The 144,179-nt window shown below is 37.8% G+C and overlaps 7 protein-coding genes, 1 long non-coding RNA gene, 2 other non-coding genes and 8 pseudogenes across 17 annotated transcripts in view; 7 read left to right on the forward strand and 11 right to left on the reverse strand.

Annotated features, from left to right (window-relative positions):
* Window positions 1-1,518, forward strand: part of LOC104724153 ((Z)-3-hexen-1-ol acetyltransferase-like) — a 1,732-nt pseudogene extending 214 nt beyond the window's left edge. Inside the window, exons 1-2 of the transcript XR_015570479.1 lie at window positions 1-255; window positions 393-1,518. The exon at window positions 1-255 is cut by the window's left edge and continues 214 nt beyond it. The product of XR_015570479.1 is annotated as a (Z)-3-hexen-1-ol acetyltransferase-like (transcript). The remainder of the gene's footprint in view (window positions 256-392) is intronic.
* A 5,547-nt stretch (window positions 1,519-7,065) lies between these two features.
* Window positions 7,066-7,891, reverse strand: LOC147934434 (E3 ubiquitin-protein ligase SINA-like 7 pseudogene; annotated as a pseudogene).
* Window positions 7,892-8,383: 492 nt separating this feature from the next.
* LOC147934435 (uncharacterized) lies at window positions 8,384-9,914 on the reverse strand. Its single transcript, XR_015572610.1, has 4 exons — window positions 9,542-9,914; window positions 9,202-9,266; window positions 8,944-9,132; window positions 8,384-8,807 (listed from the first exon to the last, which is right to left on the reverse strand). It is a non-coding gene; the product is annotated as an uncharacterized LOC147934435 (long non-coding RNA).
* Window positions 9,915-21,426: 11,512 nt separating this feature from the next.
* Window positions 21,427-22,715, forward strand: LOC104728272 (uncharacterized; annotated as a pseudogene).
* Window positions 22,716-25,313: 2,598 nt separating this feature from the next.
* Window positions 25,314-26,323, reverse strand: LOC147934436 (uncharacterized). The gene is made up of 3 exons (XM_087472632.1): window positions 26,035-26,323; window positions 25,732-25,953; window positions 25,314-25,646 (listed from the first exon to the last, which is right to left on the reverse strand). The coding sequence occupies exons 1-3, from the start codon at window positions 26,254-26,256 to the stop codon at window positions 25,314-25,316; spliced, it is 777 nt and encodes a 258-aa protein (XP_087328758.1). The 5' UTR covers window positions 26,257-26,323.
* A 2,663-nt stretch (window positions 26,324-28,986) lies between these two features.
* Window positions 28,987-29,972, reverse strand: LOC104728273 (E3 ubiquitin-protein ligase SINA-like 7; annotated as a pseudogene).
* A 538-nt stretch (window positions 29,973-30,510) lies between these two features.
* LOC104728275 (E3 ubiquitin-protein ligase SINA-like 7) lies at window positions 30,511-32,469 on the reverse strand. The gene is made up of 3 exons (XM_087476473.1): window positions 32,334-32,469; window positions 31,521-31,986; window positions 30,511-31,323 (listed from the first exon to the last, which is right to left on the reverse strand). Exons 2-3 carry the CDS (start codon window positions 31,983-31,985, stop codon window positions 30,646-30,648), a joined length of 1,143 nt encoding a protein of 380 aa, XP_087332599.1. The 5' UTR covers window position 31,986; window positions 32,334-32,469; the 3' UTR covers window positions 30,511-30,645.
* Window positions 32,470-40,953: 8,484 nt separating this feature from the next.
* LOC104724154 (E3 ubiquitin-protein ligase SINA-like 7) lies at window positions 40,954-43,729 on the reverse strand (annotated as a pseudogene). Its single transcript, XR_015572611.1, has 4 exons — window positions 43,598-43,729; window positions 43,412-43,449; window positions 42,034-42,578; window positions 40,954-41,786 (listed from the first exon to the last, which is right to left on the reverse strand). The product of XR_015572611.1 is annotated as an E3 ubiquitin-protein ligase SINA-like 7 (transcript).
* A 2,073-nt stretch (window positions 43,730-45,802) lies between these two features.
* LOC104728276 (E3 ubiquitin-protein ligase SINA-like 7 pseudogene) lies at window positions 45,803-49,001 on the reverse strand (annotated as a pseudogene).
* A 6,231-nt stretch (window positions 49,002-55,232) lies between these two features.
* Window positions 55,233-55,823, forward strand: LOC147934437 (protein FAR1-RELATED SEQUENCE 3-like). The gene has a single exon (XM_087472633.1). The coding sequence runs from the start codon at window positions 55,233-55,235 to the stop codon at window positions 55,821-55,823; it is 591 nt and encodes a 196-aa protein (XP_087328759.1).
* An 8,966-nt stretch (window positions 55,824-64,789) lies between these two features.
* LOC147934438 (small nucleolar RNA R71) lies at window positions 64,790-64,896 on the forward strand. The gene has a single exon (XR_015573367.1). It is a non-coding gene; the product is annotated as a small nucleolar RNA R71 (small nucleolar RNA).
* Window positions 64,897-67,805: 2,909 nt separating this feature from the next.
* On the reverse strand, window positions 67,806-68,351 carry LOC104728277 (uncharacterized protein At4g04775 pseudogene; annotated as a pseudogene).
* A 10,288-nt stretch (window positions 68,352-78,639) lies between these two features.
* On the reverse strand, window positions 78,640-80,123 carry LOC104724155 (E3 ubiquitin-protein ligase SINA-like 10). Of its 2 annotated transcripts, none has more exons than XM_010442600.3 (2): window positions 79,570-80,123; window positions 78,640-79,365 (listed from the first exon to the last, which is right to left on the reverse strand). In XM_010442600.3, the coding sequence occupies exons 1-2, from the start codon at window positions 79,915-79,917 to the stop codon at window positions 78,688-78,690; spliced, it is 1,026 nt and encodes a 341-aa protein (XP_010440902.2). In that variant the 5' UTR covers window positions 79,918-80,123; the 3' UTR covers window positions 78,640-78,687. The 2 variants fall into 2 exon arrangements, with proteins under 2 accessions (XP_010440902.2, XP_087331733.1); XM_087475607.1 differs by having other exon boundaries at window positions 78,640-79,322; window positions 79,570-79,841.
* On the forward strand, window positions 79,210-90,475 carry LOC104724156 (UDP-glycosyltransferase 76E7-like). 5 transcript variants are annotated; one of them, XM_087475605.1, is made up of 4 exons: window positions 79,210-79,929; window positions 88,375-88,505; window positions 88,593-88,880; window positions 88,953-90,475. In XM_087475605.1, exons 2-4 carry the CDS (start codon window positions 88,397-88,399, stop codon window positions 89,819-89,821), a joined length of 1,266 nt encoding a protein of 421 aa, XP_087331731.1. In that variant the 5' UTR covers window positions 79,210-79,929; window positions 88,375-88,396; the 3' UTR covers window positions 89,822-90,475. The 5 variants fall into 5 exon arrangements, with proteins under 5 accessions (XP_087331731.1, XP_010440905.2, XP_087331732.1 ...); XM_010442603.3 differs by lacking the exon at window positions 79,210-79,929 and having other exon boundaries at window positions 88,222-88,505; XM_087475606.1 differs by lacking the exon at window positions 79,210-79,929 and having other exon boundaries at window positions 88,222-88,505; window positions 88,956-90,475.
* Window positions 90,476-111,340: 20,865 nt separating this feature from the next.
* LOC147934439 (glutathione S-transferase T2-like) lies at window positions 111,341-112,730 on the forward strand. The gene is made up of 4 exons (XM_087472634.1): window positions 111,341-111,702; window positions 111,781-111,903; window positions 112,450-112,560; window positions 112,640-112,730. Exons 1-4 carry the CDS (start codon window positions 111,341-111,343, stop codon window positions 112,728-112,730), a joined length of 687 nt encoding a protein of 228 aa, XP_087328760.1.
* A 403-nt stretch (window positions 112,731-113,133) lies between these two features.
* LOC104728278 (uncharacterized) lies at window positions 113,134-113,937 on the forward strand. The gene has a single exon (XM_019231932.2). It carries the CDS (start codon window positions 113,134-113,136, stop codon window positions 113,935-113,937), a length of 804 nt encoding a protein of 267 aa, XP_019087477.2.
* A 393-nt stretch (window positions 113,938-114,330) lies between these two features.
* Window positions 114,331-115,068, reverse strand: LOC104728280 (protein RKD1 pseudogene; annotated as a pseudogene).
* Window positions 115,069-134,180: 19,112 nt separating this feature from the next.
* LOC147934440 (small nucleolar RNA R71) lies at window positions 134,181-134,287 on the reverse strand. The gene has a single exon (XR_015573453.1). It is a non-coding gene; the product is annotated as a small nucleolar RNA R71 (small nucleolar RNA).
* Between the last annotated feature and the right edge of the window lie 9,892 nt (window positions 134,288-144,179).

The following is a 144,179-nucleotide window of genomic DNA, read 5'->3' on the forward strand; positions in this document are numbered from 1 at the left end:
TGATAAAGAAAGCCCTAGCCGAGGCGCTGGTTTACTACTATCCTTTCGCTGGTAGGCTGCGGGAACTTTCGAAGCAGAAACTCGCTGTGGAATGTACCGGAGAAGGCGTTTTGTTCATCGAGGCTGAAGCTGACGTGGCTTACAGAGTTGGGGGAATATGATGCGCTTCTCCCTCCTTTCCCTTGCATAGAAGAGCTTCTTTTTGACGTGGAAGGTTAAACCGATGTGCTCAATACTCCATTGCTTCTGTTGCAGGTAAATTATTTATAAAAACAAAAACAAAAAATTCTTAAAAAATGTTGGTTTAATTATATTAAAACTTTTTTTTTTTTAAACATCTTTAAAAAGTTGGTTAAATTATATATTAAAACTTTTAAGGGACTGGCATACAGGTCACGCGCTTGAAATGCAGCGGATTTATATTTGCCATCCGTTTCAACCACACCATGACCGATGGAGCCGGCTTGTCGTTCTTTCTAAAGTCACTATGCGAGTTGGCGTGTGGGCTTCAGGAGCCCTCGGTTCCACCCGTATGGGACCCACATTTGTTGACTGTGAGTGCTTCCGAGGCAAGTGTGACCCACACGCACCGTGAGTACGAAGATCAGATAGAAATCAATGAGGTAGCGGCTGGAGAGCCTTTGGTAAGCCGGTCTTTCTTCTTTAGGGCGGAAGAGATCTCAGCCATACGGAGACTCCTTCCGCATGATCTCCGCAATACCTCATTTGAAGCGTTGTCGTCATTTTTATGGCGTTGTCGGACAATCGCGTTGAATCCTGACCCCAACACTGAGATGCGACTTATGTGCCTCATCAACTCTCGTTCCAAGCTTCTAAAGCCACCGCTATCGCCGGGTTACTATGGAAACGTGTTCGTCTTTCCCCCGGCAATAGCGACAGCAAAAGATCTTATGGAGAAACCTCTTGAGTTTGCTTTGAGGTTGATACAACAAACGAAATCCATTGTAACGGAGGACTACGTCCGCTCGGTAACAGCCCTAATGACGACAAGAGGCCGGCCTATGTTTGTGATGGCGGGGAACTACATAATATCTGATTTGCGACATTTTGATTTGGGAAAAGTTGATTTTGGGCCGTGGGGTAAGCCGGTGTATGGTGGAAACGCTAATGCCGGTATCGCAGTTTTTCCGGGAGTGAGTTTCTATGTGCCGTTTGAGAATAAAAAAGGTGAGACAGGTACCGTTGTGGCGATTAGCTTGCCGGGACGGGCGATGGAGAGGTTCATAGCAGAGCTACATGGCGTGGTAAATGTGTTTTAAGAGATGAACCAAAAATCCTTAAGTCAATAAAAAAATCGTCAGGAAACAAATAAAATAACTAAAATAACAAACAAAATGTTAATTCTAAAACATTTTTCTTTAGGACCTTAAGTAAAACAAATAAGGTGTTGAAGTAATCGTTTGGTTTTTTAATTATTAATTAATTATGCCCATGTCGATGGATTGTTGAAATCCAATAGTATTTGCCCATATTATTAACGCATTGTTTTCAGCGTAATCCCCATAGAAACTCTATTATGACTTATGAGTATATAATCTGCCCTTAAATTTTTTTTCCAAAATTTGATGACTTAAGCAAATGTCTCTTTTCTTCTAAGTTCTAATTAACTGAGGCACAGTCCTGGACTCGAGACGTTACATTATCAGTGAAATTATTGATCATCTAATTAACTATTGAGTTAAAGACACAAAAGATTTAAATGTTGAATAATGCATATTATACCAACAAGACATTATTCTTCAGCGGCTCCTATTGGTTTTGGTCTCATGGATAGGATCGTTACATTCTCAAGAGCTTATCTTCTATGATTAGAGTCCCTCCCAATTCATTTGGGTTTTTGCTTGGATCAAAATACGCTCATGCATGGAAAAATGTGTTGGTGTAACTCTGTTAGCTTTGTCAAATGGTGAAAGAAAAACATAAACTGGTGTGTTATGTGATATTTTCTTTTTATATATATCATACGCCACATGATAGACTATCTAAAACAAATTATGGGACATTGCTATCAACGACTAAAATACTCTTTGTCGTTTTTATAAAAAAATAAATATGTAGTATGGGGTTATCAACGACAACACCATAAGACGCTTTTGTGTGAAGGAAAACAAATCAGGAAAGGTGTTGAAGAAAGATGGACCAAGGCAGATAGTGAAGGTTGAGAAAGCTGTGGCGTGGAGACTTCCTTTGGTGGTCCGGAGCTCCCCATCAGTTTAAAATAAATGAAAATCAAGCAAACGTTTTGAATGAGGACACTTAATTACAAAGTAACTGAAAACTGTTAAGCTCTGGATCCCATTACACGATTGAAAGAAAACAAAACTAGAAGCAGAAACGTACACGACTACACGTTATAATTTACATTGTTGTCAGTCGTCAATTTCCTTCCACTCCCATTGGAGTTTTTTTTTTTTTTTTTTTTTTTTTTTTTTGATAATATATTTCTTTTGGTTATCACTATATATACCAGGACTCGGACCTTGTGATAGTCGCGGGAAAAAAACAAGTTAAATTAAATTTCAAATTTAGAATCATGTATTAAAATATCATTTAAAAATATATGCTAAATAATAAAACTAAAAATTATCTCAAAAGAAGAAAATAATAAGTAAGGCTAAAACTTCATAAATACTAAAAATATATAACTTTGGTTTAAAAAATACAATCATCAAAATAAAAATTTATATATTAAAAAAATAATATGGTAAAAAACTCAATTTTAGTTAAAAATTATTAAATAATAATTCATAATGAATCGAGGCAACTCTATTTGTATCAAAGAAAATTATTAAATAATTGGTATGTATTATAAGTATAAGATATTGTATTAAAAATTATTGTCAAGAGTAACAAGCATCATAACAGTTAATGATATTTATATTACTCATAAACAAATATTATGACGAAATGATCCTAAGTGAGAATATCAAACGAATGATTATAATAAGGAAATATGATTTTCTGATAAAATAATTTAAAAAAATAAAAAAAAAAATTCATCTTGAGTGAAATTTATCAACCAATAATTATAATAAAAATACACAACTTCTAAAAATAAATGATGAAATAGTTAAATCTTAAAAAACACATATTTTAAGAAAAGTCACGATAAATAAATACAACTATAAGTGACATAAATAAAGTTGATTAAATTTTTATATCACTATAATCATTTCTAAAATCTTTAGTTAGATTATAGAATAATTTTGAATATTAAAATTCATATTATTTAGATTCAGCATGAACCTAAAAATTGGTGTCATCAACAATGATTCATTGATTTATTAGTTATCTAAGAAGAGACGAATATATATATATATATAAATCAAAGACATAAACATTTAGATAAACATAACTATTGGAACGAAAAAAATGTAAATAAGATATAGTAAAAAGACATAACTCTACAATGAACATAAGCAACCATATGATTTTTTTTACGGTAAAAGACACATCTCTACAATGAACAGACGCAACCGTATGATTGACATTTATTCAGATTGTTATTATTATATAGATTTTAATTGTAAAAGGCACAAGTCTACAATAAACAGACGCAACCGTATGATTTTTTAAAAATAAATTTATTATATAGATATTTTATGGTAAAAAAACACAACTCTATAATGAATAGACGCAATTGTATGATTTTTCATCAATAAACATAAAAAATTACTTAACAAAAAGGTTCTCCTTTTATATTGATGTGATGAATCAAAATCATTGTTTTTTTTAATAGTTGAAATTTTATCTGAAAAAAATACCATTTAAAACGATTCATTTTACGTTTACTACAATTAAAGCCTCAAACACAAATAATAAAAATACAAAATAGTCATATAGCTTGAGGATATCTTTTCAGATCTGGAGTTTGTAGTAATGTTAATGCATCATCTAATTCAGATGTATGCAACCCATATAAACTGCTTTTAAATAGAAGTCATCTTTATTATCATATTCAAAAGTCAAATCCAAAAACTCACTATATAATCCATCTAACTCTTAGAAAAAACAATAGGTATTTTTATTAAATATTTATATTTGAAATTAACTAAAAGTTTTAGATTAGATTCACCATTCCAAAAATCTATTGTTCAATCAAGAATTAGAAGAATTTCTTTACTTTTGAAAAAATGAATGCTAGAGAATAATTTAGAAATCTGTAAAAATCGTTGAGGCTGAAATTTTTATTATTTTGTGTCATGGCAAAAAAAATGAAATAGTTCAAACAGACAATTTCAAAAGATACGAATATTTGAATAAACACAATTTTACAATGAACAGTTGCAACTTTACAAAAAAATCGTTATAATGAATAATTGCAATTTTTCGTAAAACACACAATTGAAATTTTATACAGAGTTTTTGGATAGCAAAATTATCTAAAAAATACGATCGAAAACATAATTTTTGGTGCCATTTATTCGGATTGTTATTATATATAGATCCATTAAACCAATATATAGAAATAGATAATCCAAAACTCACAGGATAGATATTTATAACATTCAGGACACAATACAAAACTAATGAGAAGTTATTTATAAAGTGATGTATTGTTTTAGTATATGCATGCAAAAAAATATTTAAAAATACTTTATAATTTTTCATTATATGGAGTATAGAAATTATTATTACTTTTCAAAAAAAAAGTTTAAATGCAATATATTAGTTACTATTGAAGAATTGTAAACTTTATCAAAACTAATTAATTACTACTTGTTAAGATTTGAAGAAAACTGTAAATAATTAAAATGGTGTATTTATGTGTGAAAAACCTAAAAATGATTACTTAGGAACGTATGAAGTATTATTTGAATATTAGTTTAACTTTCTTTTTTAACAAAATAAACCATGAAGACAACTTTTAGTTAGGAACGTACGCATGAAGTATTATTTTAATAATATTCAATTATGCCATGAAGACAACTTTTAGTTTTAGAAAATGCCTTTTAGAAACCTCCTTTCTAAATAGGTCACAGTCACATTGGCTTTTTGTGGCATGCATTAAAAATCTTTATATTACTTATAGGAAGGAAGATTACTTAAGTTTCTTAATAAGAAGAAAGATAACATATGCATGTTTTATACATCTCGCAATTAAGACTTTGGTAGACAGCTAGAGAGAAGTCTCAAGCAAAGTTTGTAATATGTCACAAGACTGTTATTATTATGCAAAAACAATGCATGTGACGATGTGACATGAGAATCCACTAACTTCTGGAGCAGAATAAGAGCAATAGAGGCACAGAGCTAAATAGTTATATAAAAGCACCATGTGGCTCCCTGAGATATTGAACAACATGCAAATTTCATACTCCCTCAGTTTTTTTATCACTTTTTATTCTAAAGTTTTTCGCACAAAATAAAGAAATAGATAAATGTTCTATCATACTCTTTTTGACTATTAGATTTTTAAAAGATTTCATTTTTTATTCATTTAATAAGGGGCAAATAAGATAATTTTATACTAAAAATAACATTGGAAAACGAAAACAACAACTAAAATGAAACAAAAAATTATGCCTAGAATGACAAGTATTTTAAAACGGAGAGATTATTTTTAAGAAAGTATAATGGTCATTCAATGTGTTCAATTAATAGTTTTTTAATATATAGGTTACAACTTTCAAGCCCACGCATATCATGAGATGTTTCCTAGTATCGAAATAAATAGAACAAGAGACATAAATGCAACTAAATAATGGTAACAATTTTTCATCATATATAGTTCTAACAGTGGAAAATTTTAATAAAAATACACCAAATATTTAACTAACATATAGATATATGTTCATGGGATTATTACACAAAATTGGGCCTAATATTTTGTTTATGCCATTCCCGTGTTGGGCTTTTGGATTTCCATTATGGCACACATGAAAAAGACGAATCTATCCTTCAAGGAATGTCACGCTCCCTTTTTTCTTGAGTAAGAGCTATGTTTCTCACGTTCAAATCCTACCAAGTACCAACAGAGACCATCGAATCATAAATTTCCTTTGACACAAAACCAAACCTTTATATTAAATTCGTTGAAAAAGTATCTGGGTTGGAAAGTTTAATAATCAGGGTACAAAACAAGCTAATAAGAACATATCCATTTTACACAATAACAAACACAAATAAGATGGTATACTAAACCCTAACTACCATTACCGAGGGGAACCCAAACCAAAGATGAAAAGAACATACCGAACACAACAATCAGATAAACATGGTCTAAAAGAGGGATACTAAATCCTAAGCACCAGCTATCGATGAGAACCCAAACCATGTATCATAAAAACACTAAGGAATGTAAACAGTAAACCGTGAAACCTAGGGGGGTAATAGATTGTAAAATGGGTAATTATACTTTCCATGGATTATTACTTTCATCCATGCATAGCTCTTGCTTATGATCCAACTCTTCAATTTCCCTGCATTAATAAAGAAACATCTTATTTCCACAAGTAAACAATTTCACTGAAGAAGTGAAGACATAATTCAATCAACAAAAAGCAGAGGATAAAATATTCTTCGAGCAAAACCCTAACATCAATCAATGCCCCCACTTTAATTCTCGATTTTATTTTTGAAATAAAGCTCAGTATCCACAAGATTTGTCTTGCAAACTTTGAAAAGCAATCAATTAAAGACAAACTCAATTTACTTCGAGATGACAGCTCAGGGACGGACCCAGAGCAGAAGCTGCAGCGATGGAGGTGTTAGGGCCGATCTTCAGAGCTCGCGCCCATCTATTTTAAGGTTTCAATAGATTCCGAAAACAGAATCATAGAGGAGGAGATAAGATTTTATCATCTTAGCCAAAAAAAAAAAAAAAAAAAAAAAAAACAATTGATCAGACGGCGAGGAAGGGGAGAAAAAAAAAGCTAAATATTTTTCTCGGCAATGTGTTGTGGGAAGGGCAGTTTTGTGGGCATGACAGTTTCGTCTTTTTGATGGACTGATAATGGCAAATCAACAAAGGGATTTTGAAAGTCCTTATTCAGTCATTAACTCATATGTTCATACGAATAAAACAGAGCCTTTTTCTTACTATTACTTCAACTTCTTGATGCAAAGCTTCAACTTCAAAGAGTCACCACGCAATAAACTGTGAGGGATCTACATGAAGCTCTCTTTAGTTCTTCGGGAGCTCACTTCAAGAATTCTCTTCACCTCTGATGATTCGTAAGTCATACTGTTAATTCCCATCTATAGTGTATGTTAGATGGTATGAAAACTCTCCTACTTCTGGACTTGATGGTGCAATTCAACTTATAGTTACATACACACCATACGGCTCTCTAAAACACTGGACTGCGAACAACAGGCCCTCCTCATATTCCCAGAAAATCCTGATCTTGTCACTGATGTTCATCAGGGCAGCAAAGGAAACTTCACAGCTGAAGTTAATAGGCTGGCGTAATTTTATGTCCACGTGGGTGACAACATAATAAAGAAAGAGATCCTTGTACAGGATACTGTGATCGCAACCCAATGCAGGGCAAGAGCATCGAGAGAAGATGCATTCCTTCTCATGAGTTGATTCATTCCCGTAAGAGACATTCTTTGGATAAAATCGTCAACAATATTCGATAAGAGATCCAGAAGGTTTGGATAACAATCTTCAACTGTTTTCACAAAATCTAATACTTCAATAAGTCTTTTAACTTCTTTTAGTAAGCATTTCTTAGGACTTTAAGTTCAAAAAAAAGATCATTACCGAATTTCTGTTCAACACCTTAATTATTTCAAGTAATCGTTTGTTTTTTTTTAATTAATTAATTAAGCCCAAGTGCCCATGTCGATGGATTGTTAAAACCCAATATTTGCTTCCTGTATCCTGTTATTAAGCAACCCTCTCAACAACTAAGAGATCCATTCGAGGAACACGGGGACTAGTTGACGTAATATTAAGGGTAAATCCAATAGGGTTTTAATTTTGAGACTCTTATCTACTGTTTGAAATTTTTATAAATATATTATGTACTGTTTTAAAAATAAGAACCCTTGATCTCCTAATTAAAATTATTTCCTCCAATAGTAGGATATAACTTTGAGTCTCTTATTTTTGAAAATATAGTTTTTTAAAATTTAAACTGAATAGAATTAGTATAAATGTTTAAATATTTAAAATTTTATAAAAATGGGAAAATATTGTATTTAATTAATTTTTAAACATACAAAACATAATACATATTACAATAGAAGTACAATTCATAAATGGGGAAAATGATTAATTGTAATATTGATTTGTGCCAAATTAATTGAAATTATCGCATTTTAGATATATGTTTATAAATTTTGATTAGTATAAATTTTTATTGCATTTGAGTAAATTTTTTGATTAGTATAAATGTTTAAACATTTCAGATTTAATAAGAAAGGGAAATTATTGCATTTCAAATTTTATATGTGTGAGACATTGCTGTTTTGTTTCCTAATCGACTAACAAATAAAAAGACTTAAACCGAAACTTAATCAAAAGACATTGCTATTTCTCCAAATGCAAAATGCAAAAGTGCAAAAGAGCAAAAGACAATCATGGCCGAAGTCTTCTCCGTCTCAGCAATTCGTGACTCAAGCTTCAGTTCTATCTCCTTTACTACAAGCTTTCTCTTTTTCAATCTTTCATCAAGTTTCTTCTTCCTTCTTAACTTCTCTGCACAATTTCTCATTGCGTCTCTGCTTTTCTTCGTCTTCATGGACCAAACACTCGTCTTTCTTGGTCTCAACTCTTCCAATGATTTTCAGAATCGATCCATTACGTTGCCCACCATCGATCATACTCTTCTTCCCTGCAGTATTTCCAATCATGTTAACCTCAAAATCATAAAGAATCTCCCTTGTCTTATGATTGATTATAGTATCTCATAGCTGCAGGTTCACTTCATGGCCTTGTTTAGAGTTGTGCTAATGGTTTTAATATGTTACCTCTGTGGGTTTCAGAAATCAGACGATGAGGACATTGACATTCTGAATCATGAAGAAGATTTTACCTTGCCTCAGAGTTTCTTTGATAAAGAATAACCATGACAGAGCAAGAAGAAGAGAATTTTGTTTCATTTATCTTCTCCCATCTGGGCATCAAATCTAATCTCATTCCAAGCCCTTTGATCAGTTCTGAACAAACAAACATTGAGCTTTGATCCAACAAGGACAATTCATACACTTCATATTAAGGTGAATTACCTCAGTGGCTTCAGCAGGCTTAGCCTGTTCTTGCTTGGGTTCATCAGTCTTGATGTTGTCTTCTCCTGAAAACATAACAGTTTTAACCAAATATTTCTAAATGACTGACTACCCAGTTTATTCAAAATCTGCAATTGCCCAGATTTAGTGGAATTCACAAATCAAATGAGCTAATCCCACGTTTATTCAAAATCCAATGAAACCAATCTAAAACAGTTTTAACCAAATCTTTCTATATGTATATCACCAATTCAATCAAAACCAGCAAAAACTGCAAAAACCCTATCCGCAATCCGAGAAAATCAAACAGATACAGAAGAAGAAAGAAAGAAAGATATACCCAAGACAGAGCATAGTTTTTGGACAGCCATGGAAGCAGGAGAAGGAGCTTTGCCAGTGAAAGTCTCCTTGCAGAGGTCGTAAAGCTCTTGCACTCTCGGAGAAGAATTCTCCTGATTCCTTGACGCCATGTGAAAGTCTTTCTTGTTAACAAGATTCAACAAAACCTTTTCACCAGCTTTGAACAATCTCAACAACATTCTCCTCGATTCAAAACCCTCCGATTAGCCTCCCTCGATTCAATCTCCGTCGCATCTCTTCCGACCGGATTGTCCTCTGATTCCATCTCCTTTGATTCTATCTTCTTCCATTGCCAATTCTACTTGGATCGAGAGAAAGAGACAGAGAGATGGAGAGGAAGAAGAAAAATAATCAGTCGATAGTTTTTTTTAGCCAACAAATAAGTGCATCATTACTGATGAGGTACTCACAAAATTGGGCCCAAATTTGATTAAAAACCCATTATTGGGTCCACAGTGTAGAGTTCGGTTCTGTGGAAAGCATTTTGATCAACCCGTTAAGAACGATACGTGTCTTTCGGTGATAGGTTGACGCAGAAATATAAAAGTGTTTTTTTCTCATTTTATTCTTTCATTCATCGCGACTCTCTCTCTCTTTTCTCTCATTGCAAACGGCGAAAGGAAAGGCGATTCATGCCGTGATCGGAAAATCGAATCGATTCACAACGATTCCCATGAAGTTTCCGGCTAAAATTGGAGGTTTGTTGGTCACCCGGCTAAAATTGGCTTTACGATCGACAACTATTGGTTTTGACGCTTCGGTACCCACGAAAACGACGGCGGATGTATATTTTGGTGAGACAACGACGGTGGAGCTTTTTTGGGAGGGTTCAGACCACCGGCTAACAAATAGGAGATGAGAAGGTTTGTCTTCGATTGATGTTCAATTGAATGATAATAGTTTGATGTTTTTATTATGTTATGTTTGTCTTTGTGTTATTGATTGTATAGTGAACCCGTTTGATGTTCTTAGGAGTAGAGTGTAAGAATAAATTGATGTTTTGTATAAATAATTGTGTGATGTTTATTGACTCTTTTGTCATGTTTTGTGGGAGGTAATCATGAACTGGATACATCGGTTAAATGGTGAAGAGTGTTGTGTTCATGAAGTAGACACAGCGGTTGCAAGGTATAACTTGAAAAGGTATGGTGAAGAGTGTTATGTTTTATGTTTTGTATAACTTAATTTTATGTTTTGTATAAACAATTGTGTGAAAATGTGTCTGGTTTGAGTTTGTGTTTCTGATTAACTCTAATTTTGTTTGGGTTTGGTTTGAGTTTGTGTTTGGGATGAACCGTGGGGTGTTGTATTTTTTGGTCAAGTTTGTTGTGTGCTTTGATGTGTTGTTGTGTGCTTTGATGTAAAATATTAGTAGTGTATTGTAATTTTGATGTGAAATTTCAACTCTGCTCTGTTTTCATGTGTGAAAATTTGGATGTTTTATTTGTATCCTGTGTTGTTGTTGTTCTTTGCATGTGATGCCGAGTTGAAGCTTGTTGGAGAATACGGTCTTTGTTGCAAGAGATAGCTTTGGAGGGTTCAGTATGCACTTGGCCGTATTCGTAACGCTGTGAGAGAACTTTTAACTCTTGATGAGAAGAACCCTCGTCGTATCTTTGAAGGTGAAGCTCTTCTTAGGAGAATGAACCGATATGGTCTTCTTGAGGAAAGCCAGAACAAGCTTGACTACGTTCTTGCTTTGACTGTTGAGAATTTCCGACAGAGGCACATCAGGTAAAAAATGTTCATTTGGAATTGGTACAATCTGGAATAGGTACAATCTTGGGAATAGTGTTTAGTAAAATGTGGCTTTGAACCGGGTAGATACTTCTAATTTGTCACAGTTCACGGCTCGAAAGGAACTCAATTGTGTTAAGCGTATAGGTAATGTCTTTTGAGTTAGTATGATCTTGGGAACAACAGTTAGTTAATTGCTCTGATCAAACTCAACTGTGTTGAGGCGTATAGGTCCTCTCGATGGTGGTCGAGCTGGACGAGTGAAGAGAAGGAATGAGAAAGCTGGGGCCAAGAAAACTTATCGTGGTCATGGAGATGAGGATTATGAAGAGAGGGTTTCTCTTTGGATTGGGCCCAAAATTGTAATTAAAAATGTATATCTAGGTCCATTAGGCTGAGTATCGATTCTTTGGCTAGCAATTGAAGCAACCTAAGAGTAACGATACGTGGCACCACATGGATTGGATGATACAGAAATACAAAAGCTAATCTTTTTTTTCTTCCCATTTTTTTCTTTCTTTGTTTCGAGACTCTCTCTCTTTCTTCTCTCTCTAACGAGAAGGCGACTCCACTCCATCGACGACGATTACGATGAAAACCGGAAAAATCTATGGATTCACTTTGAATCCTTCGATTTTTCCGGCTAAAACAGGAACATTTTTGGTTGAGGAAGGCGAAGGACACTGCGACCAGCTTAACCCGGAAGATTTGACGCTTCGGTTGTGACGACGATCAACCTCCTTTTGCGATAACGACGACGGCGGTTTCTTCTGATGGCGTTAAGCGGACGGCGAGATCCACTGGGAGACGAATAAGGAGAGAAGGTTACGTCTTCTCATCTCTTACTTATTGCATGTTGTTAATGTTAGGGTTTAGGATTAAAATCGATTTGATTAGATGTTCAATCGGTTTTGAGATTTGTTTGGAGAGATTACAGGTTTCGGCTTAAATCAATTGTTTGTCTGATAAGATGACAGTTGTTCCTTGTGTTTTAGATTGTATAGGGATGAACCGTCTTTGTGTTTTAGATTGTAGAGGTAACCATGCTTTTGATCCTAGTAGAACAAACAATAACACTTTACGGTTTCTGGTGCTTTAAAGGTTTACAAGACAGTGATCTAATCTTTTGTAATGTAATTGTATCCGGAACTCAAATATTTTAGTTTGAGTTCTTTGGTTTTAGGATGAAAAGGTATGAGTCGTCTTTTTAGTAGTATTGAGATGAACCGGCTGTTGTTGTATTTGATTGTGATAATGTTTGATATTTTTTAAATGTAACCCGTGTGTTGTTCATAGGAGTGTAGCTGAGTTTTGTTTGATGTTTTGTAATTGTTATGGTGTGATAAATATTCACTCTTTTGTCTTGTTCTGTGCGAGGTTTACATCAACCGGACAATGGGGTTTGATGGTGAAGAGTGGTCTTCATCAACTTGACATTGGGAGTGGAATCTCTAACTTGAAAAGGTATGCTCCTTTTATGTCACTGTATTTTTGTTCTTAGGTTAGGCTTGGCTATGTTTTTGGGTTAACCGTTTGTTGATGTGTATTTTCTAACAATTGTTTGACAATTTTCATAAACCATAACTTGTTCCTTTTATTTCACATTTCAATTTTAATTAACCGTATGAAAATTTTCATAAACCGTTTGTTTGTTTTTTATCAAAAGCAAGAGATATTTGATTTGAATCTTAATAAAAAAAATAATTTACTGTTTTATTCCCAAAATGATTGAAATTGAAATTAGTCTTGACTTTAAACACACTTTTGATGTGCTTTTGAACCTAAAGATTTTCTGAAAAAGTTTTCAGTTGTCTATTCAAAGAGATATACTGAAAAGTATATCTCCTTTGTACTAACCACTCATTAACTTTAAACAAACCTTCACCTTAATATAAACCTTCAATGTTAACTAACTATAAACAAAACACTAACCTAATCCATTACCCTTTTCTCTACAACACAATCAATGGATTCTCCAAACCCTTTTGGTAGTGACTCGCAAAATTTCATGGATCTTTCGAATTCTCAAAAAAATTCCAACGCTTCTGCTAATTCCGCACAAACCTCTCACCCTGTCCAATTTAGCTCTCCTTTCTCTACTCAGCCTACTCAATTTAACCCTCCTTTCTCTTCTCAGTATATCCAATTTAGCCCTCCTTTCTCTTCTTAGTCTATCCACACTAGTCAAGTATTCTCTTCTCAACCGGTTAATCTTAGCACCCAATCAGATTCTCAAGACTGTATAGAGGTTACGCAAGACGACCATGAAGAAGACGGAGGCAGAGGAAGTAGGAAGAGGTGGAGTGCACAAGAGGATATCCATCTCATAAGCGCTTGGTTAAACACAAGCAAAGATCCTGTAGTGAGTAACGAGCAGCAGAAAGGTAGCTTCTGGAAGAGGGTTGCACACTACCACAAATCAAATGGTGGAGCATCCATTTCAAACTGTCGAGGGGTTAGTCAATGTAATACGAAATCCCTAGGATGAAACTCTGATGGAGGCTGATGACAGGCAAGAGACGACGTGAATTGATGGTGATGATGCACTAGTGGATTGCGAGTGAAAGCATGTGATGTTCGAGAGAGAAAAGCAATGATTCGATGGTGAGAAGTGTTAGATGGTTATATGGATTCGAAAATAAAGTGAAGAGTTTCTTAATCACAAAGTGTTTAGAAACTCGGAATCATGAACGCATTCACGAGTTCAGATTGAGAGAAGAAAGATTCAACAATACTTGTTACATAAAACTTCTTCGCTACCAAACAAGGAGGCGTCGCTTTTGGGTTTTATAATGAACCCTAATGCTCGACACTCCAAACAACAAGAAGTTCAAAATAAAACAACAAGGCGTGTAAAGGAAATAAGAAAACAACGAAGCGTCTAGGTGATCTGTAGTAGTACAGAAGTCACTTGTATTAGTACAGAAGTCAAGGTGACTTAGCATACATTTTTCCCATTGGTAATGACTTCTAGATAACTCGACGTAGTGATCCATTTGCCTCATTAAAAACCATACCGAGAAAACCCATTGGGACAAAACTCAGCTATGGGAAAAAGAGTACAAACTTCACACCTAAGTTATCTAGTTATCATTACCGGGTGAAGTCTTCAGGGTGGATATGTTGAAGACTTGGATCCTCGGTAGATTGAATGACCCGTCAGCTATGAGTGCATGAGCTTCCTTGGCCATCTCCTTAGCTCTTGAATGAGTGATCCTTCCCACGATCTCCGGTTTCTCTGCAGCTTCTGTCTCCTTGCTGGCCACGATCATATCATCCTCCCCCTCTTCAAAAGGATTTGTCCTCAAATCGGGATCTGCATAATAAGGAAGCAAGTCAGAAACATTGAATGTTGAAGATATATTATACTTACCTTGAAGATCAATCTGGTAGGCGTTGTCGTTGATCTTCTTGATGACTTCAAATGGACCATCAGCTCGGAGTAGAAGCTTGCTTTTTCTCTCTTCTGGGAACCTATCCTTGCGTAGATGAATTCACACCAAGTCTCCTTCTTCGAAAACGATCTCCTTTCTGCCCTTGTTCCCATGTTTCTCGTACTGCTTGGTTCTTTTCTCTATGTTCTCCTTAGCTTTAGCATGTATCCTCCTGACCTGTTCAGCCTTTTCTTTGCCATCAAAGCTACACTTCACACTTAAAGGTAAAGGAATCAAGTCTAGAGGTGATTGTGGATTAAAACCATAAACAATTTCAAAAAGAGAGAATAGAGTAGCAGAATGCTTAGCGTGATTATATGCGAACTCTACGTGTGGTAAACATTCTTCCCATGACTTGAGATTGCTTTTCACTAAGGTCCTGAGAAGTGTAGATAGTGTCCTGTTCACCACTTCTGTTTGCCCATCTGTTTGCGGATGACATGTGGTTGAGAATGATAGCTTGGTTCCGAGTTTAGCCCATAGCGTTCTCCAGAAGTGTCCTAGAAACTTAGTATCTCGGTCTGAAACGATTACTTGAGGTATTCCATGCAGACGTACTACTTCCCTGAAAAACAAGTTAGCTACAATAACAACATCATCCGTCTTGTGACTGGCAATGAAGTGAGCCATTTTGCTAAACCTGTCAACAACAACGAAAATCGAATCTCTACCATTTCTGGTTCGAGGTAAGCCAAGAACAAAGTCCATAGAAATATGAGTCCAAGGTTGAGAAGGGATAGGGAGAGGAGTGTACAAGCCGTTGGGCTGTACTTTACCCTTGGCCATTTTGCAGATATGGCACCTAGAACAGACTTTCTCAACGTCTTTCTTCATTTGAGGCCAATAGAAGTGTTCTTGCAGTCCAAGTAGAGTCTTTGACACTCCGAAATGTCCAGCTAGTCCACCTCCGTGAGCTTCTCTAATCAACAGTTCCCTTATGGATCCTCTTGGTATGCACAATCGATCCTTATAAAATAGATATCCATCCTGCCTATAGTAGTTTTCAAAAGCAAACTTATGGCATTTGCCAAAGCTCTCAGCAAAATCGATGTCAGTCTCATAAAGTTCTACTATTTTATCAAAACCTTCAAGCTTAGAAGACAAGGTAGAAACGAGAGTGTACCTCCTGGATAATGCATTTGCGACTACATTATCCTTACCTTTCTTGTATTTAACCGTGTAGGGAAAATTCTCTATGAACTCCATCCATCTGGCATGTCTCTTGTTGAGCTTCTGTTGTCCTTTGAGATGCTTCAAGGACTCATGATCAGTATGAATAACGAACTCCTTTGGCCACAGGTAATGCTGCCACGTTTGAAGAGCCCGAACCAAGGCGTACAGCTCCTTGTCATATGTAGGATAGTGTAGCGTCGATCCTCCTAGCTTCTCACTGAAGTAAGCTATTGGCTTCCTATCCTGCATCAAAACAGCACCTATACCCACTCCGGAGGCATCACATTCAATCTCAAAAGTTTTCATAAAATCAGGAAGTAATAGAATAGGGGCAGTGATAAGCTTCTCTTTTAAGGCTGAAAACGTCTTCTCTTGTGCTTCCTCCCATCTGAATCCTACATCCTTCTTGATAACTTCTGTAAGTGGCGCTGCAATAGTACTGAAGTCTTGGACAAATCGCCTGTAGAATCCTGCTAGTCCATTAAAGCTCCTGACTTCTGCCACGTTTTTGGGTGTTGGCCACTCCTTAATAGCCTTGACCTTCTCATCGTCCACTCTAACTCCTTCTGCACTGACAACAAAGCCTAGAAAGACAACCTCAGTAGTACAGAACGAACATTTAGAAAAATAGCAAAGAGGGATTGAGAACGAAGAACATTTAGAACTTGGCGGATGTGTTCTAAGTGTTCTTCTAGACATTTGCTGTAGATGAGGATGTCGTCGAAGTACACAACCACGAAGACGCCAATGAAAGGTCGGAGAGCATGATTCATTAAACGCATGAAGGTGCTAGGAGCATTGGTGAGACCAAACGGCATGACTAGCCATTCGTAGAGCCCTTGCTTGGTCTTGAAAGTTGTTTTCCATTCATCTCCTGCCTTCATTCTGATCTGATGATACCCACTCTTCAAATCGATCTTTGAGAAGACTATTGACCCACATAGCTCGTCCAGCATGTCATCTAATCTCGGGATCGGATGTTTGTACTTCACTGTGATATTGTTAATAGCTCTGCAGTCAACACACATCCTCCATGAACCATCTTTCTTTGGTACGAGCAAGACTGGTACTGCGCATGGACGCATGGAATGAGGCTCTCTCTGATGTGTCCCTTTTTCAATAACTCTTCTACTTGTTTCTGCAGCTCTTTAGTCTCTACAGGATTGGTTCTGTAAGCTGGTTTGTTCGGTAGAGCTGAACCTGGTACCAAATCGATCTGATGCTCTATCCCACGTATTGGAGGCAAGCCTGGAGGTATCTCTTCTGGAAATACATCCTTGTACTCCTCTATAATCTCTATCATCTCGCGTGGAAGCTCTTCTGCTGGCTTGGTACTAGCGAGTGTCTCTTTGTAGACAAACATGAATGTGGTCATCTCTGGGTCAAATAGCTTATCGAACTCGCTGTGATTGATGTACAGGCTGTGAGACACTTTCTCTGTATCCTTGCGGTTCATGTGAAGCTGATCCTTGTAGATCTCGCTGGGTGTAAGTGGTAGAAGAGTGACCTTGCGTCCTTTGAACTCAAATGACTGCCTGTTGGTGTAGCCATCATGAAACACTCTTCTGTCAAACTGTCATGGTCTTCCCAAAAGAATATGACTGGACTTCATCGGAATCACATCACAAAGCAGCTCATCTTCATACTTCCCAATTGTGAGTTTCACTACCACTTGCTGCGAAACTGTTAAAGCTCCCTTGTTATTCAACCACTGTAGCTGATAAGGTCTTGGATGTGAAGTGGTCTTGAGATTAAGCTTTTGTACCATCTCTTCACTAGCAGCATTAGTACAGCTACCACCATCAACGATCAAGGTGCAGACCTTGTCTTGAACCATACACCGGGTGTGGAAGAGATTCTCACGCTGCCCTCGATCATCTGGATGAGTCTGAACATTTAAAGCTCTACGTGCTACTAACATCTCTCCCATGACTGCTGGTTCACCTTCTTCACCTAAATCAGACTCTGGTTCACTCTCTGAACTGTCTACAGGCACAATCTCTCCTCCTTCTTGAAGAAGAAACATCTTCTTGTTAGGACAGTCTCTGGAATAATGCCCCATCCCTTGGCATTTGAAACACCTGATATGACTTGTAGAGGTGCTACTCTTGGGCTTGAAATCGATCTTAACTTCCTCTTTGACTGCGGCTGTCGCGGGTTTGCTGTCCTTGGTGAAGGCGGGTTTACTGAACTCTCTTGGCTTGGGAATGTTAGGCGTAAACGTTGACCTCACTCCCTTTCTCTTGATCTGTGATTCAATTAGCTCTGCCTTATGTACCATTTCTTGCACATCTTCATAGTTCTACAGCTCTATCTTGTCTTGAATCTCTCTGTTCAAACCTCCAAGAAATCTAGACATAACCATGTCTTCACTTTCTCTCAGATCAGCCCTGATCATAAGCGTTTCCAGCTCCTGATAGTAGTCTCTTCCTGATAGTAGTCTCTTATAGACTTAGTGCCTTGAGTGAGACGCCTCAACTTGTTAAGAATCTCTCTCTGGTAGTGTGTAGGCACAAACTTCTTTCTCATCTGCGTGACTAACTGTTCCCATGTAGTGATAGCAGGCTCTCTGTCGATGTCTAGTGAGTCCCAACTGCTCCCACCACAACAAAGCATAGCCATTGAATTCAGATATGGCTATCTTCACCTTGTTCAACTCATAGGTACCTTGAACTTGAAAGTTCGACTCCATCTTCCTTTCCCAGTCTAGATAAGTCTCTGGATCATTGGTACCATGGAACGAAGGATATTGAATCTTGAGATGATTCAGCTGCTGCCTCAAAGGATCATAATCCCTACCGTGATCTCTGTTTCTGTTTCTCCTCATTGTCTCTTGGCTATGATCTGAGGCTTCCTCTTCTTCTGAATACTCTCTATCTGTATCAAGGTATATTCGATGCCCAGCTACTTGTTCAGCTCGTCGTGGGCGTGTAGGATCTCTACCAGTTCTTCGATGCTCTCTTTCTGTGCTTTGAGTGTTCCTTCTCTGATTGAAAGAAGTCTCTCTTCCCCCAGTAGGTGACTTAGCTGTTCTGATCCGTGTATGTTTGGAAGAAGCTCCCACGTGTGCCTTTCCTTTGGCTAAGCGGAGAGCCTCATTAGGACTAGGCGGTTCTGAAGAACTCTGATCTGAAGCACTAGCTGCTTGAGCTATATCTTTGATCTGCTTCTCAAACTTGTTACTGAGCTGCTCCATCTGTTGCTGGAACTGAGTAGACATTTTCTTGTTTGCTTCTGTTATTTGCTTAGCCATGGCTTGGTTCAAAGCTTCCATAGCTTCTGGAGAAAGCTCCATTGTACCTGCAAAATAAAGAAGAAAACTCGAAGTAAAACGTTCCTTGAGTGATAGAACAAAATAAACTCTACGACTTGTAATCTAGACACAAACGAACAACAACAAAACAAATCCTGAAACTAAACAAGACTCACAACGAAAGCTAAAACAGCAGAGACTAACACAACAAAGAATTAAACAAGTGAACAAAATCAAAACAACACAAAACAAGATTAGGGTTTAGAATCGCTCAGCCTTTGGCACAGAGTTGGCTCTGATACCACATAATACGAAATCCCTAGGATGAAACTCTGATGGAGGCTGATGACAGGCAAGAGGCGACGTGAATTGATGGTGATGATGCACAAGTGGATTGCGAGTGACGGCAGGTGATGTTCGAGAGAGAAAAGCAATGATTCGATGGTGAGAAGTGTTAGATGGTTATATGGATTCGAAAATAAAGTGAAGAGTTTCTTAATCACAAAGTGTTTAGATACTCGGAATCATGAACGCATTCACGAGTTCGGATTGAGAGGAGAAAGATTCAACAATAATTGCTACATAAAACTTCTTCGCTACCAAACAAGGAGGCGTCGCTTTTGGGTTTTATAATCAACCCTAATGCTCGACACTCCAAACAACAGGAAGTTCAAAATAAAACAACAAGGCGTGTAAAGGAAATAAGAAAACAACGAAGCGTCTAGGTGATCTGTAGTAGTACAGAAGTCACTTGTATTAGTACAGAAGTCATGGTGACTTAGCATACATTATTCCCCATTGGTAATGACTTCTAGATAACTCGACGTAGTGATCCATTTGCCTCATTAAAAACCATACCGAAAAAACCCATTGGGACAAAACTCAGCTATGGGAAAAAGAGTACAAACTTCACACCTAAGTTATCTAGTTATCATTACCGGGTGAAGTCTTCAGGGTGGATATGTTGAAGATTTGGATCCTCGGTAGATTGAATGACCCGTCAGCTATGAATGCATGAGCTTCCTTGGCCATCTCCTTAGCTCTTGAACGAGTGATCCTTCCCACGATCTCCGGTTTCTTTGCAGCTTCTGTCTCCTTGCTGGCCACGATCATATCACAATGTAAGGGCAGGTGGAACAAGATAAATCATCAAGTTAACAAGTTTGTTGGATGTTACACACAAGCTAGTACTAGAAAGAAGAGTGGAGAATCAGAAGACGATGTGATCACTATGGCGCATGAGATTTATAAGAACGACATCAAAAAGCCATTTATTTTAGAGCATTGCTGGAGGGAACTGAAGCATGATCAGAAATGGATGACTAAGGAATGTAGTTACAAGAGGACGAAGCTTGCTTCAGACGGAACATAGTCATTGAGTTCAACCAATGATGGAGCTGATGTGAGGCCTCCGGGGGTTAAAGCTGCTAAGAAAAAAGGGAAGAAACCGAAAGTGATTATTGATGTGGAGGATGGTTCGGTAAAAAAGTTAGATCGGATCATAGCAATGAAGGATCAAGAACAAGCAGCTAAGGAGAGACATGCCAAAATGAGATTGCTAGACAGCCTGATTAACAAGGGTGAACTAACACCCGCTGAAGTTATACTTAGGGACAAGCTCGTTGACCAAATGGGTACACACATATAGGTTTAACTCTTGTTGTGTTGTGTATAATTTTTGAAAATTAAACTTGTTGTGTTTTAGACTTGTGAAACTTGTTGCTTACATTCACTTGTTGTGTTACTAACGGTTGTTGTCTTTTTCTATTGTTTCAGGTTTCGGGTCATCATATGTAGTTGTGTTGGTGTCACGTGAAGGGAAACAAGTTTGATGTGAAGTGAATGGAAGATGTTTGAATGTTATCACGGGTTGAATGTGTTGATGTTTTTACCCGTTAATGTTTTGTTTGTAATGTGTGTCGGCTTTTCACTTTTGTTTTTGTTGTATGTCTTTTGCCCTTTGTAAGGGTTGTATGTCTTTTGCCCTTTGTAAGGGTTGTATGTCTTTTGCAAGGACAGTCATGACTTCTCCAACCCGTGAATGTTGTATTTGGTTGTGTGTCTTTTGTAAGTCTATATATTGGACAAGTTTATCACAACTGCATTTGCTTCTCATCCGTTTCCTCTCTTCTGATTCTTCTCATCTATTTTCTCTTATTTTCACATCATTTTGTTACAAAATAACATATTCATTACAAAGTTTGTGTTACAAAGTTTAGAAACTTTTTACAAACCCATTTCCATTACAAAATAAACCTTAGTACAAAAATGTCTAATTGGAGTTCTGATGAAGAAATTGATGAAATGGTAGAGGAGGAAGTTGATAGCATAGTGGAGGAGATCCAATACAACTACACTCATCCGGAAGTACCAACAGCTCCTATAGTCCGAAGGGTGCACATTAATAGAAACCGCGAAGATGGCCACACTCGATTATGGAATGATTATTTTAGTGAGAATCCACCTTACACTCAAGATATGTTCCGCCGTCGCTTTAGAATGAACAAACAATTGTTCATTCGTATTGTTAATACTATTGAGAATGGAGTCCCATACTTTAGACAAAGACGAGATGCTACTGGACGGCTCGGTCTTTCAGCACTTCAAAAATGCACAGCAGCTATCCATATGATGGCATACGGATGTGCGGCATATGCGGTGGATGAATATTTACGACTCGCTGAAACAACCGCCCACAAATGCCTTCTACATTTTGTTGAGGGAGTTATAAATCTGTTTGGAGACGAGTATCTCAGAAGACCTACAGCGGAAGACCTCCAACGATTGATGAATATTGCAGAACATCGCGGTTTCCCCGGAATGGTAGGGAGCATAGATTGTATGCATTGAGAGTGGAAGAATTGTCCCACTGCATGGAAAGGAAAATATTCACGTGGATCTGGAAAACCGACAATCGTACTAGAGGTTGTGGCGTCACAAGATTTATGGATTTGGCACGCATTTTTCGGACCACCAGGTACGTTAAATGATATCAATGTTTTGGACCGCTCACCGGTGTTTGATGATATCCTAGAGGGCCGAGCTCCGAGAGTTACATACGTTGTCAATGGAAGGCAATACAAAATGGCGTACTACCTCACTGACGGTATCTATCCCAAATGGGCAACTTTCATCCAATCCATTACACTTCCACGTGGTCGAAAAGCAAAACTCTTTGCTCAAAATCAAGAAGCATGTCGTAAAGATGTAGAGCGTGCATTTGGAGTCTTGCAAGCTCGATTTGCAATCGTGAAAAATCCCACACTTTTTTGGGATAAAGGAAAAATAGGGAAAATAATGAGAGCATGTATCATCCTGCATAACATGATAGTAGAAGACGAACGACATGAATACAATTTCTACTATCCAACAGAGTTCTATCACGGGAAGGAAGCGGAACTTCCCAAGTCGATTTATCGTATTCTACAGATATGCCAACAACTATAAATAATATGATGCGCATTCGAAATGACCTTCATGATACACAAATGCATGATCATTTGGAAAAAGACTTGATTGAGCATATCTGGCAAAAATTTGGGGCAACCGCACAATAAATCTTATTCCGATTTTTGTTTAATATGTTTAATATTTCAACTTTTTTAATATATGTTTACTATTCCGAATTTTGTAAAATATGTTTAATATTCCAAAGTTTGTAAAATTTTATTGTTTTCTATTTTATGTAATTTAAAATATTTAAAAAATTGTTTTGTCATTTTAGATAATTAAAGTTTGATAATTAATCAACATAAATTAAAAAAATATTATTTAAATGCTTGAGCAACCATCAATGAGGTTCTCTAATGGAGGAGTGATTTTGGTCAAGTACTGTTAGAGTTACTTTAATTAATTTAGTATTAATTATATTATTATTTAAGATGAGAGTAACCATAAAGGTCGCTCCACTAATGATGATCTTAAAACTCAGTGTAAGCCCCATATAAACATATTGGACTCGAGACGCTACGTTTTCAGACTCAATTATTGAATTCTATGTTACATGGTAACTATTTTTAAGGTTTTTTCCGTTTTTGAAACGGTTTTGGAAACTCGTCGACATAAGATTCCTAGAAGTCTCTGTTTGGAAACATGATGGAAATTTCATTTCCGTTTTGGAAACACAACGAAAACTTTTTTTAGCTTATAAACTTAATAAATAAAATAATTTAAAAATATATATTCATGATCATATATATATATATAATATTATTAGTGTTTTAATTCAACTATTTAATATTTATGTTTTGAATTTGTGTTGTTTTAAATATTCTTTTTGATTTTAATGTTTGGTGCTTTATTATGCATGTATACACATATATATCTAGATATATTATATATATGTTTCCAAAACGTTTCTATTTCTTAATTTTAGAAAAAATTGTTTTCCGTTTCTGAAACATTTTATTTTCGCGTATTCGTTTCTGTTTCCATGCAATATAGATTGAATTAAAAACACAAAATAACCCAAAAGAATTGGGAAAGAATACTAAACATATATATAACTGTGAGAGTGTCACGATCCTATCCATGAGATCCAAACCAATAAGAGCCGCTATAAAGAATAATGTCTTGGTGGTATGCAATTATTCAACCTTTAAATATTTTGTAGAAAAATGTGTGATCATGCTCGCGCCACATGATAGACTATCTAAACTAAATTACGGGATATTGTTATCAACGATTAACATTTTTTTTAAAAATGGAAAAAAAAAAACATGAAAAAGCAAGCAAACGTTTTGAATGAAGACACTTACAAAGTAACTGGAAATTGTTAAGCTCTGGATTCCATTACACGATTGAAACAAAACAAAACTAGAAGCAGCAACGTACACGTTTTATAATTTACATTGTTGTCAGTCGTCAGTTTCCTTCCACTCCCCATAGGAGTATTTATTTATTTTTATTTTTGGGATAATATATTTGTTTTTGTTATCAACATATATTCATTAAACTAATATATCTAGAAATAGTTAATCAAGAACTCACAAGATAGAGATTTATCACATTCAGGACACAATACAAAACTATATAATGAGAAGTTAAGTTATGTACAGTATTGTTTTAGTATATGCAAAAAAAAATTATTTTAAAATACTTTAAATTTTTCATTATATGAGTATATAAATTATTATTACTCCCTCTATTCCTTATTAATCCAAAAATCTGTATTCAACAAAAGAAACCTAACAAAAGTGTCAGGCTAATTTGGCTACTAATTAAATTACCACAATTCCAAATATCACGCAAAGTTTGACCCTAAAAAAAAAATTATACGAATCAACAGCAGTCATCAAAAAAATTATATGAATAAAACAGTCATCAAAAGAATTTGTATGAATCAACAGTCCTCAGTCCTCACATACCTGGAAAATAGAAATAGTGAAGGGTTCGATGCAAATAGGGCAATCGAGAAAATCCAGATCCAGCATTGCCAAACGTGTATTGACCTCTACTCATTGCCTCTTTTACGAGTGAACGTTCCTCAAACCATTTACATACCTTGAAATACACTCCATAACGATAAGCTGAAATTGAATTGAATCAGGTTTACTACTACTCTACACACAAAAAATATCGGGGAGATGGATTTGCAAACATTAATTGGACAAAAAAGCACATTCCGTTTTAGGTTTAGGGTTCTTGCACTACAAGAAAACAGGGATTTACCGACTGCAAAAACAGTCACTATACAGTCGCTAACTACTTAGTCACGACTGATTGGCGACTGACATACCTAGTCGCTAAACAGTGCGTCGCTAAAAAAATCAGTCGCTAAAAAGTCGCTATGGAGCTACTAATTGGCGACTGATAATTGGGGTCGCTCTTCCCTCGCCAAACAGTCGCTAAAGTTCCGACTGAATTGCAACGCTTTAGCGACCAATATGGTTACTCATTTGCGACTGTTTGGGTACTATTTTGTTTACGTTTTGGTGACTGTTTTGCGACTGTTTAATTATCATGTTTTTAAAAAAATTCTGGTAAAAATGCATTATTTGATTTTGTAATACCAAAACTGATTAAGAAAACATGTACTAAAACATAACAAACATGAAATTAAACAAATACATAAGTACCATGTTTTTACAAAAGTTGCAAAAGTTCCAAAAAACATCCAAATATCCAAGAGTGTTGCAAATATTACATGAGGGAACCTAACTTTGAAAATCAGCAGGGCTTAGGTCATTGGTTTGAGACTCAAGGAAGGCGACATAGTTTGGGTTAGTCTTGAGGAAGCTCACCAAGCGTGAGATCTCTGCTTGTTGCTCAGGTGCAACCCGCAAAGCCTCAGCTGCAACCCGTGAAGCCTCTGCGTCACGCTCTGCTTGTAGAGCTGCTTGTTCCTCTATCTTGCGATTAGCGTCTTCAAGCTGTTGTTGCAGGGTTGTGAAAGTAGAAGAGCTTCCAGGGTACTTCCGCTTCCCGTTGATGTAACTTCCTAGGCTTCCAACTCCAAAGTATGTTCCTCTATCATTAATGTAAGTAGACTCCATACACAAAACAGAGAGAAAAAGTTATTATAATTACTTAACAATGAAAAACTTAATAGCTTATTAGAAAGAAGCAAATTACCTGAAGAAAGAGCTCATTATCCTCCTCATGAGATAGCTCTGATCGACGTGAAGTACCATCTGAAGACTCATCATTATCCTGACCAGCCAACTTAGCTTCCCTTCTTTTCTTATATGCCTCATGAACTGCTTGCGCTTTCTTATCCACAAAAGTACCATCTTTTTTGGTATGAGTCCTGAGAAAAACTTCAGGAATAGTTGGCGGTCTTCCCAATTTTACTTCCTGGAATGTTAGACAATGAAAATGTTAGGAACCATTTGATGTCAAGTAATTAAACAATGAAAAAGTTATGATGTAACTCACCATCTCTTGTTCGATTTGTAAGTAAGACTTTGGCCCTGATACATGCTTGTGAGGGTCAAGACCATTACGGTCAGACATTCGAGCTGCTGAAGTGGTTGCACTCTTTGCCATGGCTTCTTCTGTGTTCGAATAGTCACACATTTCTTTCCAAAGAGTTCTCTCAATCCACCTCGGTTTCACTTCCTCTCGCTGAGCTGCTGCCTTGGAAACCATGTCTTTCATACGGTTTTGACAAATGCTATAGAACTTTGCTTGAACCACACCGGTTAGAGAGGGATCCCAGGTGTGTGTTTTCTACAAAAGAAGACTATTGTTAGCGATAAAAAAAACCAAGAAAAAAAGATATAAATACAGAAATCAAATTCTACTCCAAAATACAAAATTCTAATCCAAAATACAAAATTCTAATCCAAAATACAAAATTCTAATCCAAATTCTTACCAAGTGGTTCCATGCTCTAATGAGGGAGAGAGGACATTGGTATACTTCTCACGGCCTGGTTGGACAAGCATGTCATGTAAAGAACCGAGTACATCAGCTGGGAGATTTGATTCCCTTGCACTGTCATCCTCCGAATCAACTTCTTCCTCATGTGAGTTTTGCGCTTGAGAACTGTGAAGCGATGCAGAAGCTGCTCGAGGTTGACCAGGTTGAGAAGAGAGTGGTCAATGAGACTGTCGAGGTAGAGGAGACTCTCGTGGTAGATTCGAGACTTGAGGAGACTGTCGATGATGATTTGTGACTGACGGTTGAGGAGACTCTCGAAGTTGACTCGAGAATTCTGGTGGATTCGTCGCGGAGGCGAGAGGTTGAGGAAAAGGATGCCTGGTTGGATCTTCGCCGGAAGGGGATGTTCCGGGAAAGCTCCTCGGTAAGAAGGTGTAGGTCTCGCTGGAGGCTGGAGGTTTGGGACAGGAGTTCCCTGAGAATCAATCTCTGGAACTCGATGGTTCGCCGGCGTGAAGGTATACTGGGGAGGAAGATTGGCGGGTCTGTGATTCGTCGTTTTTGAGGTTCCCGAGGTTCGATGAGAGGGGTTTCTTCTTCCTCCGCCTCTTTTCTTTACTCCAGCCATCAAGGGTTTACGGTTTCGTCGAGTGAGAGGAATTTAGATCTAGGGTTTTGAGGTTTCGCCGTTTCGTCTCTAGGAAGAAGAAGAAATGAGAAAAGAAATGTTAGATTAGGGTTTGTTGGGGGAAGAAAACAAAAAATAATGGGTTTTCGTGTTTTGTTACGGCCCAAATTTTGTTAAGACCCAAATTTATTAAAGCAGTCGCTAAATAGTAGCTCTTTAGTCGCAATCTTTTAGCGACTGTCAAACTGGTCTCCAAATTAGTCGCAAATTGGCGACTACACTACGACAATATGCATCAGTCTCCAATTAGCGTCTATTAGGCGACTGATTTATTTTAGTAGTCATTCAGTAGCGACACAATCGCAATTCAGTCGCTAAATTTAGCGACTATGTTTTTAGTCGCAAATTGCAGTAACCAATTCCATGTTTTCTTGTAGTGTTGGGTAAGAAGAAAAATTACTTAAGTTTCTTAGATAAGAAGAAAGATTACTTAAGTTTCTTGGATAAGAAGAATCAACTCTCTCTGTATTTATCTCCTCTTTTCTTCTGGTTGCTATATAAACTACAAGAGGTAAATACTATAGCTTTTGTTAATATTCATAACTTTTCTCTTGAATTCATATTATGTTTTTAATAGTTTCAGGTTGAAGATGCCTCTGGATTATACCCCTTTCTCAAATATAAATTCTTTGAAAAAAGAATGAAAGAACAGAACTCTAATATCCAAGACATATAATTTTTATCCAGTAGATAAACCTGCAATTATTCGCAGTATCGAAGCAATTTTTGTGGATGCAAAATATATCAACATTATTGTGTGTCTGTGTTTATAGTTATAATCTTCGTATTACATTATAGCTTTCTCAAAGCAAATTTTTTTTTAGCATATTTGTCAACACTACGTGTAAGCAAAGATCATGGCAATATTTATTGTTGATGTAAGATCTCGACAACAATATTAATAACAGGAATTTGGGGTAAAAGCGGAACTGGTCCTTTTATTAACGTAGAAATGAAATAAGAGTTTACAGAAATGACAATCAAAGTTCTAAGCGCAGTCAATACGATTTCGCTAATTGCTCTTTCCTCTCTGATTGTCCAGATTTCGGATCATGTGCGTGCCTGATAGTGACCTCTGATATTTATATAGTGGGCCATTGACCTAGGATTTCTTCTGTTCCTTTTGCAAATGACGATTTTAACCCTACTGCTTGATAGGCCAAATCCATGACTTTAGACCCTAAAATCTTGAAGATTTTCTGTTTGAACCTCTTCAAATGTTTGGGAAAAAAAAGCCCATATCCATATAACCAAATTTTCACTTTGAAGAATACTACGCTCAAAGCAGATATTCAATATTTTTTTTCTGGTTTAATGTTTCTAATTTTGCTGAATCGAATTTTGGCTACTTTTTAAAAACTTAAAGTAATAATTAATAATGATTATTTATTATTTTGATCATAATTTTGTGCGTATGCACGGGGCAGATACTAGTCTCTTTATATAATAAGACTTAGCTAGAGAGAAGTCTCAAGCAAAGTTAGTAATACAAGTCAACAAGACTGTTATTATTAGGCAAAAACAATGCATCTGACAATGTGACATGAGAATCCACTAGCTTCTGGAAAAGAATTAGAGCAATAGAGCTAACAATCATATAAAACACCATGTGGCTCCGTGACATTGAACAACATGCAAAATATCATATAAGTTTTTTTTATAGATACGTTTCAAACCCACGCATAGCATGAGATGTTTCCTAGTATCGAAATAAATAGAACAATGGACATATAAATGCAACTAATGGTAACACTTTTTCATCATAGTTCTAACAGTGGAAAATATGTTCATACGAATAAAACAGAGCCTTTGTCTTATTATTGCTTCAACTTGTTGATGCAAAGCTTCATCTTCAATGAGTCACCACGCAAAAAACGCTTAGGGATCAACATGAAGCTCTCTTCAGGTCTTTGGGAGCTCACTTCTAGAATTCTCTTCACCTCTGATGATTCGTAAGTCATAGTATTCCCATCCACAGTGTATATTAGAAGGTATGTAAACTCTCCTACTTCTGGAGTAGATGGTGCAATGCAGCTTACAGTAACATACACACCATACGGCTCTCTAAAACACTGCACTGCGAACGATAGGTTTATCATATATTCAATTTCAATTAATATCTTATCATTGATGTTCATCCGAACATTAAAGAAATTGTCACAGCAGAACAACATGTATCTGTTCTGGTGGTCACGGGTAAAGTGACGGAACATGTTATCGTATGAGCAAATGTGACTGCAGTCTTCCAGAGGGCATGAGCAAATCTGAAAGAAGGTACATTCCTTCTCATGTGTTGCTTCTTTCCCATAAGAGACATGTTTGGTGCAACCTAAGTTGGCGTTTGGGCATGGGACAAAGATCGATTCAAGAACCTTTTCCATTGCTCTGCAGCGACTGTGACCAACAGGCAAAGCACATGAAGGACACTTATTACTCAGTTTTGGAAAGCATGAAGCGCAAGCTAAAATGTCCATTATCACACTGAAACAAAAAAGAAAAAAAAAACTCAACAAGAGTTACTATCAAAGCCGTATTCAAGAAACGAGCACCTTGCTAGAGTGTTTAATGACCACAATTTCAAATATCATCTTCTTAATGCAAAGTTTGACCCCAAATAAACAGTCATCAAACATGGTATATTGATACATACTTGGAAGATAGGAATAGTGAATGGCTCGACGCAAATAGGGCAGTCGAGAAAATCAAGATCCAGCATTGACGAGCGAGTTTTAGCCTCTGTTCGTTGCCTCTTTCGTAAGTTAATGTTACTCATACCATTTACATCGCTTGAGGAACACTCCATAATGATACACTGAAATTGAATTGATTAAGGTTTATTAGTCTTGACGCTTAAAAATATGAGACATGGTTTTGGTTGAATTCGAACCAAAATATTAATTTCCCCTATTCAATTGTTTGGATTCACTTGACTCAAAATTGTAACAATTCGAATTTACAAACTTTGAATCGAAACAATTCGAAGCCGCACAGCAGTAAACACCCTACTTCTACAAAAATCAATAGGCATAACAAACTAGATCAACATAACGAGATGCTACTGCTAGAACCTGTTTTAGGTTTAGGTTTCTTGGGTAAGAAGAAACTCCACCAGTACATACCTTCTCCTTTCTCTACGCTCTTGACGAAGACAGTTCCTTTTGTGCTTTTAGATTAAATTAGTCTCCTGTAATCTCACGAGCAGATATTATATATTTTGAGTTTTTCAAATTAAAGAATCAATTTCCTTAATTATCTAATAAGGAATATAAGTAATTGCCATAATTTTTTTTTTTGTCAACCTTAGCCAAATGGACTAATTTGAAGAGGAAATTGCACAAAGATTTGTGAAAAGCGTTAGAGCGTTATAAAAAGTTTAGGTAAGCATCAAATGTCAAAACATAAATATTCCAACACAGAGATCTGACTACTTCTCAATAGACAAAAAAAAAAAAAAAAAAAGAACCAACCGAGAGAGATTATGAGCTCGCAGAAACCTTCAGTCCGATGGTAATCTTCATCTCCAACGATTCACCACGCAATAGAGAGTGAGGGACAAACATGAAATTGTCTTGAGGGGTTTCAGAGCTCACTTCAAGAACTCTCTTCACTTCTGGTGATTTATAAGTAAGAGTGTGTCCATCCATAGAGTTGTAGAGACAGTATGCAAGCTTACCTAGTTCGGGAGCAGATGGTGCAATCCATCTAACAGTCACATACAAACCATGCGGCTCATTGAAACATTGCAGTGCAAACAATAGTCTCTTCTTAGATTCCCAAAGTACTAAACTCTTCTCGCTAGCTATGTTCATCTGAACATCAACTGCACTACCGCAAACAAAGGACACAGATTTGGATTCGTGACAGTGGTTATCAACAAAGTGAGTGTAGATGTTATCATATGATCCAGTGTAACTGCATTCCAATGCAGGGCAGAAGCATTGAGTAAAAGTGCATTCCTTTTCATGGATTGATTCTTTCGCATAAGATACGATCTTGGTGCATCCAAACTTGGCGTTACGGCAAGGGACAAAGACTGATTCGAGAACACTCTCCATTGCTCTGCAGCGATTGTGGTCAACAGGCGAAGCACATGAAGGGCACTTATTACTCAGTTTGGGACAGCAAGAGGTGCAAGCCAAATGCCCATTCTCACACTAAAAATCCAAAACCAATCAAAGCTTTAATAACCACACATATTCAAGAGAACGTGAATATGGAAAAGAGACAACTGGTTAATCCAAAAATAAAACTGTCACAGTATAAACCCAAATGTAACTAATATATATACTCGATGTTGCCTAGTTAATAGTTATACACACATTTCAAATGAGAAACAGATTAGAAACAAAACCTGAAAGATTGGAATAGTCAATGCCTCGAAGCAAATGGGACAGTCCAGAACATCCAGACCAAGCAGCATCGCTGAACTACTACGTTGCCTCTTTTTCAAGTGAGTGTTGTTGCGCAATCCTTCTCTGTCACTGTTAGATTCGGAACTGACCACATTATAATTTTGATCATGAATCAGTCTACCTTGTTCCTCATTGCCTCCAGTTTTAGTTTGAGGCTTCCTTGGACAACATCGTAAATGGCGCCACAGATTTGATGATATACGAGGTGTCACCAAAACCTTACCACAATGGATACAACTACACCTTCCTCTGCCATCTTCCCCTGTACCTACCGGTACAAACTCTTTCCAAGCATCAGTTTTTTCCCAGTCACCCTGAACCGTTCCTTGAGTTTCTCCATCACCTTCCTCATTCGTTTCAATACATTCAATCTTAACGTTACGAGTTACAAACTGCAAATCCATTCTGCATGAATCATAAAGAACATAGATGAAATCATTATCTGCTCATTATAATGGCAAAGTGATCTGCTTTATAGAATAATCCCATGTCCCATAAGAAGAGCAAACACACAAAAGCAAAGATTAAATTTTTAAACAAAAAAAAAAAAAAAAAAAAAAAAAACCCTAAATAGAGATGTTAAGAGATAAAAAAAATGAATTTATTTTACCAAAAAAAAAAAAATAAACAATGAATTTATTAAGGGAGTAACACTATCTAGAAGCAAAGAATGAAGAAACTAAAGAACACAAACATGTAAAATCCCTAAAGTCCATGTTACGTTTTGATTTGAATTAGCAATTTTATCTCACTTGCACAGAGCGAATGATTAATGGGTTTTCACCAGAAGAAGCTGCAAAGGACGAAGACGAATTGAGAATTGAGCCGAGAGATTTTGGGGGTTTCTTTTTCGTGAAGATGAACAATTGCGAAGAATGTAAAAAACGCATCGTTTCACTGAATCAACAAAGCTACGTCGTTTTGACCCGAAGGACTTGAAAATTCACTAAGAGGGAGGGGGTATTGATTAGGGGGATTTTACAAGATTTTGTAAATTTTAGATTTGGAGAGACTTTGATGGATATCTAATGATTTTGGTAGATTTTCATAATATTTCTTGTGATTTTAAAAAGAATTTCAATAGGTTTTTTTTTGGAGAGATTTGGTTAGATTTGGTGAGATTTTAAAAGATAGTGAAAAGTGAAAACAATACACAATCATCGACAAGTATAAGAACATAATTGTGTAGAGAAAGCCGAGAAGGTTTTCTTAATCCTGGTGAGTCTTCTTCTTCATGTAGAACAATTGAAAAACAATACACAATCATCAAGAAGTTGATGTTCATAAGCATTGTTAGTTGGTGTGAGTCTTCTTCTTCACCATCACCGCCGTTGAGATGCTCTATCAGGTGGTGGATGACATCGCCGCCGCCGATGATGATAATTAACAAGAAGAACAACTATGGAGCTATGACAATGGCTCAAGAGCTGAAGGAGAAGGCCGAGAAGGTTTTCATCATCGTCTTCTTCTTCGTCCTTCTTAGATTCATCCACTCCTCTTGACAATGACAATGATTTTCCACAGCGCTAAATTTACTTTCCCATTATAAAGGCTATATTTGTAATTAGTTAATACCTAGTGTTCTCCCTCTGTATCGTATATATATTGTACTATAGACTCTCAATAATATATCAAGACTTCCCTTATCTACATGGTATCAGAGCCTCGATCATAACCCTAAAATTTTTCTTTCATCACACTAATCTCCGCAGCCGTCATGACAACCTCTGCTGACGCCTCTCCTGTTACCGGTGAAGTCATCACCATGTCTGCTCAAAACCTTTTCAACGTTAATACGTCCAATGTTATCAAACTCAACGACACCAATTATTTGATGTGGAGCCTGCAGATCCATGCGTTACTTGATGGTTACGCTCTTGCTGGGTACCTTGATGGCTCTGTTGCTGTTCCCTCCCCAACTGTCACTACGAATGATGTTACCACTGTCAACTCTGACTTCACTTTCTGGAAACGACAAGACAGGCTCATCTACAGTGCCCTGCTTGGCGCAATCTCTTCCTCTGTCCAGCCGCTGGTGTCGCGTGCAACCACTTCGTCTCAGATCTGGTCGACTCTCTCTGACACATACGCCAAACCGAGTCGTGGCCATGTTCGACAGCTTCGTACCCAGATCCAACAACTTACCAAAGGTGACAAATCCATTGCTGTCTATATGCAAGGTCACACCACCCGTCTTGATCAACTCGCTCTTCTTGGGAAACCCATGGATCATGAAGAAGCTGTTGATCACATCCTTGCTGGTCTCCCTGATACTTACAAATCTGTTATTGATCAGATTGAAGGCAAGGATAGTCCTCCTACCTTCACCGAGATTCATGAGAGGCTTCTCAATCATGAGTCTAAGCTTATGACTGCTGCGGCCTCTACGACCTCCTCCTTCCCGATGACGGCTCATGTTGTTCAGCATCGTAACTTCACCAACAATAGGAACCACTACAACAACAAGTCACGCTTTTCCTCCCCCAATAACGCCTCTCACAGCAATAACACCACCAACTGGCAGTCATCAACGTTCAACAGGTCTGGTACGCGTAATTCCAAACCTTATCTTGGCAAGTGTCAAATCTGTAATGTCCAAGGACACAGTGCACGTCGCTGTCCCCAGTTCCAGCTGCACCAGTCCTCCAGTCCTATATCGTCCTCCTCTCCATTCACACCATGGCAACCGAGGGCGAATATGGCGGTTAGTTCTCCGTACAATCCAAACAATTGGCTTCTTGACACTGGTGCGACACACCATATAACCAATGACCTCAACAATCTATCTCTTCATCAGCCCTATGATGGCGGCGATGATGTCATTATTGGAGATGGGTCTCCTCTCATGATCTCTCACACGGGTTCCACCATTTTACCCTTTGCTTCTCGTGATCTTGCTCTTCATAAAGTTTTATATGTACCCAACATTCACAAAAATTTGATTTCAGTATATCGTTTATGTAATACTAATCAAGTTTCGGTTCATTTCTTCCCTGCTCATTTTCAGGTGAAGGATCTAAGCACGGGGGCTCTTCTTCTTCAGGGCAGAACCAAAGCTGAACTTTATGAGTGGCCTATGAGTGCGTCTCAAGCTCAACTTCTGTTTGCCTCACCTAGTCCGAAAACTACTTTAGCTTCTTGGCACTCAAGACTTGGTCACCCTTCTCCTCCACTTTTACAATCGCTTATTTCCACTTTTTCTTTACCTGTTGCTTCTTCTTCTCAACCAAAACTTTCTTGTTTGGATTGTCATATCAATAAAAGTCACAAGTTTCCTTTTCATCAAACCTCTATCGTCTCACAACGTCCACTTCAATACGTTTTTAGTGATGTGTGGACATCACCGGTTCTCTCTATTGACAACAACAAATACTATGTCATCTTTGTCGACCACTATACTCGTTATACGTGGTATTACCCCCTCACACACAAATCACAACTCCGTGAAGTCTTTACACTATTCAAACCCTTAGTTGAAAACCATTTTCAAACCAAGATCGACACTCTCTACTCGGATAACGGTGGTGAATATATCGCACTACGCAGCTTTCTACAAGAACATGGGATCACAAATCTCACTACTCCACCTCATACTCCAGAACACAATGGCATTTCTGAACGCAAACACCGACATATCGTTGAGACTGGTCTATCTCTCCTCTCCACGGCTTCGGTTCCCAAGGAATATTGGTCCTATGCATTTTCTACGGCGGTTTACTTGATAAATCGATTACCTACACCGGTCTTAGCCAATCAGTCTCCCTATCACAAGCTCTTCGGTGTTCCACCTCATTATGAGAAGCTCAAGGTATTTGGTTGTCTCTGCTTCCCCTGGCTTCGTCCTTATACGAAGAACAAACTTGATGAGCGCTCAAAGCCGTGCGTCTTCATTGGTTACTCATTAACGCAAAGTGGCTATCTTTGCCTTGACAGAGCAACGGGTCGTGTATATGTCTCCCGTCATGTCCGATTTGATGAGCTCCAGTTCCCGTTCAAGACCAATCTTACTCATTCCTCCGCTCCCATGTCAAATCCCGATCATGCTCACCCATCAGTCGTGTCTCTTGTTTCTCCATCACCGCCACGACCGCCGGTTCTGCCCCCACCATCACCGTGCTTGGATTCTCACCTGGAAATATCGCCGTTGCCAACACTGCCGACTCCGTCGTCGTCAACACAGGTATCGTCTTCCTCTCACTCTTCTTCTCCTCTCTCTCCCCAAAGGCCTGTTGGCCAAGCCCAACATCCAAATAGCCAAATCCATAATGACCAACCAACCTCCTCCAATGAAAGGCCCACTGGTCGAGCCCAACAATCAAATAGCCCATTAATAAACACACATTCTTCCTCCGCCTCCCAAAGGTCCACTGACCGTGACTCGCCACCCGCTTCTCCGTCTCCTCCGTCAATTGAATCACCAGCTTCCTCGACCCCTTCTCCCATATTGCCGAATTTGGTACCAGTTCCACCACCACCTCCGCAAAACACCCACCAAATGCAGACACGAGCTAAGAACCATATTACCAATCCAAATAAAAAGTTTTCTCTTACCACTGCTCTTCACCGACATATTGCTTCAGAACCCTCCACCTATCGACAAGCGCTTAAGGATGACTGGTGGCGTCATGCTATGTCACTTGAATACAATGGTCAGCGTGCCAATGCTACTTGGGATCTTGTTCCTCCAAATCCTGCACAAAATGTTGTTGGTTGTCGTTGGGTCTATAAAACCAAGCTTCTACCGACTGGTGATCTTGATAAATACAAGGCTCGATTAGTGGCTAAGGGGTTTCATCAGCGATATGGACTTCATTATAAGGAAACCTTCAGTCCCGTTGTCAAAGCCGTGTCTATCCGTATGGTTCTCGGTCACGCCGCAAGTCACTCTTGGCCAATTAGACAGTTGGATGTCAATCAAGCTTTTCTCCAGGGTCGCCTTACCGAAGAAGTATACATGGAACAACCACCAGGTTTTGTTGATGCTGCTCATCCTGATTATGTTTGTCGACTTAAGAAAGCAATTTACGGACTTAAACAAGCACCTCGTGCTTGGTACATGGAGCTAAAGAACTACCTCTTGCTAATGGGCTTTGTTAATAGTTTATCTGATGCTTCTCTGTTTGTTTATAGCCATGGGTCGGTTCTCGTCTACATGCTCGTCTACGTCGATGATATCATTGTCACAGGTAACAGTGCTACAGTGGTTGATTCTGTTATCTCAAGCCTTGCCGCACGGTTTTCTCTTAAAGATGAAGGTGATATCCACTACTTCCTTGGCATTGAGGTTACCCGTACCAGCAAAGGCTTACATCTCATGCAACGCAAGTATATATTGGATCTCTTAACCAAAACCAACATGTTAGGAGCCAAACCAGTCTCCACACCGATGGTTGTCTCTCCCAAGCTCACATTACAGTCCGGCTTTGCTTTGAAGGATGCATCACAATACAGGATGGTTGTGGGAAGCCTTCAATACCTTGCGTTTACCCGTCCAGACATCTCTTTCGCTGTCAACCGTCTCTCGCAGTATATGCATCAACCTACTACAGTTCATTGGCAAGCTGCAAAAAGGGTTCTACGGTATCTTGCTGGCACGATGACTCATGGGATCTACCTTCGATCTAACAACATTCTGAACTTACATGCCTTTACTGACGCAAGCTTAGGTGATGATCAAGATGATTCCATCTCCACTAATGCATATGTCATATACCTAGGCAATCACGCCATCTCTTGGTCCTCTAAGAAGCAGAAAAGTGTTGCCCGTTCTTCCACGGAGGCTGAGTACAAAGGCATTGCTAATGCAGCTGCAGAAATTCGATGGATCTGTAATCTTCTCACTGAACTGCACATTCATCTCCCGCTGGCCCCTGTTATCTACTGTGATAATCTCGGCGCAACTTATCTAAGTGCCAATCCCGTTTTTTACTCGCGCATGAAACACATTGCTCTTGACTACCACTTCGTTCGTCAATATATTCAAGCTGGGTCACTCCGCGTCACTCACGTTCATGCTGAAGACCAGCTTGCTGATGCTTTAACAAAACCGCTTCCCGGCCCAGCTTTTACATTAGCTTGTTCCAAGATTGGATTGACCTCAGTCCCTCCATCTTGAGGGGGTGTATAAAGGCTATATTTGTAATTAGTTAATACCTAGTGTTCTCCCTCTGTATCGTATATATATTGTACTATAGACTCTCAATAATATATCAAGACTTCCCTTATCTACACCCATTTCATGTCATTGATTGAACAGAATCTCCAAAGCAGACTTTGGGGGGGGTTAGGATATTTTGGTGGATTTGTTAGTTTTTCAATTTTAAAAAAAGGAAAGATAGTTTGTGGTTTGATTAGATTTTAAAAAAAGATATGAGATGATTTTAAGAGATTTTTATAACAAGAATGACATTGCAGATTTTTAGAAACCTCCATACACACTTTCATACCCTCAACAATTTGGTATTTATAATACTTTGACAAATCTCCTCCATAGACACTTTCTTACACTTCTTTGTTATATCTATTGTTATTAGTGATCACAGGCTCTGGACTTAATTTGGACACGTGACATAGTTAATTTGGTCACAATTCTTAATTTGTATGTCATCACGTAACTATGTTATTCTATTGGATTTCTCATGTAAAAATGTATCCAAAGTCTCCTAAAATCTGTGTTTTAATTTTCTATGTTACATTTTGAATAACAGCTGATTCTATATGATTTTGACAAATTATTAATTGAATAACAAGATATTTTTTACAACTAAAACAGCATTAGAAGTCTCTCAAAATCTGTTTCTGACGTATTTTACAAAGAATTTGTTAATTTTTGAATAACAATTAATTAGATATGATTTTTCACAAATTGTATATTGAATAACAAGTGATTGTATATGATTCTGAATGATTTTACAAAAATCTCAAGTTGAATAACATAGGATTTAAGAGAATAAATTGAAATCACTAGTTGAATAACAAGTGATTTTACAAATTTTCCAAAATCTTTTAAAATGTCTAATTCAATACCTCCCTCTAAATAAAAGAGAACATTTCAAAGGAAAATATAAAGGAATTTTGTAAAAATACTATACAGTTTCCCGAGCTTGAAAATTGAAATGAAAAATTCTCTCTTGTTCCACCATTCTTAGTTAACCAATCAAAATATAACAATATGACATATGATATCATATAAAAAAATCAAAAAGACAAAACAAATTAAAAAAACAAATTATGTAAATTTTTAATTAAAAAAATTATGTCCATCTGGATTTATATTTTATAATTAAACAAATTTTATAATTGTTTAGGTTTATATAGAGTTTAGATTTTATAATGAAACAAAATTATATGTGGGATTGAGTTTATAAAAGATTGGTTAGGGTTTAGAATTTAGATTTTACACTTAAATAAAATTATATGTCGGTTTGGGTTAATAAAAAAGTGATTAGGGTTTAGGGTTTAGATTTTAAAACAAAATTATATTTCAGTTTGGATTTATAATTGAGAGGTTAAGATTTGGATTTTATAAATAAAAGACTATAAATAATGTTACGATTAAAGATTTTATAATTAAAAACTATAAATAATGTTATAATTAGTGATTTTAAAATTGATTTTAAATATTATCCGAGCTTGAAATTTTAAATTCTTGTACCATTTAACTTAATTACTGTTTTTTAACAATGAATGTGAAAATATACTCAAACCAAAAAGTCATGTTTACAATCAATGCGTCCTTATATCAAAAACAGGTTGATTAAAAGCTGAAAGATATGGAGACAGAGAAATTAGACACGAGAGGCCAACCAGAGCTGTAGTCCGTCACTAAACTTAATTACTGTTTTTACCACAACTTGATTACTGTTTTAAACGATTTAGACTTAAATCCGATCCACAACACGGGTTTGGTGGTTTTTGCATCCCACTCGAAGCAGGCTTATGCGGGTATGGTTGTTTCTGCATCTCGGTAAACTTATCAGATAACATACATACACCAACTTCTGTAACCAGCGTAAAGGCACCTTCTGAGCCATTAAGCTTGTTCTTGTCCGGATGAAGCAAAAGTGCTAACTTCTTGTACTGGAAATTAATGGATTGGAAAAATGGAAATTAATAAAAGAAAATTCATTACTAATTAAGTGGAGTGAATAGGAAATTATTTAGCACACAGAGAATATTCTATTGTATTTGATTGAGAGAAGTAAGCAAATATTATGTTTTGATATTCGTATTGTAGAAGCAAGTTAGGAGCCTACACATCGGCAATGAAAGGAGTCTACTACTAGCCTACTACCCTATGTGTCTTGCATTTATCGCACTTTACCCACAACATACGGCTTTTTGATGAATCCCTAGACTTCTTGCTTTCTCCCTCTGTTGTTGGTTTGATGCTCTATGCATATGAGTGCATGCTTCTCTCGACTTCCTCCTTTTATCATAAGAAGCTCTCTTAACCTTATCAGATAACAAACACCAAGCTTCTAAAACCAGCTTAAAGGCGCCTTCCGCACCATCAAACTTGTTCTTGTCCGGATGAAGCAAAAGAGCTAACTGCTTGTAAGTTTTCTTCACTGCTTCTTCATCCGCTAAAGGATCGACGCCAAGAATCTTGTACCAATCAGCCTCTCCTCCTCTGTTTGATACTTTGATGCATAGATATAAATGATGCATAGATATAAACATTGATCATCATTGAAACTTGCTTCAAACCATCAAGATTTGGATACAACAGCTGAGCCTTGTTAATGAAGTTCTTCGCACCATCGTAATCATTCTCCGAGAGTTTCTTCTTAGCAATCTCCATTGCTGTTCTAGCTTCTTCTTCCATCTTCTCTTCAGATATAAAACAGAACCAGTCCAGAGGGTAGCACAGAGAGATCCGAAGAAAAAACGAATAGAGATTTTGCAGTAACTCAGTGGGCGATATAACAAAAGCCGTGAAAGGTCTCTCTGATCAACTTTAACCCTAGAAGTGTTTTTTTTTTTTTTTTTTTTTTTTTTTTTTTTTTTTTTTTAACCCTAGAAGTGTTACAATACAAACAAGAGCGCTTTGGTATATTTATACGGCTCTTTTTCCAATTTCCAAAAAGAAGACTGATTTCCTTTTTTCTAAGGGGATTATTAAAGGCAAAATTACAAATTAATTGAGTAACCAAAAAGGAAAATATTATGTCGGGCGCTACTTGTTGGTATTGATTTCAGTTTTTTTTTTTTTTTTTTTTTTTTTTTTTTTGTCTTTGTTTTAATTGGAAGCAACTCTTAAAATTGTTGATTTTGTAACATTAAAATTTTCTTAAAATATTTGAAAATGTAAAATGCTAGATCAATTGCTATATTGCGAGTTTTCTGAAATCTAGTATCTCAACGGTGAAGTAGTGAACCGAGAAACCAGCCAAGCCAAAGAAAATATAAACGTCTACATCTGATTTTAGTTTTAGATTCATCAGAACATTCATAGTACAAATGCTGTTTTGTACTACGATAGATCTTCAATAGACAAAAACAAAAGAACCTAGAGAGAGAGACTATGATGAGCCCACACGAACCTTAAGTCCAATGCTAACCTTTATCTTCAACGATTCACCATGCAACAAAGAGTGAGGGACAAACATGAAATTGTCTTGAGGGGTTTCAAAGCTCACTTTAAGAACCATCTTCACTTCTGGTGACTTATAAGTAAGAGTGTGCCCATCCATTGAGTAGTAGAGATAATATGCAAGCTTCCCTAGTTCCAGAGTAGATGGTGCAATGCATCTAACAGTCACATACACACCATGCAACTCATTGAAACACTGCAGTGCGAACAATAGTCTCTTCTCAGATGCACAAAGTACTACAATTTTCTCTGTAGCTATGTTCATCTCAACATCAACTGAACCACCGCAAACAAAGGACAGAGAATTGGATTCGTGACAGTGGTTATCAAAAAAGTGAGCGTAGATGTAACTGTATGATCCGGTGTAATTGCAGTCCAATGCAGGGCAGGCACATTGAGAGAGACTGCAGTCCTTTTCATGAGTTGATTCTTTACCATAAGATACATTTTCGGTGCATCCAAACTTAGCGTTTCGGCAAGGGACAAAGACTGATTCGAGAACACTCTCCATTACGCTGCAGCGTTTGTGGCCAACAGGCGACTCACATGTAGGGCACTTGTACCTCAGTTTAGAACAGCAAGAGGAGCAAGCCAAATGCTCATTATCACACTGAAATGTAATACCAATCAAAGCTTTAAGAGAACACGAATATGGAAAAGAGAAAACAGATTAACGTGCGAATCGCATTGTCACAGTAAATAAACATAAATGTAAGCTTAAGAAAATCTGCATTGGTAAATAACATAAAGAGATTCAAACATTTGATAGTTCATGATATAAACTCGATCTTGCCTAGTTATACACACATTGCAATAGAGAGACTGCAACTCAGGGAGAAACAGATTAGAAACAAAACCTGAAAGATAGGAATCGTCAATGCATGGAAGCAAATGGGGCAATCAAGAATATCCAGACCAAGCAGCATCCCCGAGCGTGTCTTGCCCTCTGATGTCAAACTACGTTGCCTTGTCGAGACATTGTCGCTCACTTCTTCTCTGTTGCGGAAGGATTTGGGAACTAAGGCTCTCTTCACGTCAGTAGATTTATGTTTGCGTCTGACCTGTTCATCATTGCCTCCTCTTTTACTTTCAGGCCTCTTTGAGCAAATGTAGTAAATGACGCCTCAAATGTGATGTTCCATAAAGCCTTTCTATTATATAACTCCTACTACAATGGATGCAACAACCCCTTTTTTTGCCATCTTCCCCTACTCCTACTGATACAAACTCTTTCCAAACTTCAGCTTTTAAGTTTTGATTAGAATCAAAGATTGTTTGAATCGGTTGAGTCAGACTTTGTACTGTTCCTTGAGTTCCTTCGTCAACCTCCTCTTTTATTTCCATACATTCATTCTCAGCATTAAGTGTTGCAATCATTTCCTGTGACTGGTAATCCATTACTCTGCATAAATTAAAAACATCATTTGTGTTAAGAGTACAAAGAAAAAGAAAAAATACGAAATCATCTGCTTAATGGCGAGTGTGCATACACAACAAACAATGTAGAAACTCAAAATCATAAATGCTTAATAAGACTTTTTCAATAGCATAATCCCATTCGCAGCAGAAGAGCAAACACGAAAAACAAGACTACAGAAGAATTTAAGTACTTATCATAACTGAAGGTAATCAAGACACAAGTACACAACCACAGAACAATCATAAATAACCCCAAATATAAATGGTAAGAGATGAACATCGCCTAAACAGAAGACAAGTACACAACCACTGAACCACAGAACAAGCAAAGTCAGATTAATCACAGAACAATGATAGACAATTACGTACCAAAAGGGGAAGAATGAAGAGAAAAGTTTGAAACTTTTTCATACAACAATCGTTTTCATAGTATCACAACTCACAACTCGTACAAGCCATATTCATAACAAACAATCATGTAGAACAAACAAAAGTAGATTAATCACAGAACAATCATAGACAATGATTTACCAAATCAAAGAGCTAATCATCAGAGCTATATGAGAGTAAAAGGGGAAGAACCCAAGAAAAAAAAAAAAAAAAAAAGAGAAAGCTTGGACCTTTAACATAGAACAATCGTTTTCATAGTGTCACAGCTCATACAAGCCATATTCACAACAAACAATCATGTAAAACGAACAAACTCAGTTCAACCACAGAATAATCATAGACATAGCATACCAAATTAAAGAGCTAATCAAATCAGAGCTACATGAGAGTAAAATGGGAAGAAACAAAAAAGAGAAAATTTTGAACCTTTTACACATACAACAATCAAATTAGCAGACCGAACCCTGTCATGCACACACACACATTACACATATGTTAATGCATTATAACAATAAACAGTTATAGTGAAGAAAAATATCAAGAGATAAAGAGTTTTGTTAACTAAGAACAAAAATGCGAAAGTCCATGCCAAGTTTCAGTTCGAATTAGTACCTTTATCTCAACTGAACATAACAAACGACTAATGGGTTTCTCCAGAATGAGACCAGAAGAAGAAGAATTGAGAATGAGACAAGAAGGAGAAGAGATTCAAGGGTTCTCTTTTTTTGAGAATCATGATTGGCGTGACTATCTAGAGTGAAGTACAAAAGAGTGCGTGAGTGAGAAGAAGCATAAAACGCATCGTTTTAGTGAACTAAAATAGTTGAAAAGCACCAGTGATAGATTTTTTTTTTTTTTGGACGAACACACTAGTAGTAGTAGTAGTAGATATGCTCTGTATGCCGCGGTTAAACAAACATGTGGTGTCGCGTTAAAAGTCCAAAAGTATAGAACCTAAATGTGAATTTTACAAGAAAACACGTTGATTTCAGACAGATTTTCTGACGGAAAAAATCCGTATGAAATTTCTGACAGTTTTCCAATAGGTTTCCGACATATTTCTGAGGAAATTCTGAGGAAAACACGTCTTTCAGAAAACCTTCCGAAATTTATTAATCCGTCGGTAATTTATTGGAAATTTCTGACGAAAACCCGGTCGTCGGAATATCCTCAGAAAATTTTCAAAATTTTCGAATGGCTTTCCGGGGACTAGAAGACTGTTGGTTTATTCTAACAAATATCTGACGGATTAATGAGAAATTTGCCATTATAATCCATTTATCCTTGCTTCACAAGCCGATCAAGTATGCTACATTAGATATCCATGGGCAACTGAAGCAAACGACCCTTGGATCACAGTGATGTTAATAAAACCTAGAGGAAGGATTGTTGGGATTTTCGATGATAGTGAACATGAACCTATGTAGCAAAACTCATTGGTACCATATGAGCGGTTGACCACTCTTTAGAAACTTATCGTGTCGTTGATTTCACCAATTTTGTAGATGACGAGGTTTACGATGATTCTGAGGAAGAGAATGGAGAATTTAATTTGAGGATGCTTCTGATTCGAACAATTCTGAATATTCATCGGATGAAGAAGACGAGGAATAAATTGTATTAATTTTGTATTTTATTCTTATGTATGTATTTATAAAAAACATGGAAATAAATTTTAACTCTTGAAGTTTTCGTATAATAATTTCATAAATTTAAATTAGCATTTATATATATATATATAAAATTTAGTATGTATTTGTATATTTATATATTAAATATGTTTATATATATATATATATATCAGTCACGGTATTACAGACGGATAACCAAGGAAACTAATATGGCATCGCAAAACCGTTGGACAATTCCTCGAAAATCCGTAAGAAAATTCAGAGGGCTGCCCGAGGGAAGATGAATGTGGTCAGATTAAAGAAAAAAACTCATTTTCTAAGAAAACCCTCGGAAATTTCCGATGAATTACCGAGGCTTAAACCGCGTCCTCTGAAATCTGTCAGAAAATTCCTCAGCGTCCTCTGAAATTCGTCAGAATTTTCCGACGACTTCCTAGGGATTTTTATTTATATAAAGAATTTAGTAGTTTTGATACATCTAATGTGTTGTCTAATATTATAATAAGCCATATTTGACAATAAATTAGATTATAAAGCATTGTACCACAAAAAAATACAACACTTGAAAGATTACTACATTATCTACACTTAAGTGTTTATAAGATGATATAAGAGATATAGTTGAAACTTAGTGTAAAGTTATTTGATTTGTAAAAACTATGTGATTTTTTTATCTATTATGATCCTAAATGTAATTGTGTTGACAATATGTCTTAGTCTAGTTTTAAACAACTCTTAAGATCAATCAATTTTTATAAAATTGTTATAGAAAATAAAATCCGTCTGAAATTTCTCGGAAAATTTCGACGGACTACCAAGGGGTTGTGATATTTCCGACGGAATTCCCAGGGATGTGGACTGTTCCAAGGAATTTCTGAAGTTTGTTTTTTCGGTTAAATAAATGGTTGACTGGCCAATAAATATACATGCAATGATTATGCGACCGATTTCCGAGGGGACCAAAAATTTTCAGACGGATTTAAGAGGGATGGTGAATTTTCGACGGTTTTGCGAAGCGAAAAATAATACCCGCCTATTATTTCATTCATGCGGCAAAACCCTAATTGTGTCCTAGGGATTTCCGACGATTATGTCCCTCTGAAAGATTTATATTTATACATGGCCTCATAATTTTTTTCCAGCCGCAACTCCACTGCTAAAACCGTTCGTTGCTCCTCTGTCGGTGTTATTCTCCTCCCCGCCGCTTGTTTCCTTGCTGCCGGTCTTTCCTTCCTCCGCTAGTCCCGCCACCGGTAGCCATCTCTTCCCTCCGCTGGTGATCTTTTCCTTCCTTCCGCTGGTGGTCTTCTCCTCTCCTCCGCCGTCGGTCATCTGCTTCCCTTCCACCGCCGGTCATCTGCTTTCCTCTGCCAATGGCCTCCTTCAACCGGTCACCATCTACAAACATTTGAAATTATGTAAGTTTCATATTTTATTATGATTTTGATTTGTGATTCTTAGTTTTGTTTGTTAATATTTTGTTAGAATTAGGTTTTTGAATACATTTAATTAGATCTTGAAAAGATTTATTATCTAATTAGGGTTTTGATATGGATTTAGATTTTAATTTTAGAAAGAATTTATTTGTGTAGAAATAATTTAAAAAGAAATTATTTTAGAATTAGGTTTTTAAAAACATTTTATTTATTTGTTGATTATTAATTTAGAAGATTTTGATATTAGTTTAAAGATATTGATTGGATTTAGTTTTGAAGTTGTTATATTTTGGGATTTAGAATAGTTTTGTAAATAAAAAAAATACTTTTTATTTGATTACTAATTTATTTAAATTGTGTAGGTTTTTCTTATAATTTTGATATTAGTTTAAAGATATTGATTGGATTTAGTTTTGAAGTTGTTAAATTTTGAGATTTAGAATAGTTTTGTAAATAAAAAAAATACATTCTATTTGATTACTAATTTATTTAAATTGGGTAGGTTTCTTATAATTTTTATATTAGTTTAAATATTTTGATTGGATTTAGTTTTAAATTTGTTATATTTTGGGATTGAAATAGTTTTATAAATAAATAAAAAATATATTTAATTTGAATAGTAATTTATTTAAATTGTGTAGGTTTTTCTTATAATTTTGATATTAGTTTAAAGATTTTGATTGGATCCATGTTATTTATTTGTTGATTACTACTTTATTAAATTGTGTAGGTCTTATGGAGGAATTGAAGCAAGAAAACCTCAAGATTAAGGAACAATTTATCAAGATTATCAAGATTAAGGAACCTCAAGATTATGGACCCAAACAACACTCTCCCAACTTCAAAGTTTCATTTCCTCCCAATTTCCTGGACAATTCCCTCCTCCTAATCCTAACTAATTTGTTTTTTTTTTCACTATTTTAATTTTATGAAAATTGTTATTTAGTTGGATAATTATTTTGTATTGGGATGTCTATATTTTTTATTAGGATATTTTCAACTATATAGGATGTATATAGTTGGATAATTATTTATTTTCAGCTTTTTGATATATTGTTATTTTATTTATTATTGATTTTTTTTATATTTATATATTTATATTTTTATTTGTAATTTTGTAATTTATATATAAGATCCCTCGGAAAGTCCTCGGAAACTCCGTTATCATCAGAAAGTCCTCGAAAACAAGATCCCTCGAAAATCTTATCTCTTGGAAATCCCTTAAAAACGTGAAGCCCTTGGAATTCTCTCGAAAGACTTTTATCCTTGGAATTCCGTCGGAAATCTGGACTCTCGGATATTCGTTGGAAAGTAAATCCCCTTGAAAATCTCTCGGTAATTTGGCGTCCTTGGAAATCCCTTGGAAATAATTCACCCTTGGAAATTCGTCGGAAATTTCCAACGGATTTCAGACGATTTCTAATTTCCGACAAGTGGTTTCCGAAGACTTTTTATTCTTGGTAAATTGTTAGAAAATGCTGTTTCCGAGGGACTACGGACGATTCTCTCCCTTGAAAATTGGCTGTTTTCTTGTAGTGATTTGTGAGTTGGTTAGTGAAGTTTATACCCTTGATCAAACGAGGCCGGAGTTTGAAAAGAGAAAAAGAGCTAAATATATATATATATATATATATATATATATATATATATTTTTGGTTAAATAGAGATAGAGCCATGGAGTTTCCCAAAAAAAAAAAAAAAAAGGTCCCGAGTCTTTACGTACGTAGCTTCCTAAACCATGATGCAAATATGATAAATACTAGCTGATTTCCCATCATCAGTCAGACCATTGTACCATTTTTTTTTATCAAAAATATATTAAAGTATCACAATGAAAAAAACCAAGAACATACTAGTAGTAGATAAGGAATTCACGTCTTAAATAAAATAGAAATAACGTTGAATGGGAAACAAGAAAAGAGTACTAAAGTACATAACCAACATAAAACTTGTTTCATAGCCTTCTTACTCTTGGTTCAACTTGCTGATACAAATCCTCAACTTCAATGCTTGACTTCCATGCAAGAAATAGGTGGGAACCAACATAAAATCTTCTTCAGGGGTTTGGAAATTCAATTTCTGAATTTTCTTGACCTTTGGCAAATCAAACGTCATATTATATTTTTCCAGAAAGGTGGAGATGTGACAGGAGAACTCACCAACTTCCAGAGCAGAAGGAGCAATACAGCTTACAGTCACATAAACACCATGTGGTTCAGTGAAACAGTGAACAACAAACAACAGACCATCCTTACGTTCCTTCATAACAACTGAAGTATACTCAGTCAATTCAAAGTATACTTGAGCGAATTTATCTCCAAAAGTAAACCGATAACTATATCCGCGTTCACCTTTGTGAATTTTAAAGTAAGAGTATAGATCCTTATAAGAGCCAGTGTACTTGCAATTCCGTGCAGGGCATGAACATAGCGAGAAAGTACATTCCTTCTCATGAGTTAATTCTTCTCCGTAAGAAAACTTCTGTTTGCAACCAAACTTGACGTTTGGACATGGTACAATGACTGCCTTGATAACCCTCTCCATTGCTCTGCAACGAATGTGACCAATGGGAAGAGCACACGAAGGACGTTTGTTCCTCAATTTGTTACAGCATGTCGAACATGATATATGTCCATTATCACACTAAAAATGCAAAAGAACAAAATTACTACTAAATCAGTATTGAAACGATTTAAAAAAAAAAAAACAATAGTAAACGATTTTGAATTACCAACACGATGTCGAAAATTTTGTTAAAAATATTGAGATTAAAGTAAAAAAAATATTAATAAGAAACGTAACCTGTAAGATAGGAGTAGTAAGTGCATCAGTGCAAATGGGACAATCAAGAGCTTTTCGATCAAGCAGCGTTGCGGAACAATCATCAACGTCGTTTTCATCATTGGATGATTCACAAAGTAAGTTATTTTGATTTCCAAGCCCAGCCATGTCTATGGACAGGTACGAAGAGCTTTTGAGAATTTTCTTTTCTCTTATGAGATTCATAGAAAGAAGATATATATAAGTATAAGAGATGGCTCATTAACAACTATTGCCGAAGAGTTTTTTTTTGTTTTAATTCCGAAGAGTCTTTTATCTGAATTCATCCCATATTCATAAATTCTTCTCGAAAATAGCTTGCATTCAATTGGGTGGGAGATCTCCTAAGAGTTTTGTTTTTCTCGTATAAAAAAAAAACTTATCAAAAATATTAAAAAAAAAAATTAAAACAAAACTTAAGCAATATACTTTAATTAATGTCATACATAATAATTAATTACCTTGTTTTATTTTCTTTCGCAAATGCCATAATGATATAAACTTAAAAAAAAAAAAAAAAAGACTCCATTCAAAACAAACAAATTATACAATCAAATTCTTAAGAGTTAAGACTCCCTCCATTTTTTTTTCACTGATAATGAATTATCCCCTATATATTAATAAAAAAACACATTTGCAAAAATACTGATATGTCAACATTACAGAGCTCATAACACTTTTATCAATTAATCCTCGAGATAATAATTTATTTACAGTTCTCTGCCATTATATATATTTTTTTTAAATTATAAATAAAAATGTTAAACCTAGACTTGTCTCTCCTCTCACCTATAAATACTTTTTTTTAGGGAAAATTGAAAATAAAGAAGGTTTATTCAAACATTTGTCCACCTACACTTTTTTTTAAGATTGTCCTTTGTGACGAAAATACCCCTACTAATAGATATAGGGAAGTTTTTTGAAGTTTAAACCAAAAAACTAATAGAAAACACATGTTAGTAAACAACTGTGTAAAAAAAATTTTGAAATTTTTTTGTATGGGTGTCAAAAATCTGTTTGTAAATTGATGATTTCTGGTCTAAATTGTCCATAAAAGTTTTTCTACGATTTTTTCAAGTTCTGAAATATTTTGGAGTATTCATTATATAGTTTGTACATGTTCTACGCAGTTTAGACGGAAATATTTGTTCACAAAACTTCAGAACCTGAATTTTGTATGTTATACAAAATTAAGAATATGTATTCTATATTTTTCTTCATTCTACATCAATTCATAATATATTTTTCACGTTTTACCCTATATACTAAAAGAAGTAGAAGATATATCATAGACATTTTAGAATTTATAATCTGTAAAACTTATAATACTATAGAAATAGAAAGAAAATAAATTAAATAAGGAAAGTGAATATTTTTTGAATAATCTTAATTTATGGTTACGATTCTATATTTATTGTTTAGATATGTTCTAATATATTTTAGAATGTGTATTCTTAATTATTTAGAAGAAAGACAAATACAGAAAAAATCGACATTCTACATGACTTAACCTAACGTGATCGTTTGTTTACCCTCTCTTCCACCTTCCACGAAATTTTTATTTACCTGATTATGATGCAAATCTATGTTACTTGTGGTGTATGGAGATTGGATGCCAATAAGGAGTGGAGATTTATTGATGATGAAGGAAAACGTGCGAGATTACTGAATTTGCAACCCACTACGTCTCTTGAAAAGTTTAAGGTGATGGTTTCAGAAGACTATGAAATAGAGCAAAGTATGTTTGATGTGGAATTCAGTTATTTACCCTCAGAAGTTAAAGTTGATTCTCCTCCCGTTGTATTGACAAATGATAGAGGAATGAAAAATTTTCTTGCATATCTGAAAAGGAAAAACATGATTCGGTTATTTGTTACGTTCAAAGGAATAGTTGATGATCATAGGAGCAAAGTCCAGTTCGATTTGAATAAGGACCCACATGATACAAGTGATGGTGATGATGTGGGAGTTGATCTGGGAAAATCTCTCGCTATTATTTCAAGGAACTAGGTTTTGAACCCACGCGTAGCGTGGGTTTATTTGATATATTTTGATAAAAATTATATATGATTGATTACGATAATAAAATATTATCTCATAAAAAAATTAAAATTAGTACTAAGGAAAAAAAATTAAATTTCAGATACACAATTTTTTAAAATATAAAAATCAGTTGTATTAGAAAATCAAATCTGATAAAAAAAACCATAAATTTAACTTGACGTCCAGGCGAGGCAAATCAAACTGATGACCTCACATATCCTAAACCATTTTCTTTGACCACCAGAAAACGAAACAATTTTATATTCATGAATTTAACTCGTTTTCATATTTAATTGATCGCTACCACCTATATTTTCGTGTTTTTTATTCAATGTTTTCTTATTCTTCATATTCCTTCTTGTCATTTTCATTGTCAAATTTTGTGTTAATTGTCATCGTAACTTTTACCGTTTGGTTCTTCGTTATACTCTTTTCCTTCTTCTTCCTCATCAACTTCTTCACATTCTTCCACTGAAAAACCTTTTTTCAGACTACCACACAACTTGTTAACCCATCAAACTCCAAGAACAAAATCATTTATTTTCTCATAAAATTTGTGAAATTCATGATTACCAGCATAGTCAACACATGCACCCAATTATTGACAGTTTTATCCATATACTTATTTGGTTTTAGATCCACGCATTTAGAAACTTCTTAAACCAAAATCCTTACTTGGTTTATAATATTTTAAAAACATAATAAAATATACTAATAATTATTTATTTAATATGAATCATATGATATATAGAAATATGAGTACACTATAAGAACATATTAATTATAAATAAATAATATCAATTATATTATATCATCAAATAATATCAACCATATCATATTATCAAATAACCGTAACTATATATAACAATAACCGCTTGAACCGTAACCGTTTAACCGTTTGTTAAACGGTTCTGGTTAAGGTTACAAAAATTTCTAACCATAACCGATGGTTAATAAAATTTAACCGTGACAACTGTAACCCTGGTCATGCCTATGTATAGCTAATAAAACATGTGTGTTTGTCGTTCATCTTTCTTCTTTAAACCTCAAAATTTGACTCAAACATCAAATTAAGGTCTTGCGATGTCAATCCTTCTTCTTTAGACCCAAAAATAAAAAATTAATGAAAGAATATCAACTCATCTCTAAAATCATACACAAAAATATGTTTTACAGCTCATAAAAAATAAAAAGCACAAATGTAGATAAATAAGAAAATTTATGTTTTGCATCAATATTTATAATATTTTAAGCTTTAAACGGTTTCGAAATATAAAATTTGAACCTTTTAAAATTTTTCAATATTTCTAATATTTTAAACTTTTAAAATTTAAAACTTATAATATTTAAAAACTTTTTAAAATCTAAGAACTTTTAAAAGTTTCAATATTTATAATATTTAAACTCTTAAAAATTTTAAATATTATAATATTTTTTGAAGCTGTTTAAAGTTTTAATTTGATCAAATAAAAAACCAGATCAAACCAAATAAAACTTTTAAACTTGGACGCTTGATAAATCAAGCTTTCCTGCTCATTCGTTGTTGGAAGCATATTAATCTTATTTATACTGGTTCTTAACCATTGTCTAAAAAATTTCTAGCCGATGTGGGATATTGTGTTTAGTTCTTTGATTTCTATAAATTTAAAATTTTCATTTTTCTAAAATTTATGTAAATTTAAAAAATGTTAATGAATGACATGTCAAATCATGATAGGTTGTTTAAAATAATTTCTAATATAGAAAATTCTGGAAATTGTATAAAATGTTAGTAAGTGATATGTCAAATTTCTATTGGTTGTTTAAAATCCTATGTGGACGGTCTTAGGAGCTTATAGCTCACACTTTTTATTAGTATAGACTAGGTTTTGAACCCAGGCTACGCGTGGGTTTACTTATTATATTTTGGTAAAAATGATATGCGATTGATTAAAATTATGATATATTATCTTATTAAAAAAATTACTATTAATGCAAAACATTCATTCAAATACCTAGTTTTAAAAATTATAAATAGAAGCTATAAGCTAAAGTAGAAGTTCATTCAATTAAACTGGTGTTGGTGATAACATACATCTAATAAATAACAAAAAACAAAATCTAAATTTTCAGACTATAATCTTTGTGATTTTCAGACTATAATCTTTGTGATTTTCTTGGCTCCTCCAACACCATCAAGACTTACCACAACCACGACATGAGTCCTAGACCCACCAATGGCTTTCACCACCTCTGCTCCGTCTCTCTCTCCGTCACGATTTTCTCTTTTCTTCACATCATCTCAACCAAGGAGCATAATAGTCCTTGCCCTCTGCTCACGTCTCTCTCTGCTAATCCATGTCCTTTGTTTCTCTGTTTTCATTCGATGGAGTCTGATGGAGAACTCACTACAGTGATACAAACTCAAAATAACGGCAACAACGCAACATACAACAACGGTTCAAGCTCCCATATGCCACAACTATAATCTCAAGTTACAAAGAGTTAGGGTTTGAGATTCTCTCCCCCCCCCCCCCCCTCCCCCTCTTGCCTTTCCATGAAGACAATATATATACTGTAAACATGAGACAATTTTTATAAAAAAGTTATGTTAACATAAATTTTTATGCTGAAATACTTTTATTAATATAAAAAATATATGAAAAGAAAAAAGTTAAATACTAGTCCATGTTAAATTCTTTTTTTTTCATAAATAAATGGAACACTAACATATAGTTTAGATTCATTATTAGAATTGACATTTATATTGATACAATGTTATCATCAACATAAAAAAGGTAGAGAAAACTTCCTTGATTGTATTAGATATACAAATGGAAATTAAGAAAAATATGGAATGATGTTTTAATCGTTTTGGTGAATATGTACATACCAAAAAAAAAAGAAATTTAACCTTTTATAAATAGCCGGCGCTGCTTAATTATTTACTTTTTATAAATAACTGGCGCGGCTTAATTATTATATCAAGGCCAATTGGTAAAATTTTCTTAAGATGTGGCCCATCCATATAAGATTTTAAATAACAAAAATCTCTTAAATTGGGAACATTTACGAAAATATTTATGCCTCTCTTTTTATGATTACATAGAGTAAAGAAAGAGTTCAATTAAGTAAATTTTAGTTTTACTAAAATGTTAATAGCTGACAGGAGGTTGACATGGAGCTATGCGATAGGTTGTTAAAAATCCTATGTGGACAGCTTTAGGAGCTTATACTTTTATTTAGTATAGATTTCCATATATTTTACTTTTTCTTTTTCTTTAAAAATATAAATAATATATAAATTCTGGATTTTTTTTAAAATTGTTAATTAGTGAGGTGGCTAATCACTATTGGTGGTTTTTTAAATTCTTCTTTTTCTTTAAAAATCTAAATAATATATAAATTCTAGAGAAATTTACAAATATTTTATTATATAGATTTATTTTTTTTTTTAATTGTTAATTAGTGAGGTGGCTAATTACTATTGGTGTTTTTTTTTTCTTTAAAAATCTAAATAATATATAAATTCTGGAGATTTTTAAAAATGTTAATTAGTGAGGTGGCTGATCACTATTGGTGGTTTTAAAGCTTAGGTGGATGCTTTTAAAATTGTTAACTAGTGAGGTGGCTAATTACTATTGGTGGTTTTTTAATCTTTAAAAGTGTATGAATTCTGGAGATTTTTAAAAATGTTAATTCGTGACATGTCTAATCACAATTGGAGGTTTTAAATCCTATGTGGACGCCTTTAGGAGCTTTTAGCTTCTACTTTTTATTAGTATAGATTCCCATAAGCCGAATGATGATTTATTAGAAAAGCCTACTGATGCTAATCTTGGTGATGCTGCTGGTTCAAAGTTAGAAGATTCAATGGTAAAAAAGGGCGAACATTTTAGCAGTAAGGAAGCTTGACAGGCTACTATGGAAATGTATGCAATGAAGTATAACTGTGACTACAGGATTACAAAATCTGATAAGAGATGGTGGTGTATACGCTGCATTGATAGTGCTTATAATTGGAGTCTCTGGGCTGAGTGTTTACAACCGTCTACATATTTCAAAATCAACAAGTTTGTGGGTAACCATACATGTTCTCCTTAAAAAAAAAACTCATTTTGTAGGACTCCATCTGCAAGAACAATTGGACATCTCATTAAGCAAAGCTATGAGGGTGTGAAGGAAGGTCCTAAACCGAATGATATGATTAATATCATTCGTACAAGGTACGGCTGCGAGCTAACATATTCTCAAGCTTGGGAGTCTCGGGAGTATGCAGTTAACGAAGTTAGATGAATTCCTGAGAAAGATTATGCTAAGATACCAAAATACTTGCACATGCTACAAGAAGCGAATCCTGGTACGTTCACAAATTATGAAATTGACTTTGATGGAAGATTCAAATATCGATTTCTTTCTTTTGGTCAATCAAGAAGAGGGTTCTACAAGGCAATGCGGAAAGTGATAGTAGTTGATGGAACATTTTTGAAGAATAAATACAAAGGAGTTCTAATAGTTGCTACAGCTGTAGATGGTAACTCCAATTTGTATCCAATCGCATTTGGAATTGCTGATTCTGAGAATGATTGTTCATGGGAGTGGTTTTTTATGCAACTTAAGATGGTTATAACGGATGAAGAAGATTTATCATTTGTGTCAGATAGACATACATCGATTGCTAAATCAATTGGAAACATCTACCCATTGGCTAAACATGGTATTTGCATCCACCACTTGATTAGTAATGTGATGACATATAATAAGGGCAGAGGTGTCGCTGGTATGGTTGCAAAAGCGTCAAAAGCTTATAGAGTAGCTAAGTTTGAGAAAGAGTTTACGCGAATTAACAATATTAGTCCTGTTATTGGAAGTTATCTAGAGGAAGCAGATGTGAGAAAATGGGCTTGCTGTCATTTTCCGGGTTATTAATATGACATTAACACCAACAATGCGGCTGAGTCAATCAATGCAGCTTTGAGGTCACCCAGAGAGTATCTAATAATTCTTTTGTTAGACAGCATCAGAGAAATGATGAGACACTTTTTTTATGAGAGTAGAGAGTTAAGTTCAAAGAATAAAGATCCTTTAACTGTTGAGGTGGAGAAAAAGATTTCCAGAAGAATAGAGAAAGGTAAATTCATGAACGGTTATCCGATGAGCAGATACATATTACAGGTTAAAGGTAATGGAGTAGACTTCATTTTTGACTTAGAAAGAAGGACTTGTTCATGTGGAAAAGCATAGGAAAACTCCCTTGTAGACATGCTATAAAAGAAGCTTTTGATATAGGCAAGGATCTATATCCTTACGCTGATAATGTGTATACCACTACCGCATGGTGATCGCAATATGACGAAACTATTAATCCATTAGGTATTCCTGAAGAAGAATGGCGAGTCCCACAACATGTTGAAGATGCAAAAGTTAGACCACCTGAAACAAGAAGACATCCTGGACGACGAAGAAAAAGAAGATATGAATCCGCTGAAGACAAGATAAAATCATCACAAAACTCACAAGGGTCAAAGAGACATAAGTGTAGGCGCTGTGGCAAAGAAGGGCATAACAGAACGACATGTGATATCGTGATATAACAATGGTTTGTGCATCAACTGAAACTGACTTTCTTTGTGTGGTGTGGTGAATGAATGATGTATGGAATGAATAGAAGTCAGAGTGTTTCAATTCCCCTTATGCAATTGTAGTAGAAGAGGTGTCAATCCAATCTGAGTGTTTGTGAACAAACAAGATGTGCATATGAGTCTAAGTCAAGCCAATTGTAAAGATTGTTTGTCACTAACAATCCTATAATGAGGTATGAAATGCAGAAAGTAAAAACAACTAGAACAAGATACTAAATGCAAACAGAACAGACAAATTAAAGCTATAATGAAACTAGAACAGAAGTAGACACTATGCTGATGAACTAATGCAAGACAAGTAATGAACAGAAAACTAAGTGAATGCAATGGAAATGAAACAGGAATGAAACAAGACAATCACAAATCATAAACACAAGTTCTGGGGATGAACTCGAGCAGCACTCGACCGAGTGTAGGTCGAGTACAAGGTCGAGCTAGACTAATCGTGAAAACAGAGCAACACAAGAAAAACAGAGCAATGCAAAAACTAATCAAACAACAAGCAAGTAATGATATTTAGACTAAGATATTAATAAACAAAGAAGGCCTTGAGGAGAGATTCATGGGCTGAGCTAATCATTGTGGTTATCTAACTTGGTCAACAAATCTCAAGCAAACTTTGAGCTGATCTCTAGACATACTATTCTAAGACATGTTTAATACACTCTCATGGCAAGAAACAATCAAACCTATGCATTTCTAGACTTGTTCTCACAAAGTAAAGAATCTACACAAGCAGGCATTAAGCAATACATCTCAAACCAAACAAGACTTCTAATCTCTTAGCAAGCCTAATGGTAAGCTCTAGATCTAGCCTTATCTATGCTCCTTAGACATTGGTGTGATGCTAAGATGCTTGAAATCAAACCCTACCTTCTCAGATATAGGATCAGCATTAAGAACATCTAGCCTAGAAAAGATCTACAATAATCAAGCTTGACCAAATCAAATAAACCACAAGATCAACCCAGCCTAACCCATCCTCAAGGTCCTAAGCAAACTACTCACAAGAACACATGGTGAAATATGTCAAAAATCCAGAAAATATTGAAACTTGCATCATTAGAAAGATGAAACAGAGATCTACAATATTGATGAAGAAATAAAACTCGAAATCTTAATATTTTGAAAGTTATGAAACAAACAAAATACAAGAATCTAGTCTTTCTTTCTTAAACAAGTACAAAATCTAAAAATAAAAGAAAGTGCAAAAGGAATAAAATCTAAAAAAGGTAAAAACTAGGTTTTAGACTCTCTAAAAAGCTGGACTCTTTGGTGGCTGCAGGTACAAGGGCCTTATATAGGAGGTGAGGTGGAAGCCCTAAAAATACAAAAAGTCAAAGCAGTCAACGGCTCGGTCAACTCGACCAGTGCTCGGTCGAGTGGCTGGTCGAGCTGGCTTCTCTCGTGCATTCTCCACTCGGTCGAGTCTTTCTCAGCACACGGTCGAGTGGTGGTCGAGTGTGCGGTCGAGTTGGACTCCGGACCTTGATTCTACAGCCTTAACTCTCTTGTTTTCTCCTCAGGATTGCTTCACTTCTCCTCAGCATTGCTTCCATGCTCCTTAAGCTCCAAAATCACATGTTTATGCATGAAAAGATGCAAATGCAATGTAACTATACTCTAATGCATGATTAGTCCTAAAGCTACACAATAATGGCCTAAATGGATAGCAAAAGATGCAAAAGTTGTGAATAAACTAAGGGAAAACAAGGTAAAATATATGAAAATCAACACCCCCAAACTTAGTTTTTGCTTGCCCTCAAGCAAATAATCAAGACAAAAGAAGGTAGGTGAGGTTTGAAAGTGGGATCTCGGCTCCTAAAGCTTGCAAATAGGCTATCTAGAATCAATGTCCAAGTTACTAGTACTATGATGCAAGTTGAATGAGCTATACTTAAAGACTTTAGACAAGCATATCACAACCTTTACTGATTTGAGCCTTAGACAACCACATGCATTCAAATCAACCATTTCGTTTAACATTCATTAATCAAGAACATGAATCAATTCTATGCAATGCTTAAACTCATTTGGCTTGGAAATAAAGGCATTGAGACAATGATGGTCTCTTTTTAGAGTAGGGCTTATCAAAATCAAGGTTCTCTCATGAAAATTGATTGAGCTTTAGAAGAATGCTAAAGGTAAGAACACCTAGACACATACAAGAATAAAACCTTGTCTACCCAAAGGCTCCCAAAGTGTTTTATCCTAGCAATCTAAACCCAAATGATCCTAGTTCTACCCTTTAACTTCTTCTTTTCTTTTTCACTCTTTTCTCTTTTGGTTTTCAAGTCTTAGGAGATGTTTCTTATTTGATATTTCTAGTGGGATGGGGGATTCTTACTTATTTGCTATGATTCTCTTTTCTTCTTATTCTTAAGACATATAAGCATTTTGCTAGACTTTCCTTTTCTTTCTTTTCTTTTCTTTAATTAGAACCATTCTCAACATTTTTTACTTCCCATCCTTTCACTAGACTTTTACTTAAACACATTCTCCTCTTAAAGACTCTACCCTCTTTTCTTTCTCTTTTTCCTCTTTTCTTTTCATAATAGCCAAGTCCCAAACCCAACAAGTGAACCACCTAGTCCTATCTAGTTTGAAAAATGCAAACTAGAACTACACAAGGCTTTACTCTTGTCAGTTCAAACCTAACACTTTCTACCAAGCTCAATCCCAAAAAGGCCTCACACACACAAGAATAAACATGGCTTGAAAGAAGGTTTGGTTTAGGGGTAGGGGTACTGATTCTTAATGAGGAAATCAGCTACTTGGATCAACAAGAGTGGTAAAAAGGAAGAAGATGATCCAAATATGTATATGGTATCCATGAGTTTAAAGCAATGCACACATTGATAATTGAAAGTCAATATTAGGTTCTTATAAATAGGAAATGGTTTCAAATCTCAACATGCTTCAATTTAGACCAAATGCAATGTAGGAATTCAAGGCTTGGTTCAATCTTATGCTTCTAACCACTCAACTAGCATCAAAGTACTATTAACTTGGGCATTGATCCTAGTCTAGTGAATAAACAAGCTAACAAGGGAATACTCATCATAGATCCCTAATGCAAATACTATACAATCCTACATGAAACATGCTAAACAAGATCTTAATGTGCAGTGCAAACTACATGAACACTCTTTTTTAATAAAGATTTTTTCAAAAAATTTCAAATTTTTAGGGTTTTTCTATGCCTTAGATGCTATGCAAGTATTAACATGATGATGCTAAAAATTTGAAATAAGAAAACAAAACACAACATCAAATGCTATCTCAAACCCTCCCCCAAACTTAAATCACACAGTCCCTGTGTGAAAGAAATTTGATTGAGGATTCAAGAGTAAAAACAAATAACAAAACACAACATCAAATGCAATGATATCTACAAGTGAAGGTGATAGTGGTACCTTACGGATTTTGGAAGTAGTTGTCCACATCCATCTGCATGCTGTCATAGGAGTAGTTGGGGTCTTGCTGTTGACTTGGAGGTGGAGATTGGGGCAGCTCGACGATGGGAATCGACCGGGACTCGGTCGAGTACGTGCTCGAGTGGGAAGGTCGAGCTGGACCACGAGTGTCAAAATTCTGACCTTACTGCTGGTAGAACTGCTGGTAGAGTGCTGGATCCATGAAGTACTGGGGTGGGATGGGAGGGTAACCTGGATATCCTGGATAAGCAGCTGGAGGTGGGAAGCCATAGGGTGATCTGGGCTGGAACTCGGCCGAGTGCATTGGAGGTGCTCGGTCGAGTGGTTGCTCGAGTGACCCGGTCGAGTACCTTGAAAATGGTTGTTCTCGGGTACTTGAGCTCCTCTTCCTCTGATTTGGCTCATACATTGAAGCCCTAGCTGGTTCCACAGGGTTCGCAACTCTAGAAAGTGCTATAGTTGAGCTACTCCTCCTCAAAGGACTTGATGGTGTAGGTGAAGAATTCCCACTCTTCAACTCAGCAATCTCCTTCTTTAAGCCCTTGATAGACTTAGCCATGTTGGTCACCTTCTTCTTCAGCTTATCAAACCTCTTCCCATGCCATTTGTTCCATTTTTGCAAAAGAGTTAATCTCTTGGTAGCCTCCCTCACTCCTCTACTATCTCTTGGGTTGAGCTCATAATCCTCAAAGTAAAATTGCTCCTCCCCATCAGCCATTTGCACATCTCCAGCTTCATCAACTCTAGGTTGAACTATCCCATCAAACAAATGCTCCTCAGCTGGCCAAAAGTCAATGTTGGCTCCTTCTTGAATGGTGGTGAGCTCTTGGTTAGGCAAAATCAGTTACTTTTTCCCAAGTGTTGGAAGTTCAAAGTTGAAAATGTGATTCCCTTGATGCATCTCCTTGGCTAGGATGAGAATAGAGGTGAGGTAGCTAGAGTCAATCCATCTTGGTGAAACCCTTTCTCCTCTAAGTGGAACCTTAGCAGCTTGTAGGATTGGAGTAATGATGCCTCGAATGGTTAGTGCTCCTCTTGATCCTTTGTTCTCCAACTTGCCTACCCAACTTCTCAAGTAAATCATGTGGTCAATGAGCACCATTGCTAGGTCAGTCTCCACAGTGCTCCCAAGAATGATGGTACCATTTCTTGCTTGAAAGATGATTCCATTGAGAGCCAAATCAATCATCTTTAGCTCCCCCTCATTAATGTTCCCAGTTTCCTTCCTAGCAAAGAAGGTGTTGGCAAGAGCTTTGTGGAAGTACCTTAGGACTGGGCTCCTTATCCTTGAGCTCTTGGAGTTGGAGGATGAGTAGTATTTGTTGTCCCCAATGGTTTCCCACACAACATACAGTTCTTCTCTTGGAATCATCAAACTCCTATTGCTCCCAACCTCAAAGCCAAACACATTGGCTATCTTCTTCATTGAAAGTTCATACCTTTTCCCCTTGATTGTGAAAGCAATGTGACCAGCTCCACACTCAGCATCCTTCCTTACATATGTGTGCAGCTTGACTGTAGCTAGAAACTCACAACTCTCTTCTTTGTAGCCCTCCATGCAAAGCCCCATAAACTTGGTTAGGTTGCTCTTCTCAAAGAGATACTCCACATCTTCACCAATGGCTAGCTTCTCCATGGTTTTCTTGTGTGGATATCTAGTCCCTAAGAACTCCATTCTCATGAAAGCATCATAAAGTTGCCTCTTTGACAACCCACAAGACTCAGCTTCTCCATCATCCTCTATCTCTTCTTTTTCACTTTCTTCCTCACTCTCATTCTCACTCTCCTCTTGTTCAACCTCAACTGCTGGCCTCTTCTCTTTGGCCTTGTGTCTCCTCATGAACTCATTGAGAGTTGACTCCCTTTCCTCCTCACTTTCAGTCCTCTCAGGATCTTCCTCAACTCTCTCTCTCCTTGGACACGGCATCTGGCTCGACCGGCTGCTCGAACCGCCACTCGGTCGGGTGCATGATCGAGTGGGGCGTCGAGTGGCTCTTCCAGCTTCTCCTCTTGATTCAAGGCTAGCATCATGACGTTCCATGGAGTTTGCAGCGGTTTGTTGAGACTTCCTAGTGATCCTTGAAGACATTTTTTTTCAAAAAGAACTGAAGGGAATAGACTCAAAGCTCAAAGTTAATAGGTTAGTGACCCAAAAACTTGAAAGAACTAAGCTTGAGCAAAAGATAAGCTATGAGAGAGACTTTAAAACTTGAATTCAATTGTTTTGAGCAAATGAGAGAATGTGAGAGGTATAATCTCGTGCAAGGTCTATATAAAGAAGCTAAGGGGACAAAGAGACAAGGGTGGAGCGTCCATACCATTCAAATTTGAAATGGGAATCTTTGACCTGATTTTTGCTGCCACTCGACCCCACACTCGACTGTACACGGTCGAGCACCTTGACCAAATTTTGAAATTTCAAAATTTTTCTTCTTGTTCTTCCCTCCACTTGATCGTTCTAGCGATTTGAAGATTAAATGGGCCTTAATTCCTTTCTAGCTCGGTCGAGTACCTCTCGTGGGCAGGTCGAGTGGGCCTGCGAGTCTCCTTCTCCAAGTCTAAATCTCTCCTTACCCAACTACATTTTCACCTAAAGGCCTGTCCAACACAAACATAAAAGAAAACACATCAAAACTACAAGGAAAATAAACCATATTTACAAAGGATACCTTAGGGACTTCCTCCCTAGTGAGCTTGTTTAAAGTCACTAAGCTTGACTTTGGTGTCCTTTTTAGACTTGGTTTAGATACCAAGGAGGTGATGAAATCCTCCCTGGAACCTCTTGATCACTGTGAAGTTGATCCTTGATCTCCTCACCCTTAACACACAAACCATATTTCTTCTTGATTTTGAGCCTTGGTCTTGCTTTCCTTAAGGACCTCTTGTTCAGCTTAACTTGGAGATCCTCAACCATACTAGTCAACTCTTGAACTGACCTCTTAAGCTTTTCCACAGAATCATCTTGAGAGGAGAGCTTAGTCTTTGGAGTTGCTTCACCACTTAAACCTTCTTGACCTCCTTTGTCCTTGATAGTAAAAGGTTGATCATCAATGGTAGGAAGGTTGGTTGGGTTATAGATGTTAAACTTCATGGCTATATCTTCAGCAATGTTCAAGGTCACAAGACCCTCTTTGACATCAATAACTGCTCCAACAGTGGCTAGGAATGGCCTTCCAAGAATGATTGGATCTTCAGGTTCCTTGTCCATCTCCAACACCCAAAATCAGTGTGAACCCTTGCCTTCCCTATCTTGGTTGGGACATTCTCCAACCTACCAACTATCTCCTTGTTTGACCCATCAGCTAGACATATATGAAGGTTGGTGGATTTGAAATCAGTTCTCCTAAGCTTTTGTGCTATGGAGTATGGCATCACACTTGTTGAAGCTCCTAAATCACAAAGGCATTGGTTGTAGTGGAGATAGCTAAGTGTGCAAGGCAGATAGAATGGACCTGGATCCTTAAGCTTGATTGGAATGATAACTCCTCCAAGGTCCTCAAGATCCTTCTCATCTTGAGCTTCAGCCTTCTTCTTTGACAAATCAAGCAAAAAATCTTTGTAGAGAGGATATGGATCATACTGTTCCAAGGCAGGTCCTCTCTCTTCTTCTTGGTAAGCAATGGTGATCTCTTGTATGGCCAACACTTCCTCAACCACAGCTTCTTCCTTTAAAACCCTCTCTTCTTCTTGTTGCTTAGCCATCATCTCCTTTCTCTCAATGATTTCCCTAAGCTCCTTAATTTTTTGTGCCTTGAAACGTCCTGGGAATGGAAGGGGTGGCTTGTACGCAGGAGGAATGTACTTAGCAGGCTTGACATCTTCTAAGTCTGCAACTCGATCGACCACTCGAGCATGCACTCGGTCGAGTGGCTGTTCGAGTACCTGGTCGAGTGCAATAGCGGACTCCAGTTGCTTTGCACAAACGTCACTTGGGGCTTCAGTAACTAATGAATTCCCCCAAACTTGGACTTCACTGTCCTCAGTGACTTCCTCATCAGAGATATGAATGGCTTTTGTAGTGAACTCCCTTGGATTTTGAACAGCTTTTCCAGGGAGTTGGTTGGGTTTAGGAGCTGAAGTAGAGGCAATGTTGCTCTCCATATACTTCACTCTGGAGTTGAGACCTTCAAACTTCATGTTCAGATCATTGTACTGTGATGTGAGCCTTTGATTCAATTCAGCAAACTGTTTGGCTTCCTCAATCTTGCCTTGTGTTTGCCCAATCAACAACTGTTGCATCATTGCTCTTAAGTCTTGTTCCTGGCCTTGGTTAGTCTGAAACCCTGGTGGGGGACACAATTGGGGCTGGAACACTTAGTGTTGTTGCTTGGGGATGTAGTTTTGTTGCTGTTGAGGTTGTTGAGGTGGATAGACTTGGTCTTGAAGGTTGGCCACATTGGTGCTCCTATAAGAGCGATTGTTGTTTTTGAAACCTCCTTGGTTGTAGCCTTTGAATCCTCCCTGCTTTTGCATGTAGCACAACTCAGCAAATTCAGGCTCCCCCTCTTGAACTGGACCTTCTTCTTCACCAATGAAGTGAATGGACTTGGACTGGCTTAGGAGTATCTTGTCAAGCTTCTCATTGACCATCTTCAAATCCTTCTTATACTTGTACTCTTGATCAGTTGAGGAGCCCCTTATGGTCCTATCATAATCCTCATTATAATTGCTATCAGATTGAGCAAGATTCTCAACTAATTCTCATCCTTCTTCCACATTCTTGTTGAGGAAGTTTCCATTAGAGGCTGTATCAAGAAGCATTCTTATCTTGGGAAGCACTCCTCTATACAAGGTGCTTAGAAGTGACTCATTGCTGAAGCCATGGTGAGGACACTGAGTCTGGAATCCTTTAAACCTCTCCCAAGCTTCACAAAAGCTCTCCTTTTTCCTTTGAGCAAACCCAGAAATTTCATTCCTCAACCTAGCAATCCTTGCATTGGAGAAGAACTTGGCCAGAAAAGCTTTCTTGCATGCATCCCAAGTGGTGATAGCTCCAGTAGGAAGAGTCTTCTCCCAAAGGTGAGCTTTGTCTCCAAGAGAAAATGGGAAGAGCCTTAATTTGAATCCATCTTCACTCACTCCATTGATCTTTGTGAGTCCACATATTCTGTCAAACTCATCAAGGTGATCTAGTGGATCCTCCATTGGCAACCCATGAAATTTGTTGGCTTGTATCATTGAGATCAATCCACTCTTGATCTCAAAGTTATTGTTTGCTACTGAAGGTGGCACAATTCCAGCCCTTTGGTTGTGGGTATTGGGTGCATCTCCTGCACCAATGTGCCTTGGTCTCTGCTCATGGATAGCTGGTTGCTCCATGATGTCTTGACCTTGTTGTTGTTGAACTATTCTTCCTTGCTTATGTCCCAAACCCTTTTGTAGCCTGTGGATGTTGTCAATAGGCTATTGAAGACTATCTTTGCCTTTTGACCTTGTGTGCATCAACAAACTCTACTACAGACTCGAACAGGTACACGGTCGAGCGCAGGCTCGAGTGGGTGGTCGAGTCGACTCGGAAGTAATGGTTATTTAGATCCGGCTTCTGGCTCGATCAAGTGCTCGATCACAGCTCGGTCGAGTGGTGGTCGAGTAGGTGGTCGAGTGGGTACCTGAAACACAAAACAGCCAAGCAAAGGAAGATTCGAGTTCAGTAACTTCACAAGTGTTTAAACGAACTTAATCTTAGACTAATAATGATCCTAAATGTCACAAAACACACTCAAATCGGCAACGGCGCCAAATTGGAACTGACTTTCTTTGTGTGGTGTGGTGAATGAATGATGTATGGAATGATGATGTATGGAATGAATAGAAGTCAGGGTGTTTCAATTCCCCTTATGCAATTGTAGTATAAGAGGTGTCAATCCAATCTGAGTGTTTGTGAACAATCAAGATGTGCATATGAGTCTAAGTCAAGCCAATTGTAAAGATTGTTTGTCACTAACAATCCTATAATGAGGTATGAAATGCAGAAAGTAAAAACAACTAGAACAAGATACTAAATGCAAACAGAAAAGACAAATTAAAGCTATAATGAAACTAGAACAAAAGTAGACACTATGCTGATGAACTAATGCAAGACAAGTAATGAACAGAAAACTAAGTGAATGCAATGGAAATGAAACAAGAATGAAACAAGACAATCACAAATCATAAACACAAGTTCTGGGGATGAACTCGAGCAGCACTCGACCGAGTGTAGGTCGAGTACAGGGTCGAGCTAGACTAAACGTGAAAACAGAGCAACACAAGAAAAACAGAGCAATGCAAAAACTAATCAAACAACAAGCAAGTAATGATATTTAGACTAAGATATTAATAAACAAAGAAGGCCTTGAGGAGGGATTCATGGGCTGAGCTAATCATTGTGGTTATCTAACTTGGTCAACAAATCTCAAGCAAACTTTGAGCTGATCTCTAGCCATACTATTCTAAGACATGTTTAATCCACTCTCATGGCAAGAAACAATCAAACCTATGCATTTCTAGACTTGTTCTCACAAAGTAAATAATCTACACAAGCAGGCATTAAGCAATACATCTCAAACCAAACAAGACTTCTAATCTCTTAGCAAGCCTAATGGTAAGCTCTAGATCTAGCCTTATCTATGCTCCTTAGACATTGGTGTGATGCTAAGATGCTTGAAATCAAACCCTACCTTCTCAGATATAGGATCAGCATTAAGAACATCTAGCCTAGAAGAGATCTACAATAATCAAGCTTGACCAAATCAAATAAACCACAAGATCAACCCAGCCTAACCCATCCTCAAGGTCCTAAGCAAACTACTCACAAGAACACATGGTGAAATATGTCAAAAATCCAGAAAATATTGAAACTTGCATCATTAGAAAGATGAAACAGAGATCTACAATATTGATGAAGAAATAAAACTCGAAATCTTAATATTTTGAAAGTTATGAAACAAACAAAATACAAGAATCTAGTCTTTCTTTCTTAAACAAGAACAAAATCTAAAAATAAAAGAAAGTGCAAAAGGAATAAAATCTAAAAAAGGTAAAAACTAGGTTTTAGACTCTCTAAAAAGCTGGACTCTTTGGTGGCTGCAGGTACAAGGGCCTTATATAGGAGGTGAGGTGGAAGCCCTAAAAATACAAAGTCAAAGCAGTCAACGGCTCGGTCAACTCGACCAGTGCTCGGTCGAGTGGCTGGTCGAGCTGGCTTCTCTCGTGCATTCTCCACTCGGTCAAGTCCTTCTCAGCACACGGTCGAGTGGTGGTCGAGTGTGCGGTCGAGTTGGACTCCGGACCTTGATTCTACAGCCTTAACTCTCTTGTTTTCTCCTCAGGATTGCTTCACTTCTCCTCAGCATTGCTTCCATGCTCCTTAAGCTCCAAAATCACCTGTTTATGCATGAAAAGGTGCAAATGCAATGCAACTATACTCTAATGCATGATTAGTCCTAAAGCTACACAATAATGGCCTAAATGGATAGCAAAAGATGCAAAAGTTGTGAATAAACTAAGGGAAAACAAGGTAAAATATATGAACATCAACAACTTAAGATTCATTTTCTTGAATTTATAGTGGATTTCATTTATATTTACGGTACTCTTTTTGTTTTCAGGTAGCCTCTAGGTTGTGTTCCACGGAGTTATGGTTGTGATGAATGATGGTGTTTGATGGATTTGATTTTAGATTAATATATGACTCATGTGTTTTAAAATTCCTTGATGGTGTTGATTCTCATGTGTTTTGAGATTCCTTGATGGTGTTTTCTTTCAATCCAACTTTCATTAAAACCAGGGTACACAAAAACAAACTAACAAAGGGTCTTAAGCATAACAACAAAATACAGAAACCAAAAATATTAGATCATCTTTCTATAAAGCCATGCCATTACGACTAGTAAACAAATCCTCTTCTTGTTCGACTTCTCCATACTCTCTTTTGTAACCATTAGCTCTTGCCTCATGATCTCAATCATATTCTTCTCCACCTTTTCTTCCATCTCCCGTACCATCTCCTTTACCATCTCCTTTTGGAGCTCCACATTGTTTGATACCATCTTTTTTAGATCCTCTAAGAGTTGGTTCTGTTTGCTTTCAACCATGCTAATCTTCTCTAGAAGAGCATCATCAACCCAACAGAACATGTGTTTCTCCTTCTTCTCCTAAAATCATTTTTTTGATAACAATATTTAAAAACTTATGAGCTATTATGGTGAATAAGGGTTTAGAAAAAAGTAGATTACCTTCACACCTACAACACATCTATAAAATCTTCGATTGGGATTCTCTTTCGTCTTTGAGATGTAGGTCGTAATCTCTCCACCACACCAGCACCTACACGGAACTCCAACCTGAGAACTTCTCGACGTTAGCCCAGACGAACCAGCCGAAGAACGTTGGCTCATGGCTCCAGTTAGTTAAAACGATAAAAAGAATGAAGAAGAAGAGAGTATCGGGAAAGAAGAATAAGGAGGGGGTATTGAACTTGGTATTTTAGAAGATTTTAGAGTATTCTTAAAATCACTTGTTATTCAATTGATGATTTTTAAAAATCTTTTAAAATCCTATGTTATTCAACTTAGATTTATGTAAAATCATTTAAAATAATTTACAATCCCTTGTTATTCAATTAATGATTTATAAAACTTACTTAAAATCCATTGTTATTCAAAATATCACAACGTTTTTAAAAACTACTACTTTGAATGATTTTAGGAGATTTTGATTTGTTTTTAGTTAAAAATACTCTCACTCAAAATCATACCCTTTAAGGTAGAATTTTACAGGATTTCATAAAAAAAGAAAAAACTGTATTTCCTGGGAAATCAAAATTGAAGTCTCACTTCAACACATCTTCTAGCTCTTCGCAGAGTCATATATAGCGTATTTGCTCAGTTGACTAGTTAAACACATAAACGTCTTGCTCAGTTTGTTTATAAGCGTATTTGCTCATGCCTAAATGTTTAAGCGTATTTAGCGTGGGTTTAACATTAATAATTGTTCATGCCTACCTAACAAGAGCATAATAAAGTTCATATAAACAAAAGTGCAGGTGAAGAACAGAACAAGAGACTCGACAAATGAACAACTTCAGCGTCACAAATAGTTAAGGCTCGCTTAAGCATAGGAAATGTACAGAGAGTCATAACATACCTCTTTTTGCTGTCTCAAGCGTATCAAATATGTAGACTGTTTCTTGCGAAGCTCCATAGAAAGGTTTTGGAGATCAGTAGCAAATGATCGCTGGTATAAAACAAATAAGAATTAAAACATAAGATAATGATGAATTATCACATTTTTTCTTGGGTCACAAGAGAATTTCCTTTAGGATTAAGAGTACTAGCATGATGAAGCAGAGGATGACAAGAACAGACGCACACATCACCATACCTCCTTGTCTCTGTGTACGTTCCGCCTGCGGAGATTCACAAGTGATTACGCGAAAACATTTAGGCATGAGCAAATACGCTTATATATGACTCTGCTTTCAATCAATTTCTTCAGACTTACCACATCCCTTGTTCTCATTCTTTTTTGCTTATTCCAGTAACTGAAAGAAAAAAAACATGTAGTGATGGATTTAACATTAAACCAATAAAAAAAATTCTGTTGTGATGGGTTATGGGATGTGGTAAGTCTGAAGAAAGCTGCGCAACTTGTACTTCATGTAAACAATTTTTTTGAATCATCAATACATTTGTTAGTAGTATGTCTTAGAACCTGGATCTAATGTAGTGTCTATGTATAAAACAAATGGAACATATGAAAGAGAAAGAGGGACAGAGAATGTTGCAGAGAAGATAGCAAACGGTCTGTTGAATGAAGCTAGAGCAATGCGTACAAAGGACAACACCTCCATCATTTACTTATGTTTCGATACTTCCACCTTGGTTTTTCTCTAACATTTGCTTCTTAGGCTCTTACAGACTTCATCTTCTTCCAATAGACAAGGTAAGCGATGAATTTGATGATTGAACGACGGTCAGTCTCATGAAAAATTGATGAGAAGTCGAGAGCATCTATCATCGTCATTAGAGTTCTAAAGGCAATTTTTTTTTGTTATAAAGTATCCTAAAATCTCCCAAAATCTGAAATGAGAATCTATCCAAATCACAAAATATTTTTTAAAAAATATATAAAAACTCTAACAAATAACCAAAAATCTTCTAAAAGCTCAATAGAATCTTGCAAAATCCTAAAATATTAAAATCCCACCAAATTCCTTAAAATACAAGTTCAATACCCCCTCGTAAGAGAGTTTTGGAGAAGAAGAATCCTAATTTAATTTTTTCCCAAATAATAAAATTTAAAATCGGGTCTGCAGTTGGTTTAAATCGGGTCTGCAGTTGGTTTAAATCGAGTCAATAAAATTAAAAATCGGGTCTGCAATTGTGTTGTTATGCTTATTTTCCCTTGTTTGTTTGTTTGGTCAACATATGAGTCTGATATTAGTCTAAAAGCAACACCATCAAACAACATCATTCATCACAACCATAAGAACGCTAAAAAATTAGCAAATGTCTACAAACTCATAAGAAAACACTGGAGGCTCATAAGTCTTCATTCGATTAACTAGCTCAGGATCCTTTGCTGCTATCCAAAGATCGACTGCCAACTTCAAATGAGCAAACTTGATGTTTTCATTGTCAATCAAATCAAAAGGTAGATTACGCATGTGACACTCGATATGCTTCAGGGCATAAACTCCACAATCAAAATTTGAGCGATTTTAATTTAGGTGGCATACGGACCTCGATGATCCCATATTGAGTCAACACCGGAGCTTTCCATCAATCTTTTTGTGAATCTCCTTCACAATACGAGGGATGACATGTGCGAATGACTCAACGTGTCTTCTGTTGTGGTATTGATTACAATCATAGACTTCAATTGTTCTTAGGATGAAGTTAATGCAAACTGAGATCCAATGATTACCGTTAATGAAGACCGGTGCATAAATTCTGTCCAAATCTACAGCCCAACTTCTTCCTGTCTTTCCATGAGATGGCAATTCACCTTTGGCATAGTCTAACAAAAGTTTCTTCCAAGCGTGGATTCATCCTGCCGATCTAAACTTGAAGTAGTCGCTTTTGACGTGCACGCTAAACTGACAAATCATGAAACCAACACGATACAACTTTAAGCGGCCTAAAGATGTATGCTCCCGAAATATATACATCATTGCATCCATTTCCTGAAAATATTTAAAGAAAGAGGTTTGTCGAAAGAGGTTTGTCCAACTTAAAATAAGGTTTGACGTTCTTTTGGAAAATATAAAGTATGATTTTTCAAAAGATTGACATGTACCTCGTTTCCAAGCTATTTGTTGCCCATCATGACTCAGTCAAACAATTCTTGATCTAGTAAAGTTGGATCCAGTTGAATGTTTCTGTAAACGTAAACCAATTGTAAGGTTGCAAAAATAATTTGATAAATCATAACATGTATATAAAAATGTATGAATCACATACTCGAGATGCCTACTCCACTCTTCAAAAGCATTCCATACATCATCAACAACGAAAGTCAACACCGCATCCGGGTCATCTATACCCGCATTTTGGGGACTCAGTGTAGGATCAAATCCGGATACAACTTACTTTTGAGATAAGTGTTCTATTGTGTTCTTTAGGTAGTCTTGTGTATCTACATTAAGGTCTATCTCAAGAGGCGAAGTAAACAGATTATCAAATTCAAACGGTTTAACCTGTCAAAAAAAAAAATTATGAAAGGCTTTGGTTAAAGTTTACAACACATAAATTAAAAAGTATTATTTTGTGTTTACAACATACACATACAAACAAGAATACAACAAAAGGGAAAGACCACACAAAGATTACAATATAACTAGATCAAACAAGGCATTGAGCTATTTCTTATGTACCGAAGTTTTGGGCTTCACTTGTGATGGACTAGGATCTACTTGTGATGGACTAGGATCCACTTCTGCTGGTCTGGATATCAAGGCCTTGATATCTGATACATCTTTCTCCAATGTTTGCAATCGTTCCCCAAAGGTCTCTGTGAAGCTCTTGAAAGAAGAGTCAATCAATTCCTTAAAGAACCGCTTCATTTCATCTCCACAAGAACAATGTGAAGTTGATGCTCACTGAGATAGCACCATCCTTTTCTGTGTCTCTGCTCCATGATCAACTTGCTTCTTCTTCCTCTTCTTCAAGCTAGACACTTATGGGGTATTAGCTTGCTTCTCACCACTCTCCAAACCAACCGAAACTTCATTATCCCCTCCAACAGTATGAGATTGTTCTTCAACATCCTCAATATTATCATCTTCCACACCATATCCTTCGACACTCTCCCAAATATGAACTCCAAAATCATAGCCAGATCTGATCAAAGCATCCAAGTTGTCCACTTCACAATCTTTTATTTCACCACTCTTCATAAATTCAATGGACTCCAATACATCAAAGTTTCCGGTGGAGGAAATGTATGGATAAACAACATACTACCAAAACAAAAACAAAAAACCAATTCAACATACATTAATGTTCGTTTATCAATTAGTAAAAATATTTCAACATATTCGAATATATTCATAAAATAAAAATAGTCAACTAACCTTGTTTCCAATTGATTTCTCTACAAGGAGGATCTCATCATAGGATACTTTTGCAGCACCTTTCCAATTAGAGCATCGACCAACTGTAATCTCTTTGTCAATCTTCTCTCCCATAAGTTGTCCAATGACAGGAATGGCTTCCATAACCCAATCTTGAAGAGCATATGAGAAACCATTGAGGATGTTACTTATGGGGTTCTTCAATTTCTTTCTTGCTTCCATTATAGAGCTAACTAAATGGTCAAAAGCTACAAGACCCCAAGGATAACTCCTAACCTTCTCAAGATCCATGACCAGCTTGATGTATGAATGTAGTATAGCTTTCTTCTCATCCTTTGCCACTACCAACCCAGCAATTACACAAACATACATAAACCGAATACTATCTTCTTTTTTTTTCCCTAAGATGGAGCTGCTTCAAGGTGGGTCTTCATCAAACTTTAAATGGTAATGATACCACTTGACTCAACAATTTACTCCAAAACCCATTATCATCTGTTTAATTCTCTGAATCATCACTGAAATTGTCATTGAACTTTAGCCCAGTAACTGCATGAAATTCTTGCATTGAGAATCTAAGCGACTTCTTACCAAACACAAACCACAACTCATGTCTTCTCTTAGTCACCAACTGCCTACACATGATCTTGTGTATCAAACCGAGCTGAGTACCCAAGACCATTCTCATACAATGCAAATATATTTGAGAAAACTGGATCATCCTTCACAATCTCATACTCTTCTGGTAATGCGCTCTTGATTTTGTGTAAGATAGACATTCGACAAGAGTTATTTATCTGTCCAACTTGTGGCTCACTTCCATCTTTCATAAGCCACTTAGGATAGTTCAATTGTTCCATTCCTGCCGAATATAGTAAAAGATGAATTAGTATAAATTAGCCATAACTGAAATAAATCACAATTTATAAATCACATATTTAGACATGATAACTGGTTTCAAAAAAAAAATCTAATAGAATTCTACATACCTCTTAAGCGGTGAAGATGCAACAAGCAAAGATGTGACAAGCTAAGAAGCAGTGAGAGAAGGAAACACCTCTGAAATCATAACAAAAATCAACAAAGACATGAGAAAATTATATACTAAAAAGTTCAATTTCGAAAACAAATTAATACAGATTCTTGAAACTATGATTTAAGAGCAAAAAAAACTTAGATTATTAATCATTTAGATGCAAAACAAGAATTTAAAGTCAATACAATAGTGAAAAAAGATACCAAACAAAGATATGATGATTACTCGATTTCTTGAGATAGAAAGAGTCAAACTTTCAAAAACAAAGTCACAATACAGATTCTTAAAATTATGATTTAAGAACAAAAAACCTTGATTATTAATCATTTAGATGCAAGACAAGAATTTAAAGTCTATACAATAGTGAAAAATAAGAAAACCGAAAGCTTCATCCTCATCATTAATACATTATTAAGAAAATCATTGAAACATTGTTAATAGTACTTATAATAATACAAATTCTGGATTGAAATCGAGATTACAAAAGGATAAAAGTTAAACATGCCAAAAAAATTTCAAAATTAAACATACCCAAATTCGATCAACATGGATAAATGGTCAAGAGAAATCCAAACTGAAAATTTGATAATTTACTTATAAAGAATACTAATCTAGGTTGAAATCAAGATTAAACAAGGACAAAATTTAAACATGCAAAAAAAATTCCACAAATCAACATACCTAATGTGATCGACATGGAGAAATGGTGAAGAGAAATCCAACCGGATTGACCTTGAGATAGTGAAGAGGAGACCACCGAAACGACTAAGAACCTGATGGAGAGATGGTGGAAGACAGTGAAGATGGAGAGAGACAGCGGAAGATGGTTAAGATGGAGAGAGACGGCGGAAGATGGAGAGAGATGGAGAGAGATGGCGGAAGATGGAAAGATGGAGAGAGATGGCGGAAGATGGAGAGAGATGGTGACGATGGATAGAGACGACGGTGAGATGGTGAAGATGGAGAGAGCCGACAGTGAGATGGTGACGATGGAGAGAGACAGCGGAATAAGGGTTTCAATTATTGTTTTGTTTTGGCCTTCCCTAATTTTTTACCGAAATTGTTTTTTTTTCTCATATGGCTATGACCCGGTTAAAATCCCACTAATTTTTCACCAAAAATTTCGATTAATTTGGTATTTTCCTTATTTCATCTACTAAAAATCTACACATTTAATCTAAATATATAATTGATATACAAATTTAATCTGAATTGTTTTTTGAGGGTATAATTGGTTTTTATTTACACCCTAAAACCTAGTTTACCAAATTTTTTTTAAAAAAGTGTAGATGAACAAATGTTTTAAAAAAGCTCCTTTATTTCTAATTTTGCCTTTTTTCTATGACTATCATATACATCACCCCTCACCAGAACAAGCAAACAACTAAACAATTCTTACATCATCTACATAAACAATTTTCACATGCAGTGTTTCTCGATTCAACCCAAAGTTTCAACTAAATAATGAAACCTAATTTGTTCCTGCGTCGGAAGGAGATTTTTTCCCATTCGTGAAGCTTTATGTCTGTCGCTTTCCATCATGATTGGAGAGAAATAGCCAATACAAATCACCTAAAAATACATGATCCGGTTTAATAATATAATTTTCTGGATATAATGAATCGTAAATTTTATACCTGATTGGGTTTAATGATATAATTTTTAGGGTCAAATGAATCATATATTGTATACCGCATATATAGTGGTTTGTTAACATAAAACCGATATATAATGATGTAAATTTTTATACTAATATAGTTTTTAGGGTCTAATGATTCATATATTACTAAATATAAATATTTTCAGCATAATAATTTTTGTACAAAAAACGAACAAGAATCACAACAGATTACGTAACAGATTATTTGCCTGTTTATTAATCAAGTACTGGTAAATAGAAAACTGTTATATAAAATAACTAGGATTTATAGTTGAGGATTTACTAGAATTTACCAGAATTTAGATCTATATTAATGTTAAAAATTTAATATTTAAACAAAAAAATATAGCAATTATTCGTTTTTAGTTTTAGATAACAAAATAAAATTAGGTATAAAGAAAAATGAATATTCGTCACCTCGGTAATCTGTTTAATGCCTTTTATTTTAGGAGCAAATAAATCTTGCCAGTAAAATAAATTTAATACTAAGTTTTAACCCGCGGTATACCGCGGGACAATTATTTTTTATAATTAAAATTTTTAAATTTGAGATTATATTTGTAAATGAGAAAACTATCAAATATGCTATAAACAATATTTTTTCTTTCCAAATGTGCTATAATCGTTTCATCCTATCCAAATGTGTCATACCAATGACAAGAGCGCAAATGAAAAAAATGGAATTAGTCTTGGTGGACAACATTTTTGGCATTTTGTGGATAACTTTAACATTTAGTGGACAACTTTAACGATCGTGAACAATTTTAACCCTTTAGATAAACAACTAAAATTTTTGTGGACAATTTTAACTCCTGATAGACAATTTTGGCTTTTTTTTTATTCTGGGAGACAACAATTTATGACATAAATGCCAAATATGGGATTTTTGAAAAACTGAAAACAATATAGCACATTTGAAAAAAAATTCAAGAAATATGAAATATTTGAAAAAATCCCTTTGTAAATTTTCAATAAGTATAATTATATATATACTTATTAATTATCATCAATATGACCAATATCAATACTGTTGTTACATTTACTTTTTAAAAATTTGCTAAAAAAATATACTGATGTATGCACTTTAAAAATTCATACTTTATTGATGTTATATAATAAAAATTAATGATTTTTTAACATGTTATATATATATATATATCTATTAACATGAGTGTGAAATAAAATATCCTATATTTATATAGTGATAATATAAACACAGGAACATAAACTAATAGAGAAAAAAAAGAATACAACTTCTATTGGAAATACATAAATCATATTTGTATAGTTAACGACTGTAGGTAAAAAAAAAATTGCCTTTCTTGCCAGTAACTTAGTAAGCAGAGCCTTTAGCCATGATGTTGATGTTGATGTTGATGTCACTGTAGGCATAGATGATTGTTTGTTGCATGTTATAATTGTTTGCTGGTGGATTTTTCTAATATCGTGGTTTTTGGCTTTCTAGGTGGTTGTTGCATATTTATATAGTTCTCTGTATAGGGTAGGGTTAGGGGTGATGGTTATTTCGATCATCTTGTAGAGCAAGCATAAAATCGGAATGTAAGGAATTTTCCATAGAATGAGAGTATTGTTTTCAATATAAGTTTCTATTTGTGAAAATATTCCGATTTTTGCTTTTCCATATATAAAGATTTGGATATTCATTCCCGATTTTTAAGTCAATTTGTGAAGCCAATATACATAATCTTAACCTAATGTAATTTTCCTTAAACAAATGGAGATTAATGTAGTTTCAAAACCCAGATTTATGGTTATATAATAAAACGATTTTGAAATAAATATGTTTGGAAACCGAGATTTATGGAAAATTAAAACTAAAATTATGAAGTGATATTACTTTACTTTTATATCTTACTTATTACCAAAATTACGAATTGAAATCAGCTCCAAATTGTTGATTACCATATTTCATTTATTGTTTTTTAGTACAATTTATAAGGATTAGATTTGTAAATAACTTTTTAAATAAAGATAACTTGAAGGGTAAAACCCAAAATGTACTTAAAAAATGTATATATAGATTTCCAAAATCACGTCTTAATAGCGTAATCCTTGATTATAGTTGCAAACAAGATATGACCTACAATGATTAGCTCCTCCAAAAGTGATTCAGTTTCAAAATGAATTTACCATATTAATAACATATAAAATAGAGATACTTCAATTCGAAAAGGAACCATATACACCACACTTAATCCTTGATTTGCGTAAAAAAAGTTAGAATCGAATCAAATAATCCGAAATTATATTAACACAAATATAAAAGGTATTAATATATTAACATAAACCATTCAACTTGATTTGCGTAATCATATCTTGCCAAAAATCCGAACTCAAATACCTAATCAAATATTTTATTTTTATTTCTAATTTGCTTAATTGGAGGGAAGTAAAGTTTTGAAATTTTTTTAAAAAAAAAACTAATTGAAATTATTACCTTTACTAGATTTTAACCCGCGGTAAACTGCGAGCATATATTTAAAAAAGTTGATCGACGCTCATGTTATGTATGTTCTAAGCATCCCTACACAACGACAGCAGTGCGCGTCCTCGACCAATGTAGGAGTTGCCTCCTACCTACAACTGGTCTGCTTTGATATGTGAAAGGAATTGGTTGCGAAGATTTAATAAGTGATGAATTGGAGTTTATTAAGGAATATAAAGAAGCATTGTGTATTACATAGAGAATATGAAGTAAAGCTCTTCAGTTTCTCTTTTAGTTTCTGAATATCATATGTAAGTTGGAGAGATCTTGACGTTCATTGACAAAACTAGACTAGAATTAATTGTGTCCTGTTTTTTCAAGTCTCGAAAGATTGATGTTTTTGGTATTTTTTTCGTTTGACCATATCATAATCCATTGAAATGGAATGTCTGTACGGATGGCCAATGTGAACACGGACAAACACAATTGACAGCTCCAGTGTGACCATGGGAAGAGCAGTAAGGTTTTTAGTGTATGTAAAGCCAGTTATATGTTCAATTGGCACAGTGAAAATATAAAATCAAATTTTTTCGAAGTAATTTAGTATTGCAAAGATTTTTTAAAAAAGCAAATAATTTGACAACTCAAAAATGGTCTTTACAGTAAATTTAATTAGGAAAGATTCATAAAAAGTCTGAGCATTTTAACATTTCAAAAATTTTACGAAAACATAACAATACATTTTTTTCTGCTTCATTTGACTTGTTTCACTTATCTGACCAAGCCCAATTCATTGTTCTTGCTTTGGATTTAATAAATCAGGCGACTTGTGTTAATGTGTAGGGATTATGGTCAAACTTGGTATCTGTATCTTATAAGCCCAGTTCGTCCGGTTTGATGACTTCTTGCCAGAATTGGTTCCACTTCAGATTCGACATGAAACTATTTAACGTTGTTCCACAAAGGTGTTAGATTCACAATAACTTTTAAGATTCAACTTAAACTAGTTTACACAATCAGGAATGAATAATGGCATTGGCATGGCCATGGCCGATCAAAATCTGCAAATTCAAGTTCTCATTACCAGACAACAAATATGAAGGAATCAACATAAAACCATCTTCGGGCTGTTCATTCTTCACTTTCTGAATGTTCTTCAACATGAATCCTTGCTTCAGTAAGTTATCAACGGTTATCTTCGCTATACTGCACGAGAACTTACCCACTCCTGGTGCCGAAGGTGCAATACAGCTGACACTAACATACACAGCGTGCAACGCCATGAAAACTTGAACTACAATCACATGCCCATCGTTTTCTTCCTGAAGAATCGTGGTCTTCTCGTTGAGGTCCAAGCTAATGGTTAAACGAGTGTTCCACATGAACGAGATCAGGTCATCTTTGTGTTCAGCACGGACGTGGTTGTTGAGATCCTTGTAATAGCCAGAGTAGTTGCAGTCACGTATGGGGCAGGAACAAGGGGTGAAAACACAGAACTTCTCGTGGCTAAATCGGTTTCCATAGAAGGTATTCTCTTTACACCCGTATTTGGCATTTGGACATGAGACTCTAGATGATTCTATAACCTTCTCCATGGCTCTGCAGCGAACGTAACCAATGGGTAATGCGCATGAGGGGCATATGTTCCTCACTTTGGTGCAGCACAAAGAACAAGCCAAATGACCATTATCACACTGAACACATAACCACAAACATATCACAAACAATGACAAATTCTAGAACTTAGTTAAGGCTTCTCTAAGTTCCAAAAATTCCCAATTCCTCAATCTAACACAAGTTAAGGCTCCTCTAAGTTCTATCTTTCCTAGTGATGACTCTAAACCTATAAATGGATTGGTGAAATCAGTGAAGGCTTCAACTAAGAGAAGAATCAAAACCTGAAAAATTGGATTCTTCAATGGCTCACAGCAAATAGGACAATCGAGAACATCTGGATCCAACAACGTTACAGAGAGTGGCGAATCATTGCTCGACGAAGAACTCTGACTATTTACGAATTTACCAAATCTTGTCTCCTCTATCACAACTTCGCGATCGCTGTCATCAGAGTCCGTTCCCCTTCCTCGATTCTGTGTTTCTTCTTCTTCACCGGAACTTCCGGCGTCTGAGCTCTCGACGTTTTCTTCATCTTCATCGATTGAAGGAAGTCGTTGTCTTTTCCGGGATTGATGATTGTTGCTTGTTCCTTCTCCGTCGTCTCCGCAGCAAACTGAGAATCTCGCCATCGCCGGATCGGGGTAAGTCAGATCTACGATTTTTTTTTTTTTTTTTTTTTTTTTTTTTTTAAAGAGAGAGATGATGATTTTGGTCACGATGGGAATGTGTGGTTTAAAATTTGGTAAATCAAAATCAAACCAAACCGAATTGAACCGGTTATAACAATTCGATGGGAAAAACGTTTGGAAGCTAAAACTATAGCACCGGTTATAAATCCCTTATAAGAATCCGTCCTTTATCATCGCAACTTATTAGGATTATGATGAGTTCAGTAAAATTATAAAAAGTAAATAAGCTAAAGATTTTTAAAACTTGTTAGGGAGTTTTCTAAAATCATATTGATTAGGTTTTCCATAATTCTGTAAAGTCTCTAAAACAATTTTAATATTTTAATCATACTTTTTATAATTTTATTTTGTATATAAAATCATAAACCAATAATACAATAATTAAATTTGTTAACAATCGTAGATTCTTTTGTTTTAGTTGAATAACACAATCTTTTAAATCTTTTAATGACTTTATAAAATTTTTAATCCAAAAACACCATATTCATTAAGATTGTATATGACTTTTTATAAATCACAAACTAATAACACCAAAATTTAGAAGAGTTTAACAAAATCTTGATTAAAGTTTTAAACGATAAATAAATTGACATGGTAACGACTATTACTATTGGCTTTAGAGATTTTGACTGCAGAAAATTTGGATGTAGATGTTTTGGTCATAGAAACTTTAACTGTTAAAATCTTATTGGTAATAAACAACTTTATAAGATGTACATCCAAAGTTGTTTGTTTATTATTATTATTACTAGAATTGATCCATGCTATAGCACAGATTAACATTTATTTTATTTATATTGTAATTTTTATTTAAAGTGTTATATTTATGATTTTTTTATTTGTTTTAATTTTTTTTTTGCTCAAACACTATACCATGAAATCATATGTTGAATATAATTTATGAAAATAACATCTATTTTGTAAGATCTATTCTAGTAAGTCTAGATTTTGACCCACAGTACACTGCAGTTAAAGTTAATTGATAAAAATATTAATTTATGTTTGTTAATTTTATTTGATTTGTTTAGTTTTTAAAATTATATATTGTATTTTTATTGTTAATTATATGACTTAACATACACTATACCGCATATTAATTATTTTGTTACAATATTAATTAGTCGATTTAATTAGATACGTCTATTAATCTAATATTCATATTGTTAACAAAATAATGAGATGATATTTTATCCATGTAACACCTAATTAATGACATTTTAAGTTTCTATTAATATTTACTCAAACATGTCTAGCCATATAACCCGTCATGTGATATTTTAATTCGTTATACACCGCAGAAAAAACTTCATAAAAATCTAAATATATTTTTAAAATTTAAAATGTTTAATAAAGTTTCTTTTTTTATAGAAATTGAACTACTTATAATATTTGAACTTCTTATAAAGTTTAAATATTATGAATATCTTAAACATTTATAAAAATTAAATGTTTTAATAATTGAAATATTAATAATCTTTTAAAGTTTTTAAAAAGTTCACAAAATAATGAGATGATATTTTACCCGTGTAGCACCAAATTAATGACATTTTAATTTTCTATTAATATCAACTCATACATGTCCTGTCATATAACCCGTCATGTGATATTTTAATTCATATATATTATTAAAATTTAAAATGTTTGAATAAATTTTATTATTTTAGAAATTGAAATACTTATAATATTTGAACTTCTTATAAAGTTTAAATATTATTCATATCTTAAAAATTTTATAAAAAGATAAATGTTTAAATAATTGAAATATTAATAATCTTTAAAATTTTTAAAAAGTTATACATTTGAATTTTTAAAGTTACTAAAAGTTGAAATTCTTTGAAATTTAAGAAAATGCATAAATTTTTTAATTTCAATATCTGATAAATCAAGGTTTCTGCTCATTCGTATTCAGAATCATTTTGGTCTCTTTTTTATTAATATGACTTTGAATCTTTGCCTAGTTTTTTTAGGTGATGTAGGGCATTTTGTATATTTTTTTTATTCATCAGTTGGGCAATATATGTACGTCTTAAAAAATTTTAATTACATCATATGCAGAAAAAATCATAAATTTTATTGGCTAAATATATTAGATAAAAAATTAAAATAATTAAAATATATAATAAAATAAATGTGAAAAAAGAATCACATATTTTTGTTTTAATTAGGTTGAGAGTTTTCTTATCTTTTAAATGTTACCTATAACTGATTTATATGTTACTATAATTAACTAAATCCATATTATCTTTACTTACCAAAAATCAGACTAACCCGTATATTATGATATACCTTTATCACAAGTTTATAACAAAAAAATCATAAATATATCTATTATATAGTCTACAAAAAAAATGTCGTGTACTTCCGTTTTATTATATAGGGGATTTTGTATATATTTGAAACAGTTGGACCCGTTTTTTTTACTAATAATAATAATTATATAATTAAATACCTTATAATATTTAATTACAACCCAACTACTAACCAACATTAACCCAACAATAACCCAACATACACATTGGAAGACATATCAAACAACCTCCAATATATTATATACAATATCAACCCTAACCAATATAAACCAGCGATCTAGCATGCTACTAAACCAAGTTCCAACATTAAAGAAAATAACCAAAATCAACAACACATATCCGAGACCATAGACCATCCTCCTCCTCATCGCCATGATTCCACGATCACACTTGCCTCTACCTGCACCACAACACATGAGATGCGTGAGTATTGTATAAACACTCAGTGAGGCAATCCTCCCATCTACACACAAGCAATTGAGATATCTCTAACCATCAATCAACAATCAATAACCAAACTACAAACCAGGACAACGACACTGACCGACACCAACCTCTGCATCGACCGACAACTACTACGGTCGCATCGACCGACACAACCTTGCATCGACCGACGCATGCTCGACATTGCACGAAATCCCTAATTGTATTGAACGACGTCTTCACATGGCATCGACCGATGCTCATAGTTCAAACTGCATCGTCCTCGCATTGCATCGACCGACACACAAAGTGCATCAATCGACGCACCTGCCGAGCATCTTATTTCCCAAAGCTTCTCGTCGGATCTCCGTTCCTAAACCACCAAAACACGATCCAAAGCCAGAAAGAAGCTTCCCAAAGCCTCAAGCGACAAATAAACACTCTAACAAGCCAAGAAATCAACCACATAACACATAAACAAGGAAGATCAGAGAATCTCAAGCTTAGGTAAGTCATGGTCATGCACTCACCTTTGCCAAGAAGATTCTGACACCCTGACAAGAAGATCTACAATCCTAACAAGCTCCTACAACGATCCCAGCTACAGATCTCCACAGGAACAACCACAAATCTCTGAAAACTCTCAAGAACACTTAGGAACTTCTTTCTCTCTTTCTCTTTCTCCACAAACAGCCAAACTCGGCCAAACCCTCGAGTTCCTACTTTTATACTCGATTCCAAGGTTTTCCTAACCCCAAAACACAACGTTTAACTTATTTGTTTCCCGACCAAACCGGGCTTGCATCGATCGACACAACACTTGCATCGATCAACACAACAATTGCATCAATCGATGCACATCCCAAACCGGGTTTCCGGTTTGCGGATGTTACAATTCTTCCCCACCAACATAGATTCATCCTCGAATCTCGAACAACCATCCATCTGCCAAGGATCTCCGTACAACCGTCACCACGGCCCGCACATCCTCCGACCGGACTGAAAACCGTCAACCAAGGCTTTTCGTGCAACTGTCGCAACAATCTGCACATCTACGTGAACCAACGGTCCACATAACCCTGACCCACACCGGTCAGCCCATCCTGACCCACCGGTCAACCCATCCTAACCCCACCGGTCAACCCATCCTGATCCCACCGGTCCATACAATCCTGACCCCACTGGTCAACACTAAACCCAGGATTGAACCACCATCAACCCCGACATCTAAATTCGGTCTCTATGCTTATCCACACGTCCTAGACATTATTTGCTCTTAACTCATCCACTCTCAGGTCAAAATTTTTGAGCCATACCGATCTCACTCTCAGACCACCGTCCTCGAGTCATACCGTCTCACTCTTGAGTCCTCACCCTTGAGATCTCGGTACCAAGGGAACCACCATCCCCCAGGAGAACCACCATCTCCTCTGTCGCTCTCAGGGCCTACCACCCCTCAAGCTATCGGTATACAGGGGAACTACTATCCCCTCAGGAGAACCACCATCTCCTTATGAGTTGTTCAGGACCCACCGTCCCTAGAGCAAGCAAGTCTTGACGTCTCCAAGCACTTTCCAACGAGAATCACCTCTCGTGGTCTGCGTAAAACATCGCAATGTCATACTAACCACCATATGCTCCTTCCCGAATACTACCATGACCACGAGCAGGTCACACTGGAACACTCTACCCTCAAGGTATTGTCCACACACTTTCCAAAAATAGCAAAGCTTTAACCCCCATAAAACATTCCATTTTTAGAAACTTTCTATTTATGAAAACTTTCCACTTATAGAATTCCTGAGATAATTCCTTTCCACATGACACACGAGTCAAAGAGAAAATTCCTTAAAAGAAACTCATCTTAATAAAACCTCAAAGTGCAACAATTGTTCATGATAACCAAAACAAAAAGCAAACAACCGATAAAAATAAAAGACAAGCTCTGGATTCGCCACTTGGTCCTCCCATCTCCATAGTCATGTAAACTCATGGTGCTCGTCCTGGCTACGCTCCTGGCTGTACCCCTGTTTGAGCTACCGCCACTGTCAACGGCTGCAACTTAGGACAGCGAGGCTTTACATGCCCCACCTCCCCACAGTGAAAGCACACTCGAAGATCCCCTACGGCACATCCCTCTTGGGACAACTTGCCAGCTTTTGATCCCTGCTTTCGCATCCAAAACATCCTCGACCGTTCTGGCTCGCCCCTGAAGTACCCTCCAATTTCCTCCTTTGATCTTGCTTCGGTTGAGTCTCACTCGTCTGAACTGCTGGACTAACCGTCACTGCCTGTGCCCGGATATCCTCCTCAATCTGTTGCAGTTTCAACTAGCTCTTCACGCGTAACATAACTCCGTCCTCTACAGTAGACCCTCAAGTCCTCACGAAGTACCCTCATGAACATCTTGATCTGAGCGTCCTCGGACTCCATCGCCCGACTACCATACATCAGAAGCCGACTGAACTCCAAGTCCAGCTCCCGCACCGACTGAGTCCCCTAAGATAACTGTAGAAACTGCACCTCCAACCGGTCTAATGCCTCTTGCGGTTGAACTCCTCGACGAAGTTAGCCCAAGAAATCTCCCTCTGCACTCTCCTAGCAGCCACTAATCTCCACCACAACTGAGCAACACCAATCAGGTTGTGGATCCCTATGTCCACCCAAAACTCCTCAGGACATCTGAGAAACTGGAAGTTACGTTTCGCTCTCGTCCTCCACGCATCTGCAATAGTATGATCAGTACCACTCGAAAACCACTTAGTTCTGATGTAGTTCATATCCCTCAACATACTGACATAACGAGAATGAACTCCCACATCCGCAGCCACTGGCTGCTGCACCTCCTTTGCCACTGGTGGTGCTACCTGTGCCTGAGCCGGTACCATCTCCCGGTATCCGCTCGAACAGCCATGTCAACAAGTCCGTAAGATCAATGCCTACCCCAGGGGCTCAACCTGCTTGGACTCCCGCACCCGTAACCCTAGCATCACTGGCCACCAGGGCACTTATACCGCCCACACCGACTCCCTCAACGACTATGGTTCTATCGGTACCCCCACGGACCACACTCGTGGACCCCTCCTGGAAGCCCTGCGACTTGGCAACACCCTCAACTGTCACACTCTGGTCCATGGTATCACTAACCGCTGGGCCTCTGTCCCTACCACGACCACGTCCGCGTCAACGACCAGCAACAACACCACCTCTAACCATTTGCCCTACCCAGAACAGAAGGTTAAGCACAAAATTAAAAAACGTACACAAAGCAAACAAAGCACACATCTTACCATGTATTCTCATTGAAGGCTCGAAGAGGATGATACTAGGATTCCATACCACATACAAATTGACTAACTACTCATAATCAATTACATCACACAACATCATGCATCAACCAACATAGAGATCAATTCAACCAATTAAATCCCTAAACCGCTCTAAACCATCCGCTTAACCATCCTAGAACCATAAGGGCTCTGATACCAAACTGAAACAATCCGACCCGTTTTTTTTTACTACTAATAATAATTATATAATTAAATACCTCATAATATTTAATTACAACCCAACTACTACACAACATTAACCCAACAATAACCCAACATACACAGCGGAAGACATATCAAACCAACTCCAATATATTATATACAATACCAACCCTAATGAATATAAACCAGCGACCTAGCATGCTACTAAACCAAGTTCCAACATTAACGAACATAACCAATACCAACAACACATATCTGAGACCCTAGATCATCCTCCTCCTCATCGCCATGATTCCAAGATCACACTTGCCTCTACCTGCACCACAACACATATGAGATGCGTGAGTATTTTATAAACACTCAGTGAGGAAATCCTTCTATCTACTAGGCTATACACACAAGCAATTTAGATATATCTAACCATCAATCAACAATCAGTAACCAAACTACAAACCAGGACAACTGCACCGACTGACACCAACCCATGCATCGACTGACAACTACTGCGGTCGCATCGACCGAAACAACCTTGCATCGACCGACACCAACATTGCATCGACCGATACTTGCTCGACATTGTACGAAATCTCTAATTGCATCGGCCGACGCCTCCACATGATCTCGACTGATGCTCCTAGGTCTAACTGTGACGTCCTCTCATTGCATCGACCGACACACAAAGTGCATCGATCGACGCACCTGCCGAGCATCTTCTTTCCTGAAGCTCCTCGTCGGATCTCCGTACCTAAACCACCAAAACACGATCAAAAGCCACAAAGAAGTTTCCCAAAGCCTCAAGTGACACATAAACACTCTAACAAGCCAAGAAATCAACCACATAATACTAAACAAAGAAGATCAGAGAATCTCAAGCTTAGATAAGCCATGGTCATGCACTCACCTTTGCCAAGAAGATTCTGACACCCTGACAAGAAGATCTACAATCCTAACAAGCTCCTACAACGATCCCAGCTACAGATCTCCACAGGAACAACCACAAATCTCTCAAAAATCTCAAGAACACTTAGGAACTTCTTTCTCTCTTTCTCTTTCTTCAGAAACGGGCAAACTCGGCCAAACCCTCGAGTTCCTACTTTTATACTCGATTACAGAGTTTTCCTAACCCCAAAACGCAAAGTTTAACTTACTCGTTTTCCGACTAAACCAGGCTTGCATCGATCGATACAACACTTGCATCGATCGATGTACATCCCAAACCGGGATTCCTGGATATTACAATATTAATAATAAATATAAGTTATGGTTGAAATTAATTCATAAAGCAAATTTAGTGACAAAAATAACTTTTTACGTTAATATCTAATCTTATTTAGTTATGTAAATCAGTCACATATATGATTTATGTTGAAAATTAATTAAAAGCATACAACTATAAGGATAAAAAATGGATTTTTGATGATGATGACAATATAATAATATTTGGAGATTTTCAAAAATACCTCTTTTCTTATGTCACTTTTTTAAAATATCTTTTTATGTTGTCTATTTTCAAAAATACCCTTTTTCCAATCTATAAAACAACTAAATTCTAAACCCTAAACTCCAATTACTAAACCCTAGCCACTCAAAATTATATCTTAAATGTAAAATAGAGAACCTAAACCTATAAAAAATTCTAAAAATTAATTTAACATATTGTAATTGTGTAAAAAATGATAAAAATGAAAATGTTCGAAAAGTACCAAAAGTTATTTTTAAAAAAGGTATCACAAAGGGGTAATTTTTAACAAATTTTTATTACCTACTAGTAAAATGAATCTAAAAAGAAAAAAAAATGAGAATGATTGATTCATAAAAAAAAATATATGTAAAAAGTATATAAAAAGTTGTAGAGATAATCTTAAGAATAAGAGATAACGGGGGAAAATAAAGATGTCGGTTTGATTGTTTTAAAGTCACTATTTTTTTTTTTAAGTAAGTTTGAAAGGTTTTTAAAAAATAGTAAAATCACCTGATTGGCTGTCAAAGCTTTAAATATTCCTAAAGCAAAGTCATCCCCCAATCATCCGAAAAATGATATCAAACAAGAGTCCTACAATTTGGGGAATCTTTTTTTTTGCTTACTTTCGATTTGATCATGATTCAGAATCCTTTCAGTTTGGTCATGAATTATAATTATTTCAATACGTAATTCCAAAAGTTCGATCTTTTAGTGATTTAGTCTAATTTCGAGGAATGGAGAAGAAGAATCTTGCGATGAGAAGAAGGGTAGTGTTGGTTCCAGCTCCAGCACAAGGACATATAACTCCGATGATGCAGCTCGCAAAAGCACTTCACTTAAAAGGTTTCTCTATTACAGTTGCTCAAACCAAGTTCAACTACTTAAACCCTTCAACTGATTTGTCTGATTTTCTGTTTGTCACCATCCCAGGGACCTTACCAGAGTCTGAGTTTAATAATCTTGGACCAGGAAGGTTTATGGTTAAGCTAGCTAAAGAGTGTCATGTTAGCTTTAAGGAGTTGTTAGGTCAGTTGTTGGTTAGTGAAGAAGAAGAGATCGCTTGTGTAATCTACGATGAGTTCATGTACTTTGTTGAACCAGCAGTTACAGAGTTTAAGCTTTGTAACGTTATTTTAAGTACTACAAGTGCATCAGCTTTTGTTTGTCGCTTCGTTGTGTGCAAACTCTATGCTAAAGATGGTTTAGCTCAACTTAAAGGTAATATATGATTCTACTATTGTTTTCAAACGCCATTTTCATGTGTTCGCTTTTAACCGTATGGTTTTGCAGAAGGCAGTGGGCGGGAAGAGGAGTTAGTACCAGAGTTAGATCCTATACGCTACAAAGACCTGCCAGTTTCAGTATTTGCATCAGTAGAATATTCAGTGGAGTTGTTTAAGAATACATGTTATAAAGGGACAGCTTCCTCTGTGATAATCAACACGGTGAGGTGTCTAGATATGTCATCCTTGGAGTGGCTTCAAGAAGAATTAGAAATCCCGGTGTATCCTATAGGCCCTCTTCACATGGCGGTTACAGCTCCTCCGACGAGTCTTTTAGAAGAGAATGAGAGCTGCATAGAATGGCTAAACAAACAAAGGTCGAGTTCGGTGATTTATATAAGTTTGGGAAGCATAAATTCGATGGAAACTAAAGAAGCGTTGGAAATGGCTTCGGGTTTGGTTAGTAGTAACCAAAACTTCTTGTGGGTGATCCGACCAGGATCCATACGTGGTTCTGAAATGTCTGAGGAAGATTTGTTTAGTAAGATGGTAACATTGGATCGAGGTTACATTCTGAAATGGGCACCGCAGAAGCAAGTGCTTGCACATTCTGCGGTTGGAGCGTTTTGGAGCCATTGTGGATGGAACTCGACTCTAGAAAGCCTTGGTGAAGGAGTTCCAATGATATGTAGGCCTTTCGCTGCTGATCAAAAGGGGAATGCAAGGTACTTGGAATGTGTGTGGAAAGTAGGGATTCAAGTGGAAGGTGAGCTAGAGAGAGGAGCGGTCGAGAGAGCTGTGAAGAGGTTAATGATAGATGAAGAAGGTGTTGAGATGAAGAGGAGAGCTCTATGTTTGAAAGAGAAACTCAAAGCCTCTGTTTTAGCTGAAGGTTCTTCACACAACTCACTTGATGACTTCATCAACACTTTGTGAACTTATGAATATCATGTTCCAATGGAATTTGACCTCTATGTACTGGATCTGACATACACGACATTGGCAACCTCTGCTATTGACTATCCTGGCCTACATCCGTCGACTTTGGAAGTTTTGGATCGGGCTTTGGCTTCTACGACCTCGCCCCTCTCACTCTCCATGACCTCACTGGTTCCGTCCCCAACTCTAAGTGGTGTTTTAGAGAAGAATTTGTTCTTCTTTTTCAAATTAAGTGATGTTCAAGTTAAAAACTAGCGGGCCAATTTTATCTTATTGAGTTTTAAATGGGCTGTTTCGAGCATAGATCCACTAAACCCGTTGACGTCAAAGAGGTAATGAATTGAATCAAACCCGAACCCTAATAAAAATTCGGGGATTTTTCAGTTTGATCACGATTCAGGTGAATTTAGAGTACGAGTACGAAAGCTGAACCCACGGTACGAGGTTTACGTCGGTTTTGGAGTAGAGTTTTTGCTTTTTGCTTTTTCTTTCATTGAGATATTATTAAGTTTTGATTAGGATTTGGCTTTTCAGTTTTGGTGTTTATGAGTGTTATTTCTTTATTTTTCTATGCTACAATAGTTTTGTAGGATCTTTAATAAACTCTGTATCGATTGTTCTTGAAACTCTACTCAACAACAATCACTCAAACTCTCCCAGATTCTGCACTTTACGATGTACGTAAAAAATTGTTTCGAATTCTCTTTCAGGGTTCGTTATGTCTCCGAGAGTGAAATTAGAAATGCGAAATTTTTTGCTTGCAGAAGAGTTTTAACCGGCATTAAGAGTAAAGACAATAAGGTTAAGTTGGAGTTCAAAACAATCAAACTAATAAACCCAAAGTTAGATTTGATGGTGTTAGTGAAAATTACAATGACAGAGATAAAAGATGCTGTTCTCTCTTCTTTGGTGGCGAAATTTTTTCGAACCGAGGAACCAAGACCGCTGTCGAACCGAGATTCTAATGGGTTGCCTGAAATATCCAAAATATAGTCATACTAGATTATCGTGCCGGTTTAAAAATTGTAAAAGAAAATAAATCCTTTACCTTAAACAATTTTTTGAAAATATATAAAGAAATTTTATTTCCTAAAATAAATATATAAATAATTTAAGTTAGAGAATATTTGTATTTACCTCCATACATTTATTTCCATTTATATATTTTTAATATATTATAACAATTACTACAATAATCTAAAGCTAAATTATATCCCATTAAAACTTTTGCCAAATACTCATCATTAAAAATTTTATTATTGTCAAATTTCAAAAACGTTTCACAAAATATTTTACATGCAACAAATTCATCAAAGCAACATCTAATAAATAACCACATACAATTTTACTATATATTTTACCATTAAAAATATGTTCTTACACCCAAAATTATTTTATTGTTAAAGTATGCTCTTTATCACCACTTTTAAGATGTCTTCTAAACATATTAAATAAATTTTATGTTGATTTACTTTTATTTTGGCATAATTATAGTTCTTATAATTACTAAAATTGTTTTGTGACATAATTTCTTTAACCATATGCATGAAGTTTTTTTTACTTTAAAGATATTTTGGATTAACAACGAGTGAAAATTATCTATTCGATTACAATGATTTTATGACTAACCCAATAAAAGTTGAGAAATTGAAAGAAATTTAATATAATATAATAAAAATTTGAAAATTATAATCAGGATGGTATATATAAGTCTTAGATAATTCAGATATACAAAATAGAAACTTTATATACAATTCAAAACATGACATATGTCATAATCACGTTAAGGATCAACGACCTATTTACTCTTCAGAAGTATCTAATTGTACAAAAACAACTTAAAGCTATGACCTCGTCTCAAATATTCTCGAATCAAAAATTCTCAACTTATTTTTACCCGAATAAAAATTTATCATATATTCCTCCATATACATGGTTTAAACGGTTTACGAACCTAATCCGAAAGAAACCACATAAATCCGGTTTGAAACCAATTTTAAAATGGTATACCATTCCAACTTCCCAAATTTGAAACCGCTTTTCAATTACTCGATCAAACAGTTCTTGTTTCAATACCAGAATCATCAACATTATTCAGAAAAGACAATTCTAAATTTTGACCAGAAACATCAACCACTGACTTATCTCCCAAACTTATAATGCTACTAACTGTAGAATCACTTTTGGAACCTCCATCAGTGTCTCCATCCTCGATTAAATTAGCGGGCATTATATACTTCAATTTCATTTCATTGCATCTGATAGCTTCCATTGAAAATCTCGCACGAATCAAAGACCCACACAATAGATCGGCAAAATTATATCAGAAAAAAAATCAAAGATCAAAGCTTTCGATATAAACATGTAATGTTTTGTAGATATAATGTTATTTTCTTAATTAGCTATCCTATTATGTTTCAAAAAAAAATAATTCTTTTGACATAACTTATGTTATTCTTTTTAAATTTGTTATTCACTATTTATTTATTAGTAATAATATACATGCTTAGTGAATTACTTTTTTGTTTATACATGTCAAAATCTTATTGAGAAAATACGTATAATATAAGTAACGTACAATGGAAAATAGATTAGATTTGTTAATTTTCTTTTTTGATTTAGAAATTTTTTAGATATAAACATGTAAATTTTATTTAGATTTAATGTTATTTTCTTAATTAGCTGTTTTGAAAAATAATAATTTTTTGACACGTGCTAACATCTCATCAGTTTACTTGACACGTGTCATGATCATGTTAATGGCTAATTTGAAAACCCAACTTTATATAATAAGAAGATTAGTTCAGACTTCAATTCAAACTTTTTTCCTAAGACTGTCTTTACAAATCTTGTTGCTTCCGATGAAGATGAATATGATGATGAAGACGATGATTTTTTTGAGTCTGTTTGTGCAATATGTGACAATGGTGGCGAGCTTTTGTGGTATGCTTCCTTGCTGGATATCAATCTTGTAGTTTGATTTTCTCTGGAAGTTTTTTGCAATTAGTCTTCCTCCTTTTACTTTCTTTGTTAGAATAAGGCTATGCGTAGCTTCCATTTTCGTCTGGCATTTACAAAAAATATTTTATGAAAACTGAAAATGTTTTAACAACGTGAAAGATGCAAACACAATTCCAGTGGTTGAGGCGATCGAGGCCTTCATAGGTTTCTGCAGATTCATTGTTTTATCCCGTATTGTGTGTTGCTATTTCTGTGAACACTAATTTTAACATTTTTTTCAAGCATAACTTATTTTAACACATTTAACCTTTTTATACGTTAATCACATTGGAAAGGAATAACTAATCTAAGATTATTCAGTGATTTGGGTGACTCTATAACAAGTAATTCCCATTCCAACTACCCCAACACGACTACCCCCAAATAACACACAACAACACGCAATGCGGAAGCGATAACAAGCAGGCAAACACACATGCAAGCAAGCATGCAAAAAAAACTAGAAATGACCAGACACTAGGCACTTCTAGACACTAAGCCACCATAGGCCATCACAACTCAACTCCCAAAACTCAAAGGGTAAAATTACTAGTGATGTAACAACAATTTGTACACACTAGACTCTTCCACACACACAAAACCTAGGGCCCAATGATCTTCTGTCCCATCCCCTCATACGCACTCCGCGTTGAAACCAAAGGCTACCAACCGGTTCACCACACAAATGCATCGATCATGCAATAGATTAGGCTAGTAGCTTGCTAGACACCGATTGTCCTTGCCACAAGACCACAAAGGTTCACTCGCCGGACCATCTCATTCTCTTTGGAGACATAAGTCGGTTACTAGTCCAACATGACACATGCGAACTAGCTAAACAAGTACTAATTTTAAGTCTACGACACTAAGAATTAAGTACTCAAAAATATACAAAATATTTCAAGCAAGAATCAAGCAATGCATGCAAGAAAATCACCCAAAAATTCTTAAGATGCAAGAAATAATTATTCAAGCAACTTAAGCACATCTACATGCATGCAATCGATTATATGCACAAGAAAATACTATGCATAATTTCTTAAATATATTTCTTTAACATGCATGTGAGACTCACAAAATTTTCCACCCTTTTTAACATGCATGCAACTCATTTTTAACCCAAAAATTATGCAAGAAAATTATTGCATTTTAATTCATCATATCACCTCATTTTTACTCCTTTTAATCGGTTTAAATTCATGAAAATAAGCATGCATGATCATCCTTTTCGGATCTGACCTTGCATGTAAACTCCATCATTTCTTTTAATGCAAGTCAATTTCTCATCTCAAGATCTCATCTAGATCTGACTGCACCTCCATCTTTCAAACATGCATGCTCATGTTAAAACACCTTAAGATCACATGCACTTAAATGAATGAATGCATGATGATCTACTCTTAAACCTTAACCTAGTGGACATGTAGATCTAACAAGAAAAACATGCAATACACAAACAAAAAAGAGAGATGCATGAGCTACCAAGCTCAAGCACCCTCCAACACACACAAAACCGCAACTCACAGTGATTTAAGCAAGGATCTGAGTGAGTCGAGCTCCACCACACCGCAAATTCGACAGCGCTTCGCTTCCCTTTCAGCCTCTAGCTCCGGCGAACTCCCCTTCTCTTCCTCCTCTTGATTGGAAAATCTCACAAACTTCTCTTAAGATCACTCGAAAATTGGGCAGAGTTTGAGAGAGTTTTTGTTTTGGTTTGGGTTGAAAATGAAGCCAAGAGAGTGTATTTATAGGCAAGTCTCATCCTCCATCGCATGCAACACAAGGAAGAAGAGAAGCAACACTTGGCGAGGAGAGCGGAGCATGCATCACCACGTGTTGGATGCGTAGCCAATGACGCGCGCGTGACGCCCACTTTCGCGAGTGCACAACCCTCACTCGCCCAAGACTCTTGGAATTTCTCCAATATTTTATTTGTTTTGGCCAATCAAATTTAAACATGTGGCAACGCATAACTTATTCTCACTCTCCTGTACGCTTGGTACCCACGGTTCATATGGCTCGACTACGGTCCGTACGGTCCTTTCCTGTCTGTATGGTACACAATGTCCGGCTTGGTACAGCCTTAGATAAATTTCCTCGATCTTATCTCCTTAGTTCGGTTTCCTTGTCGAAGTTATCTCCTTTACTCAACCTTCCTCTTGTCCCAACGTGCTTGGTACGTACCATGAATTACCTGCGACTGTCCTTTGGTACCTTGGCCGGTTCATTGGTACTCGGACATGTAAATTTCTATGTCCGTTCTTCATCCTTTCTTGATTCTCTCACGATGGTTCCACCTTTGTTTCCACAACTTATTACTCAAGTTCCCCCTTATTTCATCGGTCATTCTATTTATTGGCTCCGTCATACACCACGATCCTTGATCCTTGGCAACTTCCCGACTTATAGATTTTTCTCCATAACTCTCATGGTGGTTCTCGTTTATTTTTCCTTCTCCTTATTCCCACGTCTTTTCCGGGTCCTTTCTAGCAAAATTGTTCTCCAGGTTGATATTCCTTGATACGGGTCACTACACTGCTCCTTATTATGATCATATCAAGGTATTTAAGAGTTTGTGTTACACTCACACTCAAGCTCAAAAAGGAGACAAATTTTCTTCTCGAATTCAGAAATGTATCTTTGTCAGCTACCCATACGGTAAGAAGGCATGGCGATTATATGATATTGAGATACAATAATTTTGTTGTGTCACGAGATGTGGTTTTATGTGAAGAAGATTTCCCTTTTTTCAAACCTTCATCTCCTTTCATCGAGGAAGAAGAAGATTGGGTGTGGGCTTTGACTTTGGCAGCTGTAATTGCAGATGACGAAAACTGGCCTGCACATGGTCGAGCTTAGATAGGCCCAACAAAATTCAAAATCCCATCAATCTCCCATCGTTCTTAAAATCCATGGAGTTTGCTCTCTGTTTCTCCATCCCATGCGACTCCATTTTCTTCGTCGTCGTCTACTTAATCCTCGTTGTCCCAAGTTACAGAAGATGTCAGTAGCAACGGTGGAGGTTGAAGGCCAGCCAGGAGTGCAGCTTGGTGTGCAGCCGGTGGGATGGATCGAGCCAATGCCGTGTGTGTACTTGAATGTGGATACCGTGGCACCAGGGAAAAAGTGATCACATGTATAACTTCTGAGACTCGAACTTGGTCAATTCAATAGTTCAGATTTTATGTTTATTTTGCTTGTGAAAGAATGTTAGGTTCTCAACACATGAAGTTTGTGTAGGGACCTTGTTGGTGGGTGGGTTTACGTCCCATATATTTTTTGATTCTGGAGCTACCCATAGCTTCATTACTCCAGAGTGCGCAGAGATTGCTAATATCAGAGGAGATCCCTAGGAGTGTGCAGGGGTTGTCAGAGTTGTGGGAGGCAAGTTTCTGAGAGTCCTTGGCTGCGTGAGGGATGTGGATATTCAGATTGCAGGAGAGTCGAGGCCAGCGGATTTGATTATCAGTTCTGTGGAGTTGTATGATGTCAACTTGGGGATGGATTGGTTGCATTGTCAAAGGTCCATCTGGACTGTTACAGGGGTAGAATGGTCTTTAAGTGTCTAGAGGGGAAGTTGGTTTTTGAGGGGGTGAGACCGACTTCGGGGAGTCTCGTGATCTCGGCTGTGCAGGACGGGAAGATGATTGAGAAGGGGCGTGAGGCCTACTTGCTTACGATTTTGATGTCGGAGTCGGTAGGGCATTCTTCTGTTAGAGGTATTTGGGTTGTGGAGGAGTTTGAGGATGTGTTCTAGTCGTTGTAGGGGTTACCACCATCTCGTTCTGATCCCTTCATGATTGAGTTGGAACCAGGGACAACACCCTTGTCTAAGGTGTCCAACATGATGGCCCTAGCAGAGATTGCAGAGCTGAAGAAGCAGCTGGAGGATTTTTTGAGCAAGGGATTCACCTGTCCTAGTTGTTCACCGTGGGGCGCACCGGTGTTGTTTGTTAAGAAAAAGGACGGGGATTTCCGCTTGTGTATCGACTCTCGGGGTTTGAACTAGGTCACTGTAAAGAACAAGTACCCTCTCCCGAGGATGGATGAGTTGTTGGATCAGTTGAGGGGTGCTACTTGGTTTTCCAAGATTGACTTAGCATCGGGTTATCATCAGTTTCTGATACATGAGGCGTATGTGTGGAAGACTGCCTTTAGGACGATATATGGGTATTATGAGTTCGTGGTGATGCCGTTCAGTTTGACAAACGCGCCAGCTTTGTTTATGAGATTGATGAACAGCGTATTTCACGAGTTTCTTGATGTGTCTGTCATCATTTTCATCAACGATATCCTTGTATATTCCAAGAGCCTTGAGGAGCATGCAATACATCTAAGAGTAGTTCTGGAGAAGCTGTGGGAGCAGAAGTTGTTTGCTAAGCTGAGTAAGTACAGTTTCTGGCAGCGTGAGATAGGGTTCTTGAATCACATTATTTCTGTAGATGGAGTTTAGGTGGATCCCGAGAAGATTCAGGCCATCAGGAAGTGGCCGAGACTGCAGAGTGCCACTGAGAATAGGAGTTTCCTGGGGTTGGCGAGTTACTCCAGGAGATTCATTCCGGGTTTTGCGAGTATGGCACAACCGATGACTAAGCTTATAGGAAAGGAGGTTTCACTTATGTGGTCACCAGAGTGTGAGGCGAGTTTTGCAATCCTCATGAAGATGCTAACTACCACGCCGGTGTTAGCACTGCCAGAGTAGAACGAGCCTTATGTTGTTTTTCCAATTCTTCTAGGGTTGGATTGGGTTGTGTACTGAAGCAGCAGGGGAAGGTTATAGCCTATGCTTCGTGGCAGATGTGGAAACATGAGGACAATTACCCTAGCCATGATTTGGAGATCGCAGAAGTGGTTTTTGCCCTGAAGATTTGGAGGTCTTATTTTTATGGCGGGAAGGTTCAAGTATTTACAGATCATAAGAGCTTGAAGTACATCTTCACTCAGCCTGAGCTGAATTTGAGGCAAAGGCGTTGGATTGAGTTGGTAGCGGACTATGATCTGGACATAGCTTACCATCCTGGTAAAGCTAATCTGGTTGCATATGCTTTGAGTCGAGAGCGGGCGGCTTCGGCTCAGGAGCATGATATGAAGGCGTTAGTGGGTGAGATTAGTGCATTGAGGCTGTGTGCTATCTCATAGGAGCCTTTGTGTTTGGAGGCAGTTGATCGAGCGAAATTGTTGAGCAGAGTGCGGTTAGCTTAGGAGAGTGATGTTGGGCTGGGGAATGCCTCTAAGGCTGCAGGTTCAGAGTATCAGGTCTTTGTTAATGGAACTATCCTAGTGCATGGTCAGGTCTGTGTGCCCAATGATGATGGTCTGAGGCAGGAGATACTGAGAGAGGCTCATTCAAGGAAGTTCTTTATTCATCCAGGGAGACGAAGATGTACCATGACCTCAAGCGGTATTATCAGTGGGTTGGGATGAAGAAGGATGTAGCCGATTGGGTTGCAAAGTGTGACGCCTGCCAGCTGGTGAAGGATGAGCACCAGATTCCTGGTGGATTATTGCAGAGTTTACCCATTCCAGAGTGGAAGTGGGATATGATCATGATGGACTTCATGGTGGGATATCCTATGTCGAGGACGTTTGATGCGATTTGGGTCATCGTAGACCATTTGACTAAGTCTACACACTTTCTGGCCATCAAGAAAACTAATAGAGCAACGGTTTTGGCTAGGAAGTATGTGAGGGAGATAGTCAGATTGCATTGTGTGCCTGCTAGTATTGTGGCTGATAGAGATTTCAAGTTCACTGTGGTGTTCTCGAGGGCGTTTCATGCAAGGATGGGCACAAAGGTGCATATGAGTACAGCCTATCATCCTCACACGTACGGTTAGTCGGAGAGGACGATCCAGACTTTGGAGGATCTTCTGAGGATGTGTGTGCTAGACTAGGGTGTTCATTGGGCATATCATTTGAGATTGGTTGAGTTTTCTTACAACAACAGTTACCAGGCTAGTATTAGGATGACTCCTGGCTCCTTATGAGGCGTTGTACGAGAGGCCATGTCGTACACCGTTATGCTGGACTCAGGTGGGGGAGAGGAGTACATATGGTGCGGACTTTGTTCAGGAGACCTCGGAGAAGATCTGGGTTCTTAAGATGAACATAAAGGAGGCTCAAGATCGGCAGAGGAGTGATGCTAATAAGAGGTAACAGAGTGTACCTCAAGATGGCCATGTTGCGGGGTCCAAACAGGTCATTGGCAGAGACTAAGTTGAGTCCAAGGTACATGGGTTTGTTCAGAGTGGTTGAGCGGGTGAGACAGTGGCATACAGGCTGGAGTTGCCTAAGGTTATGCGTGCATTCCACAAGGTGTTTCATGTATCGAGGCTGAGGAAGTGTCTTCACGAGGGTGATCATTTGTTGGCTAAGATTCTTGAGGATCTTCAGCCCAACATGACTTTGGAGGCGAGACCGTTGAGGGAGCTCGAGAGGAGAGTCAAGGAACTTTGGAAGAAGAAGATTCCTTTGATGAGAGTCCTATGGGACTGTGATGGTGTAGAGGAGCAGACTTGGGAACCAGAGGCAAGGATGAAGGCAAGGTTTAAGAAGTGTTTTAAGAAGCAGGCAGCGACTCGAGCTTGTCTAGCCTGGTCCAAGTTGTAGTCCGTGGCTAGAGCGGGAATGAAGTATTCCAGCCCATCTCTCTTGATACTTGGTCGCTTAGGGGTGGTTGTTTGTGCGACTAAGTACCAAGATGAGGTGGTGTTCGGGATATGAGTTTCCGTGAAGGAGCACTCCTAAAAGTGGAAGCTTTCTAAAAATAGAAGTTTCTAAAAATGGAAGTTTTCAGAAATAGAAAGTGTTGAGGTAGATCTAGTCGGGAGATATTCGATGGCATCAGACTCGTTTGGTCAAGGCCGTGTGAGCCCAACTCATGTGATACCGATACCTCGATGGACTATGTGGCCAGAGAGTGAGTGGTATGTTTGCTTCGGATGATGATCCGAGAGCGTGCTTTAGGGTGACGAACCAAGAGCAGGATTTTGATGTTTGCTTTGGATGATGATCCGAGAGCGTGCTTTAGGGTGACGAACCAAGAGCAGGATTTTGAGACTCCTTGGATACCGTAGCTGTGAGCCGCCGCTCGGCAGTGAGCCGGTATGTCTCGTGGGTTACGACTTGAGAGCGGAGGGAGTGGGTGTGAGTGACTTCCTGAATGCTGTAGCTTAAGGTGGTTAGCCTGATAGCGAGCCAGAATGATTCGTCACCCTGAGCCAGCATGGTTGCGATCGCGGACGGGGGAAGCACTGAGTTGTGAGCAAATAACGCCTAGGATGTGAGTATATTTGATAGAGGGAGACCTTGGGGGTTCATTCGAAGGTGTACATGCTGTTGCTACAGTTCCACGGGAAACCTTGGCTGACGGTGTTCAGTCCGGTCGGAGGACATGCGGGCTTTGTTGACGGTGGACGGTGCTGCGGGATTTGAGGACAAATCCTTGTTGGTGGGGAGAATTGGTAACATCCGCGAACAAAAATTTGCGTTTTGGGGGTGGGTGTCGATCGACACCAGGGGGAATGTCGATTAACATCAGCAATTTCTGGTTCGACCCGATTGTTTAAATTGTCGATTTTGGGTTGGTTTGATTTAATTGGGTGGTCCAAACTACTTATTTAAGCGGAGGAACGACCCAAGTCGAGGGTTTGGAGTGTTTTGTCGCTGCTTGTAGAAAGAAAAGAGAGAAAAGAGAGAGCTTGTGAGTGATACTAGGATTTTGGTGTCTCTATCCTAGTAGATTCAATTAACCTTATGCATTGTAGTACTTAAGGTGTCAATTCAAATGGGATGATGCTAATCACAAAAGATGCAATCAAGATAGTACAAGTTAAGCCAATTCAGATATGGGGTGGTATTCTACGAACTTAATGAAACAGAAATGTAAAATGCAAAATGTAAAGTACTTAAACAGAAACTAAATGCAAGATAAATAAATGAAAGCAGTGCAGAACATAAATAAGGAAGAGTAACAAAAAGCAGTAAATAAACAGGATGAAAACTAAATTAAATAGGAAATAAACAAGAACAAACTAGAACAGAACAATGCATAAACAAGAAAGTAAACTGGTGCTCGACCTAGCACTCGATCGAGCATGGTATGAACCAAGGTCGAGTGATGCAGAATAGAAGATTAAACTTAAAACTAAAAGCAGAAACAATAAAGCAGAAAAAGACAAGTAATTGCAGAAGCAAACAAGTAGCAAATAGATCTAAAGGATGGGAATTATTGGTTGGTATTAAACTTAATCTATCTAGGTTGCTTAACAAAACTCAATCAACAAAGAGCTAATCCTTAGACAATGATCTTAAGGGCTTACCAATCCACTCTCATGACAGATGTAATCAAGTTTAGTAACATCCTAACCCAACTCTCATTGGTGAAACCATACTAAACAAGCTTTAAGAATCAGATCATTAATGTCAGAAATCACTTTAAACATCTAATCTCTTAGCATGCTTCATGATAATCTCTAGACTTAGCTTTATCTAGCAACTTAGACATTGGTTTGATGCTAAGAAGCTTAAGATCTATCCTTACCTTCTCAGTATAAGAATAGCATAGAGCATATCTAATCTAGAAAGGATTTTATGGAATTCAAGCTTAACCAATCCTAAACAGACTAAGTTCTCTACCAACCTAACCCATCCTTAAGAATCTATCTCTACTCAGAATCTAATAAATGAGATGTAAGAACACAAACCCAGAAAATGATGAAACAGACATAATCATAAAGATGATGATAAAATAAGATCCTTTGTAGAAGAAATGAAATGAAAATACTTAAAGGATCAAAAGTTATGAAGATTACAATTTTTGGTGGCTAGACCTAAAAAAACGAGATTGTTCTGTGGCCAGAGTTAAGAGACCTATTTATAGAAAAGAAGGAAAGCCCTAGTTAGATAGGAGACAAAATAGAGAGGCGGCTCACAATTAGACCATGTGCTCGGTCGAGTGCATGGTCGAGTGACCTCTTCTCTGGCTTCTTCCAACGGTCGAGTCCTCGATCTGGGATGATATCTGTTCAATAAATTCGGGATAACGTTTGCACCATAACTCCGATCGGCCTGATACCACCGGCATTGGAAATCTTACTCGGTTGTCTACAACTTTCGTGAAGAACCTGGAAGCTGAGTGCCAACGGAAGATCTTTATACGGGTAGATCTTTGAGGGACTTGTTTTGAATCCGACCGAGTGTTCTTTGGCAAACGGTCGAGTGTGCTTGACTCCATTGTCGAGTGATTGCTTTCCTCCTATTTTGAGCCTTATTCCCTTGCTAGATGTACCCTTTTGATCACAACTTCTCCTTTGTGCTTCCAAATTACCTAATTCACCTGTTTATGCACACAAATATGCAAATGCAATGCAAATTCTATCCTAATGCATAAACTGAGAATAAAAGACATAAATGTGCTAAAGCTAACTCTAAACAATGCAAAACAGGAGATAAATGCATGCTAAAAGATGGTAAAATATAGAGTTATCAACTCCCCCAAACTTAGTCTTTGCTTGCCCTCAAGCAAACAATCATGACATAAGAAGGAAGAGAAGTTTGAAGATGGGAACTCATAAACAAAGAGAAATAACAAAGGATTCAAACCACAGCCCTTAAATGCAATTCAATGGTGCAAAGAATCAGTCAAAGTGTTTACAAATATTTTCCTAAGCTTATCACAATGCACCATTCTAGTTCAACTCCTATCTATTAGTAAAGACTTGCAATCCCATTGAACATGTCTTTCACATTCATTAAAGTGTTTAGTGTAACCTTGCAAATGGAACATGAATCAAGCTCAATTGGTTTAAGGGTAAGGCTTTTGAAGGTAGGCTGATAATGGTGTTTTTAGGGTGGTTAAATCTCAAACAAGAAGGAATACTAGACAGTTGTGAAACCAATCTAAGACTGAGAACAATTTAGGCATACAAAGCTTAGCTCTTGATGTTCTACCCACCTAGAAGCTTTTCTACCCTTTTCTCATCCTTCTTTTCTTTATTTTCTACCCAAAAACTCAAACTTTGATCTCTTGAACCCCTTTTTGTAACTTCTGGTCTTATTCTTTTTGTATATCTCTAAAGCTACTGTTCATTTTAAACACTAGCTCCTTCTCTTTCTTATTCTTTCTTTGCTATACTCCCAATCTTATTTAACTTTTCTTTACTCTTTTCTTTTTGATTCTAGGAAATTATAACAATACTTTCTATACCTTTTCTTTGAGACTTAGAGCTTATAACCAAACTTAACCTTAGAGACCTTTCTTTTCTTTCTTTTGACCAAGTAAACCTTTCTTTCCCTTCTTATTCTCTGTTGTTCCCAAACCTGAACCCAAATCAACATTCTAACCACCTATTTCTTTCAAAACCAATCTTATTGGCTAGTTCTAATGATTCTAAACCTAGCTAAAGCAAGAGCCAGTTCTTTGTCGTTCTCAATACTCTCAAGATTCCACATCCTATAGCATTATCAACAAAGAGGTCTCACTCTAAAAAAATCAGTACAAGGCTTGAAAGAAAAGGCTGGGGTTTCAAGGTATGACAAGAGATTGGGTTAAATGAATAGAGTGGTAAAAAGAGAATGTTAACCCAATTCAAAGTTCCATGAGCTAGCATTCATAGTCCATAAGCAAGATATTTAATGATTATATTAAAGTCCAATATTATAGAGATGCAAAAAAATGTTCAAGAAAGTTTCACACAAGAAGGAGATGCTTTCAAATGACACAATGCTTTAAACATAGATTTTTCATTTTTTTCCAAAGACTGAACTAGCAACAAAGAAATATAAATGAGGGCTGTGGGTTCAATCCTAAGAATCTACTTCTAACATGGTAGGTTTAATCATTGTTCCCCAATGCATATGTACAATCCTATATGCAATATACTAAAGACAATCCTAGAATGCAATGCAACTACATGAACACTCTGTTTTTGTAAAGATTTTTTTGAAAAAATTTCAAATTTTTATGGTTTTTCTATGCCTTAGATGCAATGCAGAAGCTTGTATGATTATGCTAAAAATTTGAAATAAGAAAACAGAAAACAACATCAAATGTCATCTCAAACCCTCCCCCAAACTTAAATTACACAGTCCCTTGTGTAAGAGAAATTTGAAAGAGGATTTAAGAATCCAGAAACAAGATAAAAACATGGAATGCAATGGTATAGACAATGATTAGGTGAAATTGGTACCTCAAGGCTGCTGGAGAAGGGGGAACTCGATCTCATACCCGGACATGCGCTCGGTTGAGTGGGCTGGTCGAGTTGGTCTCTGATCCTTCCTTTCTTGATAAGATTAAACTCTCTTGCTTCCCTGACCACCAAAACACTAAAACAAGATCAAAATAACAAAAACTTAAACCAGTATATACAAGGATACCTTAGGGACTTCCTCCCTAGTGAGCTTGTTTAAAGTCTCTAAGCTTGACTTGACATACTTTAATGCTATGAGAGGTCATAGAGAGGTGATGAGGTCCCCTCTCTTCCCATAGAACAAAGTAGAGAGTAACAGAACTTAATCTAGCACATCTTGAAATCTTAAATATAGCAAAACAGATCCCAATTGGCAACGACGCCAAATTGATACTAGGATTTTGGTGTCTCTATCCTAGTAGATTCAATTAACCTTATGCATTGTAGTACTTAAGGTGTCAATCCAAATGGGATTATGCTAATCACAAAAGATGCAATCAAGATAGTACAAGTTAAGCCAATTCAGATATGGGGTGGTATTCTACGAACTTAATGAAACAGAAATGTAAAATGCAAAATGTAAAGTACTTAAACAGAAACTAAATGCAAGATAAATAAATGAAAGCAGTGCAGAATATAAATAAGGAAGAGTAACAAAAAGCAGTAAATAAACAGGATGAAAACTAAATTATAATAGGAAATAAACAAGAACAAACTAGAACAGAACAATGCATAAACAAGAAAGTAAACTGGTGCTCGACCTAGCACTCGATCGAGCATGGTATGAACCAAGGTCGAGTGATGCAGAATAGAAGATTAAACTTAAAACTAAAAGCAGAAACAATAAAGCAGAAAAAGACAAGTAATTGCAGAAGAAAACAAGTAGCAAATAGATCCAAAGGATGGGAATTATTGGTTGGTATTAAACTTAATCTATCTAGGTTGCTTAACAAAACTCAATCAACAAAGAGCTAATCCTTAGACAATGATCTTAAGGGCTTACCAATCCACTCTCATGACAGATGTAATCAAGTTTAGTAACATCCTAACCCAACTCTCATTGGTGAAACCATACTAAACAGGCTTTAAGAATCAGATCATTAATGTCAAAAATCACTTTAAACATCTAATCTCTTAGCATGCTTCATGATAATCTCTAGACTTAGCTTTATCTAGCAACTTAGACATTGGTTTGATGCTAAGAAGCTTAAGATCTATCCTTACCTTCTCAGTATAAGAATAGCATAGAGCATATCTAATCTAGAAAGGATTTTATGGATTCAAGCTTAACCAATCCTAAACAGACTAAGTTCTCTACCAATCTAACCCATCCTTAAGAATCTATCTCTACTCAGAATCTAATAAATGAGATGTAAGAACACAAACCCAGAAATTGATGAAACATACATAATCATAAAGATGATGATAAAATAAGCAACTTTGTAGAAGAAATCAAATGAAAATACTTAAAGGATCAAAAGTTATGAAGATAACAATTTTTGGTGGCTAGACCTAAAAAAACGAGATTGTTCTGTGGCCAGAGTTAAGAGACCTATTTATAGAAAAGAAAGGAAGCCCTAGTTAGCTAGGAGACAAAATAGAGAGGCGGCTCACAAATCGACCATGTGCTCGGTCGAGTGACCTCTTCTCCGGCTTCTTCCAACGGTCGAGTCCTCGATTTGGGATGATATCTGTTCAATAAATTCGGGATAACTTTGGCACCATAACTCTGATCGGCCTGATACCACCGGAATTGGAACTCTAACTCGGTTGTCTACAACTTTTGTGAAGAACCTGGAAGCTGAATGCCAACGGCAGATCTTTATACGGGTAGATCTTTAAGGGACTTGTTTTGAATCCGACCGAGTGTTCTTTGGCAAACGGTCGAGTGTGCTCGAATCCATTGTCGAGTGATTGCTTTTCTCCTATTTTGAGCCTTATTCCCTTGCTAGATGTCCCCTTTTAATCACAACTTCTCCTTTGTGCTTCCAAAGTACCTAATTCACCTGTTTATGCACACAAATATGCAAATGCAATGCAAATTCTATCCTAATGCAAAAACTGAGAATAAAAGACATAAATGTGCTAAAACTAACTCTAAAAAATGCAAAACAGGAGATAAATTCATGCTAAAAGATGGTAAAATATAGAGTTATCAGTGAGTTAAGAGTTTTTGGCTTGTTCTTGGTGGTTTTTGGTGAGATCTGTTGCTGTGGAAGGGAGTGTTGTTGTTGGGAACAAAGGAGAAGCTTCTTAAGGTGTTGATTCCATTGTTTTTGAGCCAGATCTTCCTCCAAAAGAGGTGAGTGTTTGACCATGGCTGATCTAAGCCCGAGATCTCTTTTGTTTTGGTTGTTCTATGTCGTTTGTGGTGTTTTACTTGCTTGGGTTGGTTGTTTTCTTGTTTCCATATGTTTCTGAAGCGTTTAGAAGAGTTTGGGATGGATTGGAGATGGTTTGGAAATAGTGGTTTGAAGTTCGACTTTAAACTCAGAGACCCCATATGTGCCATTAGTTTATTGGTTAAGTATTGTTTTTTTTTTAATCTTTTCTTCCTTTTCTTCTCACTCTCTTTCGACAAAATCAAAACGATGAAACACGAAATCAAAACGATGGAAGTTCTGATCGGTTTCCAAAAACAATAGATCTCACCTCGTCGTCTTCTTCTTCCTGAGACGTTATCGAGATCGGTTGATGAATACACTCGAGAAAGAGATCTCGCCTCGTCGTCTTCTTCTTCGATTCGATCCAAGTATTCTACTTTTCTCTTTTTATTTTCCACGACTTCAATCCTAAAGTTTTTTGTACTTTTTTTTTAATTGAAAGCAGAACTTGTTGTATATGAGAGGTCTCATCGATTTGGTAAGAGCTGCTTTTGTTGAATTCCGGAATTTTTTTTTGGTTTTGTCGTTGTGGTTTGTTTCGCTACTTGTATCCTTATTCCCTTTGCCTCTGCTTCTTCTTCTTCTTTTGTTCATTGGCAATTCATCTGTGTGTGATGTTTTTATGCAGGTCAAGTCTTTGATTGATGATCCTAAATCCAGCACCCCGACAAAAGGCTATCCCTTCTTCTCTACAGTCTCCTCTGAAATCAGTCAGGGAACCAAAGCGTCAACTCGTTCCTCAGGTTTGATTTTATATCCAACTGCTCCTTATATGAGAAGGCACTACCTTTGCTTGACAGTTGACATCTTGATTAATTTGTTTTTAATATGTTCACATAATTGTTGAAACTAGATTGTAATAACTTTCTAAGTAGATGTAGAACCATGATAACTAATGTAATAGAAACTACTTTCTTCTTCAAGTATAGCTTAACATCAAACGAAGTTGCGGGTTTAGTAGTTGGAGCTCTGCTTCTCGGTGCCACCATCGCTTGTCCTAAATTTGATGCTTTCATCGCTGCTTCTCATAGAAGGTAACATTAAAGAGATTTTTTACAAGTTCCGATTGATAGTTGACATTGATTTCTTGTTTGATTTGTAGTATTGTAAAATGGTAGTAAGCTGTTTGATTTCCGATTGATTGTTGACATTGATTTCTTGTTTTAAGTCTTGTTTGTAGAATAAAAAGGTATTACTTTATTTATGGGTATGTTTTAAGTCTTGTTTGTAGAATAAAAAGGTATTACTTTATTTATGGGTATGTTTTAAGTCTTGCTTGAAGTCTTGCTTGAAGTCTTGCTTTGTTGTTGACATTGATACCTTCTTTTGTCACACTTCAACACAAATTGGTAGGTACTTGTAATAGTTAAACACTTATTGTGAATTAGTTCTCAATGCTTGGTAGTGAAGCACTTACTCAATGCTTGGTAGTGAAGCACTTACTCAATGCTTGGTAGTTGTCATTGATTGCTTGTTATCAAACTTAAACACAAAACACATTTTTAAACCTTACCTAACAGCTTTACCATATACCCAACTACCAAACTCTTCCTTCTCATTCAAGGTTTAAATGGTCTTGGAGATTTTCTATTTATGTCGCTTCTATGGTTCTCTATCCCTCAAGCCAATTAATCTTCTCTCCATCTTTCATAGACTGGGTATGGATTCTAGCAATTCATATAGGTTTTCTCTAAACTTTATAGACCTCTTGACTAGCCAACAAGAGGTCACTACAAGAAAACATGGAATTACCGACTACAAACACAGTCACTATACAGTCGCAAACTACCTAGTATCGACTGATTGGCGACTGATGTACGTAGTCGCTAAATAGAGCGTCGCTAAAATAATCAGTCGCTAAAGAGTCGACACGAAGCTACTAATTGGCGACTGATAGGTTTGGTCGTTGTTCCCTCGCCGAACAGTCGCTAAAGATGGCGACTGAATTACAACGCTTTAGCGACTGATTTGGTTACTCATTTGCGACTGTTTTGGTTACTGATTTGTGTACGTTTTGGTGACTGTTTTACGACTTATTTGTGTAGGTTTAATTATCGATTTATCAGGTTTTTTTTTTTAAATCTGGTAAAATTGAATTATTTGATTTTGTAATACCAAACCTGATTAATAAAACTATAACTAAAACATAACACACATGAAAATAAAAATAGATATAAGTTTCAACATACATAAGTTCTAGAAAACATCCAAACAACCATTCAAGGAGTACAAGTACAACCATTACAAAAGTTTTTTAAGGTCATGAGTGAAGGAGGGATAGTGAAGGAACCTAACTTTGAACATCAGCAGGGTCGGGGTCATTGGTTTGAGACTCGAGGAAGGAGACATAGTTTGGGTTAGTCTTGAGGAAGCTCACCAAGCGTTTGATCTCTGCTTGTTTCTCAGATGCAACCCGTAAAGCCTCAGCTTCAACCCGTGAAGCCTCAGCTTCAACCCGTGAAGCTTCAGCTTCACGCTCTGCTTGTAGAGCTGCTTGTTGCTCTATTTTGCGGTTAGCTTCTTCTAGCTGTTGTTGCAGGCTTGTGAAAGAAGAAGAGCTTCCAGGGAACTTCCGCTTCCCGTTGATGTAACTCACTAGGCTTCCAACTCCAAAGTATGTACCTCTATCGCTTATGAAAGTAGACTGCATAACAAAACAGAGAGAAAAAGTTAACATAATTACTTAACAATGAAAAACTTAATAATAACTTATTAGAAAGAAGCAAACTTACCTGAAGAAAGAGCTCATCCTCCTCCTCGTGAGATAGCTCTGATCAACGTGGAGTACCATCAGAAGACTCGTCATTATCCAGAGCAGCCAACTTAGCTTCCCTTTTTTCTTATATGCTTCACGAACTGCTTGCGCTTTATTATCCACAAAAGTACCATCTTTTTTGGTATGAGTCCTGAAGAAAACTTCAGGAATAGTTGGCGGTCTTCCCAATTCTACTTCCTGAAAAGTTATACAATGAAAAGGTTAGGAACCATCTGATGTAAATATTAAACAATGAAAAGGTTAGAAACCATCTGATGTAACTTATTAAACAATTAAAAGGTTAAATCACCATCTCTTGTTCAATTTGTAAGTAAGACTTCGGCCCTGATACATGTTTGTGAGGGCCAAGACCATTACGGTCAGCTGATGTGGTTGCACTCTTTGCCATGGCTTCTTCTGTGTTCCAATAGTCACACATTTCTTTCCAAATAGTTTTCTCAATCCAAGTCGGTTTCACTTGATCTCGCTGAGCTGACGCCTTGGAAACCATGTCTTTCATACGGTTTTGACAAATGGCATAGAACTTTTCTTGGCTAGTGAGGGATCCCAGGTGTATGTTTTCTACAAAAGAAGACTAGTGTTAGTGATCAAAAAACCAAAAAAAAACTATAAATACAGAAATCAAATTGAAAGGAGTAGAAGTTTACCGCGAATTCAAAGAAGTATCTTTCTCTTCTTTGATTAGAAACACAACCCCAACTGTAATATGGCCCATCAAACTTGTTTGTAAACACTTTTGTAATCTTTCGCGTAAGTTTTGACTTGTCCTTACCAAACCTTTAAACACAAACAAATCAAAAGTAAAATTAGAATCAAACACAAACAAACCTTCAAACAGAAACAAATCAAAAGTACAAAATTCTTTAAATTCTAATCAAACACAAACATAAGTGTTCCAAACACAAACAAACTTATAAATTCTAATCAATCCAATAAAAATTCTAATCAATTTAACCAACTAAAAATTATAAACTTACCAAGTGTTTCCACACTCTAATGTGGGAGAGAGGACAGTGGTATACAACTCACGGCCTGGATGGACAAGCATGGCATGTAAAGAAGCGAGTACATCAGCTAAGAGATTTGAATCCCTTAAACCGTCATCCTCAAAATCAGCTTCATCTTCTTCTTCCTCATGTGAGTTTTGCGCTTAAGAAATATGATGCGATGCAGAGGCTGCTCGAGGTTGAGAAGAGGGTGAACGATGATTTGAGACATGAGGAGACTGTCGAGGTAGATTTGAGACTTGAGGAGACTGTCGATGATGATTCGTGACTGAAGGTTAAGGAGACTCACGAAGTTGACTCGAGAATTCTGGTGGATTCATCGGAGAGGCGAGAGGTTGAGGAAAAGGACGCCTGATTGGCGCTTCGCTGGAAAGGGATGCTCCAGGAAAGCTCCTCGAGTTCTGGAACAGATTTGTCGGAGTTGGATAGTCTCCGTAATTAGGTGTAGGTCTCGCTAGAAGTTGGAGGATTGGGACAGGAATTCCCTGAGAATCAGTGTCTGGGTCTCGCTGGTTCGCCGGCGTGAAGGCATACTGGCTGGGAAGAGTAGTGGGTCTTCGATTCGTCGTTTGTGAGGTTTGATTTGAGGGGTTTGTTCTTCCTCCTCCTCTCTTCTTTACTCCAGCCATCAAAATTGAGAGATACAAGGACAAGGATGAAGATCTAGGGTTTTCTCGAATGAGAGCAATGGAGATCTAGGGTTTTGAGGAATAAACAACAGAAGAAGAAAAATGAGGTATTAGGGTTTTCTTGGGGATGAAGATGAATGCGATTTGGGTTTTTGCCGTTTTGTTACGCCCCAAATTTGGTTTAAGGCCCAAATTAAATACATCAGTCGCTAAAGAGTAGATGTTTAGTCGCAACGTTTGGCGACTGTTAAATTGATCGCCAAATTCGTCGCAAATTGGCGACCACAATGCGACAATATGCATTAGCCTCGAATTAGCGGCTATTAGGCGACTGTTTTATTTTAGTAGCTATTGAGTAGCAAAACAATCGCAAAGCAGTCGCTAAATTTAGCGACTGTGTTTTTAAATCGCAACTTGCAGTCGGCAAAGCTCATCACCTATTCAAATAAGCTCATCATCTATCCCTCAGTTTAGTACACAATTTAGTGATGTCAAAGAGGTATATGAAAACTCAAGGGAAACTAGAATCCGATGGACTGCCCAGGAAGATATTGTTTTGATCAGTGGTTGGTTAAAAACCAGCAAAGATCAGTCGTGGGCAATGGGCAAAAGGGTGGTTCCTTTTGGGAGCGAATTGCTTTCTACTATGGAGCGAGTGAAGCAGTAGCGGGTAAACCAAAGATAAGGGCCAGTCATTGTAAACAGGGGTGGAAAAAAATCAATGAGAGTGTCAACAAGTTTGTAGGAAGCTACAACCAAGCTTCGAGTTGGAGAACCAGTGGCCAGTCAGAAGATGATGTTCTTCAAATGGAAAACGAGTTGTACGTCAATGATCAGAAAGTGAAGTTCTCTCAAGAGCATGCTTGGAGGGAGCTTTGCCATGAGCAGAAGTGGTGTTCTTCTAATGCTTTGAGATGACCTGAAAACTCCAAAACAACAAAGCTTGATGTGAGCGGCACATATTCCTCCAGTTCAAATACAACATCTCGTGTTGATGAAGAAGCTAATCAACACCCTGCAGGTGTAAAGGCATCAAAAAGGAAAGCAAAGAAAAGTGGTCATGGTACAGAAACTGAGGTTAATTCTGTACAAAAGTTAGAGAAGGCGTGGGGGATTAGGGAGAAAGAAATAGCTGCGAGAGAAAGAATTTCCAAATAACGACTTCTAGAGAGTGTAGTCGGTAGAACTGATCTGTCCGAGTCTAAAATCAACCTGAGAAAGAAGCTAATTGATGAGATGTTAGGATAGTTGGTTATTAATTACTCAAATCCACTGTTTCATGTTTAGTTAAAGTTTTTAATTAATGGTTGTGTTTAGCTAAAGTTTGTGTTTTGTGTTTAGTTTAAGTTTGTGTTTTGTGTTTACTTAAAGTTTGTGTTTTGTGTTTTTTGTATGTATCGTTTTAAATCATTGTTTGTGTTTAGTGAATGTTTGTGTTTAGTTGATGAATCGACTTAATCAATGATATCTCATGCTTTAAAAGTTGTTGAGTCGAAACAAAATCAGATTTCCAGTTATGTTTCAAAAGAAGTTGTGGTCAGACCATCAAGTCTAAAACAGGACAAGCACATAAGTAGTGAATAATCTTATACAATGTAGGACACATTTGTTATTTGTATTGTCTGGCTGTTTATTTGCAGGATAGGTTCTGTTTATTTGTATTGTGTGGCTTTGGTTATTGAGTACTCTCTTTTTATCCTTCGTAGAAAGCCCGAGATAAATGGTTCTGTTCTTATAACTTCAGCTAAGTGGTTATGCTCTTGTTTTATTTTCTTGAGTTTTGTTTGTTTTTAATTCTTATCTTATGTGTTGTTTGCTTATCCTCGGCAGGTTTACGTTCTGCTCTTCCCGTGAACCTTGTGATCTCACATCGGCACAAGAGAACGAAACTGTCTGGTCTGTGGTTCTGCTCTTCCCTTGAACCTTTTGATCTCACGTCGGCACAAGAGAACAAAAGTCTCTGGTCTGTCGTACATGTCATCCGTGAGAACGTTTGTGTTTTTCCTTCCCGTAAACATGTTTGTGTTTTTCTTTCCCCACTTAGTTGTTCAATAAACTTGTATATATAGCAAACGAGAATCGGCTACTCTTGATTGTAAAAACTCTCATATTCAGTCTGCTTTATTCTCAAGTTTCAAATATTTTCTCATCCCAACTCTCTCTTAAAAAATCTCTCATTTCTTATTTTTCATAAAAAACAATTCTGCTCCCAATTAAGTTGCAAACAATCTCTCTTCCGAATTCTTTCTCAAACATCTACAATCTTTTTTTAACATCAAACAGCTACATTATTTTTTTATCATCAATTAAATTTTTCTAAGAACATGTCATCTCCAGATTTAGATGATGAGTTTGATGACTTTTTTGATGAACACTTTGATAATCTATTTCCAGATTACCTAGATGATTACGGCAATGATCAACAACCAACTACTTCAAGGTGGCCAAGAGCTTTTATTGAAAGAGGATGCGAGGAAGGGAATACTTGTTTATGGAATGATTATTTCAGCGAAAATGCTACTTACTCTGAAGCTAGTTTCCGTCTTCGTTTTCGAATGAACAAGCCATTGTTCAAACGTATTGTTGATGCACTATCGAATGAAGTACCATATTTCCAACAAATAAGAGATGCTACGGGAAGGTTGGGTGTGTACGGATTACAAAAGTGTACAGCAGCCATTCGTATTTTGGCATATGGATGTGTAGTTGATGCGGTGGATGAATACCTCCGCCTCGCAGATAGCATTGCAATGCTATGCTTGGAAACTTTTGTGGAGGGAATTATATATTTGTTTCAGGATACGTACCTAAGAAGACCTACATCAGAGGATCTCCAACGATTACTCAATCAAGGAGAGGCACGCGGATTTCCCGGGATGATAGGAAGCATTGATTGTATGCATTGGGAATGGAAGAATTGTCTAACAGCTTGGAAAGGACAGTATTCTCATGGATATGGAAAACCTACAATCGTTTTAGAGGCTGTGGCGTCGCAAGATCTCTGGATTTGGCATGCATTTTTTGGTCCTCCAGGTACTTTAAATGATATCAATGTTCTTGACCGTTCACCAGATTTTGATGACATATTAGAAGGTCGAGCTCTGAGAGTAGATTACTTTGTCAATTGACGACATTACAATATGGGTTACTATCTCACTAATGGTATATATCTGAAATGAACAACATTCATCCAATTAATTTCACTTCCACAGGACCTGAAAGCATCATTATTTGCTCAATGTCAAGAAGCTGCCCAAAAAAGATGTTGAATGTGCTTTTGGAGTCTTGCAAGCTCGTTTTGCGATTGTTAAAAATCCTGCACTTTTTTTGGATAAGGCATAAATAGGAAAAATAATGTGAGCATGTATCATATTGCACAATATGATAGTAGAAGATGAACGAGATGGATACAGTCTGTACAATGTAGCAGAATTCTATCAAGGAGAAGGACGCGGGACTTCAAATGTCGATTTAACATATTCTACAGATAGGATTAACAATCTTAAAAATTCAAGGTCGACCTAAGGGAGCAGGCTCATGAGCTTACGATGAGGCCAGCGTTGAATACCCAATTCGCGACATCTCTTCTTCAAAAGAGTTAAACCAATGTTAAGTTCTTTAGCCGCTTGAGTTATCGACTTGTAGAAGTACAATGAGATGATTTCTTTCGACAATGTCTTCCAAACAGAACAGCTAGAAACACATTCTTCTCTGCATCTCCTCTTTTTGGTGGAGATGGTTTCACTCTTTTTCTCCAAATCAAAATCGAGCATCGACTCTTCTTCGGTCCATGAAACAGAACTGTACCCACTAAGTAAATCTGCTTAAACAGAACGACAAGAATGAGAAGTGCACACATAAAATCCATGAGAACAAAACATAATTAAGTGCAACATGTACTGATATATGCATACCGTCAAGAGATACGATGGAGATAGGATCAAGATTAGGTAAAGCCAGAACGCTTGAGGCAGAAGGAAGATAATCAGGTAAAGCCAGAAAGCTTGAGGCAGAAGGAGGAAAGTCATCTTCTAAGCCGAAGAAAAGATTCGCTAAGTCGCTGCATTAAGAACACACAACAATTAAAACATGGATCAAGAACTACTAGCTAGAAACACGTTTAAAAACACTCATGCATGATGAGCCAATTAAATTTACCTATGATGAGAGTAAAGTGATGAGTGGTTTAGAAATGAAAATGAGTGATCTTCTTTGCCAAATACTTGATCATTCTCCAATTTGCAAAACGACTTCATCATCATTAAGTGGTTTGTGATCACGAATCAACGGGAGAGAGAGAGAGAGAGAGAGAGAGAGGTGTATATATATACTATATACGAAAAGAGAAGATATAGAAGTGAAGTTATATATATATATATATATATATATATATATATATATAATAGTATAAACTGTACAAGAAAGTGGGTATTGACGGCTAATTGATAGCCCTGTAAAATTTGGAGTTACGAGAGAGATATTAGTAATGATAATGGTAATTAATGCTGATAAGAGGGACGTTTTTTTAGGAATAGTTGATACTAGCCTTCTCTTGCAGAAAATCTATACCCGTCAACAAAACTTTAGAATTGTGTATGCTTACCTTGTATAACGATATTATTATGTCAAAGTTGTTTAACGAGGAGACGCTGGAGCTGAGCAAGGGTAGCAAGTCGGTGCAAGGACAGAAGAGGAAGCGGGAGGAAACGTTGGTGGTAATTACCTTCGAATGAAATAGTGATTCCTTGTTCCACGAACGCTCATGAGAAAGACCTGACGCAGAAGCTGATCTCTTTGAATTGTGCAAAACAAATTGCAGAAATCTGTGAGCTCAATCAATATTAGTAACGTCACCGTCTTGGACAATCCAGCTCCTTTTGTGAACCCTTTCCAGTTCAAGATTTCTTACGAGTGCTTGACCTCTCTCAAAGACGGTACCTTTTCACTTACCCCTCATCCTCCTCTATAGTTACGTTTGACTGGTTCGATTTTGTTATTATATTTCTTTGGTTGATGTGGAAAACGATTGAAGTAATGAATAATCTATGAATAATGCTACAAAAATTTCAGGTTTTTAATTTGGAGTTCAAAATATGATTTGAATTGATGGTTAAATTTTAACTTCATTGTCTTACGGTGTGGTTACATTTGTATGAGCTCAAACAACGCTTTCGTGGGGTAATAGAAACCTCTTTTATGCTCTTATGTTAAATTAGTATCCTCATACTTTGGAGGTGTTGTGTTGACTCTCTGATTCTAGCAATGAATAATCATTCGAGATATGCTTAGTTTGGCTGATACCAACTGGTTCAGTTTCTGTGCTCGCTAATATTAGTAATTGCTGGTGATGATTGCATCCTTGTAAGGATGATGCTATCTTTCAGCTTCTGAGATAGTGTTTCTTTGTTTTGATACAGATCTAGAGTGGAAGCTTATCTACGCAGGGTCAGCGGAAGATAAAGCCTATGATCAAGTTTTGGAAATTGTTCATGTTGGCCCTGTTAACATTGGGAATTGCCGATTTGTGTTGCAGGTAGTGTATGGTTTGTTTATTCTTCTCTCTCCATTTTTGGTGGTTTAGGTACAAAATCTCACTCTAACTTTTTCATCAATTAAATTAATAGGCTGACTCTCCAGATCCAGTATACTTTTATTGATATTTTGATGATCTATTATACTTTCATTGATGCAATTTAGTACCAGTTCACAAAGTATTGCTTGTTGCAATATATTTTTGGTGGTTTCATTTCGTATGCATCTTATTTGTCTTGTAAAATGGTTTGTTCACATATATGTATGTAAAATATGAGTCCCTAGTTTGGGTCATAATCAGGTTCTTAATATACTGAGAGTACTCCACACTCACATCATGCTATGACACATTTTATGTTATGTACCCATTTTCTCACAGCATATGGTATTTTTGTATTTATACAAACGTTGTTTTTTCCTAGTAAAGATAGCTTATAGTACAGTATTAGATATTACCAAATATGAGGCCAACCATCTACAAGAGCAATTCAAAATTCAATATCTGATTTGAACTTATTTCATGTTGATTAGATATGACTCTTCTGGCTAGTGAACAATTGTAACATCCGTGTTCCGGGATTATATTTTGAGTTGTGTTGAATAAATCAAAAGAGTGGATTTTAATTAATTTCGGTTTAATTAAATTTTGGTTTAATCTAATTAACAAAAACCCCTAATTCCCCCTCTTATTATCGACGCCTCCTCTCTTTTTGTGCTATTGTCGAAATTGTTATCAGAGAGAGGGAGAGGTACAGAGACAACTCTTGGTTATTTGGTGTAAAAGAGAAAGAGAAGGATATCAAGTTTTTTCCTTAAAGTAAAGAGAGAAACTGAACTGTCAAGGGTTGGGAGAAGGAGGATCCGACTGCTCAAATAGTTTTGAAAGGTATTGTTTTTTGGTAGGGTTGTAGCGAAGAGATTTTAGTACAGAAGTTAATTTGATTTAATATTCTAGGAGATATCGGCAGTTTTGTGGGGCGTTTTTTCTCAGTCATGGATTAAGACCAGCGGGTGTTTTGGGATCGATTGCGGTTTCACCTGAGATCTGAGCGTGCTGAAATTTTGTGGGAAGATTCTGGACGTCTAGACCTTGGGTTGCACTGGAGGGATTGGAAAGTTAACGGTTCGTTTTGATTTCGTGGTTTCACTTGTGAGGTTGTTCTTTTCTGATTTATCTGGCAGTTTGTTTTCAATGTTTGTTTGTTGTTTTGATTGGTTGTAGGAGCGAATTTGGTTGTTCTTGGATATTGGAGAGCCTCTATTTCGGTTGTAGTTATTTTCGTGAATCACCTGTTAAGGTGAGTGCGTGACCATGAGTTAATCTAAGCGATTGGGTTGTATGACTTGTTTTGTGTGATGATGTGTAGGTGTGGTGAAACTGTTATTGGTTGTTGTGTTTAATGGTTGGTTTGTTATATTTTATTTGTAGTTGTACTCTTGATTTGCTGGTGTGTATAGCTCGTAGATGGGAGGATCGCCTAACTGGGTATTTTTGGTAATACTCACGCATCTCATTGTGTTTGTGGTGCAGGTAATGTATGATTTGGAATCATGTCAATGAGGAGGAGGATGATCTAGGGTCTCTATTATTGTGTTGTGTTTATGTTATTTTGTTGTTGTAACCTTGTTAGAACCTTGTTAGAAGTATGCTAGATTGCTGGTTTTTAATTGGTTGAAATTGATATGGTATTTATATTAAGTTGGTTTGGTTTGTCTTCCGCTGTGCATGTTGATTTATTTTTGGATTATTGTTTGAGTTGTAAATAAATATTATGGGGTATTTAATTAAATTATTATTATTAAAAAAAAACGGGTCGGGTTGTTTCAACATTAAGGTATGTGCTAATTATAATTACGAAAAATAGTTATTACAAGCTGGGAATATTCTTATCTTTTGTAACTGTGATATAAAAGGTTTAGATTGCATTTACATGAAAAGTTACAAGCAGTTCATTGCACGCTATTTAGTCTAGTGGTGTATTTTATTTGCAGATAGTTGTATATTTTTTTTAAAATGTAGTTAATTATCAAAATTAGGTATAGCTTACTGGCCATAAAATTTTCGTTTTGGCCACAAGTTAAGCATACATATAAGAAGTTTTTAATATTTAAAGGTAAAACTACCCATTTCAACAAATTTCTCACATGGTTTTTGGGTGAATTGTTCTTCATATGTCTTCTCCATCTTTCAGCTGAGTTTCTCTTCCATAACAGCTTCCACAAAGACAATTTTCACTGCAAAATCAAAGCCATAAGAACAACCAAATGCTTTATGAGTTTTTGTGTTTTTGAAATCCAATGTTATTAGCTCGGTTCTCTTTTTCTTTTTAAGTTTGTTGTGCATATAGAAGTTCAAAAAAAAAAAAAAACCACCTGGAACTTAGGGTCGAGCTCAAACTTTCCTATCTCGATAAAATCATCAGCGGTTAGATTGTAAAGGCTTTGCTGAAAATGCAAGAAACAGACAAGATATCTAACTTAGAGTTGCATCATCTTGTTTGTTCTCAAGTAATACCAATCAAAACGTCAACTGATATACCTGCTGAATTTGATCTATATCAATCGGAGATTTCATTTTCGGCACATCCACATTTGCAGGTGTATTCAGTTGCACATGTACGACACCTTGTGGCGACATACCCTAAAACATAACAAAATAGTTTAAGAAGAGAATATTAGCATAATTAACATGGATAACATACGTTATGTAAAACATAAACACAAATTTGGGTTATTTGGCATAATTAACATGGAATATGGAGAGTCTACTGTGCATAGCGGAAGTAAAATAGTTGATCAAAGAAGGCCTTCTTGTCCTGTGTACTAGGAGGTAAATTCATCATCATTTTCCCTTGTATTTGCTTGAAATCTTTTTTCTCATGTATTCAACCTTTTGGTGTGATGGTCTACAACAAAATTAAAACAAGTTCGAAATGTTCACATGAATCACAAGCCAATAGCTTACGTTAGGCCTGTGATTATAAACCGAACCAAAATAACTGAACCAATATTTTGGATGTTTGGTTCAGTTTCGGTTATTGCTGCTGAACTGATCGGTACAGTTTTTTTAAAAAAAAACTGACATATTTTGGTTCGGTTATCGGTTAACCGAATTTTTTATTTTATTTTCTATTTTTTTGTTTAGGAAAAAATCTAACAAAAACGAAATTTACCTCTAAAATAACCGAACAACCCGAAAAACCATAACCAAAAAAACCGAAAAACCCAAAATTAGCTCTAAATAACTGAAAATTTTGATTTTTTGTTTTTAAACAAATTACGGTTAATTTTGGTTTTGAAATTTTAAAACCAAATTAACCGAGAAACCGAATTCAGTTCGGTAAGATTTTCAAAACTCAATAAAACTAAAAAACCGAATAACAAAATAAGGCTAGCTTAGGTAAATTCTAATGATGACATGTCTTTGCTCATATTTTCTCACTCCACTATAGAGAAACTAAACAAATGAACTAAGAGTGACATGTACACGATAAACAAAAGTAAAATCAATTTAGAACCATTTGATACCTTGTAAAAGAAAGAGTTTTTCGAAAGCATATATAAAATAATTAATATTAAGTTCTCTAACCCAAAAAATTCTAGAAAACATTCCTCAGTTTGGCTATGTAGATGTTTACTTTCAACCACTAAAAAATCAAAACCTTTTTAGAACAAAATAAACTCTTCTTCCAAAGCTAACACTACCCAAGAGGATGTTATTTTTTTATACCTGATAAAGTCTCTTCAACCATTGCCTCTCCTTCATCATCTTGATTTTCATTACCAAGACATCAATCCATGTCATGTTGTTCATTAATTAGTTAAAATTTGCTCCTCCACACATGCCATACATATTGTCTAAATTCGGTGTTATTATTTCTGTTATTTTTTTTTTTGAATAAATGTTAAATTATATTCAAAAGAAATAAACATTATACAAAATTTGTGTTTTGACTTTTCTAAAAAAAATTTAAGGAACCAAATACAGAGCAATTATACAAAACAGAGCATTATACTCGGTAGAGAGTTGCAGCAAACCAAGGTTGAAGAAGATGGCCCCCTCCAATTGGTGCTAAGTCTGTTGCGGACGTTTTTATTAGTCAGTTGAACCAGCGTTGCCTCCTGAACCGGTGTATCCCCATGTCGTCGAGTGTTGCGCTCCCTCCACAAAGAGTGAATCATATTCTGGAAAGTGTAACCCAAGAGAAATTTGGTTGTCTTATCCAGCTCGGTGCCAGTGAGTAAGGAGATGACTTCAGACCAACTTGCAGTGAATCTGTCCCCGAGGTGACCCTCAATTAGTTCCTTCCACACTTCCTGGGTGAAAGGGCACAAGAAGAACAAATGCTCTCTTGTTTACAGCGGGTGCTTACAGAAAACACAGCTCGCATTAGTATTTTGATTCCATACCCTTATTCTGTCTCTCGTGGATAATCTGTTTTTCACCGCCAACCAGGTAATGAAAGCAAATTTCAGCGTCGCAAAGGGGAACCATATGGCTTTATGATTCACCATTACCGGTTTGGCTTCACGTATTTGGGACCAGGTGTCCTTAGTCGGGAACCTGCTGCGGTAAAGATCATTCTTCCCTTTCCAGAATGCCACATCGTGTTGACCCTGGACACAAGCAAGCTGACTGATAGTAGGATTTTTCACCCAAGGTATCAATTCCCTATGCAGTTGTAGTACAAAGGGTTATCAATCCAAATGGTTGTTATGCTAGCAGATGAGATATGATCAGAACTATGCAAGGCAAGCCAAGCAATCAATGGGTTTGATCTAACAGTCCTAAAATAAACAAAAGAAAGCAGATAAACAAGAACCACACGACCTAAGCACTCGATGCAAGCATTCTAGTACGGGATCGGGTGGGGTGATCGAGTAAACAAGATGAGTATGAACATCTTGAAGGTGTACTCGAAGCAGGTGATCGTGTACCTGTTTGGGTAAGTGATCGAGTTATGAATGAAAATGTAAACAATCAAAATGCGAAAGCTCCTAAGGATGGGGTAATCGACTCCTAAGCGTTCCTGACCAGTAAGAATGTCCTACATGCCTCAAGCAAATATTCCCTAGACAATGAATCTCTAAAATCTTGTTAAAACACTCTCGTAATAGAAACAATCAACCTTGATCACTCCCCTACCCAACTCTCGTTGGAGAAACATGACCAAGCAGGCAATACAAATCGATTAATTATTGTCAATAAACTGCTTACACATCTAATCTCTAGGCTAAGTGAATAAATCTCTAGCATTGATTGATTCAAGCATTTCATCTACACCTCTCGATGGTAAAACACCCTAGATCTAATCTCAACCTCTCGGTCTGTTGATAGCATTAAGAACACCAATCTAGAAGGGAATTTATAAAACATAAACGACCAAGCTAAGACATCCTAACTGATCAAGAACACGAAATTGTCTATCCCATCCATAGAAACTTTGTTTCACTACTCAGATCTCATTGCAGAGAACACAAAAGCATAGATAATTGAAAATTGCATTGTATTAAAAAAGGAGTAAAGAGGAAGAGTATAGAATCGAAAATGCAAAAGAAAATAACAAAATGAATCCTAACAAAGTGGAAAAAGTGTTTGAGTTGCTCAAGATCTCTCTCAGAAGCTCTCGCTCTCTGGTTTGAGTGTCTGTGGCGTGCTAGGGCAAGAGGAAGAAGAGGGGCGGGTTTATATATGGAAACCCATTAACCCTAACTTCTCAGTCCTGCCCGAGGGTCTGCTTGATGAGGTGCTCGAGGATGAGCTCGGGTTTGCTTAGTCTTGCATGATGTTAGCGTAGGCTTTCATGTAATTCTTTAGCTTTGATTGTTGCTGGCTTGTTTGCCTTGCTTGTTTCCTTTGCCTGTTGGGGTAGTCGGGTTGGGGAAGTAGAATCCTGTTTAGGAAAGGGGTGCCCAGGCTCACTGAGTAATCTTAGATTACTCATGATATTATTTTGTTGTGCAGGAAGCCTAAGTGAGTCTAGATCTGGAGCAAACATTAGGGTACCGGATAGGGTTTTCTGTGTTCTTTGTAAAACCCTATATTTCCTAAACGATATTTGTACAATTATCCGGCTACCTATGTATATTGCTTTGACGATTTATTTTCAATAAAATGATTTATTAAAGTAATATATTCGGTTTTCGGGGAAAACAAGGCAAGTTGCAAATGGTACTCGGCCTTGTCCGGGTCAACACAACGCGCGTGTGACGCAAGGGTTGCAAAGCCTAAGTGAACCTCAGCCGCGGGCGGAGTCGTGTCCAGGAGGACTGGTCGGGAAGCTGTAGCTTCCATCCCTCAACCGGACCACCAGGGTGCGGTTCCCACACATGTGGCGTCTCGGTGCCGTCCGCGGTCCTGTCCGGCCGTACGACGGTTCGGCGGCGTTACACAACTGGTACACTCCTTTGTCTCGGCTCTTTAGGGACATTCATTTGTCTTGGCGGCACCCTCCTTGGTTCATATGGTTCGTGATATGCAGATTGCACTCCATATGGTGTTTGATCGAAACTTGACGGTTGTCGACCGGTATTGTTAAACCGCGGATAAAACCAATCTCCTTCATCTAAAGCACCAAATAATGATTCCATCATGTATATTGATCTTGCTCAGGATCTTGATTGGGATGAAGATCCTTGCGAGCCACTTCTTTCGGAAATCGACCTCTCTGTCGTTTGATCGTCAGTCTCTCTTGATTTTGTTTCTCCCTCGATATCATATGGATCACCCTCCAACGGTTTTTGACACTCCTCTTCGACTTCATATGGATCATCCTCTTAACGGTTCTTGACATTCTTCTTCAGCATCAAATTGATCATCCTCCAATGGTTCTTGCCATTCTCCCTCGACATCATATTGATCACCTTCTAACGGTTCTTGCCATTCTCCTTCATCATCAAATTGTCCACTCTCTGATGAGTCTCACCACTCTTCGTCATCAGCTCTTGCATCACCCCACGACTATCCCTCTTCGCTTCCACGGTCTGACATCTGCATGAGCATCCAAGGGTAAGTCCTAATCCCATCTACGTAAAATGCACAAGGACGTACCAGTTTCCTAAAATTGCCTTTGCGACTCATTTTGAATCGATAAAACATTTGAAAACGTGTGTTCCGTGAGCATCATAACCATGCTATGATATCACTGTTGTAACGCCCCCGAACCATCCTATAACCACGCAGGCCAAGAACAGCCACGGGACGCTACTATGGGAGCTGCGCCGGGGTGGTCCAGCTGAGGGACGAGAGCTGCAGCTTCCCGACCGGTCCTCCCTGGACGTAATTCCGCCCGCGACCGAGACTGTTTAGGCTTTGCAACCTTTGCGGCCTAGTGCGTTGTGTTGGCCCGGACAAGGCTATACTATTCGAACCTACACAAAGATAAATAAAACAACTTCCAAACTTTAATTACTTAACGAAATAAGTTCACAAAACATTCACAACGTTTTTGGTACCAGGCCTAAAGCCAAAATGCGATAATTTTAAACTACAACAACAAAACATCTTGCAAAGGCAATATAACACTACACCAGCTGGCCTAACGTCTGGTGCTCCCATCTATGGCTTTTCCCAGTAATGTTACCTGCAAAAAAAATTATGGAGTCTTGAGTGCTAGTCACTCAGTGAGTTCGGGAACCTAACAAGAATTCAAACCCAACCCCAACCCCAGCAAGCAACACACAACATGCAAGCTAAACAAACAACAACTACATGCAACACTCAATGCAACATGCAGGCTAAATGCAAGAAAAAGAAGCAAGATAATATGCAAGTTAGTCATGCAATCTCCATGTATACTATCAAATTTTACGCATGCGGAAGCTAACAACTCTTCTTTATCTTCAAGGGCCCTTCACTCCTTCACTCCATCATTTCATCAGTTCTTCACTTCATCACTTCCCCCATACCCGTGAACACCTATACTCACAGCCACAAAGGCACGCGAGTATAGAACATCACCTGCAAGTCCCTCTCTTCAGGCGCACTCGACTACACCATCGTGTAGTACTCGGCCCTAGGCTGCCATCCCGTCTCTCCGAGTCTTCAAACTCCACCCTGATTACGGCCTTGGGGAAGTCTTCTCCTGCAGAACCTTAACAAACATCCAAACAAACATGCAAGGTACACCAGCTACCTGCAACAACAAACAAGCAACATGCAATCCTAAGAATCTAGAGAAAATCTAGAGACTAAAGCTAGACACAACCTCACACCAACATGAAACCAAGCAATAAACGAGACTTGATTTCCTAGAACTCAATATAGAAGAAAAGAAACGAATCTACCTAAGAAAAATGCTTAGATTTAACTCAAAAATCCTAAGCAAACTCAACACTACCCAACAAACCTAAACGCTTAAGTCTATCACACAAAACTTAAGGAAAAACACCCAACACACCAACCTATCATGTACCATATCACATGCTTCGAGACTCACCTGGGCTTAGATCTACTCAGACTGCTAAAGCTATCTACAAGGATTGGACGCGAACAGATCCTACGGCGACACACTACTACGGACGCGAAATGCGGCCTTGGCTGACGCTAAATGGATGCAGCTAAGGACGCGCGGGACAGAAAAACTCTACCCGGAACTCTCTCTCTTTCTCACGCAAACGAAAATGGCTTCCTAAGGGTTCTATTTATAGTGGAGAGTGTGAGTTTTGGTCTTGCTCTTCCTTCACTCTTTTTCTTTCCTTCCTCCTTTTCTCTCCTTTCTCTCTTTCTCTCCTTTCTTTCCTTGGACGAAAAATGAGAAGGGGAGGGCTTCTTTATACAGAGAAGTTGGGCAGTTTAGCAAGCCAATGTATGTTGAACACCTATACTCACCATTTTTCTTGCATTTGGCTTGCATGTTGCAGTTGAGTGCTGCATGTAGTTGTTGTAAGTTAGCTTGCATATTGTGTATTGCTTGCTTGGGTTGGGGTTGAGTTTGGTTTCTTGTTAGGTTTTCGAACTCACTGAGTGTTTTAGCACTCAAGACTCCATAATTTGTTTTGCAGGTAACCTTAGTGGGGAAAAAGCCTTAGAGGGAGCGCAGGACGTTAGGCCAGCCGGTGTAGAATTGCATTGCCTTTGCAAATTGTTTTACTTGTAAAATTTAAGTCATCGTGTTTTGGCCTTAGGCTTGGCGCCATTTTCGTTTGAATGTTTTATGAACTTGTTTTATGAAGTAAATAAAGTATGAAAGTTATTTTCATTAAAGTTGTGTGGTTCTAGCCTTGTCCAGGCCAACACAACGCACCAGGCCGCGAGGGTTGCAAAGCCTAAGTAGTCTCGGTCGCGGGTGGAATTGTGCTAGGGAGGTATGGTCGGGAAGTCTGCAGCTTTCGTCCCTCGACTGGACAACCTCGGTGCAGTTCCCATAGTGGCGTTCCGTGACTGTCCGTTGGCCTGTCCGGTCATAGGACGGTTCGGGGGCGTTACAACGGTTGTACCAGAGCATGGTTATGATGCTCGTGGAACACACGTCTTCAAACGTTTTGTCGAGTAAATGAGTCGCAAAGGCAATTTTAGGAAACCGGTACGTCTTTGTGCATTTTTAGGTAGATGGGATTAGGACTTACACTTGGATGCTGGTGCAGATGTCAGACCAGGGGAGTGAAGAGGGATGGTCGTAGGGTGATTTAAGAGCTGATGGAGAAGAGTGGTGAGGCTCACCGGAGGGTGAAAAATTTAATGATGGAGGAGAATGGCAAGACTCATTGGAGGGTGATCAATATGATGCCAAAGAGGAAGGACAAGAACCGTTGAAAAATGATTCGTGTGATGATGGAGAACAAAGGCAAAAACTGTTGGACATTGATCCACATGATGTCGAGAGAAAGACAAAACCAAGTGAGAATGACAAACGAGTTACAGAAAGGTCGAGTGCCAAAGGAAGTGAGTCGCAAGAATTCTCATATCGATCAAGTTCCAGAGCAAGAGCAAGTTAGAGGAGAGAAAGGAAGTTTGGTGCTCCCAATGAAGGAGATTGGTGTTGTCTGCGGGATAATAATCATGTTCGACAGAGGAGGAGTTGTATGTCACTCATGTGGAGAGCGAGGCCAATATTTTCGTGAGTGTTCAAAAGGAGGAAAGAGTCATCTGCCAGTTCCATCTCACATCATATGTTTCAGCTGGGGCAAGAGTGGCCATTACATGGCAGTCTGCCCACTGATTGATGCCAAGAAGCGGTACAAGAAGCAAGAGATCTCCGATTGACCAGTCCCAAGGGAGAGCAACCGTAGAAGCAGCAAGTAGGAATGGAACGTGTGTATCCTTTCCATTAGGTAGTTAACCCTTAGACCTTCAGAACCGTGCGGCGATCGGGAAGGTAAGTATGGGCGCTAACTCCCTCTTTGTGTGTTTGTGTGTTTTTTTGTTTGGTGTTTGTTTGCTTGATGTATTTGTTTCTTGTCTAGGCTTGTTGTAGCATTTTTTTTTCAGTGCTAGTCCAAGTTCTAGGTGTTGTGTAGGAAGCCTTCTAGCTAAGCGTTTTAAAGAACCCTTAGTTCTAGGCCGTGTAGGGAAACCTTTGTGTTCTAGGTTGAACCTTTTCCCAGCTGTATAGTGGAATCGTGAGTGTGGAGTTTGGTCGAGCAAGTTGGAGTGGTGGCCAAAAGCAATTTTGTGTTCAAGAAGAACTGGCCAAGTTGAAGTGCGAAGAAGAAGGGGATATTGAATGGCAAAGAAAAACAAGGAGAAAACCAATTAAGCATGAACAAGAGGGTGCAAGAAAATAATGAATGGCGAAGAAGGTGAAGCAAATTTTATGCTCTATGACAGAAACCAGTAAGGTTCTATCAAACCAAACTTGGTGGATGAGCAAAGAATACGTCAAAGTGTGGAGGACATGGATGGCAAAGGAGATAAAGCATTATTGTGCTAAGTGGCGAGATGAGTGAGGTTTATCCAACCAAACCTCATAAGCGAAGGAGTTAGATGAAGTGTGGGAGATGACCAAGTAGTTCGCAGATGGAGACAACCAACGAAGGTGGAGAAGTCGTTAGCTTTTACCAAGATCATTTGATCAAGTCTAATGATAAAATCAATCAAGGACATGGAGGTTATGAGAAAAGAAGACGAAAACCAAGAAAGACCGGAGGAGAAGTTATGCGAAATGCGAAGCTAAAAGAGTCAGAGAAGTTAAAGTCTTGTGGATTACGAGGCTAAAAGAGTCGGAGAAGTTAAAGTCCTGTAGAGTGCGAAGCTAAAGGAACCAGAGAATTTAAAGTTTAAGGAGTGCGAGGCTAAAGGAGCCGGAGAAATAAAGTTATATGAGGTACGAAGCCAATGAATCGGAGAATGCAAATTGTGCGACAAACGCACAAAACAAAGAAGTCAGAGTGAACCAGGTTACATGACAAAGACAAGGAGTCAAGAGAAAGCTGAAGAAAGAAAAGGATCCAGACAAGGATTTAAGGAGGTGGACAAGTTGTGGTACAATAAAGAAATAACTTTAGTACAATAACGTCAATGGTGTTGGCAAGGTCAAGTAATGGTGTGAAGAACGATCTAGGAACAAACAAGTCAAGAAGGACTCGTAAAGACCAAGGGAAGGAAGGGAAGTTCAATCTTCCAGAAGCATTGCAGCAGAGGCAATAATGTAATGGTGATCACGGTGGTAGCAGGATGAAGACGCAGATGACAAGAAGCGTCAACATCACAAGAAAAGGAGGAGAAGACCTTGAATTCGAGGACGAATTCTTATAAGGGGGGGAAGAATGTAGTGACCCTCACGAGGGGTAAAAATCCCAAAATAAAAGTTTGAAGGAATGACTCTGAAAGAACTTAGAAAGGAAGAGGAGAGAAAATGAAAAAGATTGACTGAGAGAGGTCCGAAGAAAATCGATGCATCGGAGAATGGCCGAGTCAAGCCAAAATGAGCCAAGGTGTGATCAAGACTCTATGTCCCGATCGGAACAACTGCGACCTACCCGGAATCAAGTGTGCGGGTCATTAACGGTACAGACCGAATAGACGCGGTAAGAATGAACGTGTGCAGAGTGGAGAAGTTCCAGACGATGGCCAAGGAAGTTGCGGATGGACAGTAAAGTGTTGGACTCATTGGACACGGACCGTGCCGCGTACCGCCTACAATACCGCGGTACCATCGACCGACTAGACAAAGCTCCGGATTTTAGGGAACTTTTGTCTCCTTTGTTTTGGCCAATAGAAATACATGCAAAATAGAGGGGGACAAGAATATTATTCTTTTGGAGGAAGGCCGATCACATATCATGCAAGGGAGACTGGAAGACGTAATCATTTGTCTTTCTAAAAGCGGCCAATAGATTTTCATGCAAGAAAAGCGGGGGACAAGGAAGAAGAATCTTATGCCAAGTGTTATTTTCGATTCCAACAAGTGTGATTCATGCAAACTCTCACCAAACCTCACACTTCCACTATAAATAAGAGCTCAAGGGAGCCATTTTCGTTCATCCCACCCTTAGACCAAAAATAAGAAAGTTAGAGAGAAGTTAGAGAATTAAGGAGAGAGTGTTCTTCCTTAGAAGCTTTTCTTTTCCGCGAGTAGCTAGCCGCGTCTGCTTGGGCCATTCCGCGTTGCTAGCTAGGGCTACAAGCCTGTATATTTGTTTCTTCCAGCCAAGTCCAGGTGAGTTTCGATGCATGTGATATGGCACATGATAGGTGGGGTTTTTAATTGTTTTTGCTTAGGATTTACGGGTTAAATCTAGTCATTTTCGTGGGTGTTGGGATAGATTCGATTCTTTTCTTCTAGATTGAATTCTAGATAGATAAGTCTCGTTTTCTTTGTTTCCTTGCATGTAGGTGAGGTTGTGTCTAGCACTTAGTCTCTAGATTTATTTCTAGTTTCTTTGTTGCTTGTTTCCGGTTGCATGTGGCTTGTGTGCTTTGCATGTTGTTATTGTTGCATGTTGCTTTGTGTGCATCGCCTGTTGTTGTTTGTAGCTTGCATGTAGCTTGTGTGCTCTGCAGGTTTGTTTGGTTGTGTGTTGAGGTTGTGTAGGAGAAGACTTCCCCAAGGCCGTAATCAGAGCGGATTACGAAGACTCGGAGAGACGGGGTTGCTTCCTAGGGCCGAGTACTACACGACGGTGTAGGCAAGAACGCCTGTAGAGAGGGACTCGCATGTGATGTTTTATGCTCGCGTGCCTTTGTGGCTGTGAGTATAGGTGTTCACGGGTATGGGGGAAGTAACGAAGTGATGAAGTGATGAAGTGATGGAGTGAAGGAATGAAGGGCCTTGAAGATGAAGAAGAGTTGTTAGCTTCCGCATGCGTATACTTTGATAGTATACTTGTTGCATGGCTAACTTGCATATTATCTTGCTTGTTTTTCTTGCATTTGGCTTGCATGTTGTAGTTGAGTGCTTCATGTAGCTGTTGTTAGTTAGCTTGGATGTTGTGTATTGCTTGCTGGGGTTGGGGTTGGGTTTGGTTTCTTGTTAGGTTTCCGAACTCACTGAGTGTTTTAGCACTCAAGACTCCATAATTTGTTTTGCCGGTAACCTTAGTGGGGAAAAAGCCTTAGAGGGAGCGCAGGACGTTAGGCCAGCCGATGTAGAATTGCATTGCCTTAGCAAATTGTTTTCCTTGTAAAATTTAAGTCATCGTAATTTGGCCTTAGGCTTGGCGCGATTTTTGTTTGAATGTTGTATGAACTTGTTTTATGAAGTACATAAAGTATGAAAGTTATTTTCATTAAAGTTGTGTGGTTCTAGCCTTGTCCGGGCCAACACAACGCACCAGGCCGCGAGGGTTGCAAAGCCTAAGTAGTCTCGGTCGCGGGTGGAATTGTGCTAGGGAAGTATGGTCGGGAAGTCTGCAGCTTTCGTCCCTCGACTGGACAACCTCGGCGCAGTTCCCATAGTGGCGTTCCGTGACTGTCTGTTGGCCGGTCCGGTCATCGGACAGTTCGGGAGCGTTACACACATAGTGCATCGACCGACGCAAATGCCGAGCATCGTTTTTCCCCGAAGCTTCTCGGCGGATCTCCGTTCCTGCAACCACAAGAATCGATCCCAACCCACAAGAAAGCTTCCTAACGCCTCATACACTTACCTTAGATAAGCCATGGTCATGCACTTACCTTTGCCAAGAAGTTTCTGAACTTTAAACAATCAAGAACACGCTCCTACGAAGCTCCTACAACGATCCCAGCTACAGATCTCTACAGGAACGCCTCCAAAAACTAGAACTCACCAAGAACGCTCAGGAACACTCAAGAACACTTTTTCTCCCTTCTTTTCTCTCAAAAACGGCTGAACTCGTCGAATGAGACAAAAAAACGGCTTAAGGTTTTTCCCTAACCCAAAACGCTGCGTTTAAATTAAACTCGTCCACAGGAAACAACCTTGCATCGACCGACGCACATAGTGCATCGACCGATGCAATCCCTAAACTGGGATTTCGGTTCGCGGATGTTACGATTCTCCCCCACCAATTTAGATTCGTCCTCAAATCTCAAACAATACTCAGCCAAGGACTCCCGTGCTACCGTCTCCACGGCCCGCACTCCTCCGACTGATCCACAGAAGGTCACCTCTAGGCGATAGACTCACGCTCCAGGCATTATTTGCTCTCGACTTTTGGACTTTTCTTTACTCATAGACCTAAACCTTGCGTTTTTATTGGCTCCTCATCAGACCTAAGTCTGCATTTCATAATGTTGGCTCCTCATCGGGCCTAAACCCGCATGCCAAACTGTATAAGGAAAAATCCAATACTCATCTCTCGGGTCGTCACCCTACAGCGCGCCTCCGAGTCGTCATCCGAAGTCGATATACCAACCATACTCCCAAGTCACAAAGTCTCCGAATATGACAGTGCTAGGAGAACCAAAGTCCCCCAAGAGTCGCGAGCAAACAATTCTGAACATGTCTGAGTCCTATCCCTATCCAGGTATCCTTCACGTGGCTCGCGTATGACATCACAATGTCCTACCAACCACATATCTCCTCACTGGAATACCTCATGACCACACAAGGATCATCACACTGCCCATCGGGCCGCCACAAAGGCCAAACAAATGTCCTTAACATGACCGCCACCAAGGCCAAACATATGTCCTAAACAGGACTGCCACCAAGGCCAAACAAATGTCATAAACAGGACCGCCACCAAGGCCAAAAAAATGTCCTAAAAAGGACCGCCACCAAGGCCACTCGTCCCGAAGGACCGTCACAAAGACCATTTGTCCCGAAGGACCGCCTCAACAGGCACTCTGGCTAAACAGCCTACCAAAAAGGCCACACTCTGGCTAAACAGCCCGCCACGAAAGCCACACATTGGCTACACAGCCCGCCACAAAGGCCACACAATGGCTAAACAGCCCGCCACAAAGGCTACACAACGGCTAAACAGCCCGCCACAAAGGCCACACAATGGTTAAACAGCCCGCCACAAAGGCCACACAAGCCCTCTCACAGGCTCTCCGCCACTAAAAAATGGACAAATTCTAACTCACATAAAACTTTCCATTTTTAGCACTTTCCACTTCTGGAAACTTTCAATTTATAGGACTTCCAAAACAGGAAACTTTGTACCCCAATCACCACCTCATCTTGTTACTTAGTCGCACAACCAACCACCCCAAGCGACCAAGTAAACAAGAGAGATGGGCTGAAATACTCCATTCCCGCTCCAGTCACGGATTACAGATGGGACCAGGCTAGGCAAGCTCAAGTCGCGGCTTGCTTCTCATACCACTTCTTAAACCTTGCCTTCATCCTCGCCTCAGGCTCCCAAGTCTGCTCTTCAACACCATCACAGTCCCAAAGGACTCTCATCAAAGGAATCTTCTTCTTCCAAAGTTCCTTGATCCTCCTTGATATATCATGGTTTTTGTTGTTTTTAACCATGCTATAAGTGTAGTTTTTGAGTCTTTTGATTTGTTTTCTAGGTTGTTTTTAGTCTTTATAGGTTTAGATACTCATTGGCACGGACCGATGCACTCTCAGCATTGATCGATGCAGCTGCCACAAACCAAACGGAAGTTGTTTCCACAAGCTTTAGACGATTTACAAAATTTGCCCAAGTTTCTCTTATTTGCAATTAAGGTCCAAGACGTGTTTTAGAATATTTATAGGATTTTTATGGTCATTGTTTAGACCTAAGTTTTATTCTGCAAACAAAAGAGATATTGAGAGCTTTGGGAGAGACATATCTGATTTCATCTATAGAGAGAAGATTCTTGAACTCCTTTCTTACTTCTTAATATCAATTGCTTATTATTCAGAAAAGATGCTTTGTTCTACATTGAATATGTCTGAGTAGTTTGTTTGTTAGGTTTAGGGTTTTTCATAGGGTTTTTATGGTGCAATTTAGATCTGATATTTTAGGATTCATTATCTTCTATGACCTTCATCTTAGGTTGTTCTTCATATTAATTCTTGATTGATCACCTAGAATTAATACTTAGGAAAATAAATTGATATGAGAATATAATTGATTTTCCTGATAAAACCTTTTGATGAACAAAATTATTTCTTGCAAAGAGATTTGATTTAATAAATTTGTGAACAATCTAAACTTGTTTTTAAAGCTGATTTTTAACCTTGAATTTTGCAAAGAGATTTGGATTTTCTGGTTTTAAATTTAGATAATATTTGCAGTCAAAACTGATTTATTTTACAAGAGTGTTTAGAGTTCTAGATCTGATTTTTAATTGCTTGAATCATATTATTTGACTGATTTAATATTTCATAAATTCCTGAGAATTTCCCTAGGCCTAACTCTTTGTTCCCTTGAATTTACAATACCTTTAATTTTTTTTTTGCATTGTTTTTAATTTAATAATTTGATTTAACATAATTAAAAGATCAATAAGTCTATTGTGTGATCTAGAGTCTCTGTGGATTCGACCCCTAGAATATTACAACTGCAAGGTTGTTAGTATCATTAGGGTATTACAATTTGAGCATATCAAATTTTGGCGCCGTTGCCGGGGACTCTTTTGATTCACCATTAGATTAAAGTCTTTGATTTTGTCTAGATTTTTATTTTTCTGTTTTACTCACACGCTTTTGTTTCTTTTCTCTTGTGTGTTTCAGGTATATGCCTAATCCGCACACCAGGAAAAATCAAACAGGTCCTACCTTGAATCTTACAAACCAAGAGTTAGGAAGACTAGAGCGTGACAACAAGAAAGCAGCCAAGTCAGCGAAGATGGTCAAAACAATCATATTGAGACCTGATGAGGCTGGAGTTTTGAGGGATCAATAGGGCAATGTGTACAACGACAATCATATTGAGACCTGATGAGGCTGGAGTTTTGAGGGATCAAGAGGGCAATGTGTACAACGAGCAAGGCCAGAAACTTGATGCTGAAGGACGAGTTGAGGATGATGCACGTGGCGTCGAGCGACGCAACGATGGCATCGATCGACGCAACCAGGAAGGCATCGATCGACGCAATGCTGGCATCGATCGACGCAATGTCGGAGCTGGTGCGAATGGAGCCAATTTGGACCTTCAGCCTAGACGGGACAACAATGGAGAGCTTGTCAAGACTCTTGCGGACTTCAACAGGCCAGACTTATTCTATGAGAACCGTTCCGCAATTGTCCCTCCTCCATTCCTAAGGAATGATTTTGAGCTGAAGCCTGCCTACTTTGCTCTTGTTGGCCAAAGACCATTCCAGAATTTGCCTCATGAGAAGCCTCAAGACCACATTGAGCACTTCAAAGATATTGTTACAAGCATCAAGGCTAATGGAGTCACTGAGGACTATCTCTACTGCAAGCTCTTCCCCTACTCTCTTGGTGGGGAAGCTTCTCTTTGGCTAAGACAACTTAAACCAGGATCTCTGACAACCTGGCATAACATCAAGGTAGCGTTCTTGAACTACTTCTACGATGATGCAATGTCTGATGAGCTGAGGATTAAGCTTTCAACCTTTAGACAAGGACCTGCTGAATCTTACAAAGCTGCTTGAGTGAGCTTTAAGGCATATCAGAGAGACTGCCCGCATCATGGGTTCTCAGAGGTTCAGTTCACTAGTATCTTCTTCAGCGGGATTGACTGGAGGTATCAGATGGCTTTCGATGCTGCTAGTGATGGGAATTTCAAGACAAGGTACCCAGATGAGGCTGAAAAGTTGATAGAGAGGCTAGCATCCAACAACAGTACTAAGAATGCGGACTTAGAACGGAAAATAGCACATGAAGGATATGATTCAAATCAGTTTGCTACAGGGAATGCCAAGCTGGATTCAGTGCATAACCTTCTTGTTGGAAAGAAGTCAGTCCATTATGCAGAAGATGTTGAGATCTTTGAGCCAGAGCAGGAGAATGAAAAAGAAGATGTCAACTTTGTGTATGTGAATCAAGGCCAAAGGTTTGGAAATCAGCAAGGCAACAGGTCTTTCAGTGGAAACAACCAGCGCAACAACTATCAGTCTAATTATACAAGCTTCATTCCTAAGCAAGATTATCAGAAACAACAACAGAGCAGTGGTTACACCAGGACCTATGGCAACTCCTCTTACCAATCTCCTCCTCCTAAGACAACTGAAAGTAGGATGGAGGCAATGCTTGAGCAGATTCTTCAGGGACAAGAGCAGTTGACAGTGACATTCAATGGGAAGATTGACAATGTCTATACTGAGCTTACTGGCAAATTTGATTCATTGAATGTCCAAGTTAAGAAGCTGGAGAACCAAGTTGCACAAAGTGCTGGAGCTATGAAAAGGCAAGAAGGATTTTTACCAGGCAGAACCGAATCAAATCCTAAGCACTCCTGCAATGCTGTGACCTTAAGGAGTGGTAAGCAATTACAGTCTGAAGCTGAGAAGAAGCAGAGATCCAAGGAATTGCAGGAACTGATTGATGAGGATGATGAGTTTGACGATCCGGAACCAGCATCGACCGATCTAGCTGCAAAGCATCGATCGACGCAACCCTCAGTGGTCGTAGAAGAATTGACTTTGCGAGACAGCATCGACCGATGCAATTCAAGCATCGACCGATGCAACGTCCAGACCGAGAAGGAAGTTACGAAATCTCCGATTCTAGTTGCTGAGAGAGTTTATAAACCCAAGGTTCCTTTCCCCAAGAATCCAATGAAGTCTAAACAAGAGCTTGATGATGCTAAGTGTAAGGCTATGATGGATAAACTTATTGTTGAGCTGACATTGATTGATGCGGTTAGAAGTTCTCCAATGCTTAGGAGATATGTTAAGAGGATGGTGACCAAGGATTTGAATGCTGAGCAGGGAGTAATGATGATTTCAGCCCAAGTCAGTGCCATCATTCAGAACAAGATCCCAGAAAAGCTTCCTGATCCAGGTAGTTTTGTTCTTGATTGTACAATCTTCAGTGAAAGGTTTGCTAGACCTTTGTGTGATCTTGGTTCCAGTGTCAACTTAATGCCTAGATCAGTAGCACTCAGCCTTGGGATGACAGATTTCCAACCCACCAAGATTACTCTTATCCTTGCTGACAGATCAATTCGTATTCGTGACGGTATTCTTGAAGATGTTCCAATTAAGATTGGTAATTGTTTGATACCTACTGATTTTGTGGTCTTGAAGTATGAAGAAGAGCCTAAGGATCCTTTAATCTTGGGAAGATCATTCTTAGCTCCTGCTGGAGCCATTATTGATGTCAAGAAAGAACAGATTGGTCTTAATGTTGAAGATTTGCAGATGCGTTTTGACATGGATAAGCTGGTTAAGAGGCCAACCATAGATGGTCAAACTTTTTATGTGGATACATTGTCTAATCTTGCTGAAGAGATTTTCAAGGAGCTGCATCCTGAAGATCCTCTTGAGAGAGCATTAGTTGCTTCTACTGAAGAAGCTGAACATTTAGATGACATTGCTGCTGGCTATGTCAAGCTACTAGATGCTAATGAGCAAGTAAAGAAGTTGGTTGCACAGGAGGAATTGGTTGGTACTTCTTCACAAGCTAAGAAACTATCTGATTGGAGTCTAGAGAAAGCTCCAAAACTTGATCTCAAGCCACTTCCTGCAGGTTTAAGGTATGCATTTCTAGGTGGGGATTCTTCTTATCCTGTTATTGTTAATGCTTCCTTTAAACAATACAGAGCTCAATTTATTGCTAAGCAATCTGCGCAAGTTTAACAAAGCTCTTGGCTATTCTCTTGATGATATTGCAGGGATTTCTCCGGACTTGTGCATGCATAGGATTCATCTTGAGGAGGGAGCTAAGACATCTATTGAGCATCAGAGGAGGCTAAATCCAAATTTGCAAGATGTTGTCAAAAAGGAGATCATGAAATTGCTGAATGTCGGGATTATCTACCCAATTTCTGATAGCAAATGGGTTAGTCCAGTTCATGTTGTTCCGAATAAGGGTGGAGTTACAGTGGTGAAGAATGACAATAATGAGATGATTCCGACACAGACAATCACCGGACACCGGATGTGCATTGATTACAGAAAGCTGAATGCCGCATCAAGGAAAGATCACTTCCCGCTGCCCTTCATTGACCAGATGCTTGAGAGGTTAGCTAACCATCCATACTACTGATTTTTGGATGGTTACTCTGGGTTTTTCCAGATCCCGATTCATCCCGATGACCAGGAGAAGACGACTTTCACTTGTCCATATGGTACTTTTGCATATCGCAGAATGCCTTTTGGTCTATGTAATGCTCCTGCGATATTTCAGAGATGTATGATGTCCATCTTCACAGACATGATTGAAGATTACATGGAGGTTTTCATGGATGATTTTTCTGTATATGGGTCTTCATTCAAGAGCTGTTTGGATAATCTCTGCAAAGTGCTGGCTAGATGTGAAGAGAAGCACTTAGTTTTTAATTGGCAGAAGTGTCATTTTATGGTTAGAGATGGTATAGTGCTTGGTCACAGGGTTTCAGAAGATGGTATTGAAGTTGACCGCACTAAGATAGAAGTGATGAAAGGTCTTCAACCACCAGATAGTGTGAAGTTGGTAAGGAGTTTTCTTGGACATGCCGGGTTCTATAGACGCTTCATCAAGGATTTCAGTAAGATAGCTAGACCACTTTCAGCTCTACTATGCAAGAATGTCAAATTTGAGTTAACTGATGAATGTCGTTTAGCCTTTGAACGGGTTAAGCAAGAGTTAGTGAGTGCTCCTATTGTTCAACCACCAGATTGGGATTTACCTTTTGAGGTAATGTGTGATGCCAATGATTTTGCAGTGGGAGCAGTGCTAGGACAGAGGAAGGATAAGAAACTTCATGTTATTTACTATGCTAGTAGAACACTTGATGATGCTCAAAGGAATTATGCAGCAACAGAAAAGGAGTTGCTAGCAGTAGTGTTTGCTTTTGAGAAGTCTCGTTCTTACTTGGTTGGATCAGAGGTGATAGTTCATACAGATCATGCTGCACTCAAATACTTGATGCAGAAAAAGGATGTCAAGCCAAGGTTATTAAGATGGATTCTTCTTCTTCAAGAATTTGACATTGAGGTTAAAGACAAGAAAGGGATTGAAAATAGAGTAGCTGATCATTTATCAAGGATCAAGATAGAAGATGATGTTCCAATTCATGATTCACTGCCAAAAGAGAATGTCTACTTTGTTGATATTGGTTCTCAAGTTACATTACTGCAGTCTTGGGAAATTTTGCAGAGTCGTGGCAATGCATCGATCGACACATCTGGTGCATCAATCGACACATCTGGTGCATCGATCGATGCTTCATCTCGATACGAACAGGACTTGGCGATTGCATCGACCGATACATCACTAAGCATCGATCGACACTTGGTTCAGGAATCGTCGGGTTATGAGTTTGACGACGACATAGCTGCTGTAACTACTTTTGATCAACCATGGTATGCTGATATAGCGAATTACCTTGCTGCTGAGGTGGAACCAGACAAGTTTACAGGGTATGCTAAGAAGAAGTTCTTGAGACATCTTCGGAGATACTATTGGGATGAACCTTACTTGTATAAGCATTGCAGTGATGGAGTTTACAGAAGATGTTTAGCAAAAACTGAGGTACCTGACGTGGTAATGAAGCTATGAGAAGCTTCGGGGTAATGAAGCTATGAGAAGCTTCAGAGTCAAACATAATATGGGACTTAAACCCGCCCACCAACAAGGTCCCCACACAAACCTCATGTGTTGAGAACCTAACACTTTATCATAGGATAACATAAAAATCTGAACTTACTAAGAATTCACAAAGATTAAGTACCAGAAATTATACATGTGATACCCCAACACTAGTCCCACCAGTCTCTACAGTCGTGTAAACCCGTGGCGCCTGCTCAATCCGTGCCACCTGCTACCCTCCCGGCTGCACCTGCTGCAACGCTGCCACTGCTACCGGCTGCAACTTGGGACAATAGGGCCTGATGTGCCCTGTCTCCCTGCAATGATAGCACACACGATCTGCTGCTGTCGAAGCGCTCCTCTTGGGACAGCTAGCAACCTTGTGATCCTTGCCTCCACACCCGAAGAATCTCGGACCACCCAGCCTCTATGTAGCCTCCCATCTCCACTTGGTTCCCTGTGCAGGCTTGCCGCCCCTGCTAGAAACCCATGATGTTGAGCCTTGCTAGGCTGGACTGATGGGCTAGCCGCCACTGACTGTGCACGGATATCCTCTTCAATCCATGTTGCAGTCTCAACCAGCTCTGCACGCGCAGCAGAACTCCGCCCTCTACAGTGAACTCTCAAATCGTCACGTAGGGCCCTCAAAAACCTCCTGATTTGAGCCTCCTCAGACTCCATATCCTGACCCCCATACCTGAGAAGTCGACTGAACTCCAAGTCAAGCTCCCGCACTGACCGAGCTCCCTGAGCTAGCTGAAGGAACTGCACCTCCAGCCTATCCAGTGCCTCTCTAGGGAAATACTTGCGGTTCAACTCCAAGACGAAGTCAGCCCAAGAAATCTCCCTCTGCACTCTCCTGGCTGCCACAGAACTCCACCACAACTGAGCATCACCAGTCAGATGGTGGACCCCAATGTCCACCCAAAACTCCTTAGAACATCTCAGAGTATGGAAGTTACGTTCCACACTTGTCTTCCACGCCTCCGCAGCGGTAGGATCAGTACCCCCCAAAAACTGCTCGGTACGAATATGGCCCATCTCTATCAGCATGCTGATATAACGAGAATGGACCCCCACATCCGCAGCCACTGGTTGTCGCTCCTTTGCCACCACTGGTGGCACTACCTGAGCTTGAGCCGGTGCCACTGGCGGCAACCGCTCTAACAACTGTGCCAGCAAACCCGCAAGGTCGACACCTGGGACTCCACCCACTAGGACACCCGCACCTGGGGCCCTAACATCACCGGCTACTGGAGCATCAACACCGCCCCCTCCGGCCACACTCACGGAATCCCCCTGGACACCCTGCGACTCACCAACACCCTCTGCTGTCACACTCTGGTCTTCGGTCTCACTAACCACTGGGGCTCTCCCCCTACCACGACCAGGTCCGCATCCACGACCACGACCACGACCAGCAACAACATCCTCTCTAACCATCTGCACTACCATGAACAGAAGGCTAAGCACACAATTAACATAACACAAAATCATAAACTCACCATGGAATCACACTATAGGCTTGAAGAGGATGTTCTAGGACTCCATGCCACACACAATTGACTAACTCACATAATCAATCAAGACATTCAATCCCAAGCATCACAACAGAAACCTAGTGAACCCAAACCTAGAACCGTAAGGGCTCTGATACCAAACTGAAATGACCTAACCCGTGTTTTTTTTTTAATAATAAATAATAAATAATAATAATAATAAACAACAACTAGTGGTCTCATACCCACTAGCCACCTAATCACAAGCACAACCAATAACAGAAAATAACAGATACCAATATCCAAACAATAATCCAATACTAATAACCAATAATCAAATATAACAATACTCCAATATCAAACAACAGGAAACAAGGAACCAGCAACCTAGCAAGTTCTAAAGACCCAACTCTAGCAACCTATCAATGCAAGACAACATCCAATCGAGTCCCTAGAACATCCTCCTCTTCATTGCCTTGATTCCACGATCACACTTTGCCCTTACTTGCATCACAAACACAAATTGCAATGCATAAGTATTTTATAAACACTCAGTAAGGCAATCTTCCCATCAACTGGGCTATACACACAAGCAATAGAGATACTCTAACCATCAAGCAACAATCAACAAACAAACCAGGCTTTGCATCGACCGACACAAGGGTTGCATCGACCGACGCCAACAGGGACAAGCATCAACCGACACAAGGTTCACTTCCATCGACCGACACAAGGTTCACTTCCATCGACCGACACAAGGTTCACTTCCATCGACCGATGCTTCCACTTGCATCGATCGACGCATGCTCGACAATACACGGAAACCCTAGTTGCATGGACCGATGCCTCCACATGGCATCGACCGATGCTCCTAGGTCAAGCTGTGCCGTCCTAGCACTGCATCGACCAACGCACATAGTGCATCGACCGACACACATGCCGAGCATAGTTTTTCCCCGAAGCTTCTCGCCGGATCTCCGTTCCTGCAACCACAAGAATCGATCCCAAGCCACAAGAAAGCTTCCTAACGCCTCATACAACATTCTAAAAATTCTAACAACACATAAACAAACAGATCAGAGAATCTCCAGCTTAGATAAGCCATGGTCATGCACTTACCTTTGCCAAGAAGTTTCTGAACCTTAAACAATCAAGAACACGCTCCTAGGAAGCTCCTACAACGATCCCAGCTACAGATCTCTACAGGAACGCCTCCAAACACTAGAAATCACCAACAACACTCAGGAACACTCAAGAAAACTTTTTCTCCCTTCTTTTCTCTCAAAAACGGCTGAACTCATCGAATGAGACAAAAACACGGCTTAAGGGTTTTTCCTAACCCAAAACGCAGCGTTTAACTTAAACTCGTCCGCAGGAAACCACCTTGCATCGACCGACGCACATAGTGCATCGACCGATGCAATCCCCAAACCGGGATTTCGGTTCGCAAATGTTACAGTGGACCACTCCCGGCCACGTGGCCATCCTATCTTTTGGACGCTGCGTTTTTATATTGGTCACGTGTTTAGGGTTTAGGAGGTTCCCTTGTTATGGTTAGCCTATTTAAAGGACCTAGACCTAAAAATGTAAAGGTATACTGGTAATAAAAATCAAAGTTGTTCTTTATCTCTCTCGTTTTCAGCAATTGAAACAAAACCCTAGAATCTTCTCGAACCGGGTTCGAAACCTTCTAGCTTAGCCGTATCACAAGGAGATCCATCCCTTGCGAGTTGCTACATCGATCCACCTTCGACCTTCATCATTTGAGTGTCTAACGAGTCGAGCATCTCCTCGTGAACCTCTTCCGCTTCTATCCTCACCGAACCGAGAGCCTAGCTAGGCGAGTATATCTTCGCAAACTTCTCTCCACCATTCCAATCGTTTGTTGGAGCTGTTCGAGTCTGTTTCCATCAGTTCGTGTTCCGAACGTACGTTCGTGGGTCACGGCCGTCGTACCCGGTCACATCAGTTGGTATCAGAGCCGAAAGTTCCTCGCAAGGTCGTATCTTTCCACTCTTTATGTTTCTTGTTTCCTTTCTCTAGTTTTAAGTCTTAGTGTTAAAGGTTTGTTCTTGCTGGGTTCGTTAGTGTTCTTGCGTGTTCTTAGTCTTGTTAAGTCTAGATCCTTAAAGTTGCTTCCTTTGTGTTTGTTCTTTGTTTTTGGTGGCCTAAAAACCATGTGTAGTGTTAGTAGACATAACGCGTAGAGTCAGTCGTTTGTTTGGTCATAGGATGTTGTCTTGTAGCCTTTTTGCTTTTGCTTTTACTTTTGCTTTTTCTTTTTGTCCCAACTATTAGCTGTCCAAGGAGTTTGTGTCGTGTTGATCTCATTGAACAGATAACCCACGCGTTTATATATTGTCTCGTAGGATTCGTCCGAACAGCCACGCGTCACGGATCGGCCGACGAGAACCACCACAGTTGTACAACGTTACCGTACGCCAGAGGATCTCTTGACCACCATCGCACCTCGTTCCAGCCGCCACTGGTACCATTTCTCTAACCATCCCATACAGAGACCTCCGTCTGTTCAGTACTTAGACCAAACGCCGCCGTCCGTACCATGGCCGATCAACAACAACTGGGACCAGGAGAGCCCCTTCCTCCACCTGAAATTGGAGCCGCATTAGCCGAGATACGTGCGCAAATGGCCCAACTTGGAGAACGACTTCAAAGGATCTAGATGGGCCAACGCCAAAACGCAGTTCGTGCACCACACGCTCCGAACCGGCAACAACGCCATGATCCCGATCCAGGAGGAACGTCTGACGAGGACGGCCAACAATACAGAAGTAGGCGTCACCACTATGAAGACGATGAACGCGACGATCGACCTTATCAGCCGGTGGAGCTAGGGCACAAGATCACCGCCCCAATGTTCGCCGGAAAGGTTGACCCGGAGGCGTATTTAGACTGGGAAGGGAGGATGGAGCACATATTCGCCAGTTATAACTACCCGGAGGTCAAGAAGATCGCCTTTGTCTTATCTCAATTCACGGATCATGCTCTTACATGGTGGGACCGGAGTGAAGCTGAACAGAGTAGAGACAGAGAACTAGCCTTACCACACAGGGAGGCCATGAAGAATGACATGAGGTGCCGCTATGTGCCATCATTGTACCACCGAGACCTCCAGCGAAGGTTCCGTAAACTCTCTCAAGGCGCCAAGAGCGTTGAAGAATACTACGAAGAGTTCAAACATCTCTGCAACCGTTTGTAGATTAACGAGAGCAAAGAAGGCATGATGGCACAGTTCCTAGACGGCCTTCAAGATCGAATAGCAAGGAAAGTAGAGCGAATGACATACAATTCGTTTGAAGAGCTCCTACATCTAGCGATGCAAGTCGAGCAACAAATCAAGAAGAAGATTAGTAGCACCAACCGTGCTTGCGTTCAAGGAACGCCAAGTTGGTAGCCTAACTCGTTGCCAACAGCCGGAGGTAGTCGCGGCCAGGATAAGCCCAAGGTCATTGTTGTTGACTCGCGGTTCAAGTCAAGGGAGTCGAACAGAGATGCACGTAACGAGCCGAGGCCGCAACAGGCCGAAGGGAGAAGTAGAGATATCGTTCGTTACAAGTATCAAGGTCGAGGGCACTATGCCCGAGAATGCCCTAACCCGCGCACCATGACCATTACCGCATCCGGAGAAATTGAGTCTGTGAATGGTGACGATCAAGACGAGCAGGACGACACCTTGGAGATCGAAGAAGTCGTGGTCGAGCCGGACAAAGGAGAACTACTCATGATCCGACGCGTCCTCAATACTAGCCAAGCACCGGACAATACGCATCAGAGAGACAACATTTTTCATACGCGGACTGCCAGCAGGTTGTTGTTTCAACAACATTGTCGGTCGACACCAGCAGGTTGTTGTGTGTTTGGGTCATAGAAAGACAGCTGGAGTTAGTTTTGGTCGAGTAGGGATCGACGAAAGTGATGTCTTGAGCGTCGGGGGTACTTGAGGAGTTGATAGTGAATTGGAGTAACTAGGGGAAGTGTTGACCGTGGCTGGACGGAATCAAATATTACAGTCCATCTCTCTTGTTACTCGGTCACTAGGGGTGGTTGGTTGTGCGACTCAGTAACTAGATGAGGTGGGGTTTGGTGTGTTTGTGGGAGTTTTTGTAAGGAGCGATTTCTATGTCGGTTGTCTCGTCAAAATTATGGGGTTTCCCGTTGATCCTCTGTGAGGATTGGGAATTCGGGTGCGATCGTTTCACTATGATTGCTTGATCTTGCTTTCCAAACAACCACTACAAAATAGAGCATAAAAATTAGAATCCGATGAATCATATAAAATACTATGATTATATTACCAAAAGTTGTCTTTGCTCATTTGCTCGTAGAATAAAAAAT

Source organism: Camelina sativa, chromosome 11 (genome assembly GCF_030686135.1).
Source record: "Camelina sativa cultivar CO46 ecotype springtype chromosome 11, ASM3068613v1".
Taxonomy (NCBI): domain Eukaryota; kingdom Viridiplantae; phylum Streptophyta; class Magnoliopsida; order Brassicales; family Brassicaceae; genus Camelina; species Camelina sativa.

Bases quoted from the DNA above. Each gene is read 5' to 3' on its own strand.
- LOC147934436 (XM_087472632.1), bottom strand. From the start codon at position 26,256: ATGAAAGACATGGTTTCCAAGGCAGCAGCTCAGCGAGAGGAAGTGAAA. The intron at 25,954-26,034 runs GTGAGTTACATC...CTAACATTCCAG, and splicing joins TACAAATCGAACAAGAGATG to GAAGTAAAATTGGGAAGACC. The intron at 25,647-25,731 runs GTAATTTGCTTC...TTGTGTATGGAG, and splicing joins ATAATGAGCTCTTTCTTCAG to TCTACTTACATTAATGATAG.
- LOC104728275 (XM_087476473.1), bottom strand. From the start codon at position 31,985: ATGGATTTGCAGTTTGTAACTCGTAACGTTAAGATTGAATGTATTGAA. The intron at 31,324-31,520 runs GTTTTGTTTCTA...TTGGATTTTTAG, and splicing joins TGACTATTCCAATCTTTCAG to TGTGAGAATGGGCATTTGGC.
- LOC147934437 (XM_087472633.1), top strand. From the start codon at position 55,233: ATGCTACAAGAAGCGAATCCTGGTACGTTCACAAATTATGAAATTGAC.
- LOC104724155 (XM_010442600.3), bottom strand. From the start codon at position 79,917: ATGGCGAGATTCTCAGTTTGCTGCGGAGACGACGGAGAAGGAACAAGC. The intron at 79,366-79,569 runs GTTTTGATTCTT...TTATGTGTTCAG, and splicing joins TGAAGAATCCAATTTTTCAG to TGTGATAATGGTCATTTGGC.
- LOC104724156 (XM_010442601.3), top strand. From the start codon at position 88,397: ATGGAGAAGAAGAATCTTGCGATGAGAAGAAGGGTAGTGTTGGTTCCA. The intron at 88,881-88,952 runs GTAATATATGAT...ATGGTTTTGCAG, and splicing joins TGGTTTAGCTCAACTTAAAG to AAGGCAGTGGGCGGGAAGAG.
- LOC147934439 (XM_087472634.1), top strand. From the start codon at position 111,341: ATGGACTGCCCAGGAAGATATTGTTTTGATCAGTGGTTGGTTAAAAAC. The intron at 111,703-111,780 runs GTGTTCTTCTAA...ATATTCCTCCAG, and splicing joins CTTTGCCATGAGCAGAAGTG to TTCAAATACAACATCTCGTG. The intron at 112,561-112,639 runs GTTATGCTCTTG...TATCCTCGGCAG, and splicing joins CTTATAACTTCAGCTAAGTG to GTTTACGTTCTGCTCTTCCC.
- LOC104728278 (XM_019231932.2), top strand. From the start codon at position 113,134: ATGTCATCTCCAGATTTAGATGATGAGTTTGATGACTTTTTTGATGAA.